Source organism: Phascolarctos cinereus, unplaced genomic scaffold (assembly GCF_003287225.1).
Source record: "Phascolarctos cinereus isolate Bilbo 61053 unplaced genomic scaffold, phaCin_HiC Scaffold_726;HRSCAF=1367, whole genome shotgun sequence".
Classification (NCBI taxonomy): Eukaryota; Metazoa; Chordata; class Mammalia; order Diprotodontia; family Phascolarctidae; genus Phascolarctos; species Phascolarctos cinereus.
The window spans coordinates 422,016,082-422,137,977 of NW_027556098.1; the positions used below are offsets into that span (position 1 = coordinate 422,016,082).

The 121,896-nt window shown below is 54.9% G+C and overlaps 13 protein-coding genes and 1 pseudogene across 23 annotated transcripts; 10 read left to right on the forward strand and 4 right to left on the reverse strand.

Annotated features, from left to right (window-relative positions):
- The first annotated feature begins 8,699 nt into the window (after positions 1 to 8,699).
- CUNH19orf85 (chromosome unknown C19orf85 homolog) lies at positions 8,700 to 10,089 on the forward strand. The gene is made up of 2 exons (XM_021003926.2): positions 8,700 to 8,907; positions 9,264 to 10,089. The coding sequence occupies exons 1-2, from the start codon at positions 8,735 to 8,737 to the stop codon at positions 9,853 to 9,855; spliced, it is 765 nt and encodes a 254-aa protein (XP_020859585.1). The 5' UTR covers positions 8,700 to 8,734; the 3' UTR covers positions 9,856 to 10,089.
- A 309-nt stretch (positions 10,090 to 10,398) lies between these two features.
- On the forward strand, positions 10,399 to 13,344 carry ISOC2 (isochorismatase domain containing 2). The gene is given in 7 exon segments (XM_021003925.2): positions 10,399 to 10,684; positions 10,872 to 11,069; positions 11,491 to 11,511; positions 11,513 to 11,704; positions 11,785 to 11,855; positions 12,556 to 12,673; positions 12,924 to 13,344. Coding segments are annotated over 7 exon segments (873 nt in total). The 5' UTR covers positions 10,399 to 10,492; the 3' UTR covers positions 13,005 to 13,344.
- A 170-nt stretch (positions 13,345 to 13,514) lies between these two features.
- Positions 13,515 to 23,647, forward strand: SHISA7 (shisa family member 7). Of its 2 annotated transcripts, XM_021004030.2 has the most exons (6): positions 13,515 to 13,583; positions 16,940 to 17,642; positions 18,401 to 18,555; positions 19,157 to 19,222; positions 19,367 to 19,516; positions 19,886 to 23,647. In XM_021004030.2, the coding sequence occupies exons 2-6, from the start codon at positions 16,960 to 16,962 to the stop codon at positions 20,530 to 20,532; spliced, it is 1,701 nt and encodes a 566-aa protein (XP_020859689.1). In that variant the 5' UTR covers positions 13,515 to 13,583; positions 16,940 to 16,959; the 3' UTR covers positions 20,533 to 23,647. The 2 variants fall into 2 exon arrangements, with proteins under 2 accessions (XP_020859689.1, XP_078002174.1); XM_078146048.1 differs by lacking the exon at positions 13,515 to 13,583 and having other exon boundaries at positions 15,053 to 17,642.
- Positions 23,648 to 31,261: 7,614 nt separating this feature from the next.
- UBE2S (ubiquitin conjugating enzyme E2 S) lies at positions 31,262 to 33,403 on the forward strand. The gene is made up of 4 exons (XM_021003535.2): positions 31,262 to 31,347; positions 31,784 to 31,931; positions 32,008 to 32,198; positions 32,901 to 33,403. Exons 1-4 carry the CDS (start codon positions 31,345 to 31,347, stop codon positions 33,195 to 33,197), a joined length of 639 nt encoding a protein of 212 aa, XP_020859194.2. The 5' UTR covers positions 31,262 to 31,344; the 3' UTR covers positions 33,198 to 33,403.
- A 3,253-nt stretch (positions 33,404 to 36,656) lies between these two features.
- Positions 36,657 to 39,522, reverse strand: RPL28 (ribosomal protein L28). The gene is made up of 5 exons (XM_021004037.2): positions 39,447 to 39,522; positions 39,101 to 39,193; positions 38,895 to 39,018; positions 36,926 to 37,044; positions 36,657 to 36,788 (listed from the first exon to the last, which is right to left on the reverse strand). The coding sequence occupies exons 2-5, from the start codon at positions 39,179 to 39,181 to the stop codon at positions 36,699 to 36,701; spliced, it is 414 nt and encodes a 137-aa protein (XP_020859696.1). The 5' UTR covers positions 39,182 to 39,193; positions 39,447 to 39,522; the 3' UTR covers positions 36,657 to 36,698.
- A 2,395-nt stretch (positions 39,523 to 41,917) lies between these two features.
- TMEM238 (transmembrane protein 238) lies at positions 41,918 to 44,486 on the forward strand. Of its 2 annotated transcripts, none has more exons than XM_021003727.2 (2): positions 41,918 to 42,509; positions 44,313 to 44,486. In XM_021003727.2, the coding sequence occupies exon 1, from the start codon at positions 41,978 to 41,980 to the stop codon at positions 42,494 to 42,496; it is 519 nt and encodes a 172-aa protein (XP_020859386.1). In that variant the 5' UTR covers positions 41,918 to 41,977; the 3' UTR covers positions 42,497 to 42,509; positions 44,313 to 44,486. The 2 variants fall into 2 exon arrangements, with proteins under 2 accessions (XP_020859386.1, XP_020859385.1); XM_021003726.2 differs by having other exon boundaries at positions 44,316 to 44,486.
- Positions 44,487 to 47,503: 3,017 nt separating this feature from the next.
- TMEM190 (transmembrane protein 190) lies at positions 47,504 to 49,277 on the reverse strand. Of its 2 annotated transcripts, none has more exons than XM_021004047.2 (5): positions 49,203 to 49,255; positions 49,014 to 49,108; positions 48,691 to 48,816; positions 48,236 to 48,320; positions 47,504 to 47,828 (listed from the first exon to the last, which is right to left on the reverse strand). In XM_021004047.2, the coding sequence occupies exons 3-5, from the start codon at positions 48,800 to 48,802 to the stop codon at positions 47,585 to 47,587; spliced, it is 441 nt and encodes a 146-aa protein (XP_020859706.1). In that variant the 5' UTR covers positions 48,803 to 48,816; positions 49,014 to 49,108; positions 49,203 to 49,255; the 3' UTR covers positions 47,504 to 47,584. The 2 variants fall into 2 exon arrangements, with proteins under 2 accessions (XP_020859706.1, XP_020859704.1); XM_021004045.2 differs by having other exon boundaries at positions 47,505 to 47,828; positions 49,073 to 49,108; positions 49,203 to 49,277.
- Positions 49,278 to 55,936: 6,659 nt separating this feature from the next.
- On the forward strand, positions 55,937 to 58,576 carry IL11 (interleukin 11). 3 transcript variants are annotated; one of them, XM_021004038.2, is made up of 4 exons: positions 55,937 to 56,018; positions 56,811 to 56,897; positions 56,974 to 57,135; positions 57,858 to 58,576. In XM_021004038.2, exons 2-4 carry the CDS (start codon positions 56,868 to 56,870, stop codon positions 58,026 to 58,028), a joined length of 363 nt encoding a protein of 120 aa, XP_020859697.2. In that variant the 5' UTR covers positions 55,937 to 56,018; positions 56,811 to 56,867; the 3' UTR covers positions 58,029 to 58,576. The 3 variants fall into 3 exon arrangements, with proteins under 3 accessions (XP_020859697.2, XP_020859700.1, XP_020859698.1); XM_021004041.2 differs by lacking the exon at positions 55,937 to 56,018 and adding an exon at positions 56,074 to 56,155; XM_021004039.2 differs by lacking the exon at positions 55,937 to 56,018 and adding an exon at positions 56,294 to 56,438.
- Positions 58,577 to 59,896: 1,320 nt separating this feature from the next.
- GARIN5B (golgi associated RAB2 interactor family member 5B) lies at positions 59,897 to 67,125 on the forward strand. Of its 3 annotated transcripts, XM_078146045.1 has the most exons (13): positions 59,897 to 60,562; positions 60,695 to 60,846; positions 60,997 to 61,151; positions 61,225 to 61,438; positions 61,750 to 61,777; positions 61,897 to 61,919; positions 62,013 to 62,095; positions 62,302 to 62,354; positions 62,439 to 62,503; positions 62,619 to 62,989; positions 63,314 to 66,507; positions 66,756 to 66,823; positions 66,997 to 67,125. In XM_078146045.1, exons 1-11 carry the CDS (start codon positions 60,538 to 60,540, stop codon positions 66,249 to 66,251), a joined length of 4,107 nt encoding a protein of 1,368 aa, XP_078002171.1. In that variant the 5' UTR covers positions 59,897 to 60,537; the 3' UTR covers positions 66,252 to 66,507; positions 66,756 to 66,823; positions 66,997 to 67,125. The 3 variants fall into 3 exon arrangements, with proteins under 3 accessions (XP_078002171.1, XP_020859191.2, XP_078002172.1); XM_021003532.2 differs by lacking the exon at positions 66,756 to 66,823; XM_078146046.1 differs by lacking the exon at positions 66,756 to 66,823 and having other exon boundaries at positions 59,906 to 60,562; positions 66,239 to 66,507.
- Positions 67,126 to 80,394: 13,269 nt separating this feature from the next.
- On the forward strand, positions 80,395 to 81,285 carry COX6B2 (cytochrome c oxidase subunit 6B2). The gene is made up of 4 exons (XM_021003697.2): positions 80,395 to 80,527; positions 80,643 to 80,755; positions 80,960 to 81,060; positions 81,135 to 81,285. The coding sequence occupies exons 2-4, from the start codon at positions 80,674 to 80,676 to the stop codon at positions 81,186 to 81,188; spliced, it is 237 nt and encodes a 78-aa protein (XP_020859356.1). The 5' UTR covers positions 80,395 to 80,527; positions 80,643 to 80,673; the 3' UTR covers positions 81,189 to 81,285.
- A 348-nt stretch (positions 81,286 to 81,633) lies between these two features.
- Positions 81,634 to 86,778, reverse strand: KMT5C (lysine methyltransferase 5C). Its single transcript, XM_021003695.2, has 9 exons — positions 86,696 to 86,778; positions 85,696 to 85,839; positions 84,977 to 85,142; positions 84,680 to 84,789; positions 84,414 to 84,577; positions 84,294 to 84,313; positions 83,911 to 84,047; positions 83,564 to 83,766; positions 81,634 to 83,420 (listed from the first exon to the last, which is right to left on the reverse strand). The coding sequence occupies exons 2-9, from the start codon at positions 85,803 to 85,805 to the stop codon at positions 82,924 to 82,926; spliced, it is 1,407 nt and encodes a 468-aa protein (XP_020859354.1). The 5' UTR covers positions 85,806 to 85,839; positions 86,696 to 86,778; the 3' UTR covers positions 81,634 to 82,923.
- LOC110219938 (RNA-binding protein 39 pseudogene) lies at positions 86,634 to 93,695 on the forward strand (annotated as a pseudogene).
- A 3,609-nt stretch (positions 93,696 to 97,304) lies between these two features.
- Positions 97,305 to 102,129, forward strand: TMEM150B (transmembrane protein 150B). 4 transcript variants are annotated; one of them, XM_021003524.2, is made up of 7 exons: positions 97,305 to 97,380; positions 98,790 to 98,871; positions 99,104 to 99,163; positions 99,264 to 99,331; positions 99,561 to 99,688; positions 100,409 to 100,592; positions 101,264 to 102,129. In XM_021003524.2, exons 2-7 carry the CDS (start codon positions 98,804 to 98,806, stop codon positions 101,449 to 101,451), a joined length of 696 nt encoding a protein of 231 aa, XP_020859183.1. In that variant the 5' UTR covers positions 97,305 to 97,380; positions 98,790 to 98,803; the 3' UTR covers positions 101,452 to 102,129. The 4 variants fall into 4 exon arrangements, with proteins under 4 accessions (XP_020859183.1, XP_020859184.1, XP_020859182.1 ...); XM_021003525.2 differs by having other exon boundaries at positions 97,364 to 97,440; XM_021003523.2 differs by lacking the exon at positions 97,305 to 97,380 and adding an exon at positions 97,404 to 97,492.
- A 10-nt stretch (positions 102,130 to 102,139) lies between these two features.
- On the reverse strand, positions 102,140 to 118,626 carry BRSK1 (BR serine/threonine kinase 1). Its single transcript, XM_021003522.2, is given in 20 exon segments — positions 102,140 to 102,513; positions 103,666 to 103,755; positions 103,977 to 104,175; positions 105,514 to 105,637; positions 106,287 to 106,335; positions 107,518 to 107,893; positions 108,193 to 108,253; positions 108,447 to 108,612; positions 108,765 to 108,862; positions 109,696 to 109,790; positions 109,792 to 109,867; positions 110,029 to 110,060; positions 110,486 to 110,632; positions 113,257 to 113,325; positions 113,411 to 113,444; positions 113,541 to 113,657; positions 113,773 to 113,913; positions 115,093 to 115,178; positions 115,266 to 115,360; positions 118,257 to 118,626. Coding segments are annotated over 20 exon segments (2,352 nt in total). The 5' UTR covers positions 118,387 to 118,626; the 3' UTR covers positions 102,140 to 102,346.
- Positions 118,627 to 121,896: the final 3,270 nt, after the last annotated feature.

Genomic DNA, 121,896 nt, shown 5'->3' on the forward strand with positions numbered 1-121,896 from the left:
CCCAGTCACACAACGAATTGATTAGTTGCTACTGGGACTTGATGATGAGTCTTTCTTTTCATTCTATGGTGTCCCAAGACCAATAGCGCCACCCCGTGGTACCATGTTTATTGATAGACCGAGTGGCTGCTTTAGACTTTTCCAGAAGGTAAGCAGCCTCCTTCCGATCAGACTGATACTGACAGAGTCAAGTAAAACCGAGTCAACAGACATTTAGGAAGCACCTGCTATGTGCCAGACACAGACATACCTGCACTTTAGGAAAATCACTTAGGTGGTCAAATGGAGGATGGACTGGAAAGGGGAGAGACTGGAGGCAGACAGACCCCCACCCCCCAGCAACCATTGCAGTAGTTCAGGTGTGAGGACATGAGGTTCTGCACCAGGATGGGGGCAGACTACATATGATGACCCATAAAAAAAGACTGAGAGGTGGTCAGATGAGTGGGAGAACAAAGAGAGATTATCCAGGAGGAGGAGGAAGTCAGCAGTGTCAAAGGCTGCAGAGAGAGATAGGCTTATGTGTTCAGCTCCGAGCTTCGCAAGTCAAAGACATCGATAAGATGGGGGATGCTGAGAGGACAGCAAGCGGAGGGGTGAAGGGCCTCGAGTCCTCCTCGTACAATGATCTATTGGAGAACCTCGGAATATTCAGCCTAGAAAAAAAGGCTTCTGAGGGAACATGATGGCGACCTTTGGGTATCTGAAAGGTTGTGGCAGAGAGGAGACATCAACTTCTCTTTGGTTTGGCCCCAAAGGGCAGGGCCTGGAGTGGTGGGTGAGAGTTGCCAGGAGGCGGACTTGGTATTGATTGTAGGAAGCACTACTGTGCTGCCCGTAAGAGGGAGGGGTCCCCCCCCTCGCTGGAGCCATGCAAGAAGATGTTAATTGACCTCAAGCTTGGAGGTCAGCAGAGAGGTCAGGGCAGGATAGGTTCATCTGAGAATCGTTAGCGTAGAAATGGTCATTCAACCCTTGGGAGCTGAACACCAGAAGAGAAGAAGGCCCACTACCAAACCCTGAGGGACACCTGTGGGTAGAGGGCGTAACCTAGAGGAGAATCCAGCAAAGGAGACAGAGAAGGAGCGGTCAGAGAGGGAGGAGGAGAACCAGGAGAGAGGGAGGAGTGTCCCAAAAACCTGTAGAGAAAGAGCAACCCACAGTACCCAAGGCTACAGAGAGGTCCAGGAGAATGAGGAGACAGAAAAGGCCATTGGGTCTGGACACCAAGAGACCATTGGTCACTTTGGAGAGCAGTGTCAGGGAATGATAAGGTCAGAGGCCAGCTTGTGAGGGGTTAAGAAGGGAGCGAGGAGAGAAAGCGGAGGCACCTGGTGTTGTTGCCTGAGCTACAAAGGGCAGGAGAGCCATAGTACAGTGGTTAGCAGGGATGGAAGGATCAAGGGAGGGGAAGACATGGGCATGTGTGTAGGTGGGAGGGAAGGAGCCAGGAGAGAGGGAGAGATTGAGAAGGAGTGAGTGAAGATGATGACCTGTTGCGGGGGATGGGATGGATGGGAGCCCCTGAGAAGGCAGATGGGCTGGCCCTGGTCAGGAGTCAGGCCACTTCCTCATGGAGGGTGGGGGGAGGAGAGAGGGGCAGAAAGCATCAGTGATAAGGGATGATGAAGAGGGGAGAAGGAGATCTCGGTGAATGGTCTCTGTTGGAGCTGGTCTAGGGTTGGACCTTCCCTGCTAGTCACTACCCATTCCTCTCTGCCCTTCTCCACAATTTAGCAACAATGAGCCCATTTCAGGGGTGATGGTAAGTTGAGCTTCTAGTGAAAAAGGCAGAGAAAGCACCCTCCTGCCAATTGCTTGAGGCGGAATCGAGTGGCTGCTCAGAGGGGGATTGCAGGGATCTCTTTGCCAGTGCTGAGGCAGGAATCTCTTGCTTTGCCCGTGTTGGGATCTGGGTCACAGTTCTGGGTGGCGGTCCTGGGGTGAGGAAGAGTGCTAGCATGGTGGAGCTTGTAGTGATGGTGAAGAGAGAATCCTCCTCACAGTTGCAAGGCAGAAAAGAGTGCTTGTGCCCAGGCCAGGAAAGGAGTAAACACCCCACCCCATGATCATACCACTTTGGAATAACTGAAAATTTACCGGTCACTAGAAGTATCTCTGAAAGCAGCTGTACAAACCCCTGAACCTTGGGACAGTACATTCTCCATACCTTAAGAAAGAGTTTATAACTCAAGTAATTGGCTGGGAACATGAGCAAACTGTGCAAAAAAATAAGTCAGACCATAGCGTCTTTCTTTGGTGACAAAGAAGATCAAAACATACAACCAGAGGAAGATAACAAAGTCAAAGCTCCCACATCCAAAGCCTCCAAGAAAAATATTACTCCGTCCCAGGCCTTGGAAGAACTCAAAAGGGATTTTGAGAAGCAAGTAAGAGAAGTAGAGGAAAAAGTGGGAAAAGAAATGAAAGTGATGCAAGAAAATCATGAAAAACAAGTCAACAGCTTGCTAAAGGAGACCCAAAAGAATACTGAAGAAAATAACACCCAAAAAATAGCCTAACCCAAATGGCAAAAGAGGTCCAAAAAGCCAATGGGGAGAAGAATGCCTTTAAAAGGAGAATTGGCCAGATGGAAAAGGAAGTCCAAAAGCTTACTGAAGAAAATATTTCCTTAAAAATTAGAATGGAGCAAATGGAAGCTAGTGACTTGATGAGAAACCAAGACATTGTAAAACAAAACCAAAAGAATGAAAAAATAAAAAACAATGTGAAATATCTCATTGGAAAAACAACTGATCTGGAAAATAGAGCCAAGAGAGAAATTTAAAAATTATTGGACTATCTGAAAGCCATGATCAGAAAAAGAGCCTGGACATCATCTTTCAAGAAATTATCAAGGAAAACTGCCCTGATATTCTAGAATCAGAGGGCAAAATAGAAATGGGAAAGAATCCACTGATCACCTCCTGAAAGAGATCCCCAAAGGAAAACTCCTAGGAATATTGTAGCCAAATTCCAGAGTTTCCAGATCAAGGAGAAAATATTGCAAGCAGCCAGAAAGAACCAATTCAGGTACTGTGGAAACACAATCAGGAGAACCCAAGGTGGCTTTCCCTACTCCAGAGTTATGGAGTCATTCATGATTAATCAACATCTGCTCATTCTCGTCGCCCAAGTCAAAACTCCCAACCTACACCCTCTGGGAGATGAAGAAGGCCCCTCGAGCTTCCCTGCCCATGAACACTCTTGGTGGTTCAAAATTATACATGAGAAAAAAGCCCATATCTGAGTCTAGCACCACTAGGGGTGATGTGAAGAGACAACCAGAGTGAAATGAGGGTTGATATATAAACAGGGAACAGTTCTTAAAAGCTTGCTTTACGTGGCAAACAGGGTGAAGTGAAAAGGGAGCTCGGACAGACAGTTCAGTCATTCACATTCCACCCAGAAGACAACTGCAAATTGACCAGATGGCGGCTGGTTGACCCCTTGGGATGACCACTCTCAGAGTCCCTTCTTCTCTCCATGGGCCTGGGGAGGGAAACCACTGTACTGTCTCTACCACAGTGGCCACCCACACCCTTAAATGCAGCTGCATTCCTAGCCTGAACGCCCATGACTCCTGCTAAACACCGACGGCTTCCAGAGCCTCCCCTCTAGTCCTGAAGTCCAAGCAGTGCCTTTTCCCCCATAGTGAGCTATGTCTCCTGGGTTGGGGGCGGGGTGTGGGCTTGCCCCTGGAAGCCTGCCGGGTGGTCTCTCCATCTACATCACTCTCCAATTTGTGTTTGCTTTTTAAAATAAATTTCCTTTTGAAACCTCAGCCTTCTTTTCCATTTCTCTCAACTCCCTGCATTGAGAAAGCATGAAAAAAACCAAAACCCTTGTGACATGTACACACAATCGAGGACAACCAAATTTCTCATTGGCCACATCTAAAAAACAATCAGCAGTGGGCAGCAGGGTTCTTCACGAGTCCTTGGAAATTGAGATGGGTCATTGTGCTGATCAGAATTCAGCACAGCAGTATGCCCTCACATTTATGTATCATAACTGGTTCCTCCATTTCCCCAATTTATGGACACCCCCTCACATTCCCATTTTTGTCACCTCAAAAAGAGCAATAAATACTTTGTACATGTTGGGAATTTGTTTTAAGACTAATCCCTTCCTTCATCTCCTCTCTGATTCTCCATCCTCACTTCTTTCCTATTGAGTGAAATGTATCTCTGTACCCAGCTCTGTGTGCGTGCGTGTGTGTGTGTGTGTGTGTGTGGTGTGTGTGTGTGTGTGTGTGTGTGTCTTCTTTTCACCAGTTCAGGTGAGAGTGAGGTTCAGGTGTCAGCCACTCCCCCCACCCCCTTCTCCTGACTGGTAGGGCTCACACGCCTCATAGCTGACTCCCCACTTTGCTTCTTAAAAGGCCACAAGGGGCATGGTGAGAGCCTTCACCAAGCCAATGGCTACTTGCCTTCTTATAGAGGTGATGAAGGGAAATGTGTCATTTAAGACATTATCAGGGTGCTGGGCCTGGAATCAGGAAGACTCATCTTTCTGAGTACAAATGTGGCCTCAGATACTAACTAGCTGTGTGACCCTGGGCAAGTCACTTCACTCTGCCTCAGTTTCCTCATCTGTAAAATGAGCTGGAAAAGGAAATGGCAAACCGCTCCGGGGTCTCTGCCAAGAAAACCCCAAATGGGGTCACAGAGAGTCGGACACGACTGAACACCATGTTATTGGCCTTTTACATTCTGTGACTTCATCAATGGGGTGGGATGGGAAAGGGGAGAGGAAATCATCTGATCAGACATCCCTGCGATCAGCTCCTCCCTCCCCCCAACACATAGACAGTTAGGGTCCAAGTCAGCTTGCTAGGTGGAACATCGAACAGAGTGTGGAGCCTGCAGCCCAGGAGACAGAGTTCAAACCAAATCTGTCCTCAAACACTTACTAGCTGTGTGACCCTGGGCAAGTCACTTAACTTGTTTGCCTCAGTTTCCTCAACTGTAAAACAGGCATTATAATAGAACCTACCTGCCAGGTTGTTGTGAGGATCCAATAAGATCCTATTTGTGAAGTGCTTAGCAGATGTGTTCAATATTCACTTCCTTCCTTCTCTGTCCCATCCCTTTGCTCACCTCAGTCCTCACAGGCCTCCCTGACCCTGCCTTCATTTCACTCTGCATCGTTGCTATCCTTGTCCCCATCTCTGATCCCCTCTTACTGCCATCCTTCCCAGGATCCTCTCCCAGTTATTAGGAACACCAAGGCGAGCTGCCTTAGCCGAAAAAGCCAAACTGAGGGCCCACTAGGACAGAGCCTCGACTTCAGCCCCAGCAAGGGGGCCTCGGGGACAGTGGGTGGTGGTTAGGGGGCTTCCCAGACCTCTCCCCATTTGACCCATGTCTCAGGGGGTCTGTCAGCTGTCTCCTACATGTATTTTTTTTTTTGGCTAGGCAATGGGGTTAAGTGACTTGCCCAGGGTCACACAGCTAGTAAGTGTTATTTTGTGTCTGAGGCCACATTTGAACTCAGGTCCTCCTGAATCCAGGGCCGGTGCTCTATCCACTGCGCCACCTAGCTGCCCCCTGTCTCCTACATGTATCGACCCCAACCCACGACATGGTCTGTCAGGACCTGTCCCTTCAGAGAACATGTATTAAGCACCCGCTATGTGCCAGGCACTGTGCTAAGGGCTTGCTGGGAATGTAAAGACGACAAAAGACAAGAAGGAAGAGGGGAGGGTTGAGGTGGGAGGAAGATAAGGAATTCCGTTTTGGGTCATTGGAGAATGAATGAATGACTAGAGAACCCATTTAACAACCACTTCATTAAGCACCTGCTATGCGCGCTAAGTAGATGCTGGGAGTCCGAACAGACAAAAGTCAGCGGGTCCCTGCTCTCCAGGAGCTCACACCGGGAACAGGGGAGACAGCTCAGCGGCAGGGCAGAGGGAAAGGCCCAAAGGCGGGGAGGTCACCGAAGGCGTTCAGCCGGCCCCGCCAGGACGCTGAAGGGTGCGGAGCCAGGGCAGACAGTGAGGCTCGGCAGCCAACAGGGCATTCAAAGGAATGGCCTCAGAGGTTCCATCTCGTGCCAATCCTGTGAGCACCCCCAGGCGAGGAAGGGCAGGAGGTAGGGCAGCCCAGTGGTGGCGGCTCTCCCTGCCACCGGGCCATCCCTAGCTGAGCCCCCTGCTGGAGTCTGATACCCTCTTCCCTGTTCTGACCTCCCACGTCTTCTTCAGAGGCAGACGCCTGGGTGGCCTTCCCTACCCCAGGGCCTCAGGGCATGCCAACCCTTCCAGGTGCCCATAAAGGAAGCAGGTGCGGCTCTAGCGTACTTTCCTGCCAGGACGTGAACTTGGCTCCCAGATGACGATACCCCAACTTCTCTGGGCTCTGAAAAGGGGATGGGGCCATCTAACCCCCATCCCCATCTAACAGCCCATTTCCCTCTAGCTTTTTCCCCTCTTTAGTGCAGCTGGGTGGCTCAGTGGATGGAGCACCGGGCCCGGAGTCAGGAAGACCCGAGTTCAAACGTGACCTCAGAGACTTACTAGCTGTGTAACTCTGGGCAGGTCACTTACCTTCTGCCTGCCTCAGTTTCCTTAACTGTCAAATGGAGATCATAATAGCACCTACTTAGCAAGGTTGTTAGGAGGTACTTGTAAAGTGCTCAGCACAGTATCTGCTATATAGTAAGAACATACATGCTTATTCCCTCCTCTTTGCCTTCATCTCTCTATCAGTATCTGTCCCTGCATCACTTTTATCAGTGAGTCAGTCAATTACGAAGCATATCTATATTGTTGACTTTTATTACTGGGAGTCCCCCTGGGCCCAGGTCCCAGACTCTGCCCTACCTCCTACTCTTCCTCCCTTTAATCCCAAAGCCCCCTGCCTGCCCCCCATGAAGCCAGTTATGCAGGAAGGCACCCATTGAACAGCTTGTACAAATAGGTGTCCAGGCTCCCACTCGGGCCCGCCACATCCCCCCCCCCTCCCCTTCAGAGGCCCAACCCTGCTGCTCCCCAGACCCAGTTCAAATGAATTCGACAAACATTTATGAAGTACCTAGGATACGTTGGCCAGAACAGTGTACCAGGGTGTGGCCGAGAGGTGAGAGCTGGGTGAAAGGTGGACCCCAAAGCTGGAAAGCAGCTTGCAAAAGGGCTCAGCAGCTCTCACACCACAAATACTAGTCTTCCCTGAACACACCCCAACTGAATCGCTTCCATTTGAAATGTCTCAGGAAGATTCTGAAGATCACCTGGCAGGACAAGATACCAGACCCTGAGGGGGGGACACACAACAGCAAACATATTTACAAACAAGCCTCTATGCAGGATAAATAGGAAATAATTAACACTGGGAAGGCATTGGAATAAAGGCTTGGGGAAGGCTGCCTGTAGAACAGGGGATTAAAGCTGGAACTTTAAAGGAAGCAGGGAGGTCAGCAGTCAGTGGAGGGAGGGCGGTCCAAGCATGGAGGACAGCCAACATCACAGATCATCCTAAAGTCTGCAGCACCCTCTCTGGCACTATTACAGGCTCAGACCTCACAGGGCCTAGACTGAGGGACTGCCTCTGCTCAATAGCCTCATTCAGGGCCAGAGGGGAAGTGACTTCTTACATAGGATCTCCGTTTCTTTGCTCAGCCCCTTCCCCCTTAGCGACCCAGGGGGCTCTGCATCCCCAGCCCGAATCATCAAAGCTCCAATTAAGAGCCCTTAACTTTGATCGCCGAGGTTGACTTTTCCCCTCCGACTCCCCCCACCTCCTGGACTCCTCTTTGTTCCATAATTGGCCTACCGTGGCCTTTCTCCCCAATGCCTCGGTCCAGTTTCTGAATCCCAGGCAGAGTTATGTGCTAATTGGACTGGGGGCAGGGGAGGGAAATGCTACCCCCCCTTCTCTGCTCTATACAGCCCTGCCCCAGCCCTGGATCAGGAAGCCAATTCTCCAGAAGACAGGAAGGTACGGGCGGGAGTGGAGGACCCCAAGCTACTTCCTTCTCCTCTGCTGCCATATCTTTTCCCAGTCCCTCTCCATTCCATCCCCTTCTCTCCCAGTCCCTTTCTCTTTCCCTGAGGCCTATTTTCACTCCTCCCATCCTCTTCTCTCCCTTTTCCATCCCCTTCTTTCCCATCCTCTCCTCTCTCCCCATCCCCTTTTCTCCTCTATCCTCTCCCCTCATCCATTTCTCCCTCATCCTCTTCTTTCTCCCTCCCATCCCTTTCACTCATTCCTTTCTCTTTTCAACCCCCTTCTCTCTCTATCCCCTTCTTTCCCTCCATCCCCTCTCTTCCCCTGTCCCATTTTCACTCCTCCCACCCCCTTTTCTCCCAATCACCTTCTCTGTCTCCTCATCCCTTTCTCTCAGTCCCACTTTTTTCACCTCTCCTTTCTTTCTTTCTCCTCCTGCTCTATCAATAGCACCACAGAACATCAAAGTTAGAAGAGTTTACAACCTCAAAGACCATAAAAACCACCACCCCACCACTACCCATTTTCTGGAGGGAAAAGCTGAGGCCTAAGGAGGAGCAGGGGTGTGTCCAGGGTCAGACAATGCCTCCAGGGGTGGAGAGGGGCCTTGTCTTCTGCCTACCAGCTTGGGGTGTGTGTGTGTGTGTGTGTGTGTGTGTGTGTGTGTGTGTGTGTGTGTGAGAGAGAGAGAGAGAGTGTGTGCGTTGGGGGGGGCAGGAAGTCTGTTTCCCCACAAACTCACTTCCTCTTTCTTACCCAACATAGTTCCTGCAGGCAGGGAGATGCACCCTGGCACCCCAGCCACCTCAGGGCTCCCTGAACCTGCACCCCAGGAGCTGTGCGCCTTCGTGAGTGGGGTGGCTGCCCAAATCTTGAGGACCCTGCAGCCCCGGAAGGCTCGGCCCTCCCGGAGAAAACCCAACCACCGGAGATTCCTCTACAACCAGCTGTGCAGGTGAGAGCTGGACCAAGAGGCAGGAGTAACTGTGTGGTCCCAGGCCAGCGGAAAGAGAGACAAAAACAGAGATAGATCAGAGACACATCGAACCAGATAAACAGGAATATAGAGGGAAAAAACCGGCAGTGAGAAAGAGAGGGACAAATAAAGAGACTGATAAATGGAGAGACAGCGAGAGAAACAGAAACAGACAGGCCCAGGGGAGGATGTGATTGTGGAGGGACAGGGGAGAGAGGCAGGGAGACAGGATGAGGGAGGAGGGCGAGGAAGGAGGTGGAGGGAGGGATGGAGCGAGCAGGTCTGGTTCAGAGACAAACGTGGTGAGCCACCCCTCAACTCCCCAATCTACACAGGAGTTTTGCCGATATTGAGGAAGCCACCCAACACTTGGCCCTGACCGTCCTGTCCCAAGGGGGCCCAGGCCCCCAGCCCAAGCCCCGGCTCCAGCGGCCTCCCTCCCCCTTCCTCGGGGTGGCCCAGGCCCTGGCTGCTCCAGAGAGTGCTGGGCCAGGGCTGGCCCTGAGTCCCAGGGCTCTCCAGAACCCGACCCATGAGCTCTTTGAGATCATCCCTTTGAGTCCCAGGCTGCAAACCCCTGGCCCTTCCCTTCTTCCTCCAGTTACTGAAGACCCCTCCGTGCCCGCCCAGGTGCCCCCTGCCTCCTCCCTGTCTGTCCAGGCTCCCCACCTCCCCCCACTGACCTTCGGCCCCACGGACCTGTCCAGCAATACTATAGAGACCCAGTACCAGGAGCCGGGTCAGTGTCTTCCCTACGGAGCCATGGCCCTGGCCCCCTTGTCCCCCCGTGCCCTGGGGGTCTTGGAGGGGACCCTGGCTGCAGGGACGTGCTGGGCTGCTGAGACAGAGCCGTCCCGGCTCTGCGGGGGCCCGAGGCTGGGGACTCTCTGCCCGCTGGACGCCCCTCCTGGCTCCCTCTGTCCCTGAGCGTCCAGTTCAGTCCATCAAGGACCGGCCCGTCTCCTCCTCCAGCTAGCGCTCCCGGACCGGCTTCCTTCGTCCCGGTCAGTTTCTCCTTCATCCTTTCTCATCTCGGTCTCTATTCTTCACTGAGTCCTCTCTGGGGGTCCTCTCGGTCCCCTCCCCCTCCCCCGCAAGTCCAGCACGCCCCTAGCCCGGAGCCCAGGACTCATCAGGTGCTTAATAAATGCTAGCATCGAATCTGAGTTGTTTCTTTCCTCCAAGCGCCCACCCACCCCCTCCCCGCGCGCACGCGCAGATACGCTCCAGGCGCTAAGGAAGGGATGGGGGAAGGTGATGATTCCACTAGGAGACTAGTGACGTCACCACACCTCGAGCCTCCTCATTGGTCCATAGGGGCTTCCGACGCCCCAGCCCTGGCCTCTGCCTTCTACGTAAGCACTCGCGACCTTGGCTTTCACGCCCAGCCTGCACGCCAGGCTCCAAGAAACCCCTCCCTCCAAAAGATCTTTCTGCCTATGTCTAGGTAGGGGTCAAAGGTCAGAGGACCCGGCCTCTCTTTTTTTCTCGGACTTTTCTTCTTGACCCCACCTCTTCAAGGATTCAGGTTTCTGATTGGTGGAGCGGCGCCTACAGCTAGCCAATGGGAGTGCTAAGGGCGGGACCTGGAGCTCCTCTTCCTCTTACCTCTGAGCCCAGTGGGTCCTTGAGCACTGATTGGCGCCTCGGACCCCGCCCTCCCTCCGATTGGCGGCTCGGGCCCCGCCCACGCCCCGATTGGCCTCCTGCGCCAGGGGCGGGACGTCTTAAGGAAATAGCGAAGGTCGAGGAGGCAGTGAGTACTGGGGGTTCCTGACTTCCGGCCCCCGGGGGTTGGGGGAGCAAGCGCAGACCCGTTGGGGGCTAGGCTGGCCTACGGACGTGAGAGGAGCTCCGCTTCGAATCCCGGTCCCGGGGGTCGGGAGGCGGACCGGGGTCCCTTGCCCTTCCTCTCACGCGCCTCGGTTTCCCTTTCTACAAAGCGGGGTCCTGAACCCTCCGAGGCTGGACGGCCCCCAGCCCCCGGTCTCTCCTCCCCAGAGATGGCAACCGCCCGACTGGCCCTGGGCCGCGTGCTCCCCGGCTCTTCCATGCTCTTCCTATGCGACATGCAGGAGAAATTCCGAGGCACCATCTCCTTCTTCCCCCAGATCGTGGCCGTGTCAGCCCGCATGCTCCAGGTGCGGGGCGGCCCTGCCCTGTCCTGCCCCGGCCTCACTTCCCAGCTGCCACGGACCGCCCTCCAACTGTCTTGTCCCCACCTGACCCCCCCCCAGGTGTCTTGTCCACACCTGACCGCCTCAGGTGTCTTGTCCCCACCTGATCCCCCTCCAAACTGAGTTAACACCAAATCGGGGTTAAGTGACATGCCGAGGGTCACACAGCTAGTAAGTAGCATGTGTCTGAGGTCGGATTTGAACTCAGGTCCTCCTGACTCCAGGGCCGGTGCTCTATCCACTGGGCCACCCAGCTGCCCCTGTCTTGTCCATGCTTGACCCCGCCCCCCAGGTGTCTTGTCCACACCTACCCTCCTTCCAACTGTCTTGTCCTTACCTGACCCCCCCAGGTGCCATAAGCCCCACTTGTCCCCCCTACCCCCAGGTGGCCCGGATGCTGGACATCCCCAGTGATGCTGACGGAACAGTACCCCAAGGGCCTGGGTCCCACAGTCCCGGAGCTGGGGGCTCAGGATATCCAAGCAGTGCCCAAGACGTGCTTCAGCATGGTGGTGCCTGAAGTGGAGAGGCTGATGAAGGCCAGGCCCAGCCTGCGGTCGGTGCTGCTGTGTGGCATCGAGGCCCAAGCCTGTATTATGGTAGGGTTCCCCCCAGAGGCAGACCCACGCGGTCATCCTTAACGTCGACCCTGCCCCTTACCTCTGACCCTCCCCCCCAGAGCACAGCCCTGGACCTTCTGGAGAGAGGCCTCGATGTGCACTTGGTGGCTGACGCCTGCTCCTCCCGCAGGTCAGTGAGCAGGTGGGGAGGGGGGCCAGCAAGGCGGCTGAGACCTGGGGGCCATTGGGACCCGTGGAAGGTATCCCACGGGGACACTTGTGGAATGGAATGAATGAGGGAGTGGACTGCAGCACCCGGCTCCCCTGGGAGGAGCCACCCCTAAAGCCCTGGGGTCCTTGGCTTGAGGGGAGAGTCCATCGCGGCTTGCTGGAGCCCACTCGCAGACACCCCTCCCGTTGGACTGAACCATGTGGCAGTGAGAAGAGGGAAGGGGTTACGTCTTCTTTCTAAAGGCCATCCATTCCCTGGAGCTTTCCCTGCCTGACCCCCCTCCCTCTCACCCCCATGTAAGTAAGCTCTCCCTTTCCTAGTTACTTTGTTATCCTGATGGTAGGTCCAGGTAGGAAGAACAGAGCTCCCAGAGGACTCGGACTTTTGTCTTCCCCCTTTTTTCTGCATCCCAGGAGTCTAGATCGCCCAGCTGCCCCCCCCACCCGGGTGTCCTGATCCTCTAGGGTGCTTGCCTCCCTCAGGCCTAGCACTGTGCCTGGTACTCAGTTGGAGCTTAATCTGTGTTGGTGGAATTCTTAGAGATTAATCATGTAGCCACACTCCCTCACCCATTTCTCAGACCCAGAGGCTGAAGCCCAGGTCGCCCAGCCTAGTACCACTCGATCTCCAAGCACGATCCGCCCCCTTCCTCTTTCAGTCAGGTGGACCGGTTGCTGGCTTTGTCCAGGATGCGCCAGAGCGGGGTCTTCCTCACCACCAGCGAGTGCCTCATACTGCAGCTGGTGGGCGATTCTGCCCATCCGCGTTTCAAGGAGGTAGCCGAGATTTCCCCTGGGGCCCTCCTCCATTCCCTGGGCTTGCACCTCCCTTCTCTCCTCCTACCCCCCCCAGCCCCGGGGACTCCCCAGGTCCCTATCCCACCATCCTTCCCCTCCCCCATTCCTTGGGCTTGCTCCTCCCTCCCCCTAACCCTACGCTTGGCCCCTTGGGGTTATTCCTCCTTCCTTCCTCTCCCTCTCTTTGGCTCCCTCGTCTCTTCTCTACACTTCTCCCTCTTCCTTCCAGGTGCAGAAATTAATTAGGGATCCAGCCCCCGATAGCGGACTGCTTGGCTTGTTCCAGGGCCAGACCCCCCTCCTCAGCTGAACACCCCTAAACCCCCTTCACACACGCATCCAGTGAACAGCCAGCGTTGGGTCGGCCGCAACACAACCTCCCTACGGGAGCTCCTACTAGTTGAGCTTGGATCCCCTCTCCAGGGGGCGAAGGGCTCTGTCCTGGGAGGGGGAAAAGCTTCCCCCTTGAGATGGAACCACCTCCCTCCCCCCATCTCAGCAGAAAGCACCGGTTCCATTGGCCGACCACCTCCCTCTATGCAAATTGTGCCTTGAAAAAAGGGAGGAGATTGGCTAGGCCCTGGAGGGGGCGGACTGGGGGGAGGTGACCCTCCGAGCCTGGTTCGGGGAATAAAGCTTTCCTCCACATATGGACGAAACCATTCTTGATCACGAGAGGGGGGAGCGCGGGGGAGGAAGGGGCCATTGGGAACTGGCGGGGGGGGTCCTCAGAGACTTAGAGATGCTCAGAGACCAGAGACGCGTGGCGGCGATACCAAGACTCTTGGAGACAGGGAGGGGCAAGCAGGGGGCTGGCAGGGGCAGGACGGGGCGCGGAGAATAAGCCGGTCTGTCCCGAGATCCGGAAGCCCGACATCCGTAAAGCCAGGTGAGCTACACAGAAAGGGGAGGGGGGTGTTGCGCCCACAGCACGTCAGCTCCGGAGTCCAGGCGCCCGTCAGCCCCCTTTCCCACCGTCAACGCCCCCCTCCCCAGAGACCCAGGCATCCGAGCTCCTAACCTCCGCCCCCTCAGAGACCCAGGCATCCTTTCTCCGCAGTCGTGGTATCCTTCAGGAAGCGGGCAGTCCTGAGGCTCAGCGTCCTGCCTCGGGGAGCCAGGCATGCTGCGCTCCCAGCCGCTCCTTTCGGGAACCTCGGTTCTCCCTCTCCAAGTTCTTCCCTTTCTCAGGGCCCCAGCTTCCCTCTTAAGGACGCAGGTGTCGTGATCCCCAGGGCTTCTCCCTTCGAAGATCCAGGCATCCTGATAGCCAAGCCTCGTCCTCCTTCAGGGACCCAGGCAACCTTCTCTCTCCCCTCTGCCCCCACTCCCTCAGGAGTTATGCACTCAGCCCCCTTCCCCCTCCCGCAAGGACCCCGGAATCCTGTACCCCATACCTATGCAGGAGCCTGCCTCCCTCCCCTAGGCCCGCGCTCCCGTCACCATGGCAACAGGAGTCTATTCTGCGCCGGGAACAACCCGCTCCTGCCGCATACGTGGCCCTCCCCCCACATAACCCCCACCCCACCCCTGGAGCCCCCGGAAGGAAAGGGAAGGGGCGCTTTGACTCCTGGTGCCGACGTCGCCCCCACCCCCACGCAGAGACCACCGAGACAGGGAGGGATGTAGGAGATGACGGGCAGAGGCTCAGGTGACTGAAACAAAAGAAGGCAACAGAGACTGGGAGACACCCCGAATGAAGGGACCGTAGCAAAAGCGAGCCCCGCGCCGAAGGCACGCAGCCTGCGGGGAGCAGGGGGCCCGCCCTCTCGGAGCGTTGGGGCTCCCGGGCCTTGGGGTCGGCCTGCTAGCGACCTGAGGCCCCTCCCACTGCACCCATCATTTCTGTACCCCAGACCCCTTTGCCTCTGGTTGTCCAGAACCCCACTCCTTTCCTCTCCTGTGGCTCGTTCTCCACCCTCTGACATTCCAGCAGCCCTCCTTTTCCCCAACCCTAAATCCTCCCCCGTAGCCCCTGGAATCTGCACATAGAAAAAGGCACACACACACACACACACACACAAGTGCCCCGGCTCCCACCTACCCACCCACATGTAGACATACATACAGGGTTCTGCCCCCGCCTCCGTACACACACACACACACACACACACACACACACACACACACACACACAAAGAAACACAGGAACCAAGCACACACCAACACCACGTACTTGGACACTCAGGACTCTGGTCCATTTCCTTCATTCACACACACACACACACACACACACACACACACACACACACACGCTGAAGCTGTAGGCAAGTGGCAAAGCTGGGTAAGGAGAAGGGGTGGGTGGGTGACCGGAGCCTCAAACTAATCCCCTCTCTATCTGTGTCCCCTGCTCCCAGCTGGGGTGGGGGGGCGGGGGAGGACTGAATCTCCCTGCTTTGGAATAAGCCAGCATAGAGACGTAGAGACAAGGCACAGTTGAGGAGACTCAGAGATTAGAGACAGGTTGGACGTTGGAGCTGAAGAGGGTCCAGGGATTTAGACACAGAAAGATATTCAGATGGGAGACTGAGGTGCTGAGAGAGGGAACAACTGTGTTGGTGACAAAGTGGCTGTGTGGCTGACTCTGCCTCTCCCTCCATCTCTTTCTCTCCCTCCATTGCCTTATCTCTCTCTCCATCTCTGTCTTTGTTTTTTTCCCTATTTCTGTCCGTGTCTCCAGACATCTCTTTCTCTCTGTCTTCCCTTCTTTGTCTCTACACGTCCTCCCATCTCACCTGCTTCTCAGTTTTTGTCTGGGTCACTCCAGTGGGCAGGGAGGGCTGTGGATGGGGATGTGCCTGGCTCTCCTGTCTCAGGCTAGTGATGGAGCATGGGGGTGGGGGGGAAGATGTATCTCTCCCACTCTCTATAGCTCCCTCCCCCAACTAAAAAGGCATCAGAAGCTAAGGGGGAGTAGAAGGGAGAGAGGTTTTGTCTGCCAGACAGGGTGCCTTTGGAGGGAGAAAAGGGGATTTTATGGGTGCGTATCTGCAGATGTTCCGTCACAATCCCATTTCTGAGAGGGCAGAGGTCTGAGTCAGGGCACCTCAGGATCTGTCCATGGCGCCTAGAGCTGTGCCTAGATGTTTCTGGTTTTATGTGCCCACACCTGGTATTTGGGAATGTCTGTAGTCTGGAGCCTGGGGGGATGGGTTTCGAATTGTGCACCTGTGTATGAATGCAGTTGTGTCTGTCACTGCATGTGAGGTTGTGTGTGTGTGTGTGTGTGTGTGTGTGTGTGTGTGTGTGTGTGTTTCCAGTGGGAACTGAGAGTTCCTGTGGAAGGGAAATGCTGTGTCCACAAGTTGTGTCTAGCCTGCAGCTGGGGGCCCCCTGTGCCATGAGGCCTGTTGGATGTCTGTTGGAGGGGAGGCTGCAGGGCCCCAGCCATGGATGGAGAAGTTGTGCGTGCATGGGTGTTGTGACCGTGTTGCTGAGGGACAGCGTGTATCTGCGGGTCACTAGGTTGTGCCTCTGTCATGTGGCAGCATATGTTGTATATCTCCAGGGAAGTGGGGTTGGTACCTTGGTGGGCGGCTACCATGGAAACCGGTGGAGTTAGACTGGGAAGAAAGCCCTGAGTCCACTGTCCAGGGGCGCCCAGCTCCTAGTGGCTGGCCCAGTCCCTCTGGGCCACTCAGAACACCTACGGGGGTGGCTCTCTCACTGTTCCAGCTCTTATTCCCTGAACGTGCCCTTCCTGTCTGCCCCTGAGTGTCTCTCCAGCGGTCTCAGCCGTCGCTCACTTTCTAAGCATCTCAGACTGCCGTTGTCTTTGTTTCTCATCTTCTAAGCCTACTTTTCCCTTTGCTGTCTCTGTCTCTGCTATCTCTCTCACACAATGTGTATTCATCTCTCTGTCTCATTCCTTGGGGAGACCTTGAGTCCTTCCTTTTGGGGCAGGTGGGAGAGGAGATTACACCCTCATTTGTCCTCTCTCCATTTCTTCCTCGGCCTCCCTGTGTCCTGCCTGTGCCCCCATCTCTGTTGTTTCCATCTTCCATTCCCCATTCCCTGTCTGGCTGACCATCTGGCCAGACGGACATCGCTCTTCCTGGCCTCTGCTCTCTCCTCTTCCCCAAGGGTGCCTTCTCTCTGCCTGGCTCTCCCTGGGAACCATCTAGCAGCTCTCCAGCCTTCTCTCCTCTGCCCATGGCCCCTCGCCATCTGTCTCTCTCAGCCCATTACCCCCCTTCTCTCTGGCCCTCTCGTCTATGCCTCATCTTTTTCCTCTTCTCTTCCCAGTGCCAAGCCTTGCTGCAGCCATGCCTCCTGCCCTGTTCCTGTGTCCCCTCTTCCTGGCCTCTGCCCTCGGCCCAACCCTGGCTGTGGCCCACCTGCCCAACAGCACCAGCTTGGCAGCCACAGGCCCCCTCCCAGCCCTGTTGGCCCACCTGCGCCGGCTGACAGGGGCCATGACAGGGAGCGGCGGTGGCGGGCTGACCAATGGGACCTCGGGGGGCAGTAGTGGAGGGCAGGCAGCTCGGGCCCCCCTGCCTGCAGAGCTGTGCCACGGCTACTATGATGTCATGGGCCAGTACGATGCCACCTTCAACTGCAGCACTGGCTCCTTCCGCTTCTGCTGCGGCACATGCTATTACCGCTTCTGCTGTGAGCACCGCCACATGCGCCTGGCCCAGGCCTCCTGCTCCAATTACGACACCCCAGTCTGGGCCTACACACCCCAGCCCTCCGACGCCGGTGGGCCCGGGGTGGGCGGGGACGGCGGGGGGCTCGGGCCAGGCCAGCCAGGCTGGCTGGATGGGAAGCGGGCAGGGTCTGGAGCCGGCGGGGCTGGAGGCAGGGGCGGCGAGGGGCCCGGCGGCAGTACCGCCTACGTGGTGTGCGGAGTCATCAGCTTCGCCTTGGCCGTGGGTGTAGGTGCCAAGGTGGCCTTCAGCAAAGCATCCCGGGCCCCCCGGGCTCACCGGGAGATCAACGTGCCCAGGTACCCCAGCTGGGGCTGGGGGGTGGATGCTGGGGGTGCAGAGGAGGGGCCCACAGGACCTGGGGGGCACAGCTGTTTACCCCCTTCTACATGCATGCAGGATAGCCAGGGAGAGGGGGATAGAGATTTGGGGGGTGGGCGCTGCTACAGGTTCGCATGCCCTAGGTCTGTTCCACAGCATGTTAACCCAGGAGGGAACCCTAGGGTAACATGCTGGCTAAGGGGGTGGGAATTGCCCTGGGGATCAGTGCGTGGACGTAGGGCCTCTGGGGATATGTGGTGCTGGTGGGTACAGTGGGGCCAGGTTGTCTGGGGCACTCCGTGTGACAAGTGTGCTCAGGCGTAGAGCCGCAGGCCTGGGGGTGTGTACATGTGGGCTTCCCTGTCCACTGGAGACCAGGCAGCTGAGGAGACTGTGACCCTTAGGAGGGCTTTCTGGCTTCACCCAGAACCTGCCCCAGCTCTAGTCACTGATCACCCTAGGGCCTCAGGTAAAACCCCAGAAGACAAGGGGCAAGAAAGAGAAGCCTAGTACGCCCAGGATGGTACCATGTGAGGAGGGCCCTGTGACCCAGCCAGTGGGCCAGGTGCTGGAGCCAGGCTGGGGAGGAAGACGCAGGTCGCAGGTCCTGCGGAAGAGAAGAGAGGCCTCAGGACTGGGAGGGCAGAGGCTGGGTCCCCTGAGGCAGGGGAGAGGAGGGTCCAGGTGAGTATTTGGGGTCCAGTGCCTCTGACTCCTCTCCACCCCCTGCATCCAGGGCCCTGGTGGATATCCTGAGGCACCAGGCAGGGCCAACCACCCGTCCTGACCGGGCACGGAGCAGTTCTTTGACCCCAGGCCTGGGAGGACCTGACAGCATTCCTCCCCGGCCCCCCAAAAACCTCTATAATCCCGTCAAAGTCTCCAACCACGGTGAGCCTCGGGCTGTGGGGGTGGGGAGGGCATCCTCGGTCAGTCCCCCTCCATCCCTTTGTCCCCCCTCGAAGTCCTGGTCTTCCCACAATTCCAAGCGCCTGACTTCTCTCTCTGCCTCTCCCCCCATCACCTTCCCCCACATCCCTCCAGGCTTCCATGCGGCTCCTCCCTCTCTTCCGCCTCCTCACTCGTTCTTGAGGCCCTTCCCCTTCCTCCCTTCCGCCCCTCATCCCAGCCTGAACCCTCTATCTTCCCCCTCCCCCTCTGTTTCTTCTCTCCATCCCCTTCTTCTCTCTTTCCCTCAGACCCTTCCTCTTTGCCACATACCTAATATGCCCAGGGCCCATGGAGTGCTGGGACTCAGAAGCCCTGAGCCCAAGGCCTGGCTGGGCCTTAGTTTCCCCTTCTGTACAATGGGGCAGTTGCTGTTGCCTCTACCTTTATGGGGGATTGGCTACAGAGGGACAGGCTTGAATGCCAAGGCCATGAGCCCTAGGTGGGACAAGGGAGACCCTTGGCGCTTTTGGGGGGCTCTCCAAAGAGGGGGTGAGAGCGACGTTCACGGGCAAATCCTTATCCTCCTCCTTCCTCCTCACAGATACCCTGCATCATAATTATATCCATCTCAACGTCAACAGTCCCAAACACCATGCTGCCACGCTTGGTATGGAGGGGCACCTGGGAGGGGCAGGGGAAGTGGGGGTGGGGGAGAATGCCTGGGGAGGGAGGGAGCTGGATTGGGGGGAGCCTCCCCACGGGGCACTGCCTCCAACCTGCCTCCTTCTGCCATTTCTCCCTTTCATCCCAGACTGGCGAGCCCCGCCTCCCCCCAGCCCAGTCCTCCATTACTCTACCCTCTCCTGCTCCCGATCCTTCCACAACCTCTCCCACCTGCCCCCCTCCTACGAGGCCGCAGTCAAGTCCGAGCTCAGCCGATACTCTTCCCTCAAGAGGCTTGGTGAGGCCAGGGTAATGGGGAGACGGTGGGGGAGGCTGCCCCAGGATCAAGTGGGTAGGGTGGGAGCAGCTGCCAGGGAGGACCCATGCCTGCTGCCTCCTTGGCTGGCTGGCACAGGGCAGGACCGCTTCCCTCTCTATAAAGTCGGGGGTGGGGCTGGATGCTCTCCAAGGTGGGAGACAGTCTGGTAGGTCTGTCTTGTGAGTCAATGAGGTTCTAATTTGGCCTCTGCCCATCCGAACCCTGGACCTGGCTCCCCTAGGACTGCCTAAGCTCGAGGTCTGCTCCCTATCTGAGTCTAGGTCAGGAGCCCGGGGGGCTGGGGAAGGGCTGGGGAGCTAAGAGTTCTCGTGCCTTACGTATGCTTAGCCGAGAAGGACCTGGATGAGGCGTACATGAAGAGGAGGCACCTGGCGGAGCTCCCCCGTGGGACGCTGCCCCTCCACACCATGCGCCGGCCCGGCACCGGGGGCGGCTGCTACGGCGGGGCTGGCGAAGGCTGGGGCAGCCCTGAGGAGCAGGCGCCGATGCCCAACCCCCGGCGGGTCATGTCTCAGGAACATCTGCTGTCGGACAGCGGCCGGGGCTCCCATTGTGAGTTCACCCTGCCCCGGGCCCGCCTGGTCTCCCAGGAGCGCCTTTTGCTCTCCTCTCCCGAGGCCCTACAGAGCCAGGAGCGGCTCCTGTCCCCGCCCCGGAGCCCCGCGCCGCCCCCAGACGCACCCCGAGGGGGTCTGGCCGCCTCCCACACCAACCTGCTTCTGGGGCCTGGCCCCCCAACTCCCCTCCATGGCCTGCCCCCTCCCCTTCACACTCACCACGCCCACCACCTGCGCCACAGCCTGTCCCCTGCGGCCTGGGGGGGCATGGGGGCCGAGGCAGGGGGCGGTGGGGGCACGTTGGCCCGACGCCCACCCTTCCAGCATCAGGGAGGCCTGGAGACCCTCCAGTTCATCCCTGGCCACCACCATCCACAACACCTGCGCACAGCGAGCAAGAATGAGGTGACAGTCTGAGGGCTCCGCGCCCGCCCACACGAGGTTCTGGCCGATGGGGGCCTCAGGGGCATCGCCCCTGCCCCCTTCTGGGATGTGATCTCCAGAGGCTCTGGTCCTTCCGGTGACATCACCTCCAGACGCTGCCCCCCCTTCCTATGTCCTGAGCTCCAGAGACTCTTCCTTCCAGTGACAGCATCTCTGGGGGCTCTGGTCCTTGGAGGGATGACATCCCTAGTGGATCTCCTTCTTCTGACGGCACTGCCAAAGTCTTCACTCCTTCCTGTGACATCATCCCTGGAGGCCTCACCCCTTCCTGTGACATCACCCCCAGAGGATGCCCCTTTTCCTAGGAGGTCATGTCCAGAGTCCGCACTCCTCATCCTGCAGCCCCACCTCCAAAGGGTCTACCATTTTTATGACATCGACTCTAGAGGCTCCCTCCATCCTTTCCTGAGAAGTCATTCCTAGAGACATCACCCCTTCTCATCACCTCATCTCCAGAGACAGTGCTCATTCACATGACCTCATCTGCCACAGGCTCCATCCCTTCCTGGGACATGGTTCTGACCCTTTGGTGAATGTCCAGGGAGGGCCAGGGGTCAGCTGGAGATGGTCCCAGACACATTGTGGGACACCATCTCTCCTTGAGTATCCCTGCATTCCAGATGCATTCCTGCCAAGGTTCAACCCTCTCTTTTTCCTACAGTGTCATTTTTCCAAAGGCCCCACACCTCTTCTTGGAGACAGGCTCCTAGCCTCTGACTCTTCCTGGGATACTGGCCTTGAAGGCTCCCCAATTCCCCCCATGTGGAATCCACAATCATAGGCTCCAGCTCTCAATGCATGGAGCCTTCTGGCCTTTCTCCCTTTACTGTCAATGAAGCTCTTCTGCCTTTCTAGCACCAGTCCAGTCCTCTCCAGGACCACTTCCTCCCTTGACCTTAGGGGAACTCCACTCCCACAAAGGAACCGGAGAATGACAGCTGGAATACACCCCAATGGCCAGCCATGTTGTCCAGCCCTTACCTCGGCGTCCTGTCCAGTGAGTGGTCTTGCAGCCTCTGCTTGAAGACCCCAAGGGAGGGTGACCTGGCCATCTCTTGTGGCAGCCCATTCCATTGGGGGTAGTTCTTGTCAGCCTGTATCTGCTTCTGCAAGTTTCCCCGCATCACCCCTAGTTCTGGCCTCTGTGGGCAAATAGAAGAAATCTAGTTCATTCTCTACATGACAGACCTTGAAATACTTGAAGACAGCTCTCATATTCCCCCCCAAATCTCCAGGTGAAACACACCCCATTGCTTGACTGGTCCTCCCTAGACATGGACTCCAAGCCCTTCTCCATCCTTGATGTCCTCCTCTGGACACTCTCCAGCTGATCAACGTCCTTCTTGAACTGCGCTTTCCAGAGCTCAGCCCAGTGTTCCAGGGGTACTCTGACCAGGACAGAGTGCAGGAGAACTCTCACCTCCCTGGTGCCTGGCGACCCTGCCTCCCTCTGCTGTTCCAAGTGTCCTCCTCCCAGGCTGCGTTACTTAATATACCATAGCCTGAAGGACTCATCTTCCTCCAGCCCTGGAGTTTGCCTCGACGTTCTGGGTCCCAGCAATGTCCTAGAGGAAACAATGACATCTTTCTGCACCTCAGGCCCCCCAATTTGAATAGGCATCTGCTGCCAATGTTGTCACAGCTTCCCTCTGGGGCATGACATCACTGCCTCCTTCCAGTGGGTCTCCAATGATGATGTCACTGCCTCCTCTGAACGAGGCTTTCCATGAATAGTGTCACCCCTGCTGTCTAGACAGTTGTCTAGATGATGTCGTCACCTCCTTCCAGGGCAGCCCCCAAAGATGTCATGGCTGCCACATCCTCTGGGACCCCTCCCCCCATCATAACAGATGTCACTGCTTCCTGGCCTGGCCCACAGTGAGGACATCAACTCCTGGCAGGTGGAGGCAGCTTATCGCTGCCTGGAGGAGTCACTTCCTCTTGGAGTGTCCTTTGATGACATAATTCTCCCCCTCCGTGGGCTGCTGCCCACTTACTCGCCATTCCTAGTCAGGGCTTCCTGCCCACTGCCAGTGATGTCCCTGGGCCCCCCTTCAAAGACTTCATCCCTGGAGGGCTTTGGGAATGGGCCCCTTCTTCATGGTATCACTGCCTCTTTGTCCTCACTACTGTGACCTCTGACCCCTCTGGCTGCCTTGACCTCAGACAATCCCATCTCAGACTTGGGGTTGTCCTTGGGGATGAGGGGTGGGCAGAGTGAAGCCTGGACGAGGACAGCAGGGGATGGGGCGAGACTATTCCGAAGGCATCTCCCCTTTCCTCTTCCCCAGGGAGCCTTTCTGGTGTTTGGGGGGGTTCCCCCCATTCCCAATGCACAACTCATCTTCCCCCCTTGTACATAGCCATGATTTGGGGGTGCCTATACCCCAACACTAAAGGGCTAAAAAAACTCTCCCCCAGCCCCCCAGGGCAAGGTGGGGGGGGCTCTCCTCCTCAGTCTGTCCCCTATCCTTCCCAGTCAAATGCCTGCACTTCTGCCCTCAGCTCCAGCTGCACCTTGATGGTGAAACAAGCCCTTGACAGGGCAGGGAAAGGAGTTGAGTGAGACTCCCCAGATGCCTCATGGCAGGACTCCTTTTTCTAAGGGCCCCCTGGCCCCCAGTGTTCTGCTGAGGCCTCACTCCCTTCATACAATAGGGCCTTCCTTGCCCTTCTCCAATTCAGGGCTCCCCACAGCCTCCAGAAGAGATCTGGGGGAGTCTCCTACCCGCATTCTGATCCTTCCCCCTTGTTTACCCTTCAAGGACCCAGGTGTGGTATTGCCCCACCTGCCTGGGCTGCTCATTCCCCCTAGATGTCTGATTATAAGCCATAATGGGAAAAGGACCAGGGTCAGCGTGGGGGGATTTGGAGGGGAGATAGAACAAACCCAGGACATCCAGTCTCTCCTGCTCACCACAATTGCTTCTAACCTTTTGTGTCCTGGAATTGCCAGAGGGTGGAGGAGAAACAGCTCTGTGGGAGAGGACACTCCAAGCCTCACATCTCCCTCTCGCTGCTCTCTGCCTGAGTGAAGCCAGAGTCATTGTATCTTTGGGATTTTTTGAATAAACAGATGTTTTCCTGCTCTCTGTTTCAGGGGACTCTGTTTTCATGGAGGCAGTGGGGAAATTTGCAAGTCCCTGCTCTAGCAGGTCGAGGGCCAATCACTTCTCCTCTGCCCAGGTCTCATTTGCCCCATCTGGAAAGTGAGCGGCTTGGACCACATGATCTCTGGGTCCTTTGGAAATCTTCTCATCCTAAAGTACCATAAATCCCATCCAGTCCTGAAGTGACCAGTCCTTCTGATGGAGCTGGGATTCCTTGGGGACCCCTAGAGGGCCAAGGGGTGCATGAGATGTCCAGATCACTAGGGATCTAGCCTCACTTAACCGCATGGTTACGTAGGATATTCTCCTGGCACATTTTAAGCAAGTGCTTAAAGATGACCAGGGATATCCTAAGGCACATTTAATCCCATTTGCCGGTTCTTCTAAAGATCCCATAAGTTACAGATCGCCAGGGAGCTCCCCTCCACCCACCCACCATGTTTGTTTGTAGTATGTCTGAGGTTGCTGTTACTGATCCCCAGAACACACCCGTGGTGAATTTATCTTTGTTTATGAACAAGCAGGAAGCCTCCTGAGAGCTTTCAGTATTAACCAGCTCAGGAAGGCTTGCCCCTTCTTGTGTTTATAGGGTGTGCCTTCAGTTCAGATAAAGCGTGTCTACAGAGTTGACCAATTACTGACTGGCCAGAGAAAGGGAGGGACAGAGGAAGAGGCAGGAGCTGCAGCCCATTTCAGGAGCCCCCAGCTGTGGGGAAAGCCAAGTGCCCCCCACTCTTTTCTGTTCCATACTGTCTCACTATCCCAGGAGCTCCCAGATCATCATTATGCAAATAGCTATATATTTCTTTCTTTTTTTTTTTTTTGGCTAGGCAATGGGATTAAGTGACTCGCCCAGGGTCACACAGCTAGTAAGTGTTATGTGTCTGAGGCTGGATTTGAACTCAGGTACTCCTGAATTCAGGGCCGGTGCTCTATCCACTGTGCCACCTAGCTGCCTCTAGCTATATATTTCTGAGGGCAGCTAGGTGGTGCTCTCTGTGGGCCCTGGAAAGAACTGTGGGCCTGGAATCAGGAAGACTCATCTTCCTGAGTTCCACGCTGGCCTCAAGATGCTTACCAGCTGTGTGACTCTGGGCAAGTCACTTAACTCTGCCTGCTTCAGTTCCTTCCTCTGTAAAATAAGCTAGAGGAGGAAATGGCAAATCACCGCAGTATCTTCGCCAAGAAAACCCCAAATGGGGTCACAAGGAATCGGACGTAATTCAACAACAGCGACAGCATTCTTTATTTCTGGCCCCATCCTCTCTGGAGATCCAGCTCTGCATCCCCATCACCAAATACCCATTGAATATGTTCCCTGCCTTCAGGGAATTCACAGTCTGGGAGGCAGGATGAGAAACAAACACAGATAATTGTCATGCTAGGGAGAGTGAGGCAAAGGCAAATAACAACTCAGACAGCATATGTTGACTAACACTGAACAAACGGCCGAGGCAAGTGGATCTGTTTGCAGAAACAGAGGGGCTGTGATACAGGGAGATTGTCTTTCTGGAGCCTGGGCTTCATCGGGTTGTTGGGTGCGTCCTTCTTCTCAAAGAGGACCAGTACATCAGGGAGGTGATGCCTTGACTTGCGAGTGAGTTGGATTTCAGTGAGGGAGGGCTGTGCAAAGTCACCAGCCCCATTCTCTCCTCCAGAGCCACCTGGGTCCAGTGGCCAGATACGGATCGGGACGACTGATGGTGGCCCCCTTATCAGAGCACGTTATGTGAGGAAGGAAGGGCTGAAAACCGGGCACCTCATCCCTGCAGGTTGTGAAAATGTCATCCCCGCTGAACGCCTGGGAGGACACGCTCACGTGGCCGGAATTGAGGCACTAGCTGCTGATTCTCTTCCCCAAACAAAGCAACAACGAATGCCTCCCTGGACTACAGAATATCCCTAAGAACGCAGAGGCTGTCCTGAAAGTGGAGCATCACTGCGGCAATCCCCCAGACGTGCACTGCCCCGTCAGAACTCAGGAACAATGCGGGCGCCGTGCTGAATTCTCATACCCCACTGCAATTACAAGTTAGGTCTGCTGCTTGCCAAAGGGTCGATCGAGTTACCCTTTGAGTCTGTACTCTTTAGACTCTCGATGATGAGCCCACACCAGTGGGGTCCGCTTTTAGTAGTTAGCCAGAGAGCATAACATAGCTAGCATTTACTGAGCATTTTCAGGGTGACTAAGTGTTTCATACAGATTACCTGACTTGTCCCCCACAATTCTGTGACATATGTCCTAGCGTTTCCATCTCACGGATGAGGAAACTGAAGCTTTGAGAGATTAAATGACCCGACCAGGGTAACACACCTAGTATGTATCCGAGGCAGGGTGATGGTGATTATGATGGAGAACATGTATGTAGCATGTATTAAGTGCCAGATATTACGCTAAGTGCTGCATAAATATTATTTCGTTTGCTCCTCACAACTACCCTGCGAGGTGCATAGAATTATCCCCCTTTCACAGCTGAGGGAACAGAGGCAAATAGAGGCTAAGTGACTTGCCCAGGTCACACAGCAGGTAAATGTCCCAGGCCAGATTTGAACTCAGGTCTTCCTGGGTCCAGCTTTCAATTTACTACACCACCCTTAAAAGTCTTAAGAAACAATTAGCTCTGGGGAAGTGAATGTTGAAAACTAAAAATTAATTAATTGATTTTTTAAGAAGAAAGAATTAGCTCAAAGGAAAGGTATTTACTCAAGTGGCACATCTAGAAACTTGGGATGTGCCCTCCCATAAACACAACCAGCCTCCATGGGGAGAACGGACACAGATCACGAGCAGAACAATGCGTGCAGGGAGCACATGGCCAGGGCCGGGTGGCCCAGGCAATGCTAGGAGGAAGAGGGAAGGAAGGAATGAAACATTTATTAAATGCTCACCATATTCCTGGCACGGTGGGAAGTGCTGGGCTGGAGGTACAGATAGAAGCAAAAGGAAGATAATGCCTGCCCTCATGGAGCAGATGATGCCCAAGAGGGGAATGAAAGCTCCATGGCCTGGCCCCTCCAGAAAGGGAGGCCCTATTCACCAGTGGAAGACGGAGGCCTGCCTAGCAGAGGCCTAGCCCGGGGTAGGAAGGCCACCAGAGTGGCCGGGTGCTCCCCCATGAGGAGGCCCTAAGTTAACATTGGAATAGAAATATGGTGGGGAAGTCCAGAGCCAAGCCAAGAGCATGGGCGCCTACCGGCTCATGGACAGTTAGGAGTGACCACCAAGACCTTTCAAAGCTCACAAAGGGATGGCCATCATCAGTATTCCTTTACCTCCAAGCAGGAAAGAACTAAGTCAAGCAACAACAATCAGAGAGCCCCTAATGGAGATCTGAGGCCTGTCCACACCCAGAGGCTTACGGTGAACCTTCCTCGCTCAAGCACTGCCAATGGAAAAAAAGGGAAGCATTGCACTATGGCTGATCAGCGACCCTTCAGAGCATGCTCAGCCCCAGATCAGCAGCTTTAGCCCAGACCTAGCCCAATCACAAAATGTCTCAGTATGTTCCCAAGGCCACGCAGGAATTCTATCCGTTGTGTTATGCGCTGGATGCACGCTGCTCACAACGAGAGGGGTCGTTGGCCAGTCTCCCCTACAGTAATAATGATAACTGTGAGAGCGCTTCAAAGTTTGGAGATCTCACAGGAGAGACTCACAATAAACCCGTGGGGTAGGTATTGAAGCTACCATTATCTCTATTTCACAGAAGAGGAAACTCAGAGTGTGCTCATGGTCACATCCCTAGCTGGCCAGTGCCAGAGGAAAGACTGACTCCCCGGTTTGCAGTTTATCAGCTGCTAGCATGCTGCACCACCTGGCCCAAGCCAGGCGGCCCCTGACTTCTACAGAGGGATGCAGTACATGGGCAGAGTCCACTGCAAGCAGGGAGGATGATGGGAGCAAAGTCAAGGTGACAGGGAGGGCAGTTAGGAGAACTGGGAGTCCTTCATTCCAGCTGGTAGGCAGACTGAATGAAGAGGAGGAACAGGAGACACAGAGCATACATATGGCCTGGCTGGACTGGTCAACATTGATAGGGCTGAAGAGCAGACTTTGACCCCTGGGCAGGGGCCAGAGGATACTGCTCATCTCTGCCATACTTCCCAGGGAACGCCTTGGATCTGGAAACGGCAGCAGCCAAAGGCAATGGTAGAACATCCAAAATCCCGGGGCCCTTGCCTTCTGGAGAAAGAGCAGAAGGAGGGAGCCACCCCAAGTCAGTGGCTAGCAGAAGCCAGAGCTGAAGAACAGGAAGGAAGAGAGCCATGAGGTAGAGGAGAGGGCCCAGCCCTGGCCTTCTGCCCTTAGTGTTTGGAATTAGAAAGGGCTCATTCCCTAAGTACCTTCTCCCCCACCCCAAAAAGAGGGTTAAATGAGATATTTGTAAGGAGCTTAGCACAGTGCCTTGCACATAGTAGGCCTTTTAGAAATGCTTACTTTCTTCTCTTTCCATCTGAAAGACACATTAGAAGAAGCAGAGCCATGGTGATGGAAAGAAGGAAGAAAAACAGATCCACATGAGACATACATGTGTGTGAACAGATAGATATGTACATATATATGAGTATGTATATGTGTGTGTGTGTGTCTCAATATAAAGGAAAAACTTACTACGAGTTTAAGCCCAGAATAGGCTGATGCATAAATCAGTGGAGTCCCTCCTCACTGGAGGTCTTAAAGTGAAGGAGGGAGCACTTGTTGGGAATGGCCTGGAGGGAATTCTGCTCAGGTGCTCACTCTGAGATCCTTTTCAACGTGCTGAGCTTCACGCCTTGGTGGTCCCTGATTGGCTGGAGGGGCTCAGGGGGTATGAGTGCCAGAGAGAACAGACTCCCTCATCCCACTGAGAGGATGGTAATGCCAATCATAGTCATAATTGATATTTACAGGAAGCACTGAAAACTCAAAGTGCTATTAAAATGTCTATTATTATTATTATTATTATCTGGCAGTTGAAGGCCAAACGAAACATTTTCCCCTGAACAGTTTGTTTTGGGGTGGTGTTGACAAGCTGATGGGATGGCCCACAGTCAGAAGTATCCCAAGGAGGGTGATGATGACGACGCTTAGCTGGAGAAGTCCCTATGACTCCGTTGTGGCCCTGCTGATACCCAGCCCAGGGCTATGAGGACAACTACACCAGGCCTATCAGAGAGACCACTTGTGGGTAACAGGTTCTCACGCCATCGGAGCCTAGAGGAGGCTGAACCCTTATTAGGATCATTTTACAGAGGACGAGACTGAGGCCCGCCTAGCAGAGGAGGGAGGAGGGATGTGCCAAGGTCACATCAGTCCTTAGAAATCACTGTGCCATCTTCTGGATGACAATGGAGCCCTGCTAAGCTACTGTAACTGGCACACAGGTCTTCCCAAGCCAGGGCGGTCTGCAGAGGAAGACTCCAGCTTGGGCCGTGAGATGGGCAGTTTGGGCAAACCTCATCAGCTGATGAGAAAGCCAGGAGCTGGATGACACTTGCCACCATTTCTCCCAATCTCTTTATCCTCTTTCCATAATGGGCTCTGAGGTGTGGTCAGCAAAGTAACTGCTTCTGTAACATAAATACAGAAGGCAAAGAAAGACTGAGCTTGAGCCCCTAGTTTCTCCTATGCTAGGTGGGGTCTCCAGAGTCAACATTTTTCCTACAGTCATCTCTTGCCCAAGGCTCAACCTGGTCAGTGAGGGTTTCTTTCTTACCCAATGGTTGGAAAATATGTGCTGTGCAGTAGGGTGGGGGGTGGGGGTGCTTTGCATGTGTCAGAGAGACCTTGACGAGAGCAGCGGTGTGGTGGTTGGAGTAGAATGCCACCTGGTGGGCACGTTCGATATTACAGTTCCTCTGTGGTGACTCACAAAGCCTCGGCCTGGGTTTCTGCAGACTGATGGAAGGCGCACCTGAACTAGCAGGGACTGCTTGCATCGTAGTGCCCCAAATGTCACGAGGGCTAACCACCAAACGGGCACACATAATGTATACAGAGGAGGACACCGAGGCCCGCCTGACGGCCGTCATTCCCTCATAATTTAGGACTCTAGGGCATCATCCCCCCCCCTACACCCCCCCCCATTCTTCACAGCTCCTCAGCTCTCCCTGCCCCTGGGCTCCTCCCTCCCTCTGACTGCAGAAGAGTAAAGGGGTGGACAGTGGACACCTCCCAGAGCCTCCGTTTAGGAGGGGGTCTGAGGCGGCCAGGCTTCATTCCTCACTCCCTCCGCCCACACACACACTTGTCTGGGCGTCATTGGCCCCCCCCATCAGCTCTTTAAGGGCCTTTCTTTGTGTCCTCATCACTCTGGGCAGTGCCAGGCACACAGTAGGTGCTTAATAACTGTTTATTCACCGTGGTCTCCTCATCAGTCCGCGTCATAACCACAACGGTCATTAGAATAATAACAGCATTTATGCAGCACTCAGAGGCCTTTGAGCCTTCCAACACTATTATGGTTCCATTTCACAGATGAGGAAACTAAAGCAAACACGAGTTAAATGGCGCCTCGGGGTCACTCCGCGGTCTTTCCCTCGCCTCCTTGGTACACAAGAGGGTAAACTGAGGCCCGAGCGGCCTCTCCTTTCTGCGCTGAACCCATCTGACACGCGTGGCTGAGGATGCTGGCGTGGCAGAGGGGTCACAGGTCATAAGAGGCAACCCGAGGTCCGGTTGTCCAGGGTGACCTTTGACCTCTGGCCAATTTTTGTCTCCCCCCCCATCACCCCGGACCCAAGATGGCGGCTCTGACCAAGCGTCCCCGCAGTGGCCCACAGCGAGGCCGGTAGCGCAGCCACGGCTGCCGCCAGCCCGGATAGGCTCAGCCTTCGTGGGGCCGACGTATGCATCGGCGTCTGGGACGCTCTCCCTCTGCTCATTGGCCCGGCTGCCCGTCGCTCAGACGTTTCAAAACCCCGCCCCGCCCCTCGCCGCGACCGTTACTCGCGTAAACAACTCCTCCCTCTCTGGCGCTCGCCCCCGAGCTACTGAGCGCGCGCGTGCGAGACACCGCCCCTCTCCTCCCGCAGGGGCCGCGTGACGGCCCGGGTTCAAACCGCCCAATCGGGGGCGCCCGCTCGCCGCTCCGTTCTACTCGGCCCCTGCCTTCACCCATCAGTTCCCGTTCCCCGACCAGCTCCGTGCGTGCGCCGCCTTTCACGCTCTCATTGGCCTTTCCTCTCTCGGGCCCCAGGCTCCCATTGGCCGACCCCAGGCCCTCGGGCCCGCGGCCACGGTCCCAACGGGCGACGGGCGCGCGCGCCCGCGGTCGCGTCTGGGTGCGCGGGCGGGCTGGTGCACGCGCGCCGTGGAACGGATGTGCCCACGTCTTTAGGGCGGGGGGGGGAGTGTCTCCGGCGCATATAAAAGGACGTCGCTGCGCGCGCGGCGGACTCAGTGCGGCGGGGCAGCCGAGGGGGGTGGGCGGGAGGTCGCGGGAGCGGGCGCGGCGGCGGCGGCGGCGGCGGCGGCGGCTGCTGCGGCGTAGGGCAACGGGAGCAGGAGCGGCCCGCGGCGGTCGCGGGAGCCGGCCCGGGGCCGAGGAGGCGGCCGCGGCGGAAGCGGAGTCGGAATCGGAGCCCGGGCGCACCAGGCACGCGGGGGAGGCGGCCCCCTCCCCCGAACCCCCCAATCCCGGAGGCCGTCCCGAGGAGGGGGCTTGGGGGGAGCCGCCCCCCGGGCCCCGGCGACATGGTGAGTTGGGCGGGGGGAGGCCCGGGCTAGGCCGGCCCGGTGCCCAGCCTGGAGGAGGAGGAAGAGGAGATGGGCCGGACAGGGCAGGCCCCGGTGACCAGCCTGGAGGAGGCGGTCCTGACCCAGGACAAGCCCCGGCGGCGTCTGGCCGGAGGAGGCGGCTCCAGGGTCCCCGCCCCAAGGGGCTGCGCACAATCCCGGTGGGTGTCTCCTGGGGAGGGGTCCCGGTGCCCCTTGGGACCACGAGCCTGCCCCCCACCCTGTGGCAGAATGAATGAGCCCCCGCTTGTGTGTGCGCGCACGCGTGTCCGTGTCTCTGCATCTTTAGGCCGGGTTGGGGGAGGGGGGAAGAGCAGCGCCACGGGAGCCAGGGCCAGGAGGGTCCCGGGGTCCGCCCCCCCCACCCATCCCTGGCTTCCCTTCCCACGGCCTCCAGAACTCCAACGTGGAGAACCTGCCCCCCCACATCATCCGCCTGGTCTACAAGGAGGTCACGACGCTTACCTCGGATCCTCCCGATGGCATCAAGGTCTTTCCCAATGAAGAGGATCTCACGGACCTGCAGGTCACCATCGAAGGCCCAGGTCAGCCACGCCCCCCCCCACCTGCGTGCCCCCTGCCCCTACCCCCACTCATGCCAACCCCCTTCTTTCTGGGCAGAGGGGACCCCATATGCAGGAGGCTTGTTCCGCATGAAGCTGCTCCTGGGGAAGGACTTTCCAGCGGCCCCCCCCAAGGGCTTCTTTCTCACCAAAATCTTCCACCCCAACGTGGGAGCTAATGGCGAGATCTGTGTCAATGTGCTCAAAAGAGACTGGACCGCTGAACTGGGCATCCGCCATGTGCTGCTGGTGAGTGCAGAGCCGGGGCTGAGATGCCTGCCGGCCCCCTGGGAGCGAGGAGCGCGGGGGCTCACCACGTGGGCAGGCCCTCGTGTCGGCTTACCTTCACAGGTGCCTCTGCCATCTCGAGGGCAGGCGCGGGATATGTGCCCAAGTAGGAGAGGATGGGGGTGGGGGGACAGGACAGGAGGCTTTGTGGGAAAAGGGCATGCAGCTGAGTCTGGGCGGAAAGCAGGAATTCTGAGAGGTGAGGTAAGGAGGAAGAGCATTCTTGACGTGGGGCTCAGCCTGGGTAAAGGCGCAGAGGTGGGAGATGGGGTACTGGAGGAACAGGGCCTCTGAGCCCGCGATGTGGACAGGACATAAAGAAGCCAAGCCCTTGAAGGTCCCTGTTTGGAGTCCTGAGGCCCCACAATGACAGCTCCCATGAGCCCCGGCTGCCAGCGCGCGGAGCATCATGGGATTTGTAGTCCATGGGGATCCTCTCTCTAGCTGGTGGTAGACTGGGGAGGGAGGGAGTAGCCCACGTGACCTTCCTCCCCTCTGGAGGCTGGCCCTGCTCCCAGTCTCTGGCTGCAGCCCCTTCCCCGGGGAGTCTGAGATGTGAGGTTGTGGTTCGCAGTTGTGAGAGTTCGTGGGGGGCTTCTTGAGAGGGTGAGGGTCAGTAGCCCCCTCTTCATTGGGCCCCCCCGCCGCCCCCACTGTCTGCAGACTATCAAGTGCCTTCTGATCCATCCGAACCCTGAGTCGGCGCTGAATGAGGAGGCTGGCCGCTTGCTCCTGGAGGACTACGAGGGATATGCAGCTCGGGCCCGGCTGCTGACAGAGATCCATGGTGGGGCTGGGGGCCCAGGGGCCGCGAGGGCGGCAGAGGCAGGGGCCTCTTCGTCGTCCCCACCGGGCCCCGGGGCCGAGGGCCCCATGGCCAAGAAGCACGCTGGGGAGCGGGACAAGAAGCAGGCCGCCAAGAAGAAGACAGACAAGAAGCGGGCTCTGCGCAGGCTGTAGGAGGGGGCGACTTTTGTATCTCACTAAGTTATTTAAATTATGGTGGGGGAGGGCGGTGGGAGGGGGAGTTGGGTTTTTTTCTAGAATAAAGTTGAAAAAGCAGCAGCTGAAGGTTCGCATGGTGATTGAGCTTGAGAGGCCTGACTGGTTTGATGGCTCATAGCCGTCCCCATCTTCACTCCAATAAAATCAGTGGTTGGAGTCAAGGGACCTTTGTGTTCTCAGCTGATGGGGCCTCTCCTGGGCCCATCATGCAGCAGGGCAGGCTTCTCTGAGGGTCTGGACCTCCAAGTCCCCACAACCTTGATTCTGTTAGAGGGGGGCTGGCCCACAACTGGAAGATTCCTCCAACCCAGATGCTGAACCTGGGGCTCTCTGACTGTGGGGCCTGGGTCTGGGGCAGCCCCCAGGCCTTTGGATTGGATCTCTTCAGGTTGGCCCAGCTGGGACTTTGGGAGCTGCTGCTCTCCACTCTGGGCCGCTCCCTACTTTGGCAAGGGGCTAACTTAAGCACCCTTCCATCCCCTAGTCTTGCCCAATCTTCTATGGGCTGCGTGCCTTCTGGTCACTACTGCAGAGGAAACCCAGTGCCTTGGGTGCACAGAATTGAGGGAGGAGAGGAGGGACCGAAGGGGAAGAGGAGGAAGCACATTGGAAACACAAGCAGGGTTATGGAGAGATGGTATCCTTGAATGGAAAGCTAAGGGGAGTGGTGTGGGCTAGGTCATAAACACAAGGTAGGAGTTGGGGGTGGGGGCGGTGAGAGGATCAGGACCAAGACCACAGCTCTGGGCCAGGAGGAGCAAAAGATAGACCAGAGAAAAGGGGGACCCTGGGAGAGACCCCCACAGGGACTATAGAGAAGGAAAGGATGGGTAGGCATGGCGAACTGGGTGGGCAGAGCCCTGGCCACGGCCCTGTGGAGGGTTGGCACCTGCACTTCCTTCTCAGGAGGAGCTGGGGGTCTGGTGCTGGGGTTGCCCTTGCTGGCGTCCAGGGCTGCGCACATCTGCAGCATTGACGTGATTGTGGGTGTCGGTCTAGCCACGTGTGGATGCATCACCCACCTGAAAGCAGCGGGCCTCAGAGGTGCTGCTCATCTAGACGGGGAGCCCCAAGCTCCTGACAGCAGATGGACCGCTGCCTCTAGACAGACTCCCTGCCGCTCGGCCTCGTACATGGGGTTTCCAGGCTCATCTGAAGTCTGCTTCTGATTGTGCTCCTGAGCTACCTGGCCGGTTGGTGGAGGGCACCCACAGGCTAACTCCACATGCTAGCTTCATTTCCACTGGTCTAAGGGGAGCTCTGGGCAGCTTCATCTTTTTGTCCAAATTTCAGGCTGTTTTCCACTGAGGCGCCCCCTAATTGCTATTGGGCTTTGCCCTTCGTAATTCTAGACTGAATTCGTGACCCCTCCACCCCAAGCTGTTGCTTCTCCTCACCTGTTAGCTCAGACTTTCCTAGATCTCTCCTTGTGCTGATTAATTTTACACATACACCACCATACTCCTAATTCAGTAAACCCGTGTTCCCTATCCCCTCCATGGTTAGAATCCCAAGGCATTCAAAGCCCTCCCTACCTCACACCCTGGGGAACGCCCCCATCTCTGCCCCCAGCCTCCCTCACATCTCAGCTAAAGCCAATCTACAGGGAGCCCTTCCTTGCACCCCTAAACATGCCTCCTCTCGAACTGCAGTTTATTCTGCTTCCATCTTGTCTGTGTATGCTGGTTTTCATGTTTTCGTGTCGTCTTGCCCATCAGGCAAACAGCTGAGAACGCCTTGAGGATACAGACTCTGCCTTGTGTGCCCAGCACTTAGCAGGCTCTTATAAATGCCTCGTATGCCCACAGTGCCCCCCAGGCCTATCTGGTCCATATCCCCCGCCGCCTCCTGTGCCCCCCCACAGGCCGTTTTCAGGGTGATACATCCCCCAGGACAGGTGCCCCTAAACAAGCTGTGGGCAGTGCCAGCCTTTTCTGCAACCCCATCCCCCACTCCCAGCTACCAGAGCAAAAGGGCCCTCCATGAGCGCCCCCCCCAGCAACAGAAATCACTCCACAGCAAACCCTAAGCAACAGGGGTCACTCCATACCAATCCCCTAGCAACAGAGTCCACTCCATAGCAACCCAGACAAAAGGTACCTCTCCATGCCCAGCAGCAGAGGCTAACTCCCGGGGTCCTCACGACTGCCATTTCACTGAATCCTACCACTTGACAGAAAACCCAAATGTGGGGGACAAAGAATTTTCCCAAGACCAGTCAGGTGCACAGAACCTAGGGCTCCAGGATAGTTTCCCCTCCCCCAGCAGCCCCTGACGGCACCTCTTTGCTCCCCCCTTGCAGGGGGTGAGCTCATCAAAGCGGCTTGTATAACTTGGCATCATTAGACTCCCTCCGTTACAGGCCCTGGCGCTGCTGTCTGGGGTCTTCCTGGTAATCCCCAAATCAGCCCACTCTGGCATCAGAACATGAGGGGGTGGGGCCCAGGCAGGATGATGGCTTAGCCATAGCAACTCAATTGAGTTTTTCCATAGCAACCAAAGACAGGTGCTCCATAGCAACCAGCAGCCACAGCAGCAAAGCAGGAAGTAGTTACGGTCCACCTGATGCTAACCTCCAGGGCCCAGGGCTCACCCCCTCCTCTCCCTACATCCTCACCAGGATGCCACAAGCTCCTTAAAGAAGGCAAGGGAGGTTGACGTGGGAAGAAGGAAGGGACTCCCCTCCAACCGCAGAAGCTCAGCACCACAGAGGGGGTGGTTCGGATTGCAGGAAGTACAAGCCCTCCTAAGCTGGGGAGATGTGATCCTCGGATGACTTGGGACCTCGAGCAAGCCGGGGTGGGGCCAGAACCAAGGCACCAAGGACTTCCGGGCCAGAATCCCCCCCACAAGGTTTCCTAACCTTCTGCCCAGAGGCAGGACTCCCCAAGTGATAAAACAAATAAGGCAGGCTCATGGAGAGGATACCATCTGCCTAAGTCACCAGATAACCTGGGACATTAACACACCAGCTTCCTCACTTGGAAAGGAACTTTCTTCTTTTTAGGGCCTGGCTTGGGGTCACACAGCTAGGAAGCCTGAAGCCAGATTTGAATTCAGGTCCTCCAGACTAGAGGGCTGGTGCTCCACCTAGTGTACCCCTTACCTGCCCCTGAAATAACTTGGTTTTTTTTTCTTCAAGGTCCTTCCCACCTCCAAAGACCATCTCACACCCTCACTTCAGAGACCAGTCTAGGCCACCTCCTCTTATCTAAGGTGGAACACAGAAAACCCATTTCCTTCCAGTCCCTCCAGGAGACAATGCCCGGATGCTGAAGCCTGGGCCAAGTTCAGGCCTAGATGGAAAACCACCCCCTTCCCCAAGCACTGCTAACCATCAAGCAGAGAGGGGATGCCCTTTCCTCTTGGAGAAAGGCCCAGATTGGGGAGGGAAAGAAGGAGGCAGGAGACAGGTTGGGCAGTCTGACTTTATTAGCCAAAGGCAGGCCAGGAACTTCAGGTGCTCTTGGGTGGGCGAGTTCTCTTCTTCTTCACCACCACTGGCTTCTGGCTCCGCAGGATGGCGCTGGCTCGGCGCAGAGCGGCCTAGGAAGGGAGAGCAGGCCTGAAGGGAGGCACCCCAGTCATCCCCCCCAAGCGGGCATCCCACCTCGAGGGGGCCTCGAGCAGCACTGGAGGCCAGGCACCCGCCTGTTCCCCTTCCCCTGGGCCCGGGCTCTCACCATGCGGAGATCTTTCCGGTATTTATTCTTGCGGATAATGTGTCGGACACTATTGAGGGTGGCCCGAGCATTTTTGTTGATTGTGGTCCTCACGTAGGAAGTGGCGGGCTTCCTCTGACCTGCAAGAGGGAGGGAGAAGCAGGATGCGGTTATCCATCTAGGATGCCTTCTACCTTGATGAGTGATGGGGGTCAGGCAGTTTCTCAACTCCAAGCTGCCTCAGGCTGTTGAGAGAGGAGGGCAGGGGCAGCTAGGTGGAGCAGTGGATACAGCACTGGCCCTCCTGACTTCAGAATTCAAATCCAGTTTCAGACCAAACACCTGACACTTAAGTAGCTGTCTGACCCTGGGGCAAGTCACTTAACCCTAACTGCCAAAAAAAAAAACAAAAGAGACAGCGGGAAGCCGCCAGTGTCCTTCCTCTGACCCGTCCCTCAGGCTCCTGATGCTGACACACATTGGCTCCCAAAGAGATCAACTACAACCCTCCCCACCCCTCCAGACAGGAAAACAGGAGGCCGGAGGATCTGGTCAGTCACAGCGCACATGCTGGGCTTCATCCACACAAGGACCAACAACACCAGCCTCGGACCCTTGGGCACTTAAACCCCATCCAGGAAGACAGGCACACCCAAAGCACGGGGCTCAGACCTCCTGGAAGAATAGAAATGGGGCAGACTGGAGGCCTCTGACCGCCCCACCCCAATCTCAGAGAAAAGCTCACCCTGATTCTGAGGCCCAACGTCAGACACAGCAGGTGGTGGGGCTTTCTGGGCTACTTTAGGCTTTTGGGGAAATGTTGTTAAGTCCCTGATGACTTCCCCAAGCCAGACTTGGGGCAGCCCCACCCCCTTACCTGCCTTATGTACCTTGTGGGCCTACAATGCCACCCTGCTGGCTCCCCAGAACTCCCCCCACAACCCTCAGCACCCAAGGCCTGTGCCACTACCTCCTCTTCCTTCAAACATTCTCCTTTCTGGGGTCCTTTTCCTTCTCAAATCACCTCCCACCTACTCTCTTTATTTCCATGTTCTATCTCACCCTGAGAAGATCCCAAAGGGCAGGGAGTGGTGCACTTAAGAAATGCCTGCCGACTTCCATCACGGCTTCCCTTCAAAGGCATTCTCTTGGGGAGGCCCCTCCTGGTCCCCAAGGCTAGCCTAGCCAGCCTCAGCCTTCCTCTGGACTCTTCTGGGCATACCCAGCTCCCTCACACAGTGGGCACCCCCTAAAGTAGCTTGGAGTGTGGGTGGTGATGCAGGACGCATGGTCTGGGAAGGCTGCCCCAGCCTCAGGCCTCCTCTCTGTGGGGTCTTGGCCAAGGACCAGCCCCTCTCCGACTTACTTTCCCTGCGTGTAAAAGGCCAGTGGATTAGATTCCAGTGGATTCAGAACACTTACTCTGTGCAAGGTGCTGCCTGGGAAAGCAAGCTGGTCCCTGCCCTCAGAGCGGTTCTGATGGGGTTAGGATCTAGACCCCAGAAAGAAAAAACCCTGGACTTTCCCAACTGGCCAAATCTCTGGCTTTCACTTTAGGCTAGAATCCCATCAACTGGCCTTTCATGGTGGCTACACCCAATCTCCCAATTCTGTTACCTTTAACCTAGCCTGGCCATTTTCTAGCTAGGCTCCATTCTCCCGTGGCCTCGAGGTCCAGATCCCCGGAGTTCTGTTCACCCCAACTTACTGGCCATTCCTAGGTCCCTCCCACAGTCCTTCTGTATATGAGGCCCACCTCGTCTCCATTAAGACGCTGGGATTCTCATAATCTAGCCACTGCTCAGATTCCTAAAAACTAGCCTCCTTAAGAATCTGCCCAGTATGACCGATGTTCTAAAAAGCCTTGTCTTTGGCTGAGAGAAGGCTTGGGTCGAATTCTTTGGGACAGGACCCCGCGTGCTGCGATTTTGGGGTCCCAGGACCCCCGAACCCCTAAACTGCACCAGTTCCGGTCACTGGTTAGACCCACCTGCCCGGCGCTTCAGCACCACCACGATGCCCTTGCCGTCGGCGGCCGGCTCGATGCCCACCGTCTTCCGGTGGATCAGCCCGTTGTAGCGGAACGAGTTTCGGGCCTTGAGGTTGTTGGGCTCCTGCGGGGTGGGGGGGGTAGGTGAGTAGCGATCCTGGCCCGGGGGTCCTGACTCCCCTCCCACCCCCGCGCCCCCCACTCACGGTGCTGTACGTCTGCTTGTTGCGCTTGATCAGGAAGCTGGAGCAGTTCCGAAGGACCATCCACTGCAGGTGGGCCGACATGGCGGCGGGGGGCTGGGGGCGAAAAGCGGGGGGGGGTGGGAAATCCCGAAAACCTCGGGCAGGGGGAAGGAGGCCCCGGAGGGGGGGCTGGAGACCTCGGGCGGAGGGGAGAGACCCTGGAGGGGTGGCTGGAGACCTCGGGCGGAGGGGAGACCCTGGAGCGGGGGCTGGAGACCTCGGGCGGAGGGGAGACCCTGGAGCTGGGGCTGGAGACCTCGAGCGGCGGCGTTCACGGCCTCGAAGGGCGAGCGCAGTCCGCCATTACCTGCTCGCGCGGCGGCTCCCGGAGACGGAAAGGGCCCGGCGGGGGGCGGGGCTGAACCTTTAATAGCCCTGCGCGTTTCCGCTTCCGCCTCCTGTCGGCTGGGCTCGGGCGGATCCGGAATCCTTCGGCGGCCGCTCCTTGGCCCCGCCCCCGCCTCGGCTCCCTCGGAGCCTTTCGGCTGGGTCGGCCCCAGGGCCCCCGACTCCCAGCGGCCCCGGGCTGCCAGGGGCTCCGGCGCAGCCCATCTCTGCACCGCCCCTCCCCCCCCCCGGCCCACCCCGTCTCCGCACAGCAGCGATGAGCATGGCCTCTAGGTGGCGCCGCGGGTGAAGCGTTGGGCTGGGAGGTGGCAAGCCCTTGGTTCGAATCCTATGAGTCACTTGGCCGCTCTGGGCCTTAGTTCGCCCACCGGTAAAGGGAGGCTCATAAAGGCACCAGAGTCTCCCAAGGCATTGGAAGGTCCTGTCCCCTCCCATCTTGCTACAGCCCAGGCGCAGCTCCCATTTCCATGCTGCCTGGCCCAGAAATGCCTAATAAATGCTTGTCAGGGGCAGCTAGGTGGCAGAGTGAATAGAGCTCAGGCCTTGGAGTCAGGAACACCCGAGTTCAAATCCAGCCTCAGACACTGAACACTTACTAGCTGTGGGACCCTGGGCTAGTCACTTAACCCCAATTGCTTCACCAAACAGCAAAAATAAATAAATGCTTGTCAACAACTCGTTTTCAACCAATAAACATTTATTAAGTGCCAGCTGCGTGCCAAGTCCCATGCTGCTTTGAGACTTGCCAAGCGCTTCACTCGCCCTTGCAATGACAGCCCCAACCCTCAGCCATGCTCACACAGCTAATAAAGGGCACCGACTTGCCCAGGGTCACTAGGTGGAAATTGACCCCGGGTCAGGACGCTTCCTGCCCTCTTCTGGGCAATACCTCCCCACCCTCCCCATGCACCCATTACTGTGCGCAGGCCCTGTAGCCAGGAAGACAAAAGCGAAGGGCATCAGCCTTGGGGTCCCCCAGGGAGGTCAAAGTGCTGGGGGAGGGCCTGGAGGCCCAGGGAACGGCCCAGCCAGGACGCGAGGGAGGGCCAGGTCGGCAGGCCCAGGAGTAAAGCGACATGAGAACTGTGGGTTGGAGCCAGGCCGTGCCAGCCAAAGGAGACACAGTCGTATTTAGCTGCAGGGGCCATAGGGAGCCAGTGAAGATTACTGAGCAAGGGTGACCCGTGTTAACCAAACAATCTAGTCCCAGCTGCATGGGGAGGGCAGATCGCAGAGGAGGGAGGCTGAAGACAAGGAAACCGGTCATGGCTCTCACTCACTCAACCAACACTTATTAAGCACCCACTGTGTGCAGGTGCTGTGCCCAGCCCGCAGGGAGCTCCCCATTTGAATCCTCAGGACACTAAGCGCTGACCCTTGGTGCAGAGTCCCTGCATGACCTTGGACAGGTTTCTCACCTCTGTGCCTTGGCTTCCTCCTCTATAGGAGGAGGGGGTCCCACCTCAAAGTGGCTGATGGAGAGAGAGAAGGGGAAAGGGGCAGGGCCCAGGGACCTCTTAAGAGCTGGAAGGGCTGAGGGCAGCTAGGTGGCGCAGTGGATAGAACACTGGCCCTGGAGTCAGGAGGACCTGAGTTCAAATCCGGTCTCAGACACATAACACTCACTAGCTGTGTGACCCTGGGCAAGTTGCTTAACCCCATTGCCTAGTGAAAACAAACCAAATAAAAAAAAACAAAATAAAAAGAGCTGAGGGGCACAACGGCAGTTGTTCTGAGTGCTGCAGGCCTGGGTTCCTGGGCTTCTGAGGGAGGGCAGTCTGGGGAAGCGTGGAAAGACCCCCTTGACTTGGAGTCAGACCTACCACCCTCGCCCTCCTATGCCTTCTCCATGCCTCAGTTTCTCCAGCTCTACAGAACAGTAGGGTTGGGCTCTGAGGACCTTCAGGTGCCTAGTGGGCTCTGAAGTTCGTTGGCTGAGCGATGCCCAGAGCCACCTCCGAGGCGTGGAGCACCAGGATCCTCACGCCCCAGGCTGGCATCGGACCCACTCAGCGCCGCTCCCAAGCCAGGGCCTGGTCTGGATCTGTTCTGCCTCTCCAACATGTGTGACTTTTAGAAGGTCACTCCTTAGAATGGGTGGGTTGGGCCTCCTGACTTCCCAAGGCTGCCCCAGCTCAGAAAGTCTGTGGCTTGTCGTGGCGGGGGTGGGGGGGCACATTTCTGGACCCGTTTCTTCCTGAGTACAGTCAAAGGTGAGCACCCTTCCCTCTGTATGAGTGCCATGGGGTCCCTAAGGTCCGTGACCCTCAGACTCCCTGGCCCCCCATCTTCCTGGGATCCTCTGCCCAGCCTCTTCCAGCAGCCAGGGGCACCTTCCCCCTCTAGTCCTCAGCCTCTACCCAATACCCAGGAAGGACAGGTGGCTGGGGCTCCCGGCTCCCTCCTCCCCTGACCCCGCCCACTGGGGCTCTCTCACCCCGGAACCTGTCCAACCGGTTCCCGGGGCTCCCCCCTCAGAGAGCCCCAGCCATGGCCACTGCCTCCTCTTCCTCCTCCCCATGCCCGGGGCCTCCTTCGGCAGCTCCAGGCGCCCCGGCTCCCATTGCCAGGGCATCTTCAGCCTCTTCGGGCCTGGGCCGCTGCCGGGTAGCTCTGCTGCTGGCCGTGGGCCTGGACGTGGCCGGGATGGTGGCCTTACTGACCGGTGTCTTTGCCCACCTGCAGGTCCAAGGTCGGGACTTTGGAGACCTGCTCATCTACTCAGGGGCCCTCATGGTCTTCCTCAGCCTGCTTGGCTGGATCTTCTGGTACACGGGCAACATCGAGATCTCCCGCCAGGAGCTGGAGCGGGACTATGGCCGCAGGCCGGGCACGCTGGCCCGGCTGGCCCACAAGCTGTCCAGGCGCTGGTCTGCCCAGCCGGGCCCGGGTGGCGGGGGCGCCCGGGGGCGCCGAGGCCCTCCCAAGCGCCAGGCCCAGACTTCCCGCCGCGTCCGCCTGCAGCTGAGTCGGCTGGAGGCCTCGGCAGCAGGATCAGGGAAGGAGTGAGAGAGAGGCCCAGGTGAGAGGGCGGGGCCCCCTTTTCTGTCTCTCTCCCACCCCCCTTGACCAGAAGTCAGGGGGGCCTCCTCTGTGCTGTGTGACCACAAGGAAACCTGGTGCTTCTGTAACATGAGGAAGAGGAGGAGGAGGCTGCATTAGTTATCCCCAATATCTCCTCACCTGTAACCCTATCACTAGAGTGATAGAGGCTAGGTCTCTCATCCGCCCTCCCAAGGGGCCGGGAAGGAGACGCTTCCCAGGCCTTAATGAGCCCTAAGTGTGGACAGCTCAGCATTAGGATTAGATGTCTTCACCAGCTCCCACCCTGCTCTCACCCCATCCACTCATTCAACAAAGCTCCAGCAAAGTACCTACTATGTGCATGGCACAATCCTCTCCGTCCCCTCCCCTCTCCCTCCCCCCTCCCCATCTCCTTCTCTGTCCCTTCACCTCCTGTTCCCATGCCCCTCAGTCTCCATGCTCTTCCCTCCCTCTCATCCCCTTCTAGCCTTCCTATCCCCTATTCCCTTCTCTCCATTTTTTTTTTGTTTTAGGCAATTGGAGTTAAGTGACTTGCCCAGGGTCACACAGCTAGTACCCTTCTAAAGAATCCTTATTACAGCATTACCAGTGAGGAAGTACCTCACCTTTGCTTGAATACCTCCAGTGCTGGAAGCCTCACTACCTCCAAAGCAGCCCATGCCCCTCTTGGGTAACCCAGTTAGGAAGTTTCCATTCAGCTGAAATCTACCTCTTTGAAACTCTCCAGCCCCTGCCCCAAACCATTGCTCCTGCTTTGGCCCCTTTGCGGGAGTCCCATCAGACCTTCAGATACTCGAAGGCAGATCTCAGGTTCACCCTCCATCTTCTCTTAGCTAGTGTCAATACCCCCTGTGCCTTCATGGGCTCCTCCTACAATTTGAACTGGATAGCGGCCCTTCTCCAAATGGAGCGTGGAGTCTAACAACAATGGGTACATACAGCTGGCCTGTCCGCTCCTTACTGCTAGACATTCTACAATCTCTACAGTTGGTTGGTTGTTTTAATACTGTATCACAGGGAGACCCATATTGGACTTGTAGCCCATGAAGACCCTCAGATCTCTTCCAGACAACTGTCTACCCATGTCAAAGAGAGGGAGGCAATGTGTTGCCTTGGAAGGATACTACAGGTATCCAAGCAAAGGCTGGAAGACCATTGGCTGGGGGATTGTGAAGGGGATTTGTTCAGCTGTGAGTTGAAATATATATGCATATACATACACATATACACATGCACATATGCATATATATGATACACACATACAGGTACCCATACACATATAGCAACACATATAAGTATACACATACACGTACATGTACACATGCACATATACAAATACATGTATATATATATACATATATTCAGAAATGCTGTGATTTCTTTGACTTCCATTCCCATCCTTCAGGTCACTCCTACTGCTGCCTCCCCTTCAAGCTCTGCTGTTCCCAGCCATGTCTTCTATCCCTCCCTCTCCATCCTTCTGTCTTCCTATCCCTTTTTCTTTCATCCCACTTCCTTATGTCCACCCCCTTCTCTCCCTATCCCATTGTGTATCTCCACCCTTTTATTTCTTCCCTATCTCCTTTTTTCCCATCTAGCACCTGACACCTTAATAACTATTTCTTCTCCCCTATTCCCTCTTTTCCCCTGTTCCATTTTTTCCCTCAATCATCACCTTCCGGGGGGGGGAGGGATACCAGAGATGGGGTATGTGTGCACATCCCTACTCCTAGAGGGGTTTGGGGTTTTGGCTGGCACACTTACGCTGTTCTCTCTCCAGCAGGTGCCCCACCCAAATCTGGATGCAATGGCAGAGACTGAAATGGCCCCAGTTCCAGAGAAGAGCACCCTTTCCCTCAGAGACATGGTTCCCTACTCCCATCTCCTCCCTACTGTCTCCTCCCTTCTTCCCCATCAGGTGGCCTCTGGATAAAAACTCCCCTCTCAAACTGGATTCCCATGTTTATATCTTTGGGCACCTTTAGGAACCAGTTTAAGAACCTGGGGTGTGGGTAACCTCGCTCTCTCCAACCTTCAGCACCAGGGAGACTTTGCCTTCCCTAGAGCCCAAGGGTAGGGGGTGGGGTTCCTTCTGATAGTTGGACCTGGAGAGATCAAGGGAGGGCCAGGCCCCTTCTCTACATCCCCTCCCATTCCCTCTCCCCACTCGGGTCTTCCTTTGGTAGACAGCGACTCCTCCATACAGGAGCAGTGAAGCCCACTATGGTCCTTCCTCTTGCCCTTGCTAGATTCCATCCCCTTAAGGACTGATCATGGCAGAGTGAAGAGATGGCTGTATTTGAAGTCACATGACGTAAGTCCAAGGCTCTACCATGTTCTGCGTGGACTGTAGACCAATCACTTATTCTCCTGGGCTCCCTATACATGAAGTGAGGGTATTGGGCGAATACAATCTGTGGCCCTCTCAGCTATGAATCTGTGGTCCCATGACCATGAGGCCCAGTACCGCCGCAGCTCTGTCTGTGCCTCCCCTGTAATTACTGATCAGTCTTCCTAGTGGGGCTGGGGGAGGCAAGAGAAGCTGAGGCGAACTCCGAGGACCAGAGATTCTGGCATCATGGATTTCCAGTTGTTTGGAGAAAGACCAAGTGTGAGGAGCTACAAGATGCAATGGAAAGTTCTCCATTGAACTGAAATTCTGATGACCAAGAAGTGAGTTCTCTAAGGAAAGGGCGAGAGGGCTACCTAGAGAGAGATGTGGATGCACTGGAAGCTCTCGGGAGAACTTGCATCTGTGAGAAGACACGTGTAAAAAGACTACATCAGGGTGTGGAACAGAAGATGAATGCCAAAAGGGGGCATGGTCCTATAGGAATAATATCAGAAGGGCAAAAGTGTTTGATGACCTGAGGTTGTCAAAGGAAGCTAAGGGCTATTTGTTCAGTGGTTTCAGTCACGTCTGACTCTTCATGACCCCATTTGGGGTTTTCTGGGCAACGATATTGGAGTGGTTCACCATTCCCTTCTGCAGCTCATTTTACAGATGAGGCAACTGAGGCAAAACTAGTGAAGTGACTTGCCCAGGGTCACACAGCTAGAAAGCATCCGAGGCCAGATTCGAACACTCCAGGCCTGGTGCTCCATCTGCCACAGCATCAAGGCTGCTATACCGAGGGGGAAGAACAAAAAAGAAGGAAGAGATGATGTTCAGTGTCTCTGGGCGGGGGTATGTATGAGTGCATGGGTGGCAGGAAGCTGAGCTACTAGATGGACACCGGCTTGGCTTGTTTCTTCTTTACTTTCAAGGAGGAAAGAGTAGAAAGCATTAGACGGGGAGATCTCTGAGCACATCGTGACAGAGTTTGTGGCTGCTCTTGCCCTCACCCAGATGAATGAAATCTTCTTTCGGTCCTGAGAAAACTGGTATTTGCTCAGTTACTGTCCATGATCATAGACGTCAGCAGAGACCCAGAAAGGTGGAACAAGCCTGGAGATGGGCAGATGCCCGCGGGCTTCCTAAAGGGGGAGCAATTCTTCACACTCTAGGGCAGGGAGCTTAGCTCTCTGGGCAAAATTCAACCAAGGCGGGAGTTGTGAGCAGCCAGCAGATTTGTAGTCTCCTTCCCGTTCTGGCTGGGGCCTCTGGAGGCGGCCTTCATCCCCTGGGGGTCAGCACGGTGATGGTGAGCCTTGTGGGCTCCGCTGGCAGGGCCCATTTCCATGTCAGGAGGAGACATCACAGTAAGATGTCAGTTAAGTTTCATTCTCTGAAGGATGAAAGAATGAAACTCCATGACCTCCAAGGTCCTCCTCCAGCTCCAGGTCTGGTGTCAGTGGGAGGTAATGGAATTGACTTTAGTGGGGTTCAAGAACAGGATCAGGCTAGCACATCTGAAGGAGAGCTCATATGAAATAAGCTCAGGAGATCACCGTGGCAGAGTGGATAAAGAGTTGTCCTTGCAGACAGGAAGACTTGGTTGTAAGACCTACCTGCTGGTGGCATGCACAGGATTTGTGGCCCCAGCCACTTAACCTCTTGATACCCTGAGCAGCTCTCGGAAACTTTCAAGTCACAGAGCCATCTTCCATCTGCATCAGAGGAGGAAGTTTCCTCATTGTTGATTTCCTTACACAAAGGAAACCACACATCTAGCTGGGGTAGGGGCTGGAATAGGGTCTTGGGAGGCGGGCAGAGAAGAAAGAAAGGAAAAGCCTCAAGGATCTTAGTGGCTACAAACACAAGAAACTAGAGTGACATGGAAGCTGTAGAAACTAGAGCAATCTTAGGTCTCATGGAGAGAGGCTTAGTGTCCAGGACGAGGGAAGTGAAGATTTTGATTGTATTTGGCCCATAGCTCTGCAGCTATGTTCCTCCTAATGCATGATGCCCAGAACTCTGGACACAGTGGCCCAGAGAAGGACCTGGGGATGTTTAGCCCAGAGAAAAGGAGGTTAAGTTTAAGTATTTGAAGGGCTGTCATATAGAAGAGGGATTAATGTAGTTCTATTTGGCCCCAGAAGGGAGAACGCAAGCCGTGGATGAAAGTCGTAGAAGCAGATTTCTGCTTCCTAAGAGTGGGGGTTGCACCAGAGTGCAATGAGCTGCCTCTGGAGGTCGTGAGCTCTCCCTCTCCCTCGAGGGTTTCAAGCAAGAGCTGAATGACTATATGGAGTTATAAAGATTATTCTTGTTTAGGTCTGGGACAGGTTGAATGCCTTGGAGGGCCCTTTGAGCTCTGAGAAGGGTCTGCTAATGCCCAGTGAGTCCTCAGTCAGTGTGCTTGACCAGAATTCACTCTGACCTCTTTGGCCCTAGTCCCTGGGGGAGTCCAGCTGCCCAGAAGACCGCTCCCCAGAGTGATGGGGCCTAGTGAGGTCCAAGGAGCATCTCCCACTGCCTCTGTGTCCTTCCTGTACCCTGTCTGGTCTAGAAGACTCACGCATGGCCCTGGAGCTGGCTGTGGCCAAGGAAGAACCCCACCTGGAGCCCTGCAACAGGCCACAAGTACAGGCACATACCAGGGTCAGGCCAAAAATCGAGGTAAGAGTGGCTTTAACCAAGGCTATATTTTTTCAAGGGCCATGGCGCCCCTAGTATTCATCCTCCTCTTCCCCTTCCTCTTCCTCTTCCTCGGTGCCTTCCATGGCCTCTGCAGCATCATCGCCAAGCTGCTTAGGGCCACCTCCATCAGCTAGGAGTGGAGACTGCTCCTTCTTCTTGAAGGAGAAGGAATGAGAAGACATAGAAGACTTCCTGGAGGTTTTCGGTTTCCCCGAGTCGCTCAAGCGGCCTGGCATCTTCAGACTCTTATGTAGGCCCCGACGTCTGGCCCACCTGGAGGAGGAGATGATCGGGTACTCAACCACTCAATCAGCTGGCAGTAATATATTGCTACAGTCCTTGAGAGTTGACAAAATGGGTTCATTCCCATTACACAGAGGGAGGGACTGAGGCTCAGAGAAGGCTCATTGGCTGATGGGATCACAGATGGAGAGCTAGAAGGGAACTCAGAGGCCATCCAGAGCTACAGAATCACAGCCCAGCAGAGTTGAAGGCAGCCTTAGAGATGAGGACCCCTTTGTCCCACCAGCCCCCTCATGCTATGGGGGGCAAAGCTGAGGTCCATGGGGGAGAAAAAGGGGCTTCTTCAAAGACAAGAAAGGAATGGCGATCCACCCCTGGGTCCCCTGGCTCCAAAGCCCAATTCCCTTTGCACTCAAGCCCAAAATCTGGCCCCTCACCAGAAGAAACAGATGAAAAAGATGAACATAACCAGGCCAGCGCACGTTAAGCCCAAGGTCCATAGGTGTTTCTTTCGCAAGCTCTCTGGAGAGGAGAAGGCAGGTGGGCAGAGGTGCCAGACCTGGCTGTCTGGGACCCTCCAGCCCACCTATGCCTGGGAGGACCCAGCCCCCCTTCGCCCCCCTGGGAGGACCCAGCCTGCCTACCCTAGGGGACCCAGCCCCCTTTTACCCCCCTGGGAGGACCCAGCCTGCCTTGCCTAGGGATCCCAGGCTTCCAGGTCCCCCTTTCTTGTCTCCCTTAGCTACCTAGCCATCTGTCATCCTTGAGGAACCACACGCCTAGCCCTTATTTCTTGTCCGAGTTGGGGGACCTAGAAATCTCGGCTTCCCAGAATGAAAACTCAGGCCCCCATTGCCTAGACTACAGCAGCCCCTAGCACACATTCACTTACCGTCAAGAGTCTTGTGGAAACAGTTCCCTTCCTCATAACAGCAGTGTAGCCGAAAACACAGGTTTGGGTTCTCGACGGCCGCCTGGCCCCCACATGCTTGCCTTTCCCACATGTCCCCTTCACAGCCTACGGGAGGGGATGGGGACCAAACATCCTGGATCCCTCCTCCCACGGGGATTCAGGGGTCCTGAGCCCCAGCACCCTCTAGATTGGGAACCTAGGAATCCTGATTAATCTCTAGCCAGAGCTCCCATCGGGGAAGTAGATGCTGTAAGCCTCTAGCCCACACCTTCACTGAGGACCCCAGCATCTCGCTCCCTAACCTTCTCCTCCCTCATTAGCCCCGGGGCACAGGTCTCCAGCCAGTCCTCATCCAACTCACTCCACGGGGAGAAGAAACCTTGGATTCCATTCGCATCTGGAAGAGAAGAGGGGAGCCCTGTTTGGGGAGGGAGGCAGAGTCAGGAGCCTCCTGGCCACCAGCCCCTCCCATGGCACTCCCTCCCCCTCACCAGCTCTGCACATCACCAGCAGCAGGAAGCCGAAGGCAAGGATGGCAGTGGCCACCATGATGCCCCCAGGATCCCTCAGCTCCAGCTACTACTCCCCTGACCTCGGGGGTCACTGGGGAGCCTTCCCTGTGGTAACCCGAGCAACTAGCCCCACCCGGGGCCCAAGAGTCTAGAATCCTATCGCTAGGGCGGCTCTCTCCATGACTACCAGTGTCCCTGAGGGTGGGGCTTCTGGGGGCTCAGGACCCCAACCCCATGTTATCTTTGGCTGCTGCCTTTCCTTCCCTGCAAGCTCCATGCCTCTGTGGGCTGTGCTCCGGGTCTGGCACATGCTATCTCCTGGCCTCGAAATCTCTGGATTGTTCTGAGCTCTGATCGAAGGCGGCCTTTCCTCGATGGACACTCCTAGGAGAGGAACGGCCTTGTATTTAGGGATCTGAGATCTCAGCTCAGCACTGGACAGAGGAGGAAACCTAAGAGAGAGAAGATAAGGGATTGATTAGCCCGGGGCAGGAGCCAGAGCCAGCAGTAAGTGTCAGAAATAGAATTCCAACTTGGTTCTCTTGACTGCAGGCCTCAGCAAGACTCCCAATAGAAAGGAAGTTCCCCGAGGGCAGATGCTGTTTAATTTCTGCCTTCAACTCCCCAGTGCCCAGCCCACTTTCTGCCTGTGATTGAGAAGCACTTGCTGACTGATTGGATTTGGAAAAGATTAGGGTGGGAGCACGTGAAGAGGAGATGGAGATGGGGTGCACAGCCTCAGAGGAGCAGGGTGGGGGGCCCTCTGGACCACTCTGCCTGGAGCCAGGCCCCCATGACTGGGGCTACCCCAATGAGCATGTGTGTGTATGTGTGCGTGCAAGTTTGTGATAAGTGTGTGTGTGCCTGTCTGTATGCACAGGTGTGTATGAAGAATGTATGTTTGTGTGTAATGAGTGTGTGTGATGAGTGTGCATATGTGTAGGAGAGTGTGTGTTCACATGTATTGTGTATGGGTGTGTGTGCATTGCGCATGTGTGCGTGATGAGTGTGTGCTCATGAGTGTATAATGAGAGTGTCACGATGAATGTGTGCATGTGTGTATGAGTGTTATGAGTGTGTGTGTGCATGTATGTAGGAGAGTGTGTGTATGACGAATGTGTTCATGTGCATGAGCACACACATGCGTGTGTGTGTGTGTGTGTGTGTGTGTGTGTGTGTGTAGGGAGCCAGTATCCCTTAGGGAAGGCTAGGGGCTCAGAATGCCTGCTCCTTCAGAGTCCAGAGACAAGGAACAGTGGCCCACAGGAGAGTGCAAGGCAATCGGGGTACCTAGTTTCATTGGAGAGTTGGCAGCTAGGTAAAAGGATCCCTGAGGGAAGAGAGGGCTCAGATAAAAGCATGCTGAGGAATTAGTGAGCTTGTTTCCCTGAGGGAAAAGCTCAGGACAGAGGTCTTTAAGGGGGAATGGAGGCTCAGGATGCCAGGGTCCCTGAGAGGGGAGGCTCAGGAAATACGGTGCAGATATCCTTGAGGGAGCAGAGGGCTGGGAACTCGGGATGCCTGGCTCCCTGAGGAAGGAAGGGACTTGGGAACAGAATACCTGGGTCTTTCAGGGAGTGGGGAGCTGGGACAACAGCATGCCGGGGGAATTGGGACTCCTGGGTTCCCAAAGGAGAAGAGGGTTAGAGCTTCAAGAGCCTTGGGATCTTTGAGGGGCTAGATAGACCGGCTGGCTTCGAGACACCCAGCTCCCTGAGAAGATGAGGAATCCAGAAAACACCTGGGCTTGTTCGGTGTAACTGGCAGTCACTGCTCACCCAGTAAACATGTGGGTTGAGGGGCCAGAATCTCCGTCAGAGATGACACAGGTCAGGTTGGAGGGGGTTGGGGGGGGTCATTGGTCAGGCTGGGAAAGAGCTGAGACCTAGCCTCAGCCGTGGCCGCTGGGCTTCCTGTGTCAACATCACTCTGGGCCAAGTTCCCATTCCTGGGATTCTTTTCAGATCAATGAGGGGGGTGGGGGGCTGGGGGCGGGCTCCCTGTGGGGCTGGGCCCTCCGTCACTGACCCACACCACTAATGACAGGCTGCAACTGCTTCTGTGGCTGCCGGCCCGTCACCCTCTCCCTGGCCCAGACGGCCCCCCGCAGCCTCGGCCGGGCAGACACCCCCCCCACGGGGCCGCCTGCTGAGCTGAGCTCACAGCCCACCCCACCTAGGGAGCCCCCCAGACCACCCCGCCGCCCAGCCCGCCTTCCTGTCTCCCTGGGTCTCCGTCTTTCTGTAGTTCCCTAGCTCTGCCCCTTTTCACTTCGCCTTTTTATCCTGTCTCTGTTTCTGCCTCCTGGGCTTTCTCCCTTTCTTTGACCCTCAGTGACTTTCTTGCCTGTCCCCTCACATCTTCCCGACACATTCCCCAAGAATGGTACCCATGTCACTCCCTCTCTATACCCTGGGCTACAAGTCAAGAGCCCTGGTATCCAGCCTCAGCTTTGTGACCTTATGCCAGCCCCTCACAGCCACCCTCTGTAAAGTGAGGACAACTGAGTGGATGATTTCTAAGGTCTTTGTGTTACAGGGCAGGCAACTTTCCTGCCCTCAGTTTTCCCTGCTGTAAAATGGTCCCATAAGATTCCTCGATATGTAAGCATCGAGTCTTAGACGTTCTCTGGTCCAGGATATCCCCTCCCTGTCCTTCAGTGAGTGGTGCCAAGTCTCAGATCACTGACCCGACCCTCCCCAGACCTTGGCAGCTTTCCCTTTCCAAGTCTCATGAATACTAAAGCCTCATGTTTGGCCCCTGAGAGGACAAGGCCTGTGATCCTAAAGTATTGGAGTTTAGAGTTTAGAAACCTAGGTCCCAAACAGCTAAGGATTCTGTTCTTCCCTTCCCCCCAGTTGGTGAATCCCCCAGCCCCTGGGCCTGAGTCACTTTGACTACTGACCTGGGGGTAGGGGAATGACATCTACATCAGAGCTGATGAAGCTTCTGGAGCCCCCACCCCCCCCCGCCTTAGTCACCCCCCCCCCGGAAACTGCCCCCTGAGGACTGGAGGCTGGTGGTCAGTTTCCTTTGTAGTTGAGAAGGTAGGGAGAACTTGATCACCTGACTATAAGATCATATCCCATGCTGGGGTGCCCTGACGTCAGCTTCCCCAGGACCTCTCACAAGGACACAGACCCCAGCACTCTTCCTCCCCCTCCCCCTTGCTCTCCCCGTCAGGGCTTAGGGAGGCCTGGGCAAGGGGGCACCCAAACAACTCTAGCCTCCCCAAAGCTTTCCGGCCCCCCCCCCAGTTGGGCAGTCAGACTCCCTTTCTCTTTCTCTCTGACTCTGTGTTGGCCTCGTCATCACCACTCCAATGCCTCTGTCTCTCCCTGGTTTCTCTAGGTCACTGAGTTTGGCTCAGTCAGACTTCCTGGCGGTGTGGTCCCTCTCTTTCCCAGTCTCCTCCAATGGATCTTTCTTGATGTCTGGGGTTCCGCTCATTCCCCATTCTGGGCCTTTACCTCTGCCAGCCTCACTTTGCTGTTTCTCAGTCCCTCGTTTCTTTCTCGGCCTCTCGTAATCTGTCTCGGAATTCCCAGGATCTCTCTCTCTCCATGTCTCTCAGCATCTCCATCTATGGCTCCCAGCTTCTCTCTTGCCCTGGATCTCAGTCTCTTCTGTCTGTGGCTGCTCCTGCAGTTCCTGTGCCTCTGCCTCATTCTCCCGCTTGGTCTCCCTGTCATCTCTCACTTTGCAGCTCTGCCTCCACACCTCCATCTCTGAGGGGTTTCTCTTTTGTTCTTTGTCTGCGTCCTGGTGTCTCTGAGTCTCTCCATCAGTCTCGTGTGTGTGTGTGTGTGTGTGTGTGTGTGTGTGTGTGTGTGTGTGTGTGTGTGTGTGTGTGTCTCAGGTGCAGCAGTCTGTCTGTCTCTGAACAGCTCTAGGTATAGCAAGGTCTTTCTTTCCACCTCCCTATCGGTTTCCAAACCTCTTCACCCACACCCCACCTCCGGCTCAGTGCCTTTCCGCCTCTGCGGGTCCCTCGCCCTCCTCGTGTCTCCGTCTCCACCCCATGTCTCTCCACCTGGCCTTGCTCCTTGCTCGTCTCTGTCTCTGCCAGTCCAGGGCATTTGTGCACCCTGGCCTCAGTGTGTTAGCCAACCTTTTCTTCTCTCTCTGTGAATTTCTCTTCAGTCTCTGAGCTCTGGGCTCTCACTCACTCCTTCTCCCACAATGGCCCATTGTCTCTGTGGCTCCCTCAGTGTCTCTCTATCTCTTTCCCTCCCATTCCCCATCCGCCTCAGTCTTCTTCGGTCTGCTCTCTCCAATGTTTCTGGGCAGCTCCCTCCCTCCCATTCCCAGCTCCATGTCTCTCCATGCCTCAATGTGTCTCTTCCCATCATCTTCTCCTCTAGTCTCCTCACTGTCTCTGGCTTGGTGGTGGGAGGGAGGGAATGATGATGAGCTCAGTGGGTCCCCTTTGGGCCCCCCATGTATCACAGCTCGGCCTCCCCCCTTCCTCCTCCTCCCCCCTGCTCCTGCTCTCCTGCTCAGGCCGGGCCGGGGCTGGGGCTGGGGCTGGGGAGAGTGAGTCAGGATGTGTCAGGCTCCCCTCCCTCCCCCCCTCCTTCCCTCCCCTCCCGAGCGGGCGGTGGCTAGGCCCTGGCCCCTGCCCCAGCCCCTACCCGGCTGAGCCTGGTCCCAGCCCCCTATATAACCCCCCGGCCTCACTCACATACTCCTTTACTCCCCAACTCTCTCTCTCTCCCTCTCTCACACTCCCTCTCTCTCACACACACACACTCTCTCTCCCTCTGTCTGTCTCTCTCTGTCTCTCTCTCTCTCACACACACACACACACACACACACACACACAGAGGCAATCTAATCCAACACGCTGCCACATGCCTCCCCCCACCTCGATCTGGCCTGCCTGACCCCAGGGTCCCCTGATACCAAAGTGAGGCTCACTGGGCTGACCTGGCCAGGGAGGGGTTAAGACCAAGATACCCCCTCCCCACCCGTCCCTGGGGACGGAGCCCGGAGCCCAAACCCCAGCCTGAGTGTGGGGATATGGACAGTAAGTTCCCTCGAGTTCATAGGGAGTGGGACAGAGGGAGGGAGAGAGGGAGGGACCCCAGGCAGAGGGTGGAAAGCACACAGAGAGGAAGAATCAAAGAGAAGGAGTCAGAAGGGTGGAGAGAGAGACAAGATAGAGGGAGATGAATGAACAAGATAGAAAAGTGAGGCTAGAGGGAGGGAAACAAGTACAGAAAGGTGAAAAAAAAGTGGGGAGCCAAATGGGGGCAGGCAAGGGAGAGGGGGAGAGGGAGACAGAAACTGAGAGGTGAAGGAAGAGGACAGAGACAGATGTAGGGAGGAAGGGAGACCCAGGAAGGAAAGTGGAAGATAGGGAGACACAGAGACAAGGGAAGGTGGAGAGAGGAAGAGGAACACAGGCAGTGAAACAGAGATATGGAGACCCTGACAGAGAGCAGAGCAAGGCCCAGAGATCAGAAGCCACAAGAGCTGGAGAAAAGGGGTCAGTCAGGGAGCAAAGACAGAGAGGGACAGAGAGAGAGACCCAAGGAGGCCCAGCCAGAAGGACCCAGAGATAGAGCAGAGAGAATCAGGGTGACAGGGAAAGGGGAGGAGATGGGAGGGGAAGGAGGCTGGGCTGTGGGGGAGCCTCTGATTGGCTACGTTGGGCATGAGGGGGTGGGGGTTCCCCCAGGGCTGAGCCTAGGGCTAGGGAATGGGATGGGGTGGGGGGGAAGAGTCCCAGTGTCTCAGTAGCTCTGTCTCTCTCACTCTCTAGGTGTCTCCCCAGTTCTGTCTCAGTAGCTCTGTCTCTTTATCTGTCCCTCACTTCTCTATTACCTTGGCTTGCACCGGGCTGTCTTTGCCGTATCTCTGGGTCTAGGCTCTCGGGCTTTGTCTCTGTCATTTGCATCTGTCTCGTATTCTGTATTAGTTTTATGTTTCTGTCCACTCCTCGCCTCTATCTCCCTCTCTTCTTCAGTCTCTCTATGTCCCCATGTCTCTGCGTTTCTGCCTCTCGCGTCTTTTTCTCCCAGTGTCTGTCTCCCCACGTTTCTGCACCTCTCCTACAGTGTATGGAGGCAGCTGAGTCCGCGCCTGGGGCTGTTGAGGGGGGCGGGCGCCGGGCCGCTGCCCCCGCAGTCTGTGTCTAGGGCCCGGGCCGGGGGTGGGTGGGACTCGGGCAGAGACAGAGACACAGAGAGACAGGGAGACAGGAATAATCAGAAACAGAGACAGACACCGGGAGATCTTGCCCCTGACTGGATCTCCCCGCTGGTCCTAGATTCCTGGGGGGCAAGGGGTGTGGGTGTCTGCGGATTTGGGGGAGCGGGGGCAGGTCGTGGCCTGCGCCTCCCCGCCACCCCCCCCACTCCCTTAGGGCCGGGATTCCGGCGTCCGGGGGCGGAGGGAGACGCCCGGCCCGTCTGCTTGCCCCGGGACGCGTCTGCTCTGCTGGGCGGAGCCCCTGCCTTCCAGGGAGGAGGGGAGGGAGCCTGATCCTAACCTCTACTGCACCACCTCCCCAGCTCCAAGGTCCCAGGAGTTCTGGTCCCCCTCTCCCGTTCTCTGCCTTCCCCCATCTCTCCCCGTGGCTGTTTCCTTTCCCCAGGTTTGTGTCGCGTAGTCCTGGCCGTGCTAAGTCTGTGGCCCAACCGAGCTGGGGCCTCAGCACCCCCGCTGCCGCCTGGGTCTCCTCGGGGCGCCCCTGTTCCGGGCCCAGGGGAGTCCCGAACTGAGCTGGACAGCGCCGTGCTCCTCACCCGGGGGCTGCTGCGAGACACCCGGCAGCTAGCTGCTCAGCTGGTGAGACCCCGCCCCCTTTCTCTTCTCTCCTCCCCTCCTCTCCTCTCCCCTTCTCTGCTAGCCTAGGGAAGAAAGCAGGAGGCCCCGAGACCCAGAGAGGTGGGGCGGGAGACACAGAGACACGCAGAGACCGAGAGGTGGGTCGGCAAACGCAGAAAGGAGAAAGGCGGAGAGAGCTAGACAGAGGGAAGAAGAGAGACAGATACACCGAGAAAGACGCAGAAGGGGGGGGGGGCGGGGCGGCGGGGAGGGAGGGAGGGGGAGAGAGAGAGAGAGACTGATTGTGTCAGAGGGTGGTATCCCAGGGACAGAGTTAGGCAGACAGAAACAGGTTACCAAGGAAACATTCAAGGACAGAGAAGCAAACGGAGGTGGCCAGAGAGAAACGGGAGGAGGATGGGAAGCTAGTGAGACACGCAGGTGGGTGAGGAGACGCTTAGGAACAGAGCTGGAGACCCAGAGATGGCTGCTTGGTTGGCAGAAGACAGAGACAAGTGGGGAGAGACTAAAAGTCAGGGAGAGACGAGTGGGGAGAGTGTGGAAGAGACATGACGGAAAGATGCTGGGGGTGGGGAGAGACTAAGAAATTCAGAGACAGGCAAACTGAAGCTAGGGGAGGGTAGAGAGAGTCAGATTACAGAGGGAGCCTTACAGATCGAGAAGGGGAGGTGGGGTGCCAGTGGGAGGCAGAGACATTCAGTGCTAGAAATTGAGAGGGCTATCCTGAATCACGAAGGAGGGAGAGGGTCCCGAAGGATCCCCTCCTCATTTTCTTCCTCCCCCCCCACCCAGAAAGCCAAGTTCCCAGCAGAGGGCGATCACAGCTTGGATTCCTTGCCAACCCCTGGGATGAGCTTTGGGGCAATGGGGGCCCTGCAGGTGAGTGGGCTTAAATGGGGGTTAGGGTGGTTGGGGCCAGGGTAAAAGTTGCTGACTGTGTGTCCCCCTCGGCAAGCTCCCCAGTGTGCTGACCCGCCTACGGACTGACCTCCTCTGCTACCTCTGGCATGTACATTGGCTCCGTCGAGCAGGGGGCCCAGCCCTTCGGAGCCTGGACTCAGAGCTGGGGGCTTTGCAAGTGCGGCTGGACCGACTGCTTAAGAGACTGCAGATCTTGGTAGGGCCCAGGGACCCCCATGCAGCCCCCTTGACACCTTGAGAGAGAGGGAGGCTCCGAGGACCCAGCTCACCCTCCCTCAGGCCCAAAGACTATGAACTCAAAGGATGTGAGGCTATGGTTTCCCCAGGGACCCTCATCCCAGGCCTCAGACCAAAAGCCCTACAACTGCAGTCAGGGACCTGAGATTACTGACCCTAGAGGCCCTTACCCCACAACCCACTGACCTACCCTGAGTTTCAGGAACGTGAACCCAAGGACCCGAGTCTTTTTGGCCTTTGAAAGAGTATGCCCTTGAATCTCTAACTCAGGCCTGGAGACCATAAACCCAGCGATGCCCATCTTGAGCCCCTAAACCATGGACCTCTGGATACCCAGTCTAGTCTTTGAGACTGTGGACCCCTAAGCCCTCAGTGACTCAGGGGTCTGAGACCTATGCCTGGGAAGTTGGGAGCCCCTAACTGAGGACATGAAGGCCCGAACCTAGAAGCCCCACCCCCCCAATCATTCTCCATCTTGAGACTGCAGACCCAGGCACTCTCATCCAAGTAAGGACCCAGTTACCTTTACCCCAGGAGGCTGAGAGTGGATCCAGGCATTCCTAACCCAGAACCTAGGAAATATGTTCTAGGGAACCCTCCAATCTCGAATTCTTGAGGCCAGGGCCCAAACAAAGCCCTGTCTGCTGGCTTGCTGACCTATGTCCATTCTTTTCCTCACAGATGGCACGTTTCTCCCTGCCTAAGCCTCCCCCGGAGGCCCCCGCTCCACCTCTGGCCCCACCAGGATCAGCCTGGGGAGGGATCCAGGCAGCCCACGCTGTGCTGGGGGGGTTACACCTCACCCTGGACTGGGCTGTGAGGGGCTTGCTGCTGCTGAAGGCTCGGCTCTGACCTCCCCCGAGGGGAGAGAAGTTTGGGCCCTGGTGAAGGGGCCTGGGCCTCCCTTAATACCCTTCTTTATTTATTTATTTATTGGGGGCTCAGAGAGTGGGGTCCCAAGGGAGCCTGAGGCTCTCAAGAGCTGGGCCTGTATGCTCTGGGCCCCCTCAGAGCAGTCCCCTCTTCCCTTTATGCCCCTTCCACATCCCAACTCTACAGGACCTTGGACAGCAATGCCCTCTATTTATAGCTATTTATTGGGGGGCTGCTTGGGTCCTTGAGGCAGGAAGAGACAGGCGCCCTCAGCAGGTTCCTGGGTGGGGGGCAGCTCCCACGTCCTGATGGCTGAGGAGGGGCAGCCTCCCCTCTCTGGTCTCCTGTTCCTCGCCCACCTCTAAGTTATTTAAATTATCACTTTTCTTTGGGCCCATGAACTGGCTTCTCCAACCAGCCCTGGCCCTAACTTTGGTACTTATTTATTGTAGCTATTTCTCCTTGTGTTTTGTACAAAAGAAATGTAAGAGATAAAGTCGGATCAATAAAAACTGGCATTCTCTCCAGCTTGAGGGATTGGGGTGGATGCTATCCATCAGCACCTTGGGTGGAGGGGGTGAAGCAGACTGGGGGAAGGGGTGAAGCAGACATGGGGGAAGGGGTGAAGCAGACATGGGGGAGAAGTGAAGCAGACTGGGGGAAGGGTGAAGCAGACTGGGGGAGGGGTGAAACAGTCTGGGGGAAGGGTGAAGCAGACTGGGGGAGGGGTGAAACAGTCTGGGGGAAGGGTGAAGCAGACTAGCGGAGGGGAAGCAGACATGAGAGCCACCTTCCCTGACGGCATTCTCCAAACCTGGCCTGAGTGCACCTCGGTGAATAGGCCAGAAGGACCCAGGTTAACAGCAATGGACAGCTTGAGAGAAGTGCTGAGTGGGCAAGAATGTGGGTGGAGGTGGGTCAGAGAGATTCCCTGACTTGCCTGGCAAGTGCTAGAGGTAAAATTTGAACAGATGTCTTTCCTGACTCCAAATCCAGCCCCTTTGCCCTGGTGATGACAATTGTTTGGGTAGGAGGATTGGGACCCCAGCAGGGCCTGATTACTGGGGTCAAGTACCAGGATCTCCAGGAGGGTGGGGAGGAAGGAGATCTTAGGCTACATCTGGGCACTGAGGAGCCAGGGCCTTGCCTATCCAGGCTACATCCAGAGGGCCTTTCCTGGGATTGAGGATTCTGGAAAAGAGGCTTCAGCCTCAGCCTGAGCCACCTAGCAGGGATGCTCGCCACAGGACCACAGACCTGCAGGGTTCCATGGGTGCTCAGGGCATCAGCTCTAATCTTCTCACTTTGGGGCTGAGGAAGGCAATTGGGGTGAAGTGACTTGCCCAGGGTCACACAGCTAGTAAGCGTCTGAGGCCAGATTTGAACTCAAATCCTCCTGACTCCAGGCCCAGCGCTTTAACCACTGCACCACCTAGCTGCCCCTAACCTTCTCAATGGGAAGCTGGAGGCAGCCTGAGGCCCACATTGAGTCAGGGCTTGAGCACAGGGCTTTCCAGATGTAGAGAGCCACCTTCTCCCACAGGAGACTTTCCAGCAGAAGACCCCTCTGAGAGGGAAACAGTATGCAGCCTGGGTCTTTGGAGGCCATTTTTAGGAGAGGCCATCATCTCTTGGAGGTTGCCCTGAAAAGGAGAGGAAGGACCTTGAGAAGGAGGCCCCTGGGGTCACTGGGACCACCCCAAGCCCCAGCTACATTAATCCCTTGCTCAAAAACCTCAGGTTCTCCCAGAGCCTTGGGCTCAGATTCTCAGCCTAGAACACTGACCGCTACGACCCAAGGCCAGATGTCCTCTCCCATTCCCACTCTGGCACCCCAGATAGAAAGGACAACAGTGCCCAGTATTGCTTCCTCCCTGTTCCCTCCAGCCTCCCTTTGTCCCACCCAACTCCAGGGCCAGCACAGGGCCCCTGTTGTATAACATACCTGACAGGTGGACACCCAGCTTCAGCCCCAAGATGTCCCATGAGTGGCCACCCAGAGACAGGAAGTTCTCCTGCTGTCAAGCCTAAACACCACTGTGGTCTTGGTTCTGCCTTCTGGGTTCTAGTCCCTCTCCAGAGTTCCAGCCCCTCCCCCAGCAGAGACGCTATACCCCTTTCCCCTCCCCTGTCCAGCCCCTCAGCCTCATCCTCTCCAGGCCAAACAGCTTTCTTTTGCTTACATCCTCCTTGACACCTCCCCCCCACCTTGGATGGAGCGAGGGGAATGCTATGTCTTACCCCGCTTAGGACTGGGGGCCCATAAAGTTCCTTGACCCTCCCGACCTGTGAGGTCACAAAGACAGATTCCCACATCTTAGCTCAGGTCCAGGTTCCAGAGAGATCCCAAGCTTGCTGGCCAGCTGGCCCGCCCAGAAGGCCATGGCCAGTCCTCCCCACCCACAGGGAGTATCGCCGCACTCCCTTCACAGATTCCCCAACTCTAGAGGCCCTGATCCCCCTTAAACACACCCAGACCACTGGCATTATGACGCTCCCGGTCTCCTCACCAGGTAGGTCCACGAGCTGGGGCACAAGGGGCTTGAGATGCCTGAGTCTCTGGTCACCTGGAGCTGGTTGTGGGGCAAGGGGTGCATGAGCTCTAGCCAGCCCCCACCTCTGCCCTGCTTCCTCCTGGATCTCAGCTATTCTGCGTGAAGGGCTGTTCCTGAATGATGTGGAGCACTCCTTTCAGCCGTGGGTCCCCCTGCTGGGCCATCTGCAGAGAACCGTGATGGAGGGAGAGTACCTTCCCCTGGGGCCGTTGCTGCCAATGTTTGAGAGCAACTTCCTGCAGGTGCCGCCTGGGAGAGGAGGGTGGGTGAGAGGACACCAGAGCATTGAAGGCACGGGTTTTCGGGGGACCTTCCCAAGGAGGCTCTTGGCAGGGGTGGGGAATGGGGTCCCTGAGGGGTGCTTCCCAGCCTCCCTGCCCCACCCTCTGTAGGTGACAAACCGGGGGGAGGCTATTTTTCTGCACAAGAAGGAGAACCCTGTGACGATGGGTGTGGCATCCTCCATCCCTGGGCTCCTGCTCCCAGACCTCATCCTGCTCGCCCGGCCAGTCAGAAACAGGAGGCAGAAGGCCCTGGAGCTCACCAGGTGAGCTACGAGGTCCCGTCCCTGACCCTCAGGCACCTGTGTATCTGCCTCCCTCACTCTATACTCCATGCAGGCTGCTGCCCACACACCTGGCCCGTTTGTTCGTCCACAACGGAGCTTGCTGGAGGCTGAAGCTCCGCTTGGCCTCAGGCCGCAGCTTTTACCTGCAGCTGGACGCCAACTGGAGGGAGGGCTGCTTGCTTTTCAACCGCTGGAGATACCTGGTGTACCTGCTCCAAGGGTCCGCACCAGCCCTCGCCCTCCAGGCCCCCAAGGACCACCCCAAGGTGAGGTGTGGAGAGAAGCCTGGGAGCCATAGTTCAGCTAAAGTGAGCTACTTTTCCCTTTCTCAGCCGTGCTCCCGCCCCACCCCAAGTCCCTGCTTGGTGAGGGGGTTAGAGCCCTGCATACTGGGGGCCCTGAAGTGCCTGGATCCCTTAGAGAGGTGAAGGAGGCTGGGAAAGCCACATAGCCTGTTCCCCTCCAGAAGGGGAGGCTGAGGAGTCCGACTCTTGGGTCCCTGAGGGAGGAGGTACCGGGGGATCCGTTTGCCTTGGTGGCCTCTCCTCCGCAATCTCTGCTCTTCATTCTCCCCCAGGACAAGAGCCAGAGGAGGTCCCCTGCCGGTGAGAGAATCCTCTGCCTGCCTTTTGCTCTGTTTCTCCATGCTCCACCAGTCTCTGTCTCTGACCTTCTCTGTTCTTGTCTCTCTTGGTCTCTGAGCCTGCTGCCTGTATCTCCACAGACTCCACAACACTGAAGGCCAAGGTAGCGGGCCAGGGGCCTGGGCTGGGCCTGGGACAGAGCAGTGCCTTGTCCTGGGCCCTCCTCTGACTGGACAGCTTCCTCCACTTCCTGCAGGAGAAGATGTCGAGGGCAGTCAATGGCACCAGTCCCTTCATGACCCAGCCGGAGCCCCCAGCCTGGAAACGAAAGGAGAAAAAGTGGGCCATGACCCAAGAGTGCCCCAGGGAATAGGGAACGGGGTGGGATTCTCCAAGGTGGGGTTCCCTGGAAGGGCTGGGCAAGAAGGCCATAGATTTGGAGTAAAGACGCTGGGTCCCCGAGGGTAGAGCCAACAGCTGGGTTCTAGGATGCCTGGGCCCTTGAGAAGGTGGGACACTGGAGTTCTATAGAACTGCTTCCGTAGACCAGACCACAGACATGCCAAGATGGATCCTCCTGGGACCCGAGTGCAAGAAGGTAAGGGATTGGCCTGGATTCCCAGCTCTCTGGCCCTCCCGGGGCTTTCAGGAGCCCTGAGCTACTCCTGCTTCCCTCGCTCAGGGCGGTCAACAGTCACCATCTGGACCCTCTTCAGCACCATCTCCAGCATCCTGAACCAGCCCAAGGTATTGGGAGGCCCTCGGGCTAGCAGCCAGGAGGCCAGAGTCTTTAGGGCTGGGAGGGGGTCAGCAGCTCAGAACACCAGGTCCCTGAGGGACCTCCACCCTCTGGTCTCCCCAGGCCTCCGAAACATCCACCCCAAAGACTTCAAGCTCATGGCCCTCCAGAATTAGACCTCCTGTGGTCCCCCACCAGACCTCATCTTCTTGGCTGGGCTCCCGCCGACAGTCCGAGAAAATATCTCACACGTCAGCCTCTTCCAGCACACGCCTGTTGGGCTCCCAGTCCCAAACAGGTTTTACCCCGACGTGGAAAAACATCCATCCGTGTCTACGCACCTGCTTCAAAAGTCCAAAAATCTTCTCTGATGCCCTGGCCTGGGCCAACCCCCTCAGCTACGCCCCGGCCCAGCTCCAGCCCCAACACACCCAGCACGAGGTCCCACTCAAGACTGCCCGACCTGATAAGTCCCTAAGGAAAGATGCTTCCAAGTACGTAATGATCTTCCCGTCACTGGAGGTATTCAAAGGGAGACCCAGAATAGGGGGCTTGTTGAGGCCCCATTCAGCTCCTGGAATAGGTGGTGGGTCCTTGAGAAAAGAGAAGCTTCAATAGTGATCTCCCCATCATTGGAGGTATCCAAAGGCAATTTGGACTCGGGGATCTCAAAGACCCTTTCCAGTTTTGAGATTCCATGATTCGAGGTCATTCAGAAGAGACCCCCCCACCCCCGCCCTGAGAACAGGAGGCAAGCAGTATGTTTCTTGGAGGTATTCCAGTAATGAGAAGTGACGTTTATGGTCTTATGGATCCAGGTTGAGCTTAGAGCAGGCCGTGGTCCTCACAGAGCCTAAGGAAGCAGCAGAGTTACCCCACGTTTGTTTCAAGCAGCAAGAGGACAGCTCCTTGTCCTCAGCAAAGCAGTCCCATCCCAAGTCCACACCTTACCAGCTACAGCCCTATGAGTCCACCCAAATGTCTGACCTTTCCACCAAGGCCTCACTCTATCCACCCCCTGAGGCCTCATCTGACCATTTCATCAAGGCCTCAGAGCCCTCTCCCACCCCCAAGGCTCCAGAACCCTCCCCCTTCCTCATAGCTCTAGAGCCCTCCCCCTCCCCGAAGGCTCCAGAACCATCCTCCCTGCCCAAGGCTCCAAAGTCCTCCCCCTTCCCCATGGCTCCAGAGCCCTCCATCTCCCCCAAGGCACCAGAGCCTTCCCCCTTCCCCGAGGTTCCAGAACCCTCCCTGCTCTCCAAGGCTGCAGAGCTCTCTACCTCTTCCAAGGTGCCAGGGCCTTCTCCCTCCCCTAAGGCTCCAGAACCTTCCCCCTCCCCCAGGGATCCAGGACTCTCCCCCTTCCTCAAGGAACCAGAGTCCTCCACCATCCTAAAGGCTCCAGAGCGCTCTGGACCCACTAAAGCCACACCTGAACAGCCAGACAAAGCCTCACCTAAAGGCTTCATGAAATGGCTATTTTACCCATTTTACCCATTTATCAAAGCCTCCTCCAAACACCCTAAAAAATCCTCATTCCATCCAACTACCAAGGCCTCACCTCACCGTGTCATCAAGGCCCCACAGCCCTCCCCCTCTCCCAAGGCCCCACAGCCCTCCCCCTCTCCCAAGGCTCCAGAGCCCTCCCCCTCCCCCAAGGCTCCAGAACCCTCCCTCTCCCCCAAGGCTCCAGAGCCTTCACCCTCTCCCAAGGCTCCAGAACCCTCCCCCTCTCCCAAGGCTCCAGAACCCTCCCTCTCCCCCAAGGCTCCAGAGCCTTCCCCCTTTCCCAAGGCTCTAAGGCCCTCCCCTTCTCCCAAGGCTTCAGAACTCTCCCCCTTCCCCAAGGCTCTAAGGCCCTCCCCCTCCCCCAAGGCCCCAGAACCTTCCACCTCTCCCAAGGCTCCAGAACCCTCCCACTTCCCCAAGGCTCCAAGGCCCTCCCCCTTCCCCAAGGCTCTAAGGCCCTCCCCCTCTCCCAAGGGCCCAGAACCCTCCCCTTCTCCCAAGGCCCCAGAACTCTCCCCCTTCCCCAAGGCTCTAAGGCCCTCCCCCTTCCCCAAGGCCCCAGAACCTTCCACCTCTCCCAAGGCTCCAGAACTTTCCCCCTTCCCCAAGGCTCCAAAGCCTTCTGGCCTCACTAAGGCCACACCTGAACAGTCAGCTAAAGCCTTACCCAAACACTCCAAGAAATCCTCATTCCATCCAACTACCAAGGCCTCATCTCACCAGTCTACCAAGGACTTAGCAGCACACCCTATTAAGGCCTCAGCCGACAAGGATGTCAAGTCCACAGACACTTCACTCTCCAGTTACTACTCAAAGAAGACCTCACTCTCCTGGTCCCCCAGAGCCTTACCCAAACACTCCAAGAAATCCTCATTCCATTCAACTACCAAGGCCTCACCTCACCATTTCATCAAGGCCCCAGTACCCTCCCCCTTCCCCAAGGGCCCACAACCCTCCCCCTCTCCCAAGGCTCCAGAACCTTCCCCCTCTCCTAAGGCTCCAGAACCCTCCCCCTTTCCCAAGGCTCCAGAACCTTCCCTCTTCCCCAAGGGCCCAGGGCCCTCCCCCAAGGCTCCAAAGCCCTACCCCTACCCCAAGGGCCCAGAGCCTTCCCCCTCCCCCAAGGCTCCAGAACCCTCCCTCTCCCCCAAGGCTCCAGAACCCCCTTACTTCCCCAAGGGCCCAGAGCCTTCCCCCTCCCCCAAGGCTCCAGAACCCTCTGGACCCACTAAGGCCACACCTGAACAGTCAGCCAAAGCCTCACCTAAAGGCTTCAAGAAGTGGGTGTTTTACCCATTTACCAAAGCCTCCTCCAAACGATCCAAGAAATCCTCATTCCATCCAACTACCAAGGCCTCACCTGACCATTTCATCAAGACCCCAGAGCCCGAGCCCTCTCCCAAGGCCTCAGAGCCCTCCCCCTCCCCCAAGGCTCCAGAACCCTCCCTCTCCCCCAAGGCTCCAGAACCCTCCCTCTCCCCCAAGGCTCCAGAGCCTTCCCCCTCTCCCAAGGCTCCAGAACCCTCCCGCTCTCCCAAGTCTCCAGAACCCTCCCCCTTCCCCAAGGCCCCAAGGCCCTCCCCCTTCCCCAAGGCTCTAAGGCCCTCCCCCTCTCCCAAGGGCCCAGAACCCTCCTCCTCTCCCAAGGCTTCAGAACTCTCCCACTTCCCCAAGGCTCCAGAACCCTCCCCCTTCCCCAAGGCCCCAGAGCCCTCCCCCTTCCCCAAGGCCCCAGAGACCTCCCCCTTCCCCAAGGCTCCAAAGCCTTCTGGCCTCACTAAGGCCACACCTGAACAGTCAGCTAAAGCCTTACCCAAACACTCCAAGAAATCCTCATTCCATCCAACTACCAAGGCCTCATCTCACCATTTCATCAAGGCCCCAGTACCCTCCCCCTTCCCCAAGGGCCCAGAACGCTCCTCCTCTCCCAAGGCTCCAGAACCTTCCCTCTTCCCCAAGGGCCCAGGGCCCTCCACCTTCCTAAAGGCTCCAGAGCCCTCTGGCCCCACTAAGGCCACACCTGAACAGTCAGACAAAGCCTCACTCAAACACTCCAAGAAATCCTCATTCCATCCAACTACCAAGGCCTCATCTCACCAGTCTACCAAGGACTTAGCAGCACACCCTATTAAGGCCTCAGCCGACCAGGATGTCAAGTCCACAGACACTTCACTCTCCAGTTCCTCCCTTGGGTCCGCTGTTGTCTCACTCATGCTGTCCACTCCATACTCCAGCAGTCACTCATAGGAGGCCTCTGATCAGTCCAAGAAGACCTCAGAAGCCCCATCCTACAAAGCCTTCCCCAGAGCCTTGTCCTAACCATCCTGCAGAACTTCACCCCATCAGTGCAGAACAGATTCATCCTACCCATCCACAAAGGCCTCATGAATCCTGGCCAGTCCAATGTGCCAGAAGAGATTCTCTCTCCTGTACTGGAAAGCTCTCCATCCACAGACTCTAGGACTCACCCAGTGGACATTCTTCATCAGATTCCAGCATCCAGGTAAGAAAGTCCAAAGTTCCAAGCCTTCTATCCCTTGCTTCCTCAAGGTCCTGAGTATCCCACCCCCAAATTCCTCCTTGAGATCTAGGCATCCCTTCCCTTCAGTCCTCACTTGTCTCTGACAGAGCATCATCTCTCCCCAAATCCCAACCTCCCCCAGAGAACAGGGCATCCTTGTTCCTAATCCCATCCTCTTTAAGAACTCAATGACCTAACTGCAGCTCTCCTCTTCTTCTCAATGCCTCCAGTCTACCTGAGCTCACACCCAGGACCCACAACCTCTGTCAAAGACTCCATAGTAGGATCCTGAGTTAAGGTGATGAGTGCCATAATCATGGACCCAGGAGTCTCAGTTTCCATCTTCTTCACCCCCTCAGACTCAGATACTCCGTTTTTAAATCCCCTTTCCTCCCTCCTCCATCCAGCCCTGTTCTCCCTGAAGGCTTTAGGCGACCCGATCCCTTCACTCTCACCTTTCTCTCTATGTAGGTTCCTTGGTGTTGGGGAGATGCCTCTTCTCCCCCTACCCCACTGGAAGAAGAGATCCACAAATGCCTGAAATGTATTTGGGACTAGTAAGGGGCTTATGACCCCCAGATCCTATTAAAAGTCTGTGAATGAGAGCAAATTGTACATCCATGTGCATCTCTATATCCCCCAACTCCTACCCAAGTATGTGCATGTCTTTGTGTGTGTGTGTGTGTGTGTGTGTGTGTGTGTGTGTGTGTATGTAAAGCTACATTTCCCATAAACACCAGGGGCAGCTATACCTTGGTCAGGCCTTGACTGGGCCTAGGCCATGTGGAATAGCAGTAAGAACTGTGAAAAATGATTATTTCTGTCTTGTATTAATAACTAATTATTGAATCAGAACCAAGGTTTTCCCACTTTTCTACTTCCTCAACCAGAAATCAACATGTAGGAAATGTTAGGCAGAGATTTACCCAGGCCAAGATCTACTCAGACAGTAAAAAAAATTCTCAGTTTAGGCTAACAGGTGTATTCCTGTTCATTGTGTTTACTCAGATCTGGGAAAATGTGGGTCCTCCCTTTTGTCAGACAGATGATATGGAAATAGATAAGTCTCTTTGACAAAGATTTGGGTGACCCAAGTCAAGTACTCTTGGACCCTTATTGGAATATAGCCCACCCTCTTATTGTAATATTCATTTTCTCATTAATTGTTAACCAATCTGAGTTGATTGCCACCCTTAGGAACACCTGCTCTTCCAGGGTGAGTCCACTGCCATGAGAGGTCTTTGGACTAAGAAAGAGAGCCAAAAGATCATCCTTTTATTAATAAATGTGTTGACTTTATTAATAAAATGATTAAATTATCCAGAAACTATGTCTTTTGAACTTTTTTAAACATTACAGAATGGTGGACCTATAGTCTAGAGGCTTGGATTCAGGACCTGCATGTTAATGATTTAAACCTAAAGGCTGCTATTATAAGCAGATTAGGGGAGCACAAAATTTTTTACCTGTCAGATCTATGGATAAAAAAAGAATTTATGACCAAACCAGATACATAAAGCATTATGGGATGTAAAATGGATAGTTTTGATTAAATTTAAAAATTTTTGCACAAACAAAACCAGTGCAGCCAAGATTAAAAGGAAAGCAGGAAACTGTAAAAAACAATTTATGATGTTTCTCTGATAATGGTCTCGTTTCTCAAATAGATAGAGAACTGAGTCAAATTCACAAGAATATGAGTCATTCCCCAACTGATAAATTGGCCAAAGGATATGCACAGCGACAGCTTTCAGAAGAAAAAATCAAAACTATCTACAGACATATAAAAAATGCTTCAAATCACTACTGCTTAGAGAAAGGCAAATTAAAGCAACTCTGTGGTACCATCTCAGGACGATCAGAAATTACCAATGCTGGAGGGGACGAGGGAAAAATAGGCACACTAGTGAAATGCTGATGGAGTGGTGAACTGGTCCAACCATTCTGGAGAATTATTTGGAACTATGCCAACAGGCTATATAAACCCTAACCCTAACCCTAACTCTTTGACCCCGCAATATAACTTCTGGGTCTACATCCCAAAGAGATCAAAGAAAAAGGAAAAGGACCCACGTGTACAAAAATATTTATAGTATTTCTTTTTGTGGTGGAAAAAAAAAATTGGAAACCAAGGGAATGACCATCGATTGGGAAATGGACAAACAAATGGTGGTATGGTTGGTTTGTTGTCCTTCATACTCAAAGAGGACCAAAATAATATCACTACATCAGGGTCGAGGTATAGTGTGTCCTACTGTTGCTGATTAGACCAATATCAGCTTGGAAGGCTCTCCCACAGGCCGGGCATAAATGGTCCATATGAACGTTTGGAGTGGAAATGTCTTTAAATTGGTGCATCTCACATTTCTTTTGAGCAACTGCAGTTCTGCTTTGCTTGTAGAGCACAGGGCCTTCTTTGTCCAGGTTTCCTAGGCTTATAACAATGAGGTCAACACAACAGCTCTGTAGACCTTCGGTTTGGTAGGCAGTCTAATATCTCTTCTGTCCTATGCCTTCCTTTGGAGCCTCCCAAACATTGAGCCAGCTCTGGCAATGTGTGCATCAACCTCATCGTCTATATGTACATCCCTGGAAAGTACACTGCCAAGCGAACTTATCCACAGTATTCAAAATTTCTCCATTTGCTATAACTGATGGTTCTATCTATGTAGGAATGGTACAGTGCTGGCTGGTAGAGAACCTCTGTTTTCTTAGTGGCAATTATCAGGCCAAAATTAGCAAAAGCAGCAGAGAATTGATCCATACTCTATTGCATCTCAGCCTCAGAGGTTACATTGAGAGCACGATCACACATGAACAAAAAAAATCATGTACCAACTCTTCTTCTACTTTAGTCTCAGCTCATAGCCTTTTCAAGCTGAAGAACTTACCATCTGTGCTGTAGATGACTTTGATGCTATGTTCATCCTCATTGAAGGTATCTGATAACATTGCTAAAACATCACGCTAAAAAGCATGGAAGCAAGCACACAGTCTTGCTTCACTCCATTGGTGACTGGAAAAGGGAGGGAGCAGTGGCCATCATCCAGAACCCGGGCAAGCATGTTGTCATGAAATTGATGTACAATACTGATGAACTTCTGCAGGTAACCAAAGTTTGCTATGATTTTCCACAAGGCCTCATGACTGATGGTATCAAAGGCCTTGGTCAGATCTACAAATATTGTATACAGACCTCTGTTCTGCTCCTGGCTTTTCTCCTGGAGTTGTCGGGCAGAAAACACCACATTAACCATTCCTCGGCCCTTTCTGAAGCCACACTGGCTCTCAAGTACATGACCTCTTCCAAGTGAAGGATAAGCCCATTAAGGAGGCCTCTGGCAAGAATCTTGGCCTGCAATAACCAAGAGAGAGACCCCTATTGTGATTGTCATGGAATAATCTATTTCCTTTACCTTTATAGAGATGGACAATGGAGGCATCCTTGAACTCCTCTTGCCATATGACCTGGAAAATTTCACCTTTTGTATGAGCGGTGGACCCTCTACCTTGTAAGTCTCAGCTGGAACGGAATCAGGTCCAAGTGCTTTGCCACATGGGAGGAGCCTAAGAGCATTCCAAACCTCTTCTTCAGTTGGAAGTTCAGCTAGAGAAGAATTGACTTCGACCTGAGGTCAATGGTCAGTGGCTTCAGCATCGATTGATGATGGTCTGTTGAGGACACTATGAAAGTGTTCAGCCCGTCTCTCCAGGATCATGTCCTTATCACTAATCAATGTGGCTCCATCAGGGGGCAGCTAAGTGGCACAGTGCATAGAGCACCAGCCCTGAAGTCAGGAGGACCTGAGTTCAAATCCAGCCTTAGACCAAACACTTGACACTTACTAGCTGTGTGACCCTGGGCAAGTCACTTAACCCCAATTGCCTGAAAAATAAAATTAAAAAAAAAAAGTGGCTCCAGCAGCACTGAGTAGTTGAGAGGTACTTTAGGCCTTTAGCCCATAAATAACCTTGAAGGCATCCTAAAAGCACTTTGCAGTGTTACTATCAGCATAAAACTGAATCTCATCTGCCTTCTTACTGAGCCAAGAGTCCTGCTGCTCTCAAAGCTTTGCTTGCACTTTACTTTTGATGGGATTAATGATTTTGATGCTGCCTTCTTAGAGATGGATGAACTACCCTGCTGATAAACCATGTGGAGTTCTCGTTTTTTCATTTAAGCTAATTCATTTTCATGAATTTTCATTTCAGCTTCATTTCCCCATCATTTTCATCAAACCAGTCTTTTTTTTTTTTTAAGGCAATAGGGGTTAAGTGGTTTAGCTTTCCCTCCAAGTTAGCAAGGAACTGTTCAGCTCAGAGAAGCTCTAATCTGTTGACTTTAAGTCTTCTGGTGGTCCTTTTGTCTTGGGGACACTACTTCTGTTGAATCTGAGGTTAAGTCTATGGTCAGCCCAGCATTCTGCATCATGTGTTACCCTCACATCCTGTCTGTCTCTTCTCCATACAACAGCAGTCTATTAAATGCCAGTGTTTGCTGCGAGAGTGCATCCATGCAGTTTTAGTGTGTGTAGGTAAATGGAGGACAGTGTTGGTGATGAGCTCATGAGATGCACAAGTCTTTAGCAGTGACAGTTTCTGTTTCTGATTCCGTTCCTCTCAAGGACTCCCTTGAGAGTCTGGTGGTCTATGCCTACTCTCACATTAAATTCACCCAGAATTACAAGCTAGTTCTCTTTCGGCACATTGATGATGAGGGTCTCCAGGTCTTCATAAAATTTTTCTTTGATCTCGTCAGGGCTCATCATGGTGGGAGCATACACACTGTTGATGGTGGTGTGGCACTTTCCTGCAAGTGGCATTCACATTGCCATGAGCCTGTGGCTCACTCCTTTTGGGAGGCATACAAACTCGTTAACTAGATTAGTTCTGATTGCAAACCCTATGCCACTTCACAGTGCTTTCTAGCACTGTAGCTGCTCCAGAAAAATGTGTATCCAGCTCTGACTTTGGTAAGCTGGCCTTCATTTGCCCGCCTTGTTTCACTCAGGGCTGCTATTTGGATGCAATACCTGATGAAACTTTTTGCAACAAGAGCTATTTGTCTTTCAGGTCTACTGGATTTTGTGTTGTCCTTAAGTGTGCACATACTCCATGCACCGATGGTGAGGTGGAACCATCTCTGCAAAAGTTTTTGCACATTTTTGTGCATTTTGACCACAGGCTAGGATCTCTGCCTTGCCACAGTAATCAGGCCAGGGTTGGTAAGCAGACAATTTTCAGGGCACCTCTTCTAGCCCCTTCTTCACACCAGGAGGTGAGCAGAGTGATCCTTAAAAGGCTGCTCAGACACCCACAGGGCTGCTGAATCCCTCTGCTGCTTCCAGTGAGAAGAACGACCCTATGGCCTGGGCCAATCACGTGCAGGATTGTGACTACAGCTCCCAGTGTATCTGCACCTGCTGCATCATTACTTGCCCATTGCCACAGAACTTTGAGATAGGTAAAAATGGTAAAGTGATATGGATGATGTCTTTTGACTTGAACATAAATTGGATGCAAGTGAGACAGAGTTGTGCAAAGTCATTAGCCTCATTCTTTCTTCCAGAATCATCACAGTCCAACAGCAGGACAAAAGTTAAGATCACTGGCAATGGTTGGGGATGCAATGGATGACCTTGGCGTCTTTGGTGTCTAACCAAGCTCTAACCCTCTACAGCACCTGCTTCAGCTGCCTTTAAGGCTCTTGGAATGTTCTCATCCATCCATTCCACTGGGGGACGTCTTCACGTGCTTGGGCTAGACACCCCTCCTAACTCAGCAATGGGTTTGAAGTCCCTTGGCTACTCTCAACCTGGTGTAGCCCATCTGCTGAAATGCTTTACAGGATGTGGCCACTGCACACGCTACCTTCTTGGAGCCACAGGTGACAGGTGGGTGAATCAGGTGGACACCAAAGGTGGAAAGTGGCCCTGAAAAGGCCTCAGCAGCATTCTCCAGAGGTACTAGTCTTCCCTAGACACCCACACACCCCACAAGTTGGGATATATGATTGTGATGGAATACTATTGTTCTATAAGAAATGACGAACAGAATGTTAAAAACAAACAAACAAACCTGGGAAGACTTATATGAACTGATGCAAAGCGAAGTGAGCAGAACCAGGAGAACATTGTATACAGTAACAGCAATATTGTACAATGATCAGCTGTGAATGACTTAGCTATTCTCAACAATATAATGATCCAAGACAGTTCTGAAGGACTTATGATAAAAATGCTCTTTACCTCCAGAGAAAGAGCTGGTGGAATATGAATGCAGATCAGATTATACTTTTTTTTTAAACTTCCTTTATTTTTCTTGGTTTTTTTCTTGTCTGTGTTTTCTTCTGCAACACAATTAATATAGAAATGTCTTGTATGACTGCACATATATAATCTATATCAAACTGCTTGCTTTCTTAAAGGATGGGGGAGGGAGGGAGAGAATTGGGAACTCAAAATTTTTAAAAATTAATGTTAAAAATAATGACATGTAATTGAGAAAAAAATGAAATAGGGCAGAAAAAAAGAAGGCATGGATACAACTTTAAGAAAAGGAAAAAAAAAGACTTACTGTTAAAACAAGGCTACAAATCTCCACCATTCTGGAGAATAAGGAAAATGTGGTGACTACCATTTAGTATGAGATTTTTCATTTTCTGACGCAGCTGAATGACTGCAGAATGATCTAAGTATGAGTGACTAAGATCTGAGTGTAGGCTGGTGTTCTCCTTCCTGGAAGATAATGTGAAAGGAACTCAAGGAATGCCTCACCACACTCCAGGTCCATGGAAGCAATGGAGAATTCCTAAGGGAAAGAGAAATGAGGCTTTGATGGTGATATCTGAGGTGGAGAGGTGAGCATCAGCTGGTATCAGGAGGCTGAACAGCAGGAGTGTTCTGAAGAGGACAGAGGTAAAGAAAGGGACAATTGTGTGGCCAGAACTCAACAAAGAGAGTTGAGGCTCTTCCTAGAGTGGTGGAACTAGGGTGCTCTGAGAAGGAGGCGGCAGGGACTTGTCCTCCCAAGAATGATGGCAGAGAGCCCCAGGTGCTACTGCCCAGTGAGGCATCCTTCAGGAAGGGTGAGAAAAAGAAGAGAAGCAATAGCTGGTGACTTCCAGCTCAGGAACCCCAAGGCAGCTTCTTGTCACGCCGATAACAAGGTAATCTTTTCAGGGCATAGATTCTAGACATGACAGAGACCCTCCCAAGACTTTGCAGAATGGATGACAACTCCCCACTTCTGGGCATTTCCATGGGTACCAAAGGCATCACTACCAGAAGGAACCCAAAAAAGTTCTGCCAAAGATGGCCAAATCTGGAGCAGGAAACAGAAAACCAGATTTTGGAGTGAAAATTGGGTCTTCACTCTCTCTCACCCATTGAAGGCACAGGACTCAAGAAAAACTGATTTAGGAAGTGAACAGTTGGCTAAGAAAGAGTTCCATAGGGAGTTGTTCCCTCTTTTTTTCACAGTGCCTCAAACAGCACAAGGCCAACACTTAATAAATGCTTGTGGATGGCTTTCTTGACTGAAGTGGATTTAGATTTCTAGATCACAGCTTAAAATAGAGGGATGAGCAAATACTGGTCCAAGAATTTGTACACCTAATCAAAGCTGGTAAGAATGTATTTTCCAGGTGTCTTGCAAATCTAATCAAAAGAAATTTAAGCTTAGAAAGGATGAGAGAGCAGGAAGATTGTCTGTGTCTACCCCCAAGATGTCATAGAGATTAACTACAGTGAAGGAAATAGAGCTGAGAGTTCATGGGACTCAAAAGTCGAGAAAGGAGCCTTTAGCCACAATTGTCTTCACACAGGTGCCCCAAATTTAAACAATAACTAATCAGGACCCACTGGAGATCCTGATTGAAGGGGGACACTTGGCTTCATAGGGATCAAGGAGCTCTGGTGAAATATGGCTTTAGGTGAACTTTATTCAAAAGAAACAGGGTCATCAAAAGAAGTAAGGTAGAAGACAAAGAAGAATGATTCAAATGAGGAAGCAAAAGGAAATGTAGACCAACGTAGAAGGAAAGGAAATGTAGACCAATGCATAGGGAACTCACCAGTCAACTTGGACTGAAAAAGTAGCTTGGAAAAGGTGGAAGCTGAACCATGTGATGGCTATGATCTGGGAAAAGACTAAAGGCACTCTGAGTGGATTTGGGACATTAATCACCATTAAAAAACAAGTTTAAGAGGGAGGGTGAAAATGAGGAGTTCTCTTTGAGAGAGCCAGGAAAGACATTTTGAGAGAACTGATTTTTACTCGCGTTCTTTTGGAGAGAACACCCCGAAAGAGACGTTAGGCACTCTCCTGAGTTAACTGGGTTTCATCGGGCTGTGGTTCCTGTGTTTTGGAGAAGGTAGCCATGGCTGACAAAGGTTGGAGGTGACTCTGGTTGCAGCCTTTCTCACCGACATTCACACATGTACTTATATCTTGACACATATAGCTTGTCATTAATTGTTGCTGCTAAGAAGTCATCTAGCCAGGAAGGCTGACGTTCCCTAAGCCTGAGATGCCAGGCTTCGCTTCTGAAAAAAAGAGAGAAAGTTTATGAGGAAATAGGTTTCTCCAGTTTTTCTAACCTGGGAACAGGGTTTCAGAGTTTATATATTCAATTAATGAGATCTTACATTTTGATTTGTGGGGTAACATCAGTCAGTGAACAAGCATTTATTTATTTATTTATTTATTTTGCGAGTCAATTGGGGTTAAGTGACCTGCCCAGGGTCACACAGCTAGTGAGCGTCAAGTGTTTGGTCTGAGGCCACACTCGAACTCAGGTCCTCCTGACTTCAGGGCCCGTGCTCTACCCACTGCACCACCTAGCTGCCCCTGAACAAGCGTTTATTAAGCACTTACTATGTGCCTGGCACTGACCTAAGCACTGGGGATACAAAGAAAGGCAAACAATAGTTGGTCCCTGGCCCCAAAGAGCTGACATTTTAATGGGAAAAACAACAGGTAACTAACTAGAGGCATACAAGCTATACACAGAGGAGATGAAGGAATTTGAAAGGGGAATTGTGAGGGACCAGGAAAGGCCTCCTGCAGAAAGGAGAATTTAAACTGAGGCTTGAAGGAAGCCAGGTAAACAGTGAGGAGGAGGTGTGGGCAAGGAGCATTCTAGGATAAGAAACAGCGTGGCTGCTACAAACGCTCAGAGGAGTGAGATGTTCTAAGAACTGTGAGTAAGCAGGCCAGTAGAGCTGGATGCCAGGGAGCGTGAGAAATAAGAGAAGATGAAAGTGACAAAAGAAGGTGGGAAAGGTTGCAAGAAGCCAAAGTATGCGCAGCTTTAAAGGCCAGTCAATGGACTTGATTTTTTATATATATTTTATTTTTCATTACATATTTCCCAAGTCCACATAAACAAACATTTTTAACATTCATTTTTTAAAATTGTGAATTCCAAATTCTTTTTATCCTTCCACCCCTTGAGAAGGCAAACAATTTGATACCAATCGTACATGTGAAGTCATGCAAAATATTCCCATATTAGCCATGTTGCAAAAGAAAACACACACACAAAGAAAAATAAAATGAGAAAAGTATGCTTCATTCTGCGTTCAGAGTTTATGAGTTCTCTTTCTGGAGGTGGATAACATTTTTCACTGTGAGTCCTTTGGAATTGTCCTGGATCCTTTCCTTGATCAGAATCTCAATTCTTTCACACTTGATCACTGTTATGATATTGCTGTTACTGTGTACAACATTCTCTTGGTTCTGCTCCTGGTTCTTTGCATCAGTTCATGTAAATCTTCCCGGGTTTTTCTGAAACCATCCTGCTGGTCATTTTTTATAGCACAATAGTAGTCCATCACATTCATATACCACAACTTTTTCAGCCACTCCCCATTTGATGGACATCCCCTCAATTTCCAATTCTTTGCCACCACAAAAAGAGTTGCTACAAATATTTTTGTACAAATAGGAAAGATTTTATTGTTTATCTTGAAGGTAATTAATAGGGAGACAAAAACCCCAAGAGACAGAGTTTCTGAATAATTAATAATCAATTTATTAATTAGGCTAGCCTTTAATCAATAAATCAATGGTCAGTGGTTTCTCTTACCACAAGAGACCCTAAAATGCTATAAATCCTTTCTGAAAGGTAACTCCCTGACAAGCGAAACTCAACCCTGATTGGTGAACATTTAGTGAGGAGGTGGGCGAAAGTCTTCAGCTCTTCTGCTGAGAACTTGGCTTGATCACGGGACTCCGCAGCCTCAAGGCATCTGGGCCAGGGGAAGCCATTTCTCATCTGGATATGTCTCGCTATTTTCTTCCTTCATGAACTAAATGGCCCGAAATTCCAATGGAAGGGACCAAGGACTGGGGGTTCCTCCTCCAGGCAAAGGTTTACCCAGGTTGGATTCTGTTTATACTCTAAAGAGAAATTAGGTCTCTCTTTTGGGCTGGGTGTGGTCTAAAGTTAACAAGCATGTGCCTTGAGGGCTAGGAGCAATCTCCTCTGTCAGTCATGCCCTTCAGAGACTAACTTTTTCATGAGTTTGGGCCTTAACAGAAATAAGAGGGAAAAAGGTGGATCACAAATGAATGATTAGTTATTGATATAATACATGATATTAATTTCTCTCTGTAGACAATGGAACTCGTGTGAAGGTGGGGAAGGCAGATGGGTGTGGGACATAGTTAAGTGTATACTTTAGAAAAATCACCTTGGGGGCAGCTAGGTAGTGCAGTGGATAGAGCACTGGCCCTGGAGTCGGGAGGACCTGAGTTCAAATCCAGCCTCAGACACATAACACTTACTAGCTGTGTGATCCTGGGCAAGCCACTTAACCCCATTGCCGAGCCAAAAAAAGAAAAGAAAAGAAAAATCACCCTTGGAAGTTGAATGGAAAGTAGACTGGAGCTCGGGAAGACTTGGGATAGAGTGACCAGCTCAGTGGTCCAGGAGAGAGGTAATGAGAGACTTGAACTAGGTCATAGCTGGATGAGTGGAGGGAACACATGTAAATAAGAGATGTTGCAAAGGTAGAAACAAGAAGAAACAGCAAGGGATTGGACAGAGGGTGAGAGACAGAAGTAGGAGAATACAAGCTTACACTATACCACTTGATTATCTTTTGAACCAACTGATTGAATTAACAGGGTAACCAGTCCACTGTCAGGCTAAAGGCTGGAGTCTGGCATGTTTGACCCTGAGGGATCTGGAGAAGCTTTGGTGTCACCTTGAACTGCACACCCACACCCTGATTTACGGGATTACTATTTAACAAAAATAGGGGTTTAGCAACAAAACCCACTGGTTACTAACTGAAGATCAAAGCAGAGTCTTCTAAAAATGGCTCCCAAAGGACTCAAGAGCTAAGGACTACAAGATGCTGACATTGAGAAGCTTAGGACAATTAAGAGGTCCCTTGTTTTTGATTTTGAGGTTTGCCTCTAATGGGACCAAAAGAAGGGGCTCAAAGAAAGGACCTTGGCTTGGGATGGATGAGAGAATGGCAGGTGATCACAGATGACAAGAGAAGGCAGAGATGCCCAGTTCTTTCTCTGCTTCTGTATTTGTTGCCAAGGAGAAGGACCTTTGCACTGGAAACAGCAGATCAAAAACTGGCTGACAGAGAAATGATGCCTGATAATAAGTGAGAGGGTACCTACTTGCCTTTGATGAACTGGGTCACTGGTGACCCACACAAACAACATTCTCTGATACTGAAATAAAGGGCAGAAGTTTGCAGAGTCACTATCAGTAACATAATCACTCTGGCTCTCAAGGCTTGACCAGCAATAGGTTCCAGGCCAAGCCCCACTTGGTCACTTGTTTGGGCCCTGATTGGCTCATAGTGAATGTAAATAACAATTGTTTCTGTTTTGGCCAGAAACCCTGAGGGTCCTTCCCTCCCAGATCTGTTTGTTTCGTTTTTGTTCTTTAATTAAGTAAAAGAGGCCATTCTTCCCCTCATTTCTCGCCCAGCTTTAATCACTTAATCATACTGAGACCAGTTAAAGATCTTAGGGCCATCTCCAATGGTCCCAATCTATATCTTGCACTGGACCCAGATGGCTCTGGAGGAGACTGTGAGGCTGGTGGCTTTGTACAGCCCTCTCTCACTTAAATCCAATTCACTTGCATGTCATGGCATCGCCTCCTTGATCATCCTTTTTGAGAATGAAGGATAAACAACAATTAGTAATATACGAAAGACTATGGAAAACAGGAGGGAGGGGGACCCCAAGATCAGAGAAGGGAAGATGTCCCGATTTTTTTAAAAAAAGGGAAAAGAACAGAGCCTGCAAACTCTAGGCCAGCAGCCTTTCTTTGAATTCTGGGAACATTTTAGAACACAGCATTAAAGGGATGGTTGGTGAATACCTAGAAAGGGAAACAGTGATTTCAAGGAGCCAGGCTGGCTGTAGAAAGCACAGGTCACGACAGACTAACCTGATTTCCTTTTTGGACAAGGTTATCAAGCAGACAGATGAGGGAAATGGCGTCAATAAAGCTTACCTGAATTCTAGCAAGGTCTTTCTTTCTTAAGGCAATTAGAGTTAAGTGACTTGCCCAGGGTCACACAGCTAGTAAGTGTCAAATGTTTAGTCTGAGGCCGGACTTGAACTCAGGTCCTCCTGACTTCAGGGCCCGTGCTCTATCCACTGCGCCACCTAGCTGCCCTTCTAGCAAGATTTCTGAGAAGATATCACGTTACTGTCTTGGAGATGTTGGAGGGATGTGGACCAGATAATAACGCCATGAGACTGGATGGCAGGACTCAAAGATTCATTAATGGTTCAGTTTTACTTCGATGAAGGATCTCCAGTGGAAGTGTCCCTGATCGCCATACTCAGCTCTGGGCTGCTTAATCTTTTTGGTTTTGTTTTTTAACCAAAAGCTTGGATAAAAGTAAAAATGGCCAGCTTATCAAATCTGCAAATAACACAAAGGAGAAGCATAGCTAACAGACTGGGCGATGGTCAGCATCCAAAAAAGATCTTGAGAGCACTGGGCTGAATCTGACCAGATGAAATTAAATAGGGCTCCCTATGAAATCATATCGCTGGGTACCAACGATCAATTTTACAGTGACAGCTTCCTAGGGTCCTCCCTTGCCCATGCTACCCAGAGGGCAAGCCCATTCCTCTACATGCACAATCGACCCCATCCCCTTCCTTCCCGTCTCCTCCAGCAGGCTGTCCCCTCCTCCATCGCTCATCTTCAGTCTCTTCTTGTCAGCTGGCTCCTTCCCTAGAGGGCGGGTCTCCCAGTCCACTGGATCTTCACCACCCGTTAGGATGTTAGCTACTTGAAGATAAGTATTCTTGCTTTCTCTTTCTATCTTCAGCACCGAACATAGCACCTGGCACGTGGATCAAGGGAGGGTTTTTTTGAGGATTGAAGATAAAGAGTGAGAATGCCAGAGGGGGCAGCTTGCGGGAAGAGATGGGGACGAAGTGGGTCGACTGTGCCTGCAGAGGAAGGGGTTGCCCTCCTGACACCAGGATGCGGACGGCCTAGGGAGCTCGGCTGAGAGCTGACTCTTCCGGGAAGATCAGAGCAATCAGAAGACTGCTCCATTCCAGAGGGAAGGACCAGAAGTAAATGGGGCTGGGAGTGGGTTGAAAAAAGGCAGCTTTAGCTTTGATTCTTCTTCCTCACGAGGTCCCTAAGTACAATGGGCTGCTTGGGGTGGAGATCCCCAAGCACAGCATGGAGAACCCCTGGTCGTTAAAGTCCTCTGGCTCCTCCAGGTGCTGCGACTTCCCAGGACCTCCCTTTTCCCACCAGCAGCTGCCTCAGCTTCTGCGCCTGCGAAATGGGGTCAATAGAAGAGTGGCAGAGGTTCGAGTTCTAGAAGAGAACCTTCTGCGTGCGGTGGGAGCCCATTGGCCGGGTTGCGGCCGGCACAGCCAATCAGGGCACGCTATGGGTCCCCGGGCAGCTGGGGGCCGAAGGACCTCATCTCCTCGTTGGGCACAAAGGCGGTTGGTGCGGCAGTGCGGGTTCGGGGCTATCAGGTGAGGGCGGGGCTCGCGATCATTTGGGGCAGATCTTCCAGTTGGGGGAGGGACCAACTATCAGTTGGCGCAGGGCTGCCAGTTACAGGTGGCTCTTTGTGGCCTCTTCCCCAGGCCCCCCAGCCCTTCGGTTTAAGGACCAAGATAATGGACAGGCCATCAACCCCGCCCTTCGATCCACGCTTTCCGAATCAGAACCAGACGCGCAACTGTTACCAGAACTTCTTGGGTTCGTGGGGGAGGGGAGTGACCCCCAACAGTGAGGGGTGGAGGCAGAGGAAAGCCGGGTTGACCCCAAAGCTGGAGGGGATGGGGGATTGGGGTGCCTGGGGCCCCCCAGCTGGAGGAAGCAGGGAAGTGCTGGGCTGGCCCCCCACCTGAGGTACGCTACAGGGGAGTGCCGGCTTGACCTCCTGGCCCCCCCTTCTCCCAGATTTTCACCGCTGTACCAGGACCATGAGGAGGAAGGGGAAGGACACGTTCCCCTGCGACTACTACCGCAAGGTCTTCCACGCCCTGTGCCCTCTTAGCTGGGTGAGCTGCGGGGATGGGAGGGGGCAGGGGAGGTGGGGGGGTCGGGCTCTGGATGGCTGCTTCCTTCCCCACAGGTGCAGCGCTGGAACGAGCAGATCCACGAGGGAACCTTCCCTGGAAAGATCTGATGGCTCCTCTCCCTGCTCTGGCTGCACTGCTCAACCCCTGGCCTGTAACCCCCTCTCAGGACCTCTGGAATAAAGTGACACTGTACAACCTCCACAAGTCACTGTCCTCTTTTCCAGGCCTAGCAAGGGAGAAGAGAAAGGGTGTGTGGGTCGAGGGGGTGGGGGGAGTGTCTCCCCTGAATTCCCGAGGCAGGGCTCGGCTTGGGCTCTGCCCAGCAGCAAGGCAGGAGGCCCGAGCTTGGACCACCTCACCCCAGGGAAGGCAGAGCCCCGCCCCCCCAGGCAGAGAAGGCTAGAAGCCACATCCACAAGCCTGAAGACCTCCCTGCTTCCCCTCCCAGCCCCCACAACCTCGAAAGGCCTGGCTTGTGTCCAGTCAGTGTGGAAGTGAGGAGTGAAAGCCTTGCAGCCCCCAAGCCCAAAGAAATCCTGGGAGAACACAGACTTAACAAGAAGGACTTTTATCAAAAAAAAAAAGTTGCAAACTGCCCGTCACCCAGTGTCCCCAATCCCTGGGGTGGGGGTGGTGAGGCTCAGGGCCCCAGACTGTGCTGGCCCCCCCCTTCCCCTCACTCCCCAGGAGGCACCAGAACTATAGCACCATGAGAAAGATGAGGTGGGGTGGCCTCCCTGAGAGCCAGAGGGGTATGTATGTGGAGGGGGGGGGAAGAGTGCCATCCGCAAAAGACCCCCCCTCCCCCCTCCATTCCCCCCCATTTCGTTATGGCTTTCCTCCCTGGAGAAGGGGGGGCGGTGTGCCACTGAGGTGGGAGGTAAAGTCAAGAACCATCCTGAGGCTTGGGGGGAGGGGATCCTTGCCTATCCCTCCCTGCTGGGTTTGGGAATGTGGGCACCCACACACACATCCTAGGCTCTATCTTCCCGCCACTGAGGCAGATAGCTCCCCTCTGCCCCCTGGCCCGTGGTGGGAGCTCCTAGGGTCAGGGGGTGGCCCCTTGCTAAGATTATCCCTGCTAGGTCAAAAGGGTGGGCCTGGCCACCTGCACCCTTCCCTCCTGCCCACCACAGAGCCTCCAGGGCTGGGCCTGGGGCCTGCTTGCTGCAAGGACAGGAAAGGCCCCCCAGAAAACCGGACCCTTGCCCCTGGGGAAGGGCTTTCTTGCTAGGGTTAGTCCTGTTCAATTGAAGGAGCTGGCTCCTAGTGAAAGGTATAGGGATCCAAAAGGTGCCCCAGGCCGCTGAAGAGTGGCCCTGGAGGGGTCTAAGGGGCCATTCCTGGCCAGGAGGAGGCAGCACCTGGAAATCGATGCCCCGCCCCCAATTCCCTGGGGAACCCGGCACGAGCTCCCTGGAAACTAGCTGGGAGGGAAAGGAAAAGGAAGCCCTGGAAGCCTGGCCCCCCCAGGTCCCCTCTCCCTCAGGCCCAAGGGAGAAATAGAGAGGCTCTGGCTCCCTGCTAAGTGTGGCCCTGGCAGGATCACAGGGACACCTCCCCACAGGGACCCTCCAACCCAGGAGAGGAGGGGCCTGAAAAGAAATCCATGGCTCTGCTGCAGCCTCACCAACTGTGGAGGGCTGAAGAAAGGAGACACCCCCTGAGGCAAAAACCAAGCCTCCCTGCTAAGGCAGGCTGACCTCTGGAGGTCAGAAGAGGTGGCTCCCTGCTAGGTAGATGCTGAAGGAGGTCCGATACCCCCTAACTCCTGCCTCCCAAGAATTCGAGCCTGTCGGAGGTGGAGCAATGGGAGCAGAAGAGGTGCCCCCAAACTCGCCCTCAGTGCCCCCCGTTAATATCTAGGGCGATGGAGCCATGGCTGACCACGAGGCGCAGACGTTTAGGTGGAGAGAAGGGGCCAAAGGCCAGGGTCCGCTTGGGAGGCTCGGGGCCCATAGGCCTAAGGCTGGCAGGGGCGGTAGGGACCGGGCCGGCACCACTCAGGTCCACTCGAACCACACGGGGTAGGCCATATTGCCGGGCCCAATGCCAGTCCTGCAGTGGGGCAGGCCGAGCTGGGGCTGAGGCAGGGGCTGGGTTCAAGGCCACAGCGACCTCCCCCTGAAGGCGGCACCGTGGACCACAGCCTCCCCACTGGTGCAGGGAGACCCGGGGGACCCGAGGGTGCGGGGCTGACCGGGCTGACCGACGGCGGGGGGGACGGCGGCGGCGACGGCGGCGGCGGGGAGGGTGGGGCCGCGGCAGCCACTGTACCCACAAGGCAGAGGCATCCAAATGAGTACCGAAAGGCTGCAGGTGAAGGGGCTGGCAGAGCGCTGTGGGAAGAAAACAAAGTGGGCTGGTGGGGGCAGCCGGGGACGCCCAGGCGGCGAAGAGGGGGCCCCAGGAGAACATGGCCGAGGAGCCAAAGGGCTGGAGGAAGGAAACTGGGCAGGGGATGGGGAGAACGGAGGCTCACCACACAGGAGGTCCAGACGGCGCAAGGTGTGCAGATGCGAACAGCGCTGAGCCCCCAGAGGCCCAAGACCCTGTCGCATCCCTCGGGCCTCCCAGTAACGCTGAAGACGCCTCTCAGTCTCTCGGAGGTCATACTTCTCACAAGTCCTGGGAGTGGCGGCTGCCGCATCCCGGGGCCGCAGGCGAAAGGCGCCTTCTCCCTTCCTGAGGGTAAGGGAAAGAAGCCAGGATGCTGGGGGCAGGGCAGGTAAGAAGAGGCCCTGCCGTGGCTCAGGGTGGCTGAGCCCTCCCCCCCACCCCAGAAGGGTCCCCACCCCCACGGCTCAGTGCAGGCCAGGCCGGGCTCACCTCTCACATGTGCAGCACTCACAAAGCTCATTTCGATCCCCAAAAAAGCCATCCCCATAGAAGCAGGTCACTTCGTCCCCGGGCTCAATGTCTCGGAGCACCTTCACGCAGGCTGCATTCCCGTCTGCGGGCACAAACTGGGGGCCCCTCCTCCTCAGCTCTCATCCCCTGGAGAGCACCCCAGGCAGGGGGGCAGAGGGGACAGATCCAGAGGCGGCCCTCCCTCGTGGCAAAGGCCTTGTTCTCAGTTCTCCTGCCCTGTCCCCCCGCTAGGCCTTAGACCTTCGGGTTGAGAAGCTGCAGAATCGGGAGCTCCATCCTGCTCCCTGGGAAGAGCCTCGAGCCACCCCTCTCATGCCCCCCACATCACTCCTCCAGCCTACCTTGCAATTGGGTCTGCAGTCTGAGGCCGACGGGGAAACAGAAAAGAAGAAATGAAAGTGAGTGAGGCTGTGCCCCCCCCTCCTGGGCCCCTCCCGTGCCAGCCTGCAGCCAGCCCTCACCATGGTTGATGAAGGCTGCGGGGCCCAGCCACAGCTGGGCGCTGCGTTTCCGTGTGGAGTACATAATGCTGAAATCATTCTCGCCGGCCCGGAGCAAGCCCTCGTCGGCCTCCCGCAACTCGGCGATGCACCCCACCAGCAGCTCCAGCTTCTCATTCTTCTTCCTGGGCCCAAGGGCACGGGCAGCCTGCAGCCATGTCCCTCCTATCCTCCCATCCCCCTCCAGTCATGGCTGGCCCACCCCAGGGAGTGGGGCTCCCCCTTACCAGGAGCGTGTAGACACGACCTTGGCCCCGTTGGTTTCCAGGGAGTATCGGGTACAGGGAAGGATGGCAAATCCGCTTTCAGGCAGGAAGGCTCGAAGGTATCGGTAGATCTGGGGACGGGGGGAGTTGGGGAGTAAGCAGGGGCCACCAGGGGCCTGGGGGGGGGAGGGAAGGGTTGGAGCGCTCCTGGAAATGCCTCGGTGGGGGGAGGGGGAGGAAGGGCAGATATCAAGGAGCCCATTGACGCAGAGGGGAAGGCACACTTCTGTGGGGAGCTGGGGAGGGTCTCCCCCTCACATGGGTCTTGAGGGCAGCCTCCTGCTGCGGGCCACGGCTCTGGAAGTAGTGGGCCATCCAGCCGCCCAGGGTCAGGGCCCGGTAGGCCGCCTCCAAGTCCCGCTGCCTCCGGAAAGTCTCCAGCGCCGAGCGCAGGTGGTGCTGCCGACGCAGAGGGGGCACCGGGCTGGCAGGCACAGGACAGAAAGGGATCTCAGAGGCCAGGAAGCGGTTTCCTTTTGGCCTGTGTCAGCCAGGACAATGCTGCTCACACGAGACACAGCTGGCATTTCTGCGGTGCCTCCCAACAGCCTCAGCAGGCGATCCGCATTTTACACAGGAGAAAACTGAGGCTGAGAAGGGTTAGTGCCTCCTGGCCCAGGCTTACATAGCTAAGAAGCATCTGAAGCAGGAACTGAACTCAGGTCTTCCTGACTCCAGGCCCAGCATTCTACCCACTGGCCCACCCCGCCGCACAACTGAAAATGGAAGCCCTCCACCCACAGGGAACTCACTACCTCAGGGATGGGGGGGGGCGCCCAGCCCCTTCTTCCCAAGTCTAGGGAGCTGGGACACTAGGAGGCACTGAGAGGCTCCTGGGGCAGGGGATCTGCCAGGGGTCTCACCCCAGAGCCTCAGTCTCCTCATCTGTACAAGAGGACTAACGGTCCCCCTACGTCCAACCAGCAGCTATAAGTGAGCCCCGCACCCACGGAGACGAGGTGGCAGGGGCCCCTCACCTGACGTTCATCTTGTGCGTGCGGAAGCCCAGGTAGGGGTCGAGGACCAGGCTGGTGGCAAGGTCATCATTCTCACACAGCTCCCTGGCTGTCACCCTCTCCGGCCCCATGGTGCAGCCTGGACCATGCTGCTGCTCCCCGGCCCTGCGGGAGGACAGGGCCGCGCCCAGGCCCGGGCTCAGGCCGGGAGGGGGCACCTGCCGCCGTCGCCCCCCCCCAGGCTAGCCTCTGAGGGGGCGGGGCTTCAGAGAGGACAAAGGGGAGGGGTGGGAAGAGAGAGAAGGGGGAGCGCAGGGGGGTGGGGGGACCAAAGGGGAGGGGAGAGACCCCCAACCCCCACCACCTGGAGAGGAAGGAAAAGAAGGAAGGGCTGAGAAGAGGAACAAAGCCCGGGGGTCAGGGCCAGCAAACTGCGGCCCGGGGGCGGGGGACCCATCAGGCCTGGGGTGGGGGGCCTTGGGAACACCCGGGACAGGGCTGCAGAACCCAGGCAGAGAGGGGACTGGAGGGGAGCCAAAAGCAGGCAGACGGGGGCGCGCAGAACTCGGGCAGAGGGAGGACAGAACACACGTGTGCGTTTGCGTGTGTGTGTATGTGTGTATACACGCGCGAGCAACTGAACGGTGGTGGAGGGAAATAGGAGGGGGAAGGACAGACCGCAGGCAAAGAACACAGAACATGGGGGGGGCACAGAACACAGGCGGGGTGTGTGTGTGTGCATAGAACACGCGGGAGGGGAAGGGTGTGCACAGAACACAGGCGGGGGGAGCACAGAACACGGGGGGAGGGGTGTGCACAGAACAGTGGGGGGAGCACCCAATTCGGGGGGAGGGGTGTGCACAGAACACGGGCGGAGGGAGACCGAACGTGGGCGGGCGGGGGCTTGTGGAACGCCGCGGGAGGGGGAGAAATGGAAGGCAGGAGGGGATGGGGGAGGGGCCCCAGCCGACGGGGGGGGACGAAGGTCGGAGGTCAGGCCCCGCCCTCCCCGGTCTCTCACCTCCCCCTCCCCCTCCTCCTCTTCCGGCTCCCGCCGCCGCAGCCGCCGCTGCCACCGCCACCGCCTCCAGCTCCTGCTCCCGCCGCCCCGGCCCCGCGACTCCCGCCCCGGCCCGCCCCGCGCCGGCCCACTCCGCCCTGCTTCGCCGCCGCAGCGCCGCCTCCCATTGGTCCATGTGGCTGTCACTCTACCGTCGCCATGGTGTCTGTGCGGCGCCGTCATACGCCCGCCCTCCGACTCCCTCAACGGCCGCCTACGTTGCCAGGGAGACTAGGCCCCGCCTCCCAGGGTTCGAATGCTTCCATTGGCTTACGTGCCTTGTTCTTCAGCTCTGTGCCGCGGAGGCCCGAGGGTTGGGAGACGAGTCCTTCTAGGCTCGCAATCGATTGGCTCTCTGTTAAACGACCTTCATACTATTGGCCTCTATCCCCGTCCGTCAGCGCATCCCCCGGGATACCAGAGGATTTGGGTGAGAGAAGGTGGAACCTCCCGGGCCTCAGAGTTCCAAAGCAATTGGCTTGCCGATAGACGTAGCCTCACACCATTGGTCCACGAGCCTTGTCCTTCAGCTCCAGGAGAATAGAGAGCGTTGTGCATTGGGAGCTGGCGCGCCCATTCCCAGAACCTCTGCGTCTCCCGCCATTGGACGTCAGCATCTGTCATTCATGTCCTAGCTGAAGGCGGCTCAGGAATGGAAGACTGGCCCTCCCGGGGCTCCGGCCGCTGCATTCTACCATTGGCCAGCGCGGCCGCCCATCGGGGCTTGCCGGCCCTCCCGACTGCGCGCGCGTCTCCCCCTCGCCAGTGCCTGGGCTTGAGGATCGCCATGGCAACCAAAACTTTACTGAGAGCCGCACCCGCTCCTGGAGCCGGTCGGGAGGAGGGCGCTCTTGGGAGCTGCTCCCAGGCCTCGGTTAACGAGGCCTCAGGCGCATTGCTGAGCAAGCCCTGCAGCTTTAACCCCTAACGGAGCTGACCGTTGAGGGCTCTGGACAGTCCCGACAAGACTGACCACTGAGGGCTCCAGGGACGGTCCTGACAAGACTGACCACGGAGGACTCCAGCGATGTGACCACTGAGGGCTCTGGACAGTCTCGACAAGACTGACCGCTGAGGCTCCGGACGGTCCTGACATGACTGACTGATGCGGTTTGGGGGTTCAGGGGTCCTGGGACCCCAAAATCACAACATGTCATGACATGACTGCTGAGGGCTCTAAGTAAGATTCAAGTGAGACTGAACCCTTAGGAGCCCATGGTGATCACAGTTGAGGCCAGCCACTGAGGAATTTGAGGGTGATCACGGTAAAAAGCGACCATGAAGGACTCAGGATAGTCACAGTGGGTTTAGCCTGGAGGATTGGCAGGTGGTCAGAGGGAGCTCAGATGCTCAGAACTGGAGGGTGAGAAGCAGAAGACTGGCCATTGAAGGCTCATGGTTCAGAGCAGAATCACCACCAAGGACTCAACTGCGGAGTTCCAGAACTTCTAGGGACTTGACCAGCTAGTACAACCTCAACTTAATCAGAATCTCCACTAAAATGTGCCTTGAAGACTTCTAGGGAGGGAGAAATCAACATCTCAATACACCCTGTTCTACTTTAGATAGAGCTTTTTTTTTCCTTTTGTGAGGCAATTGAGGTTAAGTGACTTGCCCAGAGTCACACAGCTGGTGAGTGTTAACTGTCTGAGGTTGGATTTGAGCTGAGGTCCTTCTGACTCCAGGTCCAGTGTTCTATCCACTGCGCCACCTAGCTGCCCCTTAGAGCTCCTCTTGAGGAAGTGTTGGTGATCGCAAGCCTCAATTGTCCTCTTTGCTCGTTCTCTTTGTTCCACTTTCTGACCTCTGGGTCCAAACATCCCTTTGCCACATGACAGCCTTTGAAGAGAGCTGTCATATAAGCCTGGGCCTTCTCTTCTTTAACCTAAACATCTCTCATTCCTTCAACTAGTATTTATCTAGCATAGATTTGAGGGTTATTAAAAATGAGTCTGGCCACTGAGAAGTCCAGTACTACCTACAAGACCAGCACTCAGTACCTATTAACTTACAGTGTTTGACCCCCGAATGGGGTACTGAGGGCAATAGGAGACTGTGCCGAGGGCCTTCAGGTGCCAGACCAGGAGGGCAATAGGGCAGATCTTCCCAAATCTCCTTCCTTCCTTCTGTACCTTCTTTGTCTCCTTCCCTCCTTCCTATTCTTCCTTCTTTGTTTACCTCCCTTCCCTCTCCCTGCCTTTCTTACTTCCTCTCCCTTCCCTTTCCTTCCTTCCCTCCTTCCTTCTTCCTTTCCTTTCCTTTCTCTTCCTTCCTCCCTTCCTTCTCATTAAACACTGAGTGATCAGAGCTGAGTGGAAGACAGAGTTAAACAGACTTCGTCTTGTAAAAAAAGAAAGGAGGCCAGAAATCATGTCCCTAAGGTCCCTGACCAGCTCTAACAAAGGATTGCTAAGCATATGGTATTTAAAAGAGGGAGGGACTTTAAAGTGAGGAAGGGTGTGAGACCCAGGAAGACTCCTTGGGGGAGGGGGCTATTTGAACAGAGTCTTGAAGGATTGGAACAGGTGGGGTTGGGAGAAAAGCCTTCTAGGCTGGGAAATGCTAGGACAAAGTATTTTCTGATTCTCCCCATTACCCCCCCCACACACTTTTCCTTTATGTCTCCCTCCATCACTTCTTTTACTCTGTCTCTATCTCACTCTCCCTAACAGCTCCCAGGTCATTTCCACTTGGCTCCCAGATGGGTGTTCCTGAATGGGTGCTCCTGGATTTCCCATTAAGCCCTCACACTCAGTTTTGGGGTCTGTTTATATGTCTCTCTCTTATCCTGACCTCTCCCTGTCTCTGGGTCTACTTCTGTATACTTTGTCTACAATTCCTCTGCTTTCATGTTTCATGTTTCATTCCTCACTTTCCTTTGAGACCCACTTCTCCATGTCATCAAATAAGGAAACATATTAAAAACCTATCTATTAAAACTGAAAATATTAAGAAATAATATTTCTCCAGCCTAAAGGCTTTCCCTCCTCACCAGTGTTTTGCTTCTGACCACCACTTCCCTTAATCTTCCCTCCCTTCTATCAGCCTCCTCCTCTTTTCTTTCCCCTTTCTCCTCCTACTTCCCCATAAAGTAAGATAGATTTCTTTTTTCATAGGCAGTTGTGGTTAAGTGACTTGCCCAGGGTCACACAGCTAGTAAATGTCAAGTGACTGTTCTGAGGTCGGATTTGACCTCGGGGCCAGTCTATCCGCTGCACCACCTAGCTGCCCCATAAATTTCCTTAACCAACTGAATGTGTGTGTTACTCCCTCTTTGAGCCAAATTCCATGAGAGTAAGGTTCAAACAATGCTCTCCCTTCTTCCCTTCCACTGTAATAAGTCTTTGTGCCTCTTCATGTGATGTAATTTACCCTATTCTGCCTCCCCCTCTCCTCTTCTCCCAGTACAATCCTTTTTTTCACCCCTTAATTAATTATATCATCACATCAAAGTCAACTTATATCCACACCCTCTATGTATACCCCTTCTAAATGCTGTAATAGAGGTAAGTGAAATGAACACTTACAAAAATATAAATTGCCCAGATTAACAGAAAGAGGAAATAAAATACTTAAATAATCCCATTTCAGGAAAGAGGAAATAAAATACTTAAATAATCCCATTTCAGGAAAAAAAACCTTTCCAGACTTTCCCTTTAGGAAAATCACGTTAACAAGCATTTATTAAATTCCAACTATGTGCCAGGCACTTTGCTAAGTGCTGAAGATGTAAAAAAAGGCAGAAACAGACCCTGCCCTCAAGGAGCCCACAATCTGAATACAAACAAGATATATACAGGAGAAAATGGCCATAATCACAGAGGAAAGGCCAAGAGTCAGGAGAACTGAGGGGCTTCTTACAAAAGGTGGGTTTTCAGTTGGGACCGGAAAGAAGACAGGGAAGCCAAAAGGTAGAGATTAGGAGGGAGATTAGGAGATTAGGAGGCAGAGAAATTAGGAGGGAGTTCTTGACATGGCAGGCAGCCAGTGGAAATGAATGGAGTCTGATTGAAAAAGGCAAGAGAGGGGGGATGGAGGGGAAAGGACCTATTTGTACAAAACTTTTTGTGGTAGCTAAGAATTGGAAATCAAGGGGATGTCTATCAACTGGGGAATGGCTGAACAAGCTGTGGCATATGATTATGATGGAATATTATTGTGCTCTAAGAAATGATGAGCAGGCTGATTTCAGAAAAACTTGGAAAGACTTACATGAACTGATGCTGAGTGAAATGAACAGAACCAGGAGAATGCTATACACAGTAACAGCAATATCATCTGATGAACTGTGAATGACTCCGCTCTTCTCAGCGATGCAATGATCCAAGACAATCCCAAAGGATTCATGATGAAACATATTATCCATCTCCACAGAAAAAACTGACAGATGAAACATTTGATTTCTTTCTTTCTGTCGTTCTTTCTTTGAGTCTCGTACAAAATAACTAATACGGAGGGGGGAGGGAGGGAAGGATAAAATTTGGAACTCAAAACCTTTTTTTAAAGTTTAAAAACTGTCTTCATTTGTGACTGAGGAGAAATATGTTTAAAAAGCAAAATGCATGAAGTCTGAATGAAGGGAGCCAATGAGATCACCAAGGGAGATGTGGAAGGGAGAAGAAAAGAGCACCCAGGACTTCAGGGGTTAGAATACAGATTTTCAGTTCCTTAGGGGCAGGAAATTGGTTGGCTTTTTGTTATACCTCATGCTTAGCACATTCTCTGGCACACAGCAAGCACTTAATAACACGCTCATTGATTGCTCTTCCCTTCAGATTGTAAGCTCCTTGGGGACAGGAACTGTCTTTTGCCTCTTTTTGTATCCCCAGTGCTTAATACAGTGTCTGACACACAGAAGGCCCTTAATATTTATTGAGTAGACTGTGCTATAAGATGAGCAAGCTGATTTCAGAAAAACCTGGAAAGACTTACAGGAACTGATGCAAAGTGAAGTGAGCAGAACCAGGAGAACACTGTACACAGCCACAGCCATATTGTCCAATGATCACTCGTGAATGACTCAGCTATTCTCAGCAATACAATGATCCCAGAGAATTCCAAAGGATTCATGATGAAAAAGTGCTGCCCACCTCCAGAGAAAGAACTGATGTGGTCTGAATTCAGACTGAAGCGTACTCTTTTTCACTTTTTTTGGTCCCTTTTTTCCCCTTTGGGTCTGTGCCTTCTTTCACAGTGTGACTAATATGGTGATTTGTTTTGCATAATTGAACATGTATAAGCTATACCAAATTGTTTACTGTGTCAGCGAGGGGAGGGGACAAGCGTAGATGTCGGAAGTGATCATCATTGAAGATCAACTGAGCCCCAATGAGGGCCAAAAACCTGAACTGATCTTTTCTTCCCGAGTGAGCTGAGACTGCCCCTTCCTGTGTCGACAGCTGAAGCTGACCAAGAGCATTCTTCCGTTCGTGACCACTCGGGCGCCTTTCACCCAGACACTATCTCGACGGTGATAAAGGAAAACGCAGACGTCCTGGATCTGACCTTTGCCTATCATTTAAATTTCCTTTCTCGTGCTCTGATTAAACATATATGGAGACCATAAATCTGAGTAACACAGACATCCTGAGTCAGGGTTTAAATGTCCTGCCAAAATTGCTTGATTCAGTCAGAGTTCAAGCTCCGGCTCCATGTAACATGTTACATGCTGCTAACTTAAGGGAATGAAACAATATGGATTTACTTATCACCGAGCTGGTTGTCTCTTTAACCAACGTTCAGGTCGACAGAAGTCATGACCAAAAGAGCAGCAAAAGCAAGGGACAGAAACGAAGCAGAGACTGGGAGGGGAAAAAGAGCAAAGGCCACAAACGGAAACGTGGCTGAATCAAAGAACCGAGATGAGGTCATTCTAGGAGCAGAGAACGCCGATTCGGAATTTGCTACCTAAGTCCCTCCTTGGGACCAAAACTGAACAGTGCCATATGGGGAAAGATTGGACTGCCTCATAGCATCCAATTAAGAGGCCGCTCAAGAAGCACAAGTCCATTCGGAAAGACAAGAGCCCCGTGAGGGAACCTATTGACCACCTTCCTCCAGGGGAGACAGAAGGTAGTTCAGTGTTCTGCAGACAACTGGCAGCAAGAACTAGATGGAGAGATTTGGAGGTGTTTTCTATTGTAGGAAAGGTCCATGATGTAGAAATGATTTCTGATAGAAATTTCAGATGATCCAAAGGAATTGCTTATGTAGTTGATGTTAGCTCAGTGCCACTAGCAATAGGATTAACTAGCCAGTGGATCTTCAGAGCTCCTATCATTGTACAGGCCCCACAGGCAGAAAAGAAGAGAGCAGCAGCCGCAGGCAGAAAAGAAGAGAGCAGCAGCCGCAGGCAGAAAAGAAGAGAGCAGCAGCCATTGGAAATAATCTCCAGAAAGGAAGTGCCAGACCTGAGGGGCTTTATATAGGATCATTCTACCTCAATGTAACTGAAGCTATGCTTAGTGGAATCTTTGAGCCTTTTGGCAGGATGGAAGTATCCACCTGATGAGATAGTGTCAAGCTAAGGGATGTGTATTTATTACTTTTTCAGATTCAGCATGGAATAACTGAATGGATCTGAATCAGCACACAGGCCTGTGAGTGCTGGTCATGTTACTGAATGTACTGATGCTCCCAGGGCCAGGCCATCTTTAGATAGTTATGAGCTGGAATGGACTAGAATTAACAGGAACAAGCAGTCATCTCCAACCAATGACAGGATCTGCAGAAGGGACGGGCGTAGAGATTATTCCTCCAGCAGCGGGACAGACTTGCAGCGTTCGGAGCTACAGCACACAGAGAAACCAGACTCTGCCAACAGAGAGAGGCTACAACTCTAGCTGCAGGCGCTTCTGTGCAGGGAGGGAGGGAGAAATCTGAGACTCAAAATTTAAATAAATGAATGTTAAACATTGTCTTTACACGTAATTGAGGGGAAATAAAATATTATTAAAATGTATTGAGTAGAAGAAAAAACGTTAATAGTAATACTGTACCTCGTGCTCAGGGCTAGTTCTGCCAGAAAGTTTATTTTATCATTAATCTATATCCCAGTCATATGTAGCTTGCAGGGAGAAGGGGAGAGACAGAGAGAGAAGAAGAAGAGAGGAGGGCGGGAGAGAAGCAGAAAGAGAGAGAGGAAGAAGAAGAAGAAGAAGAAGAAGAAGAAGAAGAAGAAGGGAGGAGGGAGGGAGAGAGAGAAAGAGAGAAATGTTTCGACTGACAGAGACTCTCATGCTCTCTGCCATGACCTTCTGTCCTGACATACATTCAAGTAACTCTTTAGGTATCTTGAACAAGGAAAAGATCTGTTAAAATATAGTTGGAGGTCACATTCCATCCTATTCTCTTGGACCACACCCCGGGAGGAATATATGGGGCTCCTTCCAGAGATCTATATCAATCCAAACTTCATAGGAGTCACAAAGGCCACTTTCCATTGCAGAGTGCACTTCCCTGGAGGTATCTGAGAGCCAAAGTCTCCCAGGACGGGAAATGTCGCCCTCAATCCATTTCCTTCAGAAGGGCCTTCGCTTTTGTTCCTCTTCCACTATAGACTTTCCTTTTTCCTCCTTCCTTCCATCTTGTGGGACTCTCTGAGCCCTGGCTCCCTGCGGTTGACTCAGCCTCCCTGGCCATCCTTTCCAGCATGGGCTACCCTTCTCTCCCCTGGATTACCCTTGTGTCCACAGCAGATTGGCAAGTACCCTGGTCTTTTCTCAATCTTCGTTCTCCTGGCGCCGTCTGCAGCCTTTGACACTGCCCATCACTGGATCGCTAGATCCCTCTCCTCTCTCTTTTGGATGCTCCTTTCTTTCTGGGTCTCCTGCCGACATCTGCTCTGTGTCTGGTTCCTTTGCTGGATCTTCGTGTAGGTTATGTCCTCCCACCCCCACCCCCCACTCCCAGGTTCCCTGCAGGGCTCTGTCTTGTCTGTCTGCAGATCTCAGCTTCTACAAAAAGCCTGCTTTCCTAGTGCTTTCACTTGGAGACCACTCCCACATTATCTGGCCTGTGTCTTGTCTGCAGTGGCTGTTCACCTGAGTCTCCTCCATTAGCAAAGAGCTTACTGAGAGCCGGAGTGGGTTTGGTTTGGGGTTTGGTTTTGGTTTTGCCTTTCTTTGTCTCTATCCTCAACACTTTGCAAACTGGACAGCACCCAGCAGATGCCTAAATGTTTATTGATTTGATCTGATATATATTCCAATGGGGAAAACAATGTGCAAATAAATGGACATCGATACAAGATACATATAGAGGAGATACAAGGTAATCTTAGAAGAAGCAGCTGGGGCTGCAGAGGAAGCCTCCTGTAGGAAAAAAAAAGTCATCTATCTGTGCTCAAGTGTGTGAATGTGTGTGTCTGTGTGTATATATGTGTGTATTGTGTATCCGTGTATGATTGTGTGTCTATGTATATGTGTGTGAGTGTGTCTGTGTATATATGTATGAGTGTGTGTGTGTATATGTATGTGTGTAAATGTGTGTCTGTGTGTATATGCATGTGTGTGAGTGTGTATGTGTGCATGTCCGTATGTATGTGTATGTGTATGTGTGTCTGTGTGTATATGTATCTGTGTGTATATATGTGTGTATTGTGTATCTGTGTGTGTGCCTGTGTATATGTGTATGAGTGTATCTGTGTGTATATGTATGTGTGTATGTGTCTTCCCGTCTCTCTCCCCATCTATGACTAGATCTTGTCCCCTCTCTCCTTCCCACCTTCCTGCTAGGTGTGGTGTGTGTGTGTGTGTGTGTGTGTGTGTGTGTGTGTGTGTTTGTGTCTTCCCGTCTCACTCCTGTCTGACCAGGCCTTCTCCTGTCTCCCCACAGAGCCTCCTTCCCACCTTCCTGCCAGAAGCCCCGCCCCTACCCCACCCCCCCAGCTCAGTATCTGTTTCCCTCCCCATCTGTCTCTCTTCATGCCTGTTCTCTCAGGCTTGGGACTTTGGCTCCATGCCTCCAGCTCAGCTTCCCCACCTGCCCAGAGGCCTCTTTCCTGACCGGCGGCCCACTAACTCCCCCTCACACTCAGCGGACCCAAATGTGACTTATCCTTTCGGCTCTCAAGGACAGAGAGCTCCTAGGTCTGGTGCCTGCGACTCATGTGGACCCAGTTCTAGGATTATAGATCTCGAGTTAGAAAGGGTCTCAGAGACTGTCTGGTCCACCCCCTCATTTTACTGCCCAGGGAGGTGAAGGGAATTACTTACCCAGGCTAAACAGTAAGTATAATAGCAGTCTTGGAAGTGGGATGGCTGATTCTCCTACACCAGGGCCCTCCCAGGGAGGGATTCTGGTCTGAAACAAAGCCTGCTTCAGCCCCGACTGTCCACATCACAGGACCAGCCCCCAGCAAACTCCTGGGAGCCAGAAGGGATCTGAGGTCAAGGAGAAACTGAGGCTCAGAGCAGAGATGCCGCTTCCGCGAGGTCCCAGGGCCAGGAAGTGGCAGAGCCCCTGGATTCAGCCCCAGGCCTCTGACCCTCAGTACATCTAGAGGCCACCTCCCCTAGTGGGGTCTCTGTTCCCATCCCTTCCTCTATAGCCCTTCTATGTGCCTGGGCCCAGGCCCCTCACTGTTCCCAGGGCTGTGTTCCCATCCCCAGCTGTCCTTGTTCTCAACCTTCTCTGACCCATTCATTCCTCATGACCCACACCATCTATCCCCATCCAGTTCCTTCCCTAGGCCATCTGTCAGCTTCTCTGTCCTCATTCCTCTCTCTGTCCATGTCCTCATTCTCCTTTCCTTGTTCCCTCCCTCTTTATCCCTCCCTCCCTCCCTCTCTCCATCACTGGTTATATCCATTTCTCCATTCATCTTCCCTCCTTCCCTTCCCTCCCCCTCCCTCTCTCCCTCATTTTATATCCATTTCTCCATTTGTTCTCTCCCCTTCCATTCTCCCTCCCCCTCCCCCTTCCCCCTCCCCTCCCTCCCCCCTCCTTCTCTCTATCACTGGTTATATCCATTTCTCCATCTTTCCTCCTTCCCCTCCCTCCCTCTTTCCATCTCTGGTTATATCCATTTCTCCATTCATCTTCCCTTCTCCCTCCCTCTCTCCTCTCCTCCCTCCCCTGCTTCCATCCCTTTTCTTTTGTCCCTGTCTCCATCTCTGACTGCCTCCCTGTCCAGAACCCTCTTTATGTCTTTCCTCCCCCAGCCCTCTCAGCATGGAGTAGGAGAAAACATTTCAGCACGCAGAGCTCCGGTGGCACCATATATAAAATGACGGATCCCCCACCACCCAAGTTGTTGTGAGGTTTTAGAAAAGTGAACACCTGTATCCCCAGTTCTATTCGATCCTTGCCAGTCCCACCCACCTAAGCTTGCTCCCAGAAGACTGCACCTTGGGGTAGATTGGGACAGGTGCAGAAATAGATGTGCCTTCTTTAAGAGGCCTTGGGGCTGGAGTGAGAAAGTGCTGGGCAAATAGGATTTGAAGGAAGTTGTTGGGAAAGAAGGAAGTGTCTCCACCAGCTGGGAAGGATTTGAGGATGGAGATGTCAGCCCCGAGGTCTCTCTCCCAACCACACCCTGAGAGGGGAACTCCAGCTGGGGGAAGGAGGGAGGGCTGGAGAGGGCCTGATCGCCTGGGGCTCCCCTTCTCTCACCAGAGCCCAGGAATCACTGCCAGGGAGAGGAGGTGAGCTGGAGAGCCCCCTGGCTCTGGTATCCCTGAGGAATACTGGGAAACTGGACCCTGGTGAGGCTTGGGGAATGGGACGTTGGAGTCGGTCCCTGAGGGGCGACAGCTGGTAGGTGAACGTGCTGGAGCAGTTGTGGGGGTCCCTAAGGAACCCTGGAAGAAAGATGCCTGGGCCCCTCAAAGAAACAGAACTTTAGAGCTGGGAGGGCTTCAGAGGCACCCTGCCACAACTGAGCAAGACCTGCCTTCCCAAGGGGCCTCTGCCTTTGCTGGAAACCATCCAGGGAAGAAGCCCCCCCTTGTCTCTCAAAGGGAGCAACCTCATTAGGAGGGCTTTAACTGGTTAGGAAGGATTTCCTTTGATCATGCCTTGATTCTACCAGTCTCAAGATTTAGGGAGTCAGGACCCCACAGTCCTGCAGAGAAGGGGCGCCATAGAAGGAGTGCCAGGTTTGCTGCCCAGCTCTATGTGGCCCTGAGCATATATCTTTCTGTTCAGGTCATAGTTTCCTTTTCTAGAAAGGAAAGTGGGGGATTAGATGATCTCCAGGCATTTGCCAATTCTAACTGCTATGACCATAGCTATGGATGCCAAGAGAGGAGGGGGGAGGCTGGATCCCAAAGGAGGCTGAAGGCTCTTCAGCTGGGTAGCTCCAGTCCCTTAGGTTTCTCTGCCTCCTGAATGTATTTCTGGACTTTGCCCCCCTCTTCCTTAGCCCCACCCAGTCCAACCCCAGTTGCTCCAACCTTACTGGGAAGTGGGGACTGGTCCCTGGATCTCCACACTTAAAGACACCGGAAGAGAACCACCAGCCCCTTGGGGAAGAACGGGGTTGGGTCCCCTGGACGACTTGGACCACTCAAAGATCAAGGAAGGGCAGTAGGGGGGAAGGGGCCCAAAGATTCTGAGACAGAGGGAAAGGACTAGAGATGGTTGAGAGGTGCTGGGCGAGCAGACTGTGACGATGACGATGGGGGTGGGGGGTGGCGCTGAGGGGGCTGTGACTCTGGATCCTGAAATGGAAGCGGCATGGGGGAGACTGAAGGGGAGGTGGGCAGGGACTCAGCAGTGTCAGTCTGCCCTGGGCTGGCCCAGCCGCCTGTCTAAGCTTCTGGGAAGAGCCTGCCCTGGCTAGGATGACCTGTCTTTGTGCGGAGCACTTTCCGCAAAACTGGAGGGTCACATCTGGGCTAGGACTGAGTAGGACCCCTGACCCTTCTCCCTCCCTGTCCCAAGGAAGGAGGGCAGTGGGGATCTGTCTTCCTCTCCTCCCTGCCCCTCTCTCCATGCCTCCCCCTTCCCCAGTCCCCTGCACCTGGACTACCCTGGGCTGCTCCTGGGCAGACGCTGCTCTCTGCTGGCAGTCGCCCTGATCGGAGCCTCTTTCTCTGCTCGTTCCCCACAGGAGGCCCCCTAGTGATGTGGGGCTATCTGGCCCTCCTCCCGATCTGCCTGGCGGTGGGGGCTATAGCTGGGGTCTGGACAGTGTGAGTCACTGCGAGGGGATGGCTGGGTCGTTGGGGAGGAGGGAGCCTCTGAATGGATAGAGGTTGGAGCCCTAAATCCTAGGTCCCTGAGTGGTGATGGGGCCTGAGATGCCCAGTTCCCCTGGATGGGTCACAATCCTTAGAAGCAGGGATGGCTGGGGTCAAGGTGGAAACTCCTGGGGAGGGAGGGGCCTAGCCCAGAGGTCGAGGCCCTCCTCTCTCCCCCCTCCAGCTTTGCTTTGGCTGTATCCAACAAGTCTGTGAATCTCACAGATGGCTTTCCTTATATCAGGTATGGGGGAGCAGAAAGAGAATGATCTGCTAAGGGGGGTGGAGGGGTGTCCGTGGGGGACAGTCCTTGTGACCCCTCCTCTCTCTTTCCCCACCTCTAGTTACTGTGGGTCTTTCCCTCCTCAGAGCTGTATATTTGGCCAGCTTCTGAATGTTGGGGCTGCCATGGGTAAGTAGGCTGTCTTGCCTTGTCCCTGGCTTCTCCCCTCTCCTACTGGGAGCCAAGGACTTAATCTGCTCCCCACCCCGGGGTTTTTGTGGGCCGGTCCCAGACCCAGTGACCCCAGTGACCCATGGATGCTAGCTCACAGACTGCATCCCTCGAGGGTCCACGGGTCTTGTGTTCCCAAGGCCCTGGGCCCCTGGACCCACACACTCCCCTTCTTTCTCCCCCTAAGTGGCCTGGATCTGCGTCCTCCGATACCTGCAGCTCCGGGAATGGGGGGTCCCTAAGTTGCCCAATCAGCTGTGTCTGGGGACAGGCTTCCTCTGTGCCTTGGGGGCCTCCATCGTGGGCAACTTCCAGGTGAGATACCACAGCTACGGACTTCAGGCCATCCATTTGAACAGTCCCTGGGGTACAAACTTCTGGGACAGGGTCCTAGGCCCAGTGTCCCTCAATGTAGCTCAGGAGGCAGAGTCCCAAAGTGGCTGCGGGGTAGGCGAAGGGAAGTTAAAAGAAACTTGCAGGTCTCTTTCACCAAAAGGGGAAACTGAGGCCAGAGAAGGAAAGGGGCACACTGAAGTATCACAGCAAGCATAACTAAGGGGTGTTTGCAGACCTCAAAGTCCCTGGCCCCTAGCCACCCGGGGCTTTGCAGCCCACCTTGAGAGAGCTGGATGGAAAGTGATGACTCTTAGCCCAATGCCCTCACTTCCCAGAGGACATTGAGGCCACCCCAGGACTGAGCCTCAGATGGGATTGTCAATTCCTTAGTCACCGATTGGGTTCAGCGACGTCATAGATCATGGAATGTCAAAGCTTTCTGAGTCCCTGGCCATCTTCTGGTCCCCCTCCCCTCATTTTCCAAGAGGCCCAGAGAGGCAAGGAGGGAGTTCCCCAGGTCGCTCCCCTAGGAAGGGCCAGAGCCAGGGTCAAACCTAAGTCTGCTTTGGAGTCTCCCCCTTAGTTAACCCCCCCACCCCAGGCAACTCAGGCTTCTCTCTGGCTGGCCATCCCTCCCTCTTCCATGGCCACCCAGAAGCTAGGCCTCTGACCTGCCAGCTCTCTCCCTCCTCTCCTCAGCAAACAAATGAGGTCTCCACACATCGGTTTGGGTCCTTCCTGGCCTTTGTGGCAGGGGTAGCCTACTTCTGGACCCAGCTGATCCTGTTGCATCTGACCAAGCCTCAGGCCCAGCCAGGGGCCCCCTGGATCGAGCCTCTCCGTCTGCTGCTTTGTGGGGCCTGCACAGTTCTCATGGTGACCAGTATCCTAGGCATGACCGAGGGCCTTGGCTGGAGGGTGGGGAGAGGGAGGCCAGACCCTGGCAGCCCTAGCCTGCCAGACAGAGCAACTAAGGCTCAGGGTCCACTGCTATGCCACAGACTCAAAGAGCGATCATGGAGCCTAAGCTAGGTGCTTGTGAGATGACAGGAGGGAGACTCAGTGAAGGGGAAGGCCTGTGACATTCACTGTCACAGTGAGTCCTGGTACCTTCTGGGATGCCACAAGGGGGAAGGAAGCTGGGTCAGGCTTGGGCCAGAGCTGCCCGAACATAAGCCCCAGGCCGCTGATTCCAGATCTCCCCTTTTCCCACCATCCCACACACTGACTCCATCTTGCCAGTCTTTGCAGACCCAGGGGTTACACAGTGAATCTGGAGGAGGGGGCGGCAGCCGGGCACCCTGGCCCAGGCAGGGCAGGCAGGGCAAAGGGCGACAGCCTGACACCCCGGCCCGAGTAGGGAGGGCAGGGTGGGCGGGACAACCAGACACCCTGGCCCAGGCAGGCCGGCCAAGGCAGGGCAGGCAGGGAAGGGACCAGCAGTCGGGCACCCCAGCCCGGACAGGGCGAGCGGAGCAGCCGGACACCCCGGCCCAGGCAGGGCGAGTGGGGTTGACCCCACATCTGCCTGTGATCCTTAACCTAGGAATGCAGTGATGGTGCTACAGCTGTGGTCCCTGCGTTCGGCAGCAGCCGCGTGCGAGTGGTCCATCACCATGCTCCTCTTCGCCCTCTTCGGCCTCCTGGCTGTGGACTTTTCCCACCTGAGCGGCTTTGTCATAGGCCTGCAGAGCAGGCCCGCCTCTGGCCCCCAGGATGCCGCTCACCTGTCCTCTCTCTAGCTCTCCTCTGCACAGTCCCTTGTGATGCCTCACTGGGTTCCAACCCCAGGGGACTGTTGATGCAAGCTCCCCCTGGACTCCAAGCCTGCCGTGGTCTGGGCCCTCCTACCACTGACCTCTGACCCAAGCCTGGGCCAGAGACAACCAGTAGCGGCCAAACATTGGTTCCTTATCCTCTCCTGGCCAGGGGCCTGTGACCTCTGAGCCTGGCCACGGCCAGACCCGAAGGGAGCCTCAGCTGTCTGCTCTGGCCACCAGAGGCTCAGCGCTTGCCCCTCAACCCCCCTCCCAAACTCTCTGGCTCCCCTGGCTCAGGTGGAGGGGGAAGCGTTGGGGTGTCTATCAGGAGGCCCCGGGGAAGGAGCCCTGGCATCCTCAGGGGCCTTCCTAGCCACGCTGCAGGCCCTGGGAGACAACAGTGGTTCGAGTCTGAGGAGCGTGTCAAGAGACAGGAGACAGGAGGCGCGAAAATTGAACTTTTCATTTTGCGAGAGCAAATCCGTACAGAGCGCAGGGGGGAGACAGAGGAGGAGAGACAAGGAGAGAGGGGGGCTGGGGAAACAGGGACGAGGGCCCCCCAGCCCCTGCCCCATTGGCTAATCCACCCACATCCCCTCCCTTCCCCCTCCCCATAGATAAATAAATAAATTAATCATAAATAAAATAGAAATGCCTCCCCACCCCCCCACCCCCCGCCCAGCCCAGTCACCCCTTCCCTTCGAGGGTCACTGAACCCCTGGGCCCCCACCCCATGCCCTGGCCGTATTTACAGCTTCACAGTTGAGGGGGTTGATGGGGAGGTGGGGAGGATGGGGGATCTGTGTTCGGAGTGACCCCTGAGGGGGAGGCAATGGGGGCTGGGGACCAAGATGTAGGAGGGAAAGGGGGATGGAGATCAGGGCTGGGGACTCCCGCTGGCCGCCAGCAGCTTCCTGTCCTTGGGGGGTGGCCCACGCCGAGGGGAGCCGCCCAGCTCGGGGGGCTCAGACCGGCCTGGTGGGGGCTGCAGCACTCGGGGAGGAGTGCTGGCAGGGGACCTTGGCTGGGCCCCATTCTTCTCATCTGCCGTCACATTGATGGGAAGAGAGAAGAAAACCGTGAGGTGGGCCTCCATCAGGACAGGGGCTCTCTTCTCGGATGACATTTGCTGCAAGGCCTGGCCCTGCTAGGGGATGGGGGGGCAGGGAGCCCCTAAGAAGAGTTATGGGGTATAATGGGGTCCAGGAGGCTCTGGCAGACCCCATGGGCCTCTTCTCAGCACCAGGCTTGTGGGGCTGGTAGCCCCATTTCCCCTACTAGTCCTGCTCCCTGTGGTCCCAGGAGGCTAAGGAAGCTGAACCGTGGGATGTTCCCACCTAGTGGGGGAAACTCCTAGCCTATAAGCTCCTTGAGGCCAGGGACTATCCTTTGTTTTGCCCTCAGGCCAGAGCCCGGTGGGGCAGAGACTTAATAAATGACTGAATCAGGATGCTGCCTCCCCTCCCCTGCCCGCAGTGAGACCTAAGTGTCCTCCAAGGCTGACTCCTCAGAGGGACAGTGAGGCTGGGCCTGGCCTCCGCCAAGGGGATGCCTTACCCTTAGAACGTTGGTTGCCTAGCAACAGTTTCTAGGGAGGCCTAGTTTCTCTCCCTCCCCAAACACACATACAGAGGCATTACCCACTCAGGATTATGGTTGCTAAGGTGCTTTCATTGCCTAGCAACAGTTTCTAGGGAGTTCCGGTCCTCCCAAGAGGTGCTGCCCTGGTAAAACCTTGGTTGTTAAGACTGCTTTAGCAAGTCTCTGGGGACACCTGATTGGACCTTGGTTGCTACAGAGGTGCTATTGCCTAGCAACCATCTCTAGTGAGACTTCCCTGGGACCCTATCTCCTTTGAAGCCTAGCCTCTTGGTGGCAACAGGTCCTAATGGATCTGGGAAGGTCGGCCACACCACCGGCCCCGCTGTCCCACATCCCACGCCTGGGGGGCCATGTGGCAGGAAGGGATGGTCTCTGGAAGGTTCTACCCTTTGGAAGTCAGGCTGCCTGCTGGGGCCGGAGGGCACTAGCCCATTCCCCCTGCCCTGCCTCAAGAGATTGGGGCTGCCGAGGCATTCCCCCAAACCCCTCAACACCCAGGGCCTGCCCCGATGGCCAAGGCCACACTGCCACCACGCTCTCCCCACCTCCCTCCAGAGCCTCGGCCTGGGGCTCCTTTCACCTCAGCCCCCTCACCCGCCAGAGCTTGCACCGACGGCTGATCATGGGTGCTCAAGAGCTGGGCCTGGATCGTCTCCACCACACGTTTGAACCGACGGCTGGGACCTACAAGGGAAGGCCGAGGCCACAAGTGGGGGCTGGGCAAAAACACAGAGTGAGGTGTGGCCCCTTCCCCCAAGTCTTCCCAGATGGGGTCCCTGGCAGCCTGGACTGGGGAACGTCTCCATCAGCCTCAGGTTGGCCACAGCCCCAGAGGACCGTACGAGGAGGAGCTGGGAAGAGCCACTCAGGGCCTGCAAGGGCCCCACAGACCCCGAGGTACCCACCAGCAATTAGCGTAAAAGTGACTGAGTAGACCCCGCTGCCGTCCCGCTCCCGCCGCCGGGGAGGGGGGTCAGGGCCCTCGGATGAGCTGATGTCCACCTGGAAGCGGACAGGTTTCTGGAAGACGGAGGGGCCCCCACTGGTCTTGTATTCGGCCCGGAAGCTGGTCTGGGACAGCACACTGTGGCTCAGGCTGGGGATCTAAATCGGGAGGGAGGGAGGAAGCACTGATGAAGCACCATTACTGGGGAGCATGACCACGTGGCACCAGTGTCTACAGCCCACCAGGCTCTCCCGCAGGCCTAGCAGCCTGCAGATTAGGCAGCTACCTCGGAGGACAGTGGATGAGACACTTGGGGCCCTAGGCACCCTGCTACGTGCTGCAAGAACTCAGGGCTTCGCTGCCCCCAGGGAGGGCCTAATATAGTAGTCCATCCAGCCTTGCAGGCCAGCGAATCTGCATCCCTCTTCGCCTCCACGGCCCATGGCCCTGGCCAGCCCTGCCAACACAACCCTCCCAAAGCAGAAACGTAGCTGCCGGGCTGGCTGATGAGCCCAGAGCTCATCGTGGGGCCCTGGAATCTGGCCCATGCTCCCTCCAGTAGCACAGGCTCCACCCCCAGAGACCAGCCTGGGAATGACAGCGAAGAGGTAGCCCCAGCCTGCGATTTCCAACAGAACCCAGGACAACCCTACGGTCTTGTTGTCCCTGGGGAAAGACTCCACGGGGACTCCCCATGATCCCATTTTGGAATGGAGTGGTTGGCCATCTCCTTCTCCAGCTCATTGGACAGATGAGGAGCTGAGGCCAGCAGGGTGAGGTGACTTGCCCAGGGTCACACAGCTTAAGCGTCTGAGGCCACATTTGAATTCAGGCAGACGAGCCTTCCCGAGTCCAGGATGGACACTGTGCACTATGGCACCACCTAGTGGCCCCTCAAGGGCCTTGTAGGCCACTACCTTCCACTCCACAGCCCTCCCCTATTCCCTCCTCCCACAATGTTTTTGGAGGAGTAGGGTAATTTTCTCCTTGAAACTCCCACCAAGCTATAGGCCAGACACTCCGGGAGTGAGAAGGCAAGTGGCTCTAGGGCAGGATGGGAGTTGTAGCTCCCACTGCACACCTCCCCCACCCATCCCCTAGCCTGGAGCGTGGGAGGAGGGAGATTTCCTTGGGGGAAAGGGGGTCTCTCCCTGTCCTATTTCCTTAGGCATGAGGGAGGTGGGGGGAAAGCTCTGAACCCAATTTATGGTCCCAGGGTATGTTGGGGGGTGAAGGGGGAACATATTTCTTACAGTTTAACTAGGGGACCATCTTCTTCTCCAGACGGAGGCCCAGGGTTCAAACCCCATCTCTGACACTTATCATCTCACTTCACTTTCCTCAGTTTCCTCATCTGTAAGCTTGCCTCTGTGGCGGCTTCCAGCCCTCAGCCTCTGAGCCTGTGATTGCATACCTCCCACCACAGTGAGACAGAGAGACGGAAAGAGGCCTGAGGGAGAGAGGAGCCGGCCACCGGCGTGCCTGCCACCACGCACCGACAAGAAGGCGTGGACGATGTCGGCCTTGATGCTGCTCAGTGCCTTGTTCTTCAGCACCAGGAATATCTGCTCGTCCTTGTCCAGGGAGATGAAGTTTCCAAACCAGGAACGCTTTGCCAGCCTGGGGGGAGGGGGGAGAAGAGGAGAAGGCTTAGGGATCCTTGAGTTCATCTAGCCCATTCTGCAGATGGGCAAAAGTGAGGCCTAGAGGAGCAGGGCCCTGATTAGGGCCACCCAATACATAGGAGCTGCAACGGAGAGCTCAGAGATTAAGTCCAAGGTGGGATCCAGAGAGAGGCAGGGATTTGTAGGTTCCCAGGGCTGAAAGGGCATGGAGTCCAACCCCTCACTATACAGAGGAAGAAAGTGAGGCCCAGGGCAGGGAGTCAGGCCATTCGGTGATTGAGCCTGTCATCTTTGATGGCTAATAGCTTAAGCCATCACTGATCTGACATCATGGGCCAGAGGTGAGAAGCCATAGCTCACCCTGCAGGGTCACAACCAGAAAGAACTTCAGAGATTACCGAGTCCAACCATCTCATTTACAGAGGGGAAACTGAGGCCCCGAGGTGGAAGGAGCCTCGCTCCAAGCCACCCAGCAATCTTAGGATCTTCTAGAGGAACCCCCTTATCTTACAGAGGGATAAGCTGAGACACTCCTCCTCTTCCCGCAAGAGGGCAGTGGTCCTTCCAAGACAAGTCCAGGCCAAAGCCTTGGGCCCCACAGTATGACTGCCCCACTGCCCTTCCTACATCAGAGCATGACTCACTCTGGGGATGATTCCGGTGTCAAGCTGGACATCTCTTCTGCTGTGGGGACTAGAGAGAGAGAGAGAGACACAGAGACAGAGACAGAGAGAGAGATGGGGGGGGAGGAGGGAGGGAGAAGGAGACACAGAAAGACATGGGGGGAGAGACAGAGAGAAACAGAGAGACAGACAGAGAAGAGGAGAGAGGGAGAGAGAAGAGGAGAGGGGGAAGAGAGACAGAGAGAGAGGAGTGAGGGAAGGAGGGAGGAAGGAGGGGAGAGAAAGACATGGCGGGGAGAGACAGAGAGAGAAGAGGAGAGAGGGAGAGAGAGACAGAGAGAGAGAGAGAGAGAGAGAGGAAGGGGAGGAGGGAGGGAGGAGGAGACAGAGAAAGACATGGGGGGGAGAGAGAGAGAAACAGAGACAGACAGAGAAGAGGAGAGGAGAGAGGAGAGCAGAGGGGGAAGAGAGACAGAGAGAGAGGAGGGAGGAGGAGGGAGGGAGGAGGAGAGAGAAAGACATGGCGGGGAGAGACAGAGAGAGAAGAGGAGAGAGGGAGAGAGACAGAGAGAGGAGGGAGGGAGGAAGGAGGAGAGACAGACATGAGGGGGAGGGGGGAGAGAGAGAGAGAGGGAGGGGAGGAGGGAGGGAGGAGGAGAGAGAGAAAGACATGGGGGGAGAGACAGAGAGAAACAGAGAGACAGACAGAGAAGAGGAGAGGGGAAAGAGACAGAGAGAGAGGAGGGAGGGAAGGAGGGAGGGAGGAGGAGAGAGAAAGACATGGCAGGGAGAGGCAGAGCAAAACAGAGAGACAGAGAGAGAAGAGGAGAAAGGGAGACAGAGAGAAGAGGAGAGGGGGGAGAGAGACAGAGAGAGAGGAGGGAGGGAGGGAGGAGGAGACAGACAGACATGAGAGGGAGGGGGGAAAGAGAGAGAGAGAGAGAGGGAAGGAGGGAAGGAGGGAGGGAGGAGGAGAGAGAGAAAGACATGGTGGGGGAGAGACAGAGAGAAACAGACAGACAGAGAGAGAAGAGGAGAGAGGGAGAGACAGAGACAGAGAGAGAGAAGGAGGGAGGGAAGGAGGGAGGGAGGAGGAGAGAGAGAAAGACATGGGGGGGAGACAGGCAGAGGAGAGGAGGGGGGGGAGGAGAGAAGGGGGGAGAGGTACAGCTCAGTCCAGGGCCCTGTGCCCTAGGGACTAAGGTCTCCCGCGCCCAGCTAGCTCCACCTTACGGGCCCCCAGGCTCCCTACCCTGCATCTTGCGCCGGTGGAATCGGGGGGAGCCAAGGAAGCTGTTACGGATGGAGTTGAGCCGACTCCTCCAGGCAGCACCGCCCACACCCCCACCAGCCCCAGGACTAGGAGGTGGGGTGGCACCCGGCGTGCCGGTGGGGCTGGCCCGTGGGGAGCAGGGCGGGGGTGTCGCGGCCCCTGGAGATGTGCGGGGGGATCCAGGAAGGGGTGTGGAGCGAGCGCTGGGGGGGGGTGGCTGCTCCCCTGTACCGCCTCCCCGGGGACCCCGAGATGGCAGCGTCTGAGTCTTGGGCGTCGGGGATGGGCAGCTTCCGGCCCGGGCCTCCTCCCCAGGACTGGCCCCAGGCTCTGGTGAGAAGGAGAAGACTGGGCTCTGCCAGGAAGGAGAGAGAAGGTTGGGTAGAGGCAGTCAGGCAGTCACCGAGCATTTATCACACGCTTATTCTGGGCCAGGGGCTGGTCTGAGTGCTGGGGACAGCAACCCCAACTCAGCGGGCATTATAGGTCCCTCCACACTGAGTGCCAGGAGTCCCTGCCAAGATTCTGGGACTTGTAGTTACATGGTTGCACTTTCTCCAGGGCAGCCTGGAAAACACCTTCCCTCCCCCCCCCCCTTACTCCCATGAGGCCACAGGGCCCAAGCCAGCCCCAGCAAGGGGTCTCCCGCCTCACCCTGGGGCTGCTCAGGGGGCTGGAGGACAGTCCGGTGGAGGCGCCACTGACACTGCGGGATCTGTATTTCAGGAAGGAACGGGGAAAGAGCAGGAGCAAGGGGGTCAGGGAAGGGAACTGGGGGAGGGTGCTTAGAGATCAAAAGCGATAAGAAAGTATCCAAGCCAGCCTTCCCATCCCTAGCCCAGGGGCCATAAGGAAGAAGAGGAGATCCTGAGCTCAGGCCAAACTGGGGGGACAGGGAGCGGGCCCACCTCTGGCTGTGCTGGGCCATCTCCAGGGCTCTCCGGGTGGGCACAGGGGAGCCCCCGCCCCCACTGCCCGCATCAGTGATGCTCAGGACTTCCATGGATTTGCGCTCAGGCCTCCTCTTCCCATGACGGCTCAGCATGGGCGAATCTACCCGCTTCCTTGGAGGGTCTGCAGGGGAAGCAGGGAGAGCAGCCTAGCTCCTGATGGCCTCTGGCTTTTCCTGGCCTCCTGCAGATACTAAGAGATCCTAATGGAGCACATCCCACTAAGGATCAGGGAAACCGAGGCCTGCCTTGTGCCATGATGGCCTGCCCCCTCACCAGCATCGTTCCTCGGTGGCAGATCCTCATCCTCGCAACTCGGGTATCTCTCTTTGCGGTCCAAAAGCAGGTAGTAGATCATTTTTTCCTGGTTCTCCCTAAGGCCGGGGGAGAGGCAGAGAACAGAAGTTATGGCAGGGGAAGCCAGTCTCCCTTCCTCCTGCACCATGCTCTGGCAGGCCTTCAGGGCCTCCTCCTAGCCTTGTTATGTCTTGGTGTCTCTCAGTAAGAGAGTGCTTTATCTTGACACTATCTCAGTGTTATCCTCCTTGTCTCCTCTGCTTATGCCCCTCTCTATCTCTGTCTTCCTTTCTTTCCTAGAGTTCTCTGCATCTCAGTCTCTCTATTAGCTCAAATTCTGTTGCTCAGTCTGATTCTGCTCTCTTCTGCCTCCTCCTGGCCCTGCTCTTGGGCTCTGGACTCTGGGCTCTGCTCCCTGCTGCCTCCTTCTGGCCCTGCTCTGGGCTCTGGACTCTGGGCTCTGCTCCTTGCTGCCTCCTCCTGGCACTGCTCTGGGCTCTGGGCTCTGGGCTCTGCTCTTCTGTCTTCTCCTGGCCCTGCTCTTGGGCTCTGGGCTCTGCTCTCTGCTGCCTCCTCCTAACCCTGTTCTGGGCTCTGGGCTCTGGGCTCTGCTCCTTGCTGCCTCCTCCTGGCCCTGCTCTTGGGCTCTGGGCTCTGACTCTGCTCTCTGCTGCTCCCTTCAGCCCTTGAGTGGGTCTGCAGGCAGCCTCTCCTCGATTACTCTCTTGTCCTAGAGGGACTCAGAAGAATTCCAGCCCCTGGAAGCTCACGCAGTGGGCTTGCCCTTTGTCTCCCCGACGTGGCAGGGGCCAAGAACTTCAGACAGCCTCAGTTCCAGCCTAACCTCCCCTTCCCTCCTCCAGCTGTGACCTAGCCCCAGGATGTGCACGAGCAGGGGGATGGGGCTCACTCCTCGCTGCGCAGCTCCCGGTGCAGCCGTTCCAGGTCCCGGAAGCAGCCCAGGGATGCCATGCTCTCCAGAACATCGGGGTCCAGCTCCCCCGCCCGACGGCAGGCTCCGCATGGCCACTCGACGACCGGGGGCCGGCTCCAGTCTGGGCTCAGGCTCCAGCTTCCCTCCCCTGCAAGGGTGAGATTGGTTGGGTGGGGGTTCTGGAGCCTCCCCTCCTGCCCTTCCCTCCCCCCCCACCCCGGGAGACCTAGGCTTTCTCTTGCCCCGGTTCTGTCCCATCTAGACCCTAGGTGGTGTGTCCTATTCTCTCGTCCCCCGGCCCATACTCACAGGTACCAGGGGTGTTTCTGAATCTGCTCCAGCTGCGGAGGGAAGAAGGGGAAGGGAATGAGAGAGAAGCTGATAAGTGAGTGATATGGGGGAGGGTTTCATCCCCATTAACGCACTTCCCCCCCCACGCCCCCTCCATTCCCGGGGGTGGAGTGGGTGCAAGCATGGTGCTTTTGTCGCCCCCTAGCGTTCATCTCCTGCGCTGCCAGCAGCAGCCCTGCTCCCGGCAGGCCTCCTGTTCTCTCAGCGCCCCCTGGCGACCACAGCTAAAAAGGGAGCCTGCCGTCCGCGCTAAGCTCAGGCTGGGAAGAGCCCGGCCCGCAGCCACGCATGCGCAGCCGGCCCGACCCGTGCGGGCGCCCTGTCGTGGCCGAGCGGAGCACTGCTGGTCCAGGGAGGGCGTCGGGCCGGGCCCGGGGGGGCAGCTGTCGGAGCCTCCCCGCCCCAGCGCACTCACACTCAACCTCTTCTCGGGCTCCACCTCGATCATGCCCCTCAGCAGGCTCTGACAGTCCGGGGGGATGAAGTGAGGCATGTGGAACACGCCCCTTTTCACCTTCTCCAGCAGCTGCCGCAGGTTGTCATCGTCGAAGGGCAGCGCCCCCTGGAGGAGAGCAGAGTCATGGGGGGGTCTTGCCCTCACCCTCCCTCCCCCGGCCCGGACTGCAGGAATGGGCAGCCCATCCAGCGCCTGCCTTTTACCCCCGAGCCTCGAAGACGGGCAGCGTCTGGCCCAAGGTCCTCATCGAGGCGGGCCCTGAGCCCCAGAGCAAGGAATGAGTTGCTCCAACTCTAAGCCAGTGCTCAAGCACAGCCGTAGAGTCGGCCAGGGAGCCGGGCACCGAGACAACGGAGGCAGCCCTTCATGAGGAAACTGACCCAAGGCTCCGTCCCGCCAGTCCACCTGCTGTCACCCTCTGGTCCCTCCTCCGCTCCCACGGCTTCATCTCCACGCAGAGGATTCCCACGCCTCTCTGTCCAGGCCTGACCCCCCCCCCCCGAGCTCGAGCCCCAGCTGTCCACCGTCCTGCTGGACATTTCCACTTGGACGTCCATAGGCACCCCAAAATGGAACGCCGAGACATCTGCCTTAACCTTGCCCCCTTGGACTTCCCTCTCTCCATTGAGGGCACCACCATCCTCCCAGTCATCCAGCTTCACATCTTAAGAGTCTTTAGTGCTTCTCACCCTCTGTGTTCTATCACTTGCCCAGTCTTGGCCATTTTCTTCCCACATCTGTCTCCTCTTCATGCATGCAGCCAGCTCTCCTAGTTCCAGCTCTCATTGTCTTGCCCCTGAACTACTTCAAGCCCTCCAATCGGCCTCCCTGCCTCCACGGCCTCTGCCGCCGAGCAGCTGCCAAAATAATCTCCCTCAGGCACACATGGGACCGCCTCATTCCCCTGCTCAAAAGCCAACAATCACCCCTTACACTCCTGAGATGACATTCCAGCTCCTCACCCCAAGGCCTTCTATCATCTATCGCCAAATTCCATGTCAAGCCTTCTTTCACAGGATCACGTCCAAGCATTCTAGGCCCCAGCCAAACATGATTAAGTCAGTCCTTAATCTGATATGCCATCTCCTGCCTCCAAGCATTTGAACAAACCAGTCTCATGCCAGAAACATACCCTGTCCTCATCTCTACCTGTAAGAAACCTTATCTTTATGGGGCAGCTAGGTGGCGAGGTGGATAGAGCACCAGCCCTGGACTCGGGAGGACCTGAGTTCAAATGCGACCTCAGACACATAACACTTACTAGAGGTGTGTGACCCTGGGCAAGTCACTTAACCCCATTGCCTAGATAAAAAACAAAAAACAAACCAAGAAATCTTATCTTGACTGGACCCACATTTCAGCTCTGCCTCTACCATTACAGCCTATGTGACCTTGGGCAGATCACTCCACCTCTATGGGCCTCAGTTTCCCTCATCTGTAAAGTGGGGGTGGGGTTGGACTTAATGGCCTCTAAAGGCCCTTCCAACTCCAAATCTCTGCTCCTGGGATCTTTAAGGTTTTCTCTATGCTCTTTGGTCAAGGTTTTCCTAAGATGCTCCCTCTTCCTCGAAGTTTATCAGTTATTCCCAGTCACTAGTGCTTGCTGCCCCCTCAAATTAGCAGAGAGCTATATATCTGCTGCTCGCCATGTAATCCATCAAAAACACTTGTCAAGGAGCCACCATGGCCAAGCCCGTCGTGCTGGGTCCTAGGGTCGGACAGACAAAAGTGAAAGGATCCTTACCCCTCAGACAGCTTACGCCCTCTAGTAGGAAATTACATATATATTATATTTACAAATTACATGTATATTATATCGATGTGTGTGCACATGCACACACACATACACACACATAGATCTTCCTAATAGACTCCTTTGAGGACAAGGACCCTCCAGTTTAGTCTCGCATCCTCAGGACCTAGAACAGTAGCCAGGGCTTAATAACATTTTGCTGAATTGAGATCCAGCAATGGAGAGGGACTTGACCAAAGGTACATAGCGGGAAAGTGACCATCAGATCTTAGAATTTCAAGATGGAAGAGGGAGACTTTGGAGACCACCTAGACCAGCCTTAATAATAATAGCTAGCATTTCTATACGACTTTAAGGTTGGCAAAGTGTTTTATGGAAATGATCTCATCTGACCCTCACAACAACCCTGGCAGATAGATACTATCTATCATTATCCCCATTTGACAAATGAGGAAACTGAGGCCAGCGGTAGTTAAGTGACTTGCCCAGGGCCACACAGCTGGGAAACAGTTGAGGCAGGATTTGAATATAGGGCTTCCTACGTTCTCCCCACTACACCACGCACAGCCTTTTTTTGCATCATGGACATGATGAGACAATATTTGTAAAATGCTTAAAATGTAAAAAGTGACTGGCACATAGTAAGGCTGTGGAGCCTGTCTAAGAGTAATGTTTTTAAATGTATAAAACAAACTGCATAGGATTGCAAAGGAGACCAACTATGTTGACACATAGTTATCAAAAAATAGATTTTTAAGAACAGATTTCTAGACTTGCAGAATCTATCCCCAAAGCATCTGAAGAGGAACAGAGGCCCCAGGTAGGGCAGGACTTCTCCAAGGTCCCACACAAAGACAGAAGCAGGCTCCCAACCCTGGGCCCAACCTGTCTGTCTGTCTGTCTCTCTCTCTCTGTGTCTTTCTCTCTTTCTCTCTCTCTCTGTCTCCCTCCCCTCCCTTTCTCAGCCAGTTCTTACCACCAGGAGTGCAAAGAGGATAACACCACAGCTCCACATGTCAGCTCGCCTCCCATCATATTTCTCCCCCTGGGAAGGAGAGAGGTGTTTCCCTCATTCCTGAGCCTCTCTCCCTCCTTCTTCCCTGGACCCCCAGTTCTTCCCAAACACTCACCTTGATCACTTCTGGGCACGCGTAATGGGGAGACCTGAGGGGGAGAGAGCATAAGGCTCTCACCAGCCCTAGGCCTCCCCTTCCTCCCATCCTTGGGACTGAGGCAGGGTGCCCCCTGGCCTACACTCACCCACAGCTTGTCTCCAAGAGGCTGTCTCCCACCTGCAAGGAGGCCATGCCAAAGTCTGCAATCCGAATGTTGTTCTCCTCATCCAGAAGCAGATTCTCTGGCTTTAAGTCCCTGTGGCTGAGGCCAGGAAAGGGGGCTGTGAGGGCCTCATTCCTGGGCAGAGGCTCCTTAGCTGCTTGAGGACTCAGATATCTGAGTCCCCAGCCCCTCTCTACCCCCTCAGCCCCCTTACCAGATGGAGTAGCTGTGGCAGAAGTCCAGGGCTGACACTATCTGGCGGAAGAACTTCCGGGCTTCTTTGGGGGTGAGCCGCCCCTTCTTCACCAGGTAGTCAAAGAGCTCACCCCCTGAGACGTGCTCCAGAACCAAGTACCTGGGGAGAGCAGGGGGAGGGAGGGGTGCTACCACTGTTAGTGTGAAGCGGAGGACGGGATGTTGGCCTCACCTCCTGGGTTGCCCCCATTCCTCATCTGCCTTCTCCCTTACCCACGGAAAACTGGGAATTCCCTAGCTTCTGAGGCACAAAGTTTCCAAGCCCCCTCCCCCCCCACCATGTGCCAATCTCCCATCAGCCCTTTTGCAATAAAGATTCTAATTATGAGGCTCTGGGGCACAAAGGTTGTAATTCCCATTAGCCCCTAGAGCATTAACATTCTAATTCCCACCCATCCTTGGAGCATAAATATCCAATCTCCCATCAGCCCCTGGGGTATAAAGATTCTATTTCTCTGGGATATAAAGGTTCTATAACCTTTGGTGGGATGGAACTCTGGCACCCTTAATCCCAGGGACAACTGTACTCGCTGACTAAATCTGTTTCCACTTCTTAGGGCAAGAAATAGAGGGATTGGTGTGTGTGTGTGTGTGTGTGTGTGTGTGTGTGTGTGTGTGTGTGTGTGTGTGTGTGTGTGTTGGGGGGAAGGTAAGACCTGGATTGAGAATCACAATTCCCATCATCCTCTGGGGCCATGGCTGTTTAACAGCCTGAGGAACCCCACCCTAGAGGCTTCTGGGAGTTGGAGGAAGCCCGGCTGTGGGAATAGATAAGCTGGAGGGCAACCTTTAGGCAAGAACTTTTCCCTCTCTGCACCTCAGTTTCCTCTGCTGTAAAAGGGGAAGGGGGGGTGGATTCCATGATCTCTAAGGCACTTTCCAACGCTAGCATCCTGTGACACCCCCCCCCCACTGTCCAGCTGCTCCCTCAGTCACCCTCAGGGCCCAGGACAAAGGCCCATTCTCCGGGGCCTGAACATCTGGGCCCTCCTCCCACAGCAAGGAAGGGAGTGCAGACCTTCAGGAGGCAGTCCCAGCCTGTGCGGGCCCCATCCTGGAGATCACCTGGACGTGGTTGTCCAGGAGCAGCCTCGGGGCTCTGTTTGGGGAGGAGGGAGTGTCCCATTCGCTGGGTTGTGGAATGGGACGCCCAGTCTCCAGAAGGCTCTGCTCTGCTCCTTGTGGGAGAGCATCCAGCCTTCATCAGCTGAGATGGGACTGGGGCAAGGGCTGGGAGGGCAGGGGAGAGGAGGGTCAGGGGCTGTCTATAAATACCTACAAATATTTCTTGTTCTCGTAGACATCGTGGAGTTTGAGGACGTGGGGGTGCTCGATGAGCTTGAGGATGGCGATCTCCCGTTCCACCTTTGGGGGGCACAGGTGGCAGTTTGGAGGTCACCCCAGGCTCCCCAGCCCCGGCGTTCACCCTAGCCCAGCCCCTGGCCCCCTCACCTTCATCAGCACCGATTCGGACAGTTTCTCCCGGTTCACGATCTTGATGGCCACTTTCTGGCCAGTGATGCAATGGACACCCAGTTTGACCAGGCCTGCAGGGTGGATGAGGCCAGTGAGGGCAGTGAGGAGTGGGGGATGCATCTACCCAAGCCTTATCGCCTTTGCCAGGTCCTGACTCCTACACCTCCCCTTTCCTTGCCCCTCACTCCCTGACCCAAAGGAATACCAGAACCGAAAGGCATCTCAGAGGCGGTCTAGACCAACTTACACCTAAAACGAACCTCCTCTGTGTTGGTTAGCTTTGCCGAACTTTATTTTGTATTCTTTGTTACAAGGGATGGCTCAGTAGGGAGGCAAGGGGAAGAGAGCTATGTTGGGGAAATGAAGATGATAAAGAAACAAAGTATAACAATGATTTTTTTCCCCCAGAATCTCTGAGAAGTCACTGGAGACTTTCAAGAAAGGGGGGCAGCTAGGTGGTGCAGTGGATAATGCACCAGTCCTGGAGTCAGGAGGACCTGAATTCAAATCCTTAGCTGAATGGCTGTGGCCAAGTCACTTAACCCCAATTGCCTCACAAAAAAAAAAAAAGACTCTCAAGAGAGGGGTGTGAGGGACTCCACAGTCTCCCAAAGCATACCACTTCGTTTTGGGACAGCCCAATTGTTAGGCTTTTTTTCTCCTTGATATCAATAATCATCATTACAAGGTTCATTTCTATACAACTTTCAGGTTTACAAAGCGTTTTACAAATATTATGTCTTGTGATCCTCACAACAAACCTGGGAGGTAGGTACTATTATCATCCCCTTCTTACAATTGGGGAAACTAAGGCAGACAGAGGTTAAATGACTTGTCCAAGGCCACACAACTAGTAAATGTCTGCAACTGGATTTGAACTCAGGGCTTCCTGACTTGAGGCCCAGCGCTCTGTGCACTGTGGTACCACCAGCAGCATCAAGACTAAGTTTGTTGCTGTGCCTACCTTTGGTCTGGTTCTCCTAGTTGAAGCTGGGCAGAGCAGGAGTAATCCGTCCTAGAAGAGTGCCTAGCACACAGTAGGTGCTTAATAAATGTTTATCGCCTGCCTACCTTCTTCAGAGGCTTGAAGATTGTTATTGGTGTCTGCAGCCCCTTCTGGCTCTAAATGTAGGATTCTATGACCTGGCAAGGCTAATGGAAGGCTCCCCTCTTATCTTCCCTTGTCCAGGCTGAACCCCCTCAGCTCCTTCATCTCATAGATTCCAGGCACTTCACCATGCTGCTTGCCCTCCTCCGGATGCCCTCCAGCTTTTCTCTGCCCTTCCTAAAATGTGGTTCCCAGAGCTGAACACAATGCTCTCTGTCCCAGGGAGGGGACAGAGGGACCATCACCGCCCCATTCTGGGCACACTTACTCTTTTCATGTGACTCAAGCTTGCATTGCCCCCTTTGACCCATCTCACTTGGGGCATGGGGCCTACATGGCAGTGGGTCCTCTTACCCCCAACACACACACACACACACACACACACACTCACTCTCTCTCAAGCAAAAGTTGGACAATCAATTATCAGGGATGTCATGGAGGGGGTCCTTTGGAAAGTACAAGTTAGAAGGCCCATTGAAGACTCTGACCCCTCTCTCTCTCACCCGCAGCATCACAGACTGAGAGCTGAAGGGGATCTCCAAGCGTCCCCAGCCCAAGCCATACTAGAGAAACAGGAACCACTTTGACAATTTCTCTCCCTTGGCTATCCTGCCTCCTAGCCTGTCTGACCTATCTTGTCCTGTTCCATCCCTGACTCTTTCCCTTGCCTATGTCTCCTTTATGCACTCATGGCCCAAATGCCTCTAACCAGATCCATCTGTCTCTTAGCACATATCTACCAGATCCATGTTTCTCTAACCCTCACTTTTTTCAGAACCACCTCTTCCCTGCCCCCACCCCCACCCCATCAGCCATCTCTGCCCTCTCCCTCAGCCCTCCTGACTAATTTCTTCCCTCAGCCAGCTCTGACCTGATGGGCTCTATCCTGTCCCAACACTCCCCTGGCCTGCTCTCCTCTGTCCTGGCCTGTTTCTTTCTCACCCCATCTCTCCCTTCCTGCCCCATTCCTCTCCACCCCTCTTTCTCTCTGCTCCATCCCTCCCTGCCCCTCTGTCTCCCTGCCCCATCCCTCCCTGCCCCTCTCTGTCTCTGCCCCATCCCTTCCTGCCCCTGTCTCCCTGACCCATATCTCCCAGCCCCATCCCTCTCTGCCCCTGTGTCTCCCTGCCCCATCCCTCTCTGCCCCTGTGTCTCCCTGCCCCATCCCTTCCTGCCCCTGTCTCCCTGCCCCATCCCTCCCTGTGCTTCTGTCTCCCTGCCCCTCTGTCTCCCTGCCCCATCCCTCCCTGACCCTCTGTCTCCCTGACCCAGCTCTCTGAAGACTCCCTGTGTGGGAAGCTCACCTCTTCCCCAGGCTAATCAATCCCCTGCTCCCTCATCTTTTCCTCCAACCTCGGCCCTTAGCTCATAGCAGGTGCAGAAATAAGCCGCATGTATTGGGAGGAGGGGTGCCCATGGCAAGGAGCCCAGGCCAGAGACCAAAGCAGAGGTGAGGGGCAAGGATGGTGGAGGCCAGGGGGAGGGGGCAAGGGCACACAGATGGTCTGGGTGGGTCCAGAGCAGCAGGTTAGAAAATTCTCCCAGCTCCAAGTTTAGCCCCAGGGCAGGCAGCAGGGACTTGGAAGCAGCTGCCTCCTTTCCCAAGCAGTCAGTGCCCCAGCCCTGCGGCAGTGACCTTCTGGGAGACCAGGCAGTTTGGTACCCAAGTCCCCACCCAGCCTCGGGATGCAGCCAGCCTCTGCCCCGCCCTGGGCCCCGGGTGCCTAGCCTGTGATCCCCAGCAGCGGCGGGCAGCCGAATCGGACCCCAGCCCCCGTTCATCTGGGGACCTTCGGCTTGGGCCGTCAGCACCCCACCCCTGTCCACCCCCAAGGGACCCCGGCATCTGATCCGCTCACCTGTCTGTCCCTTGCCCAGGGTCTTCTCGAGCCGGTAGGGCCCCACATACTGGGCGTGCTGTGGGGGGTGAGGGTGTGGTAGGTGGTAGGCTGGCCCCCCACCTCCGCCAGTCTCCTTGGGCCCCGACATCCCTGCAGCGGCCTTGGTCCCGGCCCCCCGCCCGCCGCCGCCTCCCCCTCGGGACCGGCCTGACGCCCCGTCCCTGTCCCTGCGGCGGGGGCCGGTGGCGGCGGCGGGCGGGGCCCCCCGACCCCCCGCCTGCGCCCCGGGGCTCCCCAGGGGGCCGGGCCCGCGGAGCCGGGGGAGGGGGGGCTGTCCCGGGGGGATCAGGCCCCAGGAGGGGCCATGAGCCCCCCCCCTCCCCAGCCCGTCCCCGCCCGCCCCCCCCTTGGGCCTCCCCCGCCTGGGGGGGTCTGAGGTGCCGGGCGGCTGATGCTGCAGGCGACGGCCCCCCCTCCCCCCCCTGCGCCCTCTCTCCTCCTCCTCCTCCTCCTTCTCCTCCTCCTCCTCCTCCTCCTCCTCCTCCTCCTCCTCTCCGCCTCCCCCCGCCACCACCGCGTCCTTTCTCTCTCGCCCGCTGACATCACCATCCGGGGACTCCCGGGCCCTTCCCCAAAGTTAACCCTTTCGAGGGGGGGGGCGGGGATGGGGGGAGCCGAGGGAGACCACCTTGGAGTCAGGGGTGGGCAGAAGTATGGAGGGGAGAGGGGTGGAGAGAGAGGGATAGAGAAAGACTGGGGGAAGGATGGATGGAGAGAGAAGGATGAATGGAGTGGTACAGTAAAAAGAATGTAAAGAGATGGAGGTTGGAAAGAGGGAGGGATGGACAGAAAAAGAAATACAGATAGAGAAATGAAGGGATAAAGAGAGACAGAGGAAAAGATGAAGGGAGAGGTTAATGGAGAGAGATAGAGCGGAATAAAGAGACGGATGGAGAAACACAGGCAAGGAGAGATGAAAGAAAAGGTTGGAAACAGGAATGAGGAGAAAAGGATGTAAAGATGGAGACAGAGGTATAGAAGAGCTACAAAGTGGGAGATGGCAGGATAAAGAGGAAATGGGGAGAGAGGGATTGAGAGAAACAGAAATGTGGATGAAAAGAGAGATGAAGGACAGTAATGGAAAGAGAAAGATGCAGAGAGATGTGAAGAGAGTAGTGAAAAAAAAATCGAGATGAGGAGTGTCAGAGGGTCGGAGAGGCAGAGATCAGAGAAACTCAGAGCTGGAAGGGACCTCAAAGGCATCTGCTCCAGCTCATACCTAAATAACCACCCCCACCCCCACCTACAGTATGTCCAGAAAATGGTTATCCAGCCCACCCTTGCTTAAAGAACCTACCATCTCCCAAGGCAATCCATTCCACTTTGGGACAGTTCTCATTGCCTGAGAATGTTTCCTCACACCCTCCCCAATGCCTCCCCCCAATTTACTTCTCTGTAACCATCACCCATTCCTCCTGGTCTCATTCCTGCCCCCCCCCCCACACACACTCCACATGTTATTTCTTCAAATACTGGAAGATAGCTATCATGTCTCTCCAAGTCCTCTCTCCTCCAGGCTAAACATGGGAGAGGAGCACAGAGAGAGAGATAAAGAGACAGCAGGTTGGAGAGAGTCAGAGAGAGGGAGACGGAGATTCAGAGGCTCCAGAGGGATGAAGATAGACATGGAGACATGGAGAAAGGGATGGAGAGATACTGAGAGAAATAGACAAAGGAACAGAGAGAGAGAGAGAGAGACAGAGAGACAGACAGGTAAAGTGAGACATAACCAAAAATGGAGAGATGGTAAAACAGAGAAGTATTTGAGAAGATGGGATGGTAGCCCAAGGTATGGCGTGAAGAGATGTGGAGACAGATGAAAGGAGAGAGAGACAGACAGAGACACACAGAGGGAAAGAGAGACAGAGAGACAGAGAGGAGAGAGAAGAGAGAGGGGGAGGGAGGGAGAGAGAGAGAGAGAGAGAGAGAGAGAGAGAGAGAGAGAAGTATATCGATGAAGCTGGAGTGACAGAAAGAGGTATGGAGACAGAGAAAGGTGGGGACAGGGTGAGGGAGAGGAAGAGAGGGAAGGGGGCAGAAAAATAAAGGGTGCAGAGCAGAAGGAAAGATTGAGGGAAGGAAGGAAATAATGACAGTGAGGGAGGAAGAGGAGGAGCAGGAGGGATGAGGACAGAGCATCTCTGTCAATGTTCCCAATAACCTTGAGTTTTCACCATTTCTCTGTCCTTCAGGCTGTACAGGCAGTTCTTTGCCAAAGCCTGTTGTCTCCATTTCCAGGACACATCTTGGGACCTTTGCTGTCCACTCCCCCAGTCCCTCCTAATGTTCAGGCCTCAGCTCTTCCTGAATAAATTGTATCATCCCAACTGACCTCCCAGTCTCCGGTCTCCCAATCACTCCTCCACGATGACTCTGGGCTAGTCTTCCTTAACACTCCTCTGATCACATCACTCTTCTAGTCAGAGATGAGAGGTCCCTGTTGATTGCCATCACTTACAAGGTAAAGCGTGAACTACTAGCATTACTGTGACATTGAAGGCCTTCTACCATCTGCCTTCTGATAACATCTCACACTGGTTTTCTTCAGATATTCTGTGTTCTAGCCACACTCTCATCCACTGTTCCCGTTTTGGTCTTTCTCACACGTAGGTTTTTCTTATGCTGTTTCCCACCCCTCAGATGGACGTGGCTTACCCCAACTCTATCTGCCAAACCCTCTTTATTCCTTAAAAGTTCAGCTCCATCTGTCAATCTGTAGACCTTTATTAAGTGTTCACGATGTGCCAGGCACTGGGGAGAGAGACAAAGATGCAAACATCTTGCCCTCATGGACCACGGGGGGAGGGGGAAGAATGACTGGATTTTTCCTGGGTAGGAAACATCAAAACACCAATATGTAAATAACTATACATGCAAAATAAATCAAAAGTATTTTGATGGTGGGATTAGGAAAGGCAACATGTAGTTTTTGAGTTGAGCCTTAAGAGAAACTTGGAATTCTGAGAGATGTTGGTAAGGAGAAAGAGCATTCCAGGCATGAGCTACATACAGCATGTGCTGAAACCTGGGGTGGATGGAGCACTCAGGGAGGACTGGCACCTCTGGGGTGAGGGCTGTTCATCCACCTCTGGGGTCCACCTTCACTCAACTCTCCCCTGTGGCTCCAAGAAGCCGTAACATGTGCAGCGGCCACACCCCGGCACGCTGTCCTGGCTGACATGCTACCCCAGGAGTTAGTGGGGCGAGTTGCTGGGGTTTCTACCCGAAGCCTGGGAAGACTTCCCCAGCAGATGAGAGCAATGGGTTCCAAAGGCCATGAAGGAAGCTGAAGCAGACCTGTAGGGTGCTTAGAGATTAGTCAGACATGGAAGACACCAAGGTCATCACTAGTCATTCTGACTTCTGTCCTGCTACTGGACTTCGGTGACTGGAAGAGAGAGTGAGGCTGACGACTTTGCACAGCCCTGCCTCGCTTCAATCCGACTGATGAGCAAGTCAAGACATCACCCCACGATGTCACTGGTCCCCTTGGAGAATGAAGGACAGACAACAGTGTGTACAAAGGTGTAGAGATGGAATGTTGTGTTTAGAGAGGGACAAGTAGGTCAGCGCATAGAGGGGAGCAATGGAAACTTAG

Excerpts from the sequence above, each read along its gene's own strand:
- IL11 (XM_021004038.2), top strand. The coding sequence starts at position 56,868 with ATGAGCTTTGGGGCAATGGGGGCCCTGCAG. Across the intron at positions 56,898-56,973 it reads GGGCAATGGGGGCCCTGCAG|CTCCCCAGTGTGCTGACCCG; the intron begins GTGAGTGGGCTT and ends CCCCTCGGCAAG. Across the intron at positions 57,136-57,857 it reads TTAAGAGACTGCAGATCTTG|ATGGCACGTTTCTCCCTGCC; the intron begins GTAGGGCCCAGG and ends TTTTCCTCACAG.
- COX6B2 (XM_021003697.2), top strand. The coding sequence starts at position 80,674 with ATGGACAGGCCATCAACCCCGCCCTTCGATCCACGCTTTCCGAATCAG. Across the intron at positions 80,756-80,959 it reads CTGTTACCAGAACTTCTTGG|ATTTTCACCGCTGTACCAGG; the intron begins GTTCGTGGGGGA and ends CCCTTCTCCCAG. Across the intron at positions 81,061-81,134 it reads CCCTGTGCCCTCTTAGCTGG|GTGCAGCGCTGGAACGAGCA; the intron begins GTGAGCTGCGGG and ends CCTTCCCCACAG.
- TMEM150B (XM_021003524.2), top strand. The coding sequence starts at position 98,804 with ATGTGGGGCTATCTGGCCCTCCTCCCGATCTGCCTGGCGGTGGGGGCT. Across the intron at positions 99,332-99,560 it reads GAATGTTGGGGCTGCCATGG|TGGCCTGGATCTGCGTCCTC; the intron begins GTAAGTAGGCTG and ends TCTCCCCCTAAG. Across the intron at positions 100,593-101,263 it reads CACAGTTCTCATGGTGACCA|TGATGGTGCTACAGCTGTGG; the intron begins GTATCCTAGGCA and ends CTAGGAATGCAG.
- UBE2S (XM_021003535.2), top strand. Across the intron at positions 31,932-32,007 it reads GGTCACCATCGAAGGCCCAG|AGGGGACCCCATATGCAGGA; the intron begins GTCAGCCACGCC and ends CTTTCTGGGCAG. Across the intron at positions 32,199-32,900 it reads GCATCCGCCATGTGCTGCTG|ACTATCAAGTGCCTTCTGAT; the intron begins GTGAGTGCAGAG and ends CACTGTCTGCAG.
- GARIN5B (XM_078146045.1), top strand. The coding sequence starts at position 60,538 with ATGACGCTCCCGGTCTCCTCACCAG. Across the intron at positions 60,563-60,694 it reads GCTCCCGGTCTCCTCACCAG|CTATTCTGCGTGAAGGGCTG; the intron begins GTAGGTCCACGA and ends CCTGGATCTCAG. Across the intron at positions 61,439-61,749 it reads CCCCCAAGGACCACCCCAAG|GACAAGAGCCAGAGGAGGTC; the intron begins GTGAGGTGTGGA and ends ATTCTCCCCCAG.
- KMT5C (XM_021003695.2), bottom strand. The coding sequence starts at position 85,805 with ATGGGGCCGGAGAGGGTGACAGCCAGGGAGCTGTGTGAGAATGATGAC. Across the intron at positions 85,143-85,695 it reads ACGCACAAGATGAACGTCAG|CCCGGTGCCCCCTCTGCGTC; the intron begins GTGAGGGGCCCC and ends TGTGCCTGCCAG. Across the intron at positions 84,578-84,679 it reads GTCGTGTCTACACGCTCCTG|GAAGAAGAATGAGAAGCTGG; the intron begins GTAAGGGGGAGC and ends CCTTGGGCCCAG.
- TMEM190 (XM_021004045.2), bottom strand. The coding sequence starts at position 49,260 with ATGGTGGCCACTGCCATCCTTGCCTTCGGCTTCCTGCTGCTGGTGATG. Across the intron at positions 48,817-49,072 it reads AGGTTTCTTCTCCCCGTGGA|GCTGTGAAGGGGACATGTGG; the intron begins GTGAGTTGGATG and ends CCCCTCCCGTAG. Across the intron at positions 48,321-48,690 it reads TTTCCACAAGACTCTTGACG|AGAGCTTGCGAAAGAAACAC; the intron begins GTAAGTGAATGT and ends TCTCCTCTCCAG.
- TMEM238 (XM_021003727.2), top strand. The coding sequence starts at position 41,978 with ATGGCCACTGCCTCCTCTTCCTCCTCCCCATGCCCGGGGCCTCCTTCG.
- CUNH19orf85 (XM_021003926.2), top strand. The coding sequence starts at position 8,735 with ATGCACCCTGGCACCCCAGCCACCTCAGGGCTCCCTGAACCTGCACCC. Across the intron at positions 8,908-9,263 it reads CTCTACAACCAGCTGTGCAG|GAGTTTTGCCGATATTGAGG; the intron begins GTGAGAGCTGGA and ends CAATCTACACAG.
- RPL28 (XM_021004037.2), bottom strand. The coding sequence starts at position 39,181 with ATGTCGGCCCACCTGCAGTGGATGGTCCTTCGGAACTGCTCCAGCTTC. Across the intron at positions 39,019-39,100 it reads ACAAGCAGACGTACAGCACC|GAGCCCAACAACCTCAAGGC; the intron begins GTGAGTGGGGGG and ends CCCACCCCGCAG. Across the intron at positions 37,045-38,894 it reads GGTGCTGAAGCGCCGGGCAG|GTCAGAGGAAGCCCGCCACT; the intron begins GTGGGTCTAACC and ends TCCCTCTTGCAG.
- SHISA7 (XM_078146048.1), top strand. The coding sequence starts at position 16,909 with ATGCCTCATCTTTTTCCTCTTCTCTTCCCAGTGCCAAGCCTTGCTGCA. Across the intron at positions 18,556-19,156 it reads CGTCAAAGTCTCCAACCACG|ATACCCTGCATCATAATTAT; the intron begins GTGAGCCTCGGG and ends TCCTCCTCACAG. Across the intron at positions 19,517-19,885 it reads CTCTTCCCTCAAGAGGCTTG|CCGAGAAGGACCTGGATGAG; the intron begins GTGAGGCCAGGG and ends ACGTATGCTTAG.